Source organism: Periplaneta americana, chromosome 11 (assembly GCF_040183065.1).
Source record: "Periplaneta americana isolate PAMFEO1 chromosome 11, P.americana_PAMFEO1_priV1, whole genome shotgun sequence".
Lineage (NCBI taxonomy): Eukaryota > Metazoa > Arthropoda > Insecta > Blattodea > Blattidae > Periplaneta > Periplaneta americana.
In genome coordinates this window covers 155,383,876-155,505,931 of record NC_091127.1, presented here as the reverse complement: position 1 = coordinate 155,505,931, position 122,056 = coordinate 155,383,876, and the positions used below count along the sequence as shown (strand labels likewise).

At 35.0% G+C, this 122,056-nt stretch overlaps 1 protein-coding gene across 1 annotated transcript; it reads right to left on the bottom strand.

Moving 5' to 3' along the window:
• Positions 1-48,952: 48,952 nt before the first annotated feature.
• On the bottom strand, positions 48,953-120,592 carry Fur2 (furin-like protease 2). Its single transcript, XM_069840248.1, has 16 exons — positions 120,439-120,592; positions 99,862-100,034; positions 98,315-98,445; positions 97,826-97,971; positions 94,305-94,469; positions 84,286-84,403; positions 82,557-82,879; positions 79,695-80,133; positions 76,857-77,044; positions 75,345-75,501; positions 70,421-70,692; positions 64,691-64,967; positions 64,138-64,337; positions 60,591-60,860; positions 55,474-55,685; positions 48,953-51,775 (listed from the first exon to the last, which is right to left on the bottom strand). The coding sequence occupies exons 1-16, from the start codon at positions 120,551-120,553 to the stop codon at positions 51,611-51,613; spliced, it is 3,351 nt and encodes a 1,116-aa protein (XP_069696349.1). The 5' UTR covers positions 120,554-120,592; the 3' UTR covers positions 48,953-51,610.
• Between the last annotated feature and the right edge of the window lie 1,464 nt (positions 120,593-122,056).

The window sequence follows — 122,056 nt, the reverse complement described above, 5'->3', positions numbered from 1 at the left end:
AGAAGTTAGCTGGATAAATAGCTGTATGTATACATAGCTGGATATGATAAGTATATGCATTAACAACTTGATTGATCCTGTTTTAGCCAACGAAGGATGCATGCACTAAGTGAAATTAAAAAAAAATTGATTTTCTTTCTGTTAGACACAAATTTAAACTAATTAAAGACGTGCAGCTAATATTACTAGCAGCTCAGAACGAAGTTTCCAAGCACATAACGTGAAGTGCAGTATTCTGCTTTGGGTACCTACATCAGTTCCAGGAAACTGGCAGCGTGAAGAAAAGAACCCGGATGAGAAAATCTGTACCCAGAGTGATAAACATTTCTCGTTTCTCAATAGATCACGTACTGCACGAAACACCAGAGGCCTATTTCATGAAAGATACTAGTGACAAGTAACAATTTATCAATATATGGTTGACAAATGACAAGTCTTAGTAATTTCTGTTGCATAACACAATTTTACTATTTTGTCATGACTGACATATTTTACAAGTGAAAGGTAGCCATATTGACAAATTCCGTTTTAGAATATTGGGAAAAGAGTAGTGTTATAATACTAAAATCATATTTAAGTATTATTTAATTAAGAAAAAAGAAAGACAATCGTATTCTGTGATGCAAACAAAATTTTCAACCGAAAAATCGAAAGAGAATTGGGAGCACAAATTTAAAAGGTACGCAAAACGCGTCCTTGCAAGGGGTTGGGAGCTGTACAAAACTAAATATGTGAGCTCCAAGCCTGTTGGCCACTAGTCTCACTCCGGGTTACGCTGCTCCACTGAAGGAGCTCTAGAAAATTTTGAAGGGGAAGCCGAAATTGGACGTAACCTCTTACGTACCGCATACGCGAGGGGGACTGAGATTTGATCAAGTGATCACGGAATGGGGCGAGGAGGAGATGGCTGGTGTTTGCCGTTAGGATGGCGAGACGCTGTCATCTGTTGTTCGATGACAAAGCATGTGAAGGCCGTCGGAAGAAGCGCCGTGAAATCTAAATCTGCAATTTGAGAGGTCCCTGTCAAATTGCAGATTTAGATTTCACGATTTTCAACCTTTATGTGTTGCATTAAATAGGGAATGAAGCGAGACGAACCTCGTGGAAAACATGAGGCACGAAGTTCATTTCAGACTTCTGTTCCCATAGTACCACGAGTGACATTAGAGTAAACCTTTCATGTCAAAATGTTACAATTTTTCTCTCCTTGCAGGTCGAATATAGGCATACCACGTAAAAATTTATACAGTAATTAACAGGTGAAATTTCTTGATTTGGCATTCTTTTGTCTTTATTCTTCAGTTTTTACGTTACTCGTGTCGTTTTGTAGTGGTTTTATATTTTGTGTAGCTAATTCGCAATTGTTTCTATAATTTTATTTAACGATGTTGTATCAACTACTGGATAATTTAGCGTTTGTGGAATTACTGATAGCGAGATGGTATTTGGCGAGACGAAGTCGAGAATTCGTTTAATTATCTAACATTCGCATTACAATTGGGAAAAACCTCGGAAAAAACTCAACCAGGTAATCAGCTCAAGTGGGAATCGAAACCAGACTCACGTGCAATTCCGAAACAGATACAATTTTCGGCGCATGTTTTTTTAGAAGACGTTGTAGACTCTAGCATGCTAGTAATGGGAAAATACAAATTAACATATTTTTAAATTTATTTTATGCTCGACCATGCCGAAATGTAGTAATTATACACCTGGTAGCAGTCCTTTAATGAATGTCATTAAAGTACACCTATTCATTAAAGTTCAGGTTTTCGATTATTCTCGGATATGCAATCGAAAGACAACTAGGGAAATGTCACGGAGACTGGAAATCCAATACTATTGCAGAAGGTTATGTTCTGTTACTATAATAATTAGCGTTAATTGTAAATAATATTCAAATAAATTCAATTTGTCATCTCGTTTTTCAATTCTAAACCAACTTCCAGGTTATATCAAGACTAATGTTCTCTAGGTTATATCAAGGTCAATGATATTCGTGCCTCGGAAAAAATCAATACTTTCGCGTCTGCGCACATCTCACAATTCAGGTCAGTTCCATTCGTCACTTAACATAACCATAACATGAAAACTTATGAATAATTTCAAGTTAGAAATATGGTCGAGCATAAAAAGTCGTATGAAACTTGCCTATAATGGTAATTAAGACGCTCGTATGAAAATTATGAAACTAGCGCAAGCGAGTTTCATAAACAAACATACTTGCGTCTTAATTACTACCATTATAGGCTCGTTACATAATGTACTATTTATAACAGTGTTGGAAGAGTAAAGTAGGCCTACTGCGCAACTGCTGAATTACGAAATATTCGTACTGAGTTTATTGTTCGTAATTTTTACTACTATCCATAATATTTTAAAGGAGATTAGACCTAATTTTTATGGAATCAACCATGTTTTCTGTATATTTCGTATAACGATAAAATGAAGTAAGTGACAATTTTGAAGGATCTTTTGATATGATCAGTCATTTTGGGGCATGCATCATTCTTTGTTCCACCCGCTCACCACATTGAGGCACAGGATACAGAGCATAAACAAACCTATGCAGGCGGTACACCGGTATAATACAGTCCACTGAACATAAAAGGTCCAATAATATTTCCATCTAATTACAATGGTTGACCTACAAAAAGTAATTTCGAAAGTTCTGCATTTTTTGAATGAATAATAATGGATGATTGAGAAACTCATCTCAGCAAGGTCACGGGATATGAACCAATAGCTCTTAGGATCGCTATTGAACAGCTCATATAACTGAATGAGAATAAGTTACTTGAAGTTATATGGTTTGGTGGTTTTTATATTCAGGTACATTATGATATGAATAATTATGTAAGTTATAGTACGGTACAGTATATCGCAAGAACAGTGCTTTATCAAGATTGCTCTCCGAGAGTGGTTTCCTGCACGTTCAACGACAGACAGACAGGCAGATAGACAGACAGACATACAGACAGACAGACAGATAGATTTATTCGTTCCATAATATTCTTACATTTGCTTTATAGCATAGAATAAAGAACATGTCCAATTCTTACGTTTAAATATAAATGCAATACATATAAAATGCAAATATGAAGTATGTACAGAATTAATACCTTAATAAAAATAATATTTTATACAATGTAATATGTTTACCATTTAATAGTATTAAATATTTACACAGTACTGTGAAATGTCAAGAATTCATCTACAGAATAGAAAGTGTGAGATATTAAGTAATTTTTTAGTTTTACCTTAAATAATGCAGGGTTTTGGCTATGAATCTTAATGTCTTCAGGAAGACTATTGAAAATTTTTATCGCCATGTAACGTACTCCCCTTTGATAGCATGATAAATTTTATGAAAGCGTATGAAAATCATTCTTTCTGCGGGTATTTATACTATGTATGGCTGAGTTGGTTGGAAAATTTTCTTTATTACATAAGAGGAAATTTATTATAGAGTATATGTATTGATTTGTTAAGTTTAAAATCTGTAATTTTTTAAAAAATAATCTACATGATTCTCTAGCCTTTGCTCCAACTGTTATTCTAATGGCTCTTTTTTGTAATAAGAATATATTTTTACTATCTGCAGAATTTCCCCAAAATATTATTCCGTAGGACATAATGGAATGAAAATAGGCAAAATATATTGTCTTTAAGATACTGCTGTTTAGAAATTGTTGTACGACCTAATTGCGAAGCATGCTGAGCTAAGTTTGGGGGTTATTTCTTTGATATGATTTTTCCAATTTATTGTATTATTAATATGCAAACCAAGAAATTTGGTTGTGATATTTCTAGTAGAGGTATATTGTTGATAGTTGTGTCCAATGTTTCAGACATTAAATTTGAAGTGGTTTTAAATTGAATTATGATAGTTTTATTATTGCTGTTCCCAATAGTTTAAGATCAAGATGCATTGGGTAATGTAATCTATATGGAACTAAACACCCAAGACAAAATACACTTTATTAGATTAAAAATGAGATGCGAAACTGAATTAAACTTTACAAGTTTTTTCTTTCAGTGGATTACGGTGTACCGCCTATATATTGTAAGTTTGACAGCTTAGTTGATTGTTTAAACTCTGCAGAGCGGGACCTGAAAAGAAAAGAAAAAAAAAACAATGAAAAACATGAAAACAAATGAAGAGTAGACTAAACATTCAACTGTCTGATACATACCTTGAACTTTCTCATCTTCGTATTCTTTTTTCCTTCTCAAACAAAAATCGCTGTCTGTTACGCGTCTTTGCAAACTACGTTGCAATTTGAAAAGAAAGTAAAAGTTCAACACCGTTTATTTATAAAACACAGAAAGTTAGCAGTACAAATGTGTCAAAACTCTAAGTAGCCTATCAGTCTCTAAAATAAATTACCAAGATGTATAATTTAGTTAGCGTGATATTATACCCATCCTGTTCCCATCTGATACGATTTACTAATTCTAACTGTCCTGAGAGAGCTAGCCAAAAGGAATTTATAAACTCTATGCTCTCTCCATCACGCATTGGTGATATTGAGAAACCAGAGTTATCCTGTGGAGAAAAAACACAAACATACAAAACACTACAGACACATACACTTAACACTAATGTACTTAACCTGTTCCTGTGAAGAAAAAACACAAACATATGCAACACTATAGACTACAAACATGTAAACACCAATGTACTTAACCTGTTCCTGTGAAGAGAAAAATACATGGTACAAAAGAAAAAAACACACAAAAAAACTACTAAAAGTGCTAACATGGAAAAAACTTAAACACTGGCCTTTATCCAGTCCGATGGCTTCATGTCTTCGCGTCATTGGACTCCATTAATCCTTAAGAGTAGAGTAAATCCATTAATCCAAATGTTAGGCACAATAACACGATATTCACTTACACACGCGACGCGGATGAATACGCCTGCCTGTCTCATCTATATACCGCAATTTCTTCTTTCACTATCAAACACCCTCGTTTCACCTCTTTATCTTTCGTAAACATCTGAATGCATTTCTTACCTGACATACTTACTTCTTTCACCTATCAAATTCACTTTTCGTTTCATCCATTCGTTTCTTTTAACATTCATAATACACACTTTATTCACTTCAACTAAGGCATGTGTGTTTAATTTACTTATCACTTACTACTTGCACTCACCTAAAATATTTACAGCATTTGTTTCACTCATTAACAAACTTTTATTTTTCCTCAGTCATCTAACAGAGTATCTTGTTTCATAATAATATAATATGTCACATCCAGTTTCTTTCCCAGGCTACACTACTTAACACGCCGTCCAATTTCGACCTACACGCCTGCCTATTTCAACCAATATGCCGTCCAATTATAACCAACACGCCTACCTATTTCGACTAACACGACTGGCTATTTTGACTAACACGCCTGCTTATTTTGACTAACACGCCTGCTTATTTCGACTAAGCCTATTTCGACCTACACGCCTGCCTATTTCGACTAACAGGTCTACCTTTTTCGACCAAGAAGCCTGCCTATTTCGACTAACAGGTCTACCTTTTTCGACCAACAAGCCTGCCTATTTCGACATACACTCCTGCCTATTTCACGCCTGCCTATTTCGACTAACAGGTCTACCTTTTCGACCAACAAGCCTGCCTATTTCGACATACACGCCTGCCTATTTCACGCCTGCCTATTTCGACTAACAGGTCTACCTTTTTCGACCAACAAGCCTGCCTATTTCGACATACACTCCTGCCTATTTCGACCTACACGCCTGCCCATTTCGTTCAATGCCTACGTATTTTGACCAACACACCTACCTATTTCGACTAACATGCCTGCCAATTTCGACCAACAATCCTAACTATTTCGACTAACACGCCTTGCAATTTCGATTAATACGCCTACCTATTTCGGCCAACATGTCTACCTATTTCGACCAACAATCCTACCTATTTCGACTAACACGCCTTGCAATTTCGACTAATACGCCTGCCTATTTCGGCCAACATGTCTACCTATTTCGACCAACACGCCCGCATGTTTCGAATAACACGCCTCCCCCCCTATTTCGACCTACACGCTTGCCTATTTTGACTAACATGTCTGCCTGTCTGCTCCAACTCACACGTTTATGTACGTGTTAACAGGATTTTTTGAACTAATACGTCCGTCTGTCCGAGCTACCTAACAATGCTAATATTGTAATTAACACGCTTGCCTGTCTGAGTTTCAAGTAACATACCTCGCTTCCTGAACTATGTAAATTGCCTATCTCTCGTTTCCTAGCTATGTGACGCTTATTTTAATTCCAAGGTTCACAAGCAAGAAACTGTATCATTTATATTTACTGCAAAATAATATTAAATACGAAATAAGTAAAATTAACAAAATCACGATTATCTCCTAAGAAGCAGCATTTCAAACTATGTGGCAAAGGTCCATAACATACATAATTCATAATGACAGATGCCTCCTTCCTGAAAGGGTAATTCTTAGCATAGAGAGTAGCTTGTCATGCAAACAATAACTGCTATTCTTAATACAATAATAATAATAATAATAATAATAATAATAATAATAATAATAATAATAATAATAATAATAATAATAATAATAAGTAATAATAATAATTGAGGTGTGCTATGGCAAAAGAAGGTTTTAATAGAAAAAGGAGTATCTTGTGCGGGCCTATGGAAAAATAACTAAGGAAGAAACTAGTGAAGTGCTTCGTGTGGAGTGTGGGATTGTAATGGGCAGAAACATGGACGTTATGACGAAGAGAAGAGAAACGACTGGAAGCATTTGAATATAATAATAATAATAATAATAATAATAATAATAATAATAATAATAATAATAATAATAATAATAATTGGGGTGTACTATAAGTAGTAACATGAGTTACTGCAATGAAGTTAAAAGGAAGATAGCAATTCAAGTTAAAAGAAAGATAACAATAGCAAAGGAAGGTTTTAATAGAAAAAGGAGCATCTTGTGCTGGTCCATGGAAAAAGAGCTTAAGAAGAAACTAGTGAAGAGCTTCATGTGGAGTGTGGCATTGTAATGGGTAGAAACATGGACATTACGACGAAGTGAAGAGAAACGACTGGATGCATTTGAACTGAATAATAGTAATAGTAATAATAATAATAATAGTAATAATAATAATAGTAATAATAATAATAATAATAATAATAATAATAATAATAATAATAATAATTTGGAAGATGCTGAGTCCTGAATTAATTTATTTACTGAAGAGGCAGGCTAGATTATTACAATTTAATGCAGATAAAAACAGTTTAATACAAAAATATAAATGGAATAAAATAATAATACATATAAGAAAAAACTGAAGATATAATAAAGTTAATAAATTTGAGGGCCGAATTAACAGTGCTCGGTTACCTGAAATAGCACAATACCGTATAAAATATATAACTATGTGCGTGCTTATTTTGTAAAACTCAAGACTGAATAACCAATATTATCCTTAGTAGGGGAGACTGTTGTACCTTTAGCATAGTATACCTTTGAACATTTTTTGTTTTTAAATTTTTGCTGCTCCCTAGAGAACTCAAACTGAAGTAGATTGTAGAGAAAGCCATTAAGTAGCTCTGGTCGTAGTTTCAGTTTGATTTATTGCAAAGTGTGAGTTCCGTTGACAAAAGAAATTTTTTAGTACAAAAAGTAAACATTTCGTTCATTGATGTATTTTTTCTAACACAAAACCAGATTGTATTTGTTAATATCTTTCAAGTACGGTGTGTTCCCTATCATCTGGTGAGTAATAACCAGGGAACGGATTTATATGGACTAAAAATATATGAAATATGTAAATATATATGTAGTTATTTTTACCAAAATATGGAATTAAATATGGATTTTTACCAAAATATGGAATTAAATATGGACTTAAAATTATAAAAAAATGACTATGTACGTTAAATATTGGTACATTTTAATCAAACTAAACAAAAAATATAATGGACGTACCTTATCTTCCAATGTAGTTTCAACAAAACACAATTTTTATTGTCTGTTACCATAACAATAGGTTACAAACATTTCTTTCAAGTGCTGAAAAGTGAATCTTCTTCTATTGTCTCTGAGGATAGATTTATACTGACTAAAAGAGCGTTCGACGTCACAAGAAGTAACTGGTACATAATTCAATTTCACAATGTCTGCTGGGGATAAGTCCAAGTTAATCTTCACTGTTGATTCACCACTCATCACAGCAACAACCTTTTGTAGTTCTTCATATCCAGGGTTTTTTGAAAGTACAGTGTCCACCTTAGCTCTTACTGCATCTGCAACTTTACCTCTACCACGATTCAGTTGTTCCACAGTACTATTTATAATTTCAAAACTTTCAGATAGTGAAAGGTGCCTATTTTGGAGACTTTTGAGCGTTTTTATGATGCATGAAAATGTATGCTGAATGTGAGCTAAGTCATTCTTCACACTTATGTCACAGGTAACTGTTTTCGCAGTATCAATTGAGACTGCATCTTCAGAGTCCAATGCAAGGAGAACATTGTTAATAGAGTCTATATGTTCGGCATAATATTCAACTGCTTCTAGCCATGTACCCCATCTAGTTAAAATTGGCTTTGGTGGCAATGGAATTTCAGGGTACATTTCTTTCAACACGTTAACTCTACTGGGAGCTTTGAGAAATACTTTTTTCACTGATGAAATCAACAAATCTACTTTAGGGAAATTGTCTCTGACCACTTCTGCCACACGATGAAATGCATGCGCCACACAAGTAAAATGAGTCAATTTAGGATATACAACAGATAATGCTTGTCCAGCTTTGACCATATAAGGGGCAGCATCGCTAATAAAGAATAACACATTATCGTACATAATACCCTTTGGCCACAGGATACCCATAGCTTCGTTGAACAGTTTAACTATAGTTTTGTTATTGCACTTTTCTAGAACATCACAATGTAAAAGAATTCGTTCAGAATATTGTTCACTTAACAAACCGATAACTACATTACCAACAAGTCTACCTTCTTTGTCGGGAGTCTCATCAATGGAAACCCAAATTGAACTATCTTTAATTTCATCTCTTATCTTCTGTACTGTCTCATCGTAGATGGATGGAGCATACGTCTTCCTAAGTGTTGACTCATCCGGGATTGTATGTTGAGTATATTTTTCAAGGAATTCCCTGAAGACCTTATTCTTTAGTTTGTAGAGAGGAATATCAGCAGAGATGAGAGAACGGCACAGGTCGATGTTAAACTCAGATCTTACATTCGATGTTGTTGGTTGTGTTAAAAACAATTGTCTCTGCTTGGAATTTAGTTGTTTGTTGGCCTGATGTTTACTAGTTGTAATGTGTTGTTGCACCAGGAACTTTTGTGTAGATGATACTGCATACTGACACAAATTACAAAATAATATTTTATTGTCAGTTGATAAACCATCTTCTTTAAATTCTGAAATGTAACTTGTTAGTTTTGATTTTAAATTGACTGAATGACGTACTTTTGGCATATTTACCGTCTTTATAGTATGATTCACAAAACTGAACCTATGTGTACTCTGACTGGCATTTAACTGTTGAGTTGCACAACTGAAGTCTGTTAAAAATTTTAAATTAAATTAATACAGTTTTGTAACTTACTTTCCCATTGTTGATAGGACTGCTAATTTTCAAATAACTCTGATGTTAAAGGGATTACTGAACATGTGTTTAAATCTCTATTGTTGAAATGTATTTTTAAAAGTTAATGGAATTTTGTTTTGTTTTATTGTTAAACCTAATATAATATGGACTGTTTTATATGAAATATGGAAAATATATGGAAATTAACGAAAATATGTACTAAACTCTAAAATATGGAAAAATATGGAAAATAAAAGTAGGATTTTTCAACCCTACACATTGTGAAACATAAAGATAATGCAAAATATAAATTATATTAGCTTTATAAGTAAATATGTATTTACATATAAATCCTTTCCCTGGTAATAACATATTTTAATTTCCATGATTTATTTGACTCTCTTAGTTTTCGGAGCCATATTTGTTTAAACGTGCACCCTCTTGTACCTTTGAACACAAAACATCTTGTACCATGGAACATGTTCCAAATTACACGATACTATCGGTTTTTGTTTTTCTTTTATTTTAAGGTCATGTCACGAAGTAAGTCTGGAGTTAAGAGGTCCCCAATTGATCCGGATGCCTTGAAGAAAGCTGTTGAAGCAGTTATTGCTTCTCCACTAAATAAAATATAAATCAGAGAATCCTGCTGTAGTTTATGATTGAAAATACATTTTAAATATGATTGTCAGTTTTTACAGCTATATTCCCACCTATATTTCATGTGTTCCGACTTACAAGAGGGTATGTTCCAAGGTACATGATCCTGTTGTACCTTTGAACACATTACATATCTCCTCATTTTATTTTTTCCAACCTTCATAGATATGTAAAACAGGAAAATACATACAGGAAGTTATAAAGGAATCTTCAATAATTATTTCAAGCATTTTTTCATTAAAAAACTTTCATTTCCCAAAATTAAAAAAAATAAAATGTGAAAAGTGTTTAAAGGTACAACAGTCTCCCCTACTTGATATATTTGGCGTCGCGATCTAAGGCATCTCGCCTAGAACTCGCGTTACGGAATGCGCGCTGGTTCTAGTCCTCATGGGGGAAGAAATTTTCTCACGAAATTTCGGCCAGTGTATGGGACCGGTGCCCACACTGCACTTGGGGAGCTACGATAGGTAGCGAAATCCGGTTGCGAATACCAGCTATAACGGCTGGGGGGGGGGGATCATCGTGCTAACCACACGATACCTCCATTCTGGTTGGATGATCGTCCACCTCTGCTTCGGCACGTGGGCGTGAAGCCAGCAGCCGGCTGGTCGGTCTAGGCCCTTCATGGGCTGTAGCGCCACGGATTATTATATTACTTGATATATTTAACTTGACAACAAATTAATTCCATTAGAAAAACCTTACTGAAATTTAATATTTTCTTACGTTGCTGTGAAGAAAATGAAATGGGAATCAAGTGAAATAAATTTGAAAGAGTTTGTAGCAGATGAACAGAAATGTTACTTTTAATTGAAAGACTAGTAGAACTAGAAAATTATCGACAATTTTAAAGCATATTGTTGTATTTATAAGAATTTATATAATATCGTTGCAGGAACACCGTAATATAACCTAATAAGTCGCAAATGAATACCATAGAAGATACATAGGCTACAAGATTATGGGGAAATAAACGAAGCAAAAATTACGAAGAAGAAGTTAACAACAACGAAATGAAGATGGGGAGGGGATAGTGAAACAGAAGCGTAGAAGGGTAGATGCATTGCTGATTCTGCTGATGGTCCTTGAATAGTTCGTATCGTTTATGTTTAAATGATAAATAATGTACGATAGACAGTTTTGCTAGTAATGATCAGATATGTTGTTTATATTTAAAACATTACGGAAATACAAATGTTACACAATTTTTCTTAATGCTGTTTGTGTTTGCGAGTCTTCATGAAGGAATTCTGTAATATAACTATCAAGGAAATCGCAAATGAAAATCACAAAATAAACAATCTACAAGATTATAGGGATAAAAACAAAACAAAAAAATTGCGAAGAAAATAATAATAAAATTACGAAATAGACAACAAAAATTACTAAAAAGAATAACAAAATAGGTTAATGGGGAGGATAACGAAGGGGAAAAGAAAAAGATTCTGTTGCAGTGATGGTTTTGCTGATGATGTTTGAAACAACGATGTCAGTAGCAGAATGGATTAGTCTGTGCTCCTTATATTTAACATAGCTTACGGAGTATCTTGGAGGCAGTTATAAATTTTGTATGATGCAATCCCTCTGGACACGTTATGTTGAAACTTATAATCAAAACATCATGTCCAATGCATTTACAAGCAAAATATTTATGTTATATGACGCTTACAATCATTTTTATGCAGTGGATGTTAGTGTTAAATATAATAATTGAGATACAAAATACTACGGGAAATATTAATCTGAAAGTTTGGTAACAGAGGAGCGTGAATAAAACAGATCATTGTTGTGTTAGTTGATATGTGCCAGCCATGCAAAGAAAGACGAGAGAAACTACAATAAACCAACACCAAAAAGGAAGAAGAAATATTAGTTGTTAGTAACTAATAGGTGGATGATCTGTTTAATGCACGTTCGTATTACCAAGAAAAATTTTCAGATATGCTAAAGATAATAAAATTAATTAATGAATAATTTAATTTATAAAAGAGCAAAATGTAGTAATCTCAAAATAACAGCCGGCGAATTAATGCATCGGGACACAGTTCCAATCACTTATAAGTGATCTTTTAAGAAAATATTGCTAGGGATGACTTACATAAAGTTTTATATTTAATGCATGTCTAAGTATTTTCTTTCTTTCGTTTGTGTTGTTTGTTTTGTTGTTTTTTCTCTTATTATGTATTTTGTGTATACATCTGTGTAAGCCACCTGTAATTGGAAGCCTGCTTCTGTTGGTGGTGGATTTAAAATAAAATAAAATAAAATAAAATAAACTGATTTTAAAAGAAATATATTTTGCTACAAATCCACAAACATAAATTTACTTGACGACATTTTTGTGTTAAATGAGGGCTTACCTCTTATATAATTTAGATAATTATAAATGTTATTAATTTGACATAATTATATTGTTTTCTTTCATTTCTCTAATAATTAGATTATCATGTTTCTAGATGTATGACGTTTTATCGTCGATATGACTGGAAAGTCTGGGTAGCTTCATGTGAGGAACTGATCAAATATAACATTGACAATTGACTGCTTGAAGGCGCCCTCCATGTAATCGGATGGATTGTGCGAGAATAAAAATTAAAGATTCCTTGAAAGATTAGCAAAGAAATGTATATGTTTATTCAGGGCAACAAACTAGAAATAAAATTGTCAATGAGCTATATAAAGACTGTATTCTGATATGAAATAGGCTATAGATAGGCTTTTAACACTAGAATATGAAAAAAGCTCATGATATTAAATGTGACAGTTTAAAGAAAAAATAACATGTCGCAAATATTCAAATTATAATGATGATGTGGATGAGATATCTCTGGAAACTGAAAAAAAATCTATGAATATTACAGGAATAAGTAGGCTACTTGATTGATGATGATGATGATGATGATGGCGAAGACTATAACATTGATGATAATGATAAATTATATGTATAACCACGTACTATTATCTTCAGAACACCTTTTAATTTTTTATGAAATCTTACAGATAAATTGTGTTGTTACGTACGTAGGCTATAATTTCGAGTATTTTAAAATAGGTGAAGATGATAATGACACTGCCTACCTTATATCTTCACTAGAAACTTCCTGGAAGATTATTATTTAAAATTGATAGAGTTGGCAGCAATAATGGATCTAGGGATGATGAAATTATTTCCTAAGTTCTTTAGCATTACAAACAATAATAAGGAAATGTGACAGAATATGTAGAGTACGTTTCTTTGGAAGTTAAACATATCAAGTAACAAAAATTCAGACACTTCTGGAACCAGATTTTTATGAAATCTTCTCACAAACACAACATTAGAATTTACAGTTATATAATTTCAGTTTACTTGAAGTAACATTAATATTTTTTTCAAGAATTCTCACGTTTCTTTTGAATGTATTCACAAATAAATGCTATATACACGATGCAATAGAATCCAACGTCATTATAAATGTATCTACAAAACACGCAATTTGTGAAACATGCCTTCTATACCTTAATAATTAGTTAATTAAATAATATCTACAGGTTTTAATCAAATAGAAGCATACGTATCCACAGTACAGTCGTTGAAGAACTTCGTTACTATGATTTAGTTGCCATGGCGACAAAAGTTAATCTTTAAAAAGTTATCCCAATTACAAGCCATGAAGACCAACATGGTAACAGGAGGTTAAGTCTCCCACCTTTATAAACAATGAGCTTTATTAGCAGTAGGGACATTAATCTTACATGTTTGCCGCAAACTTTAAAAGTAACTCTTAAAATTTAATTACAGTGTTTTATTGAAACAATCTACACTTAAAACCAATTCTTATCATACGATGACAATAATAGTTGTGCAATAACCATATTTCGGGTGAAGAAACGCTCGATATTGCTAGAGTTTGGTAGTCGGATTGAGTCTGGCGTACACGTTTAATTCTATTTATAACTCACGTAATACAGTAAGTAGGCTACCGATAATCCAAACTTGTTGCTTATTGCTGAAAAAATGACTACGCAACAGGTGCTATTAGCTACGGTTCAAGATTAAAGAAAGAGATAGCTAATAATCCCTTTGGGGCAATTTGTAACAACATTAACTACAGAAACAGCTAATCTTTGAAGCTAGTTCAAATCATAACATGGAAATATGCAACATGCGTTTCGGAATATTAATGACGTTTACCCCCCCCACCATGAGATTTTCAAAGTATAGGTTAAAATGTTCAATCCGAGGTGCCTTAGGTTCTTTTTGCGTTAAGGAGGAGTGTTTTCCCTGGACCAAAAAAATGGTACTATAAATCTGTAAAAAAAAAAAAACAAACAAACAAATATTTTCCTAATAGACGAGTATTTCCTCCGGATAAAAAATAAATACAAATGGAGTAAAAGTTAGTATTTTATTGTAGACCAAGATAATATATATATATATTTTTTTGTTTCTTATTTTTATTATCTAAATCGTGTTTATTTATCACTTAACGCCAATATGTATCCCACTGTGTTGTTTTTTTATTATTAATCTATTTTTTGTGTACATTTTATTCAATTGTCGGTTTCTGGTTTAATTATGTAAATCCTACTTAATTGTAATCTAATACTAATATGTATACTAATGTGTTTATTTTTATTTTTACTGTGTATATTTTTTAATGAATTATCGGCTTCTGTTTTTATGTGATTCTAACAACATTAATATGTATTCCACTATGTTTATTTTTTATGAGGTAAATTTTTATATAACTACCTCTTTTGATCTCACTATGTACCTAAATTGTATCAGTATGTAATTAAGTACTTAATTCCGATCCAGTTTTATGTTCAACTGTGTAAGCAAGTTTTAATCCTGGTTGAGTGTAAGAGAAGGCCTTACGGCCTTAACTCTGCCAGGTTAAATAAAGCCATTATTATTATTATTATTATTATTATTATTATTATTATTATTAAAAATAGAGTAATTTCCGTCGATATAATTAGCGGCATATACACATCCGAAGCCAATGTGCTTGGTTACTTTAGAGCAAAAATGGCATACAGTATATTAATTCAGTTCCTACGGTGAGATCACCAAAATTAAATAAATGCACTATATTCATAATTTTACATAAGTTTCCTTACAGACAGGCAGGAGTACACGTTTGAAATTAAAAGAAATAGCCGCATATTGTTGGCGCCACAAAGTATGCTGCAAGGGTTACGAACTTTTTCTTAAAACTGTAAAATATTAACATCTTACGAACAATATTGAAGTATATAAACACAATATATTAGGTATGCAAAATTGTTTGCAGATACTGATAAATTATAAGAAATGAGTAATTAATTAGTAAATTGACTATACGTAGTGGGTTATCATAAGTCTGTTGGCGGTACTTCCAAGAAAAATTCGAATACGGAAGATGGAGTATCGCGTACTATGCAATTTGATGTTAAGTCAGTATTATATACGATTTTTAATAAATGTTCATAGAACAGGCTGTGAAAATTACTGGAAATAAAGTTAATTGTTATTTAAACCAGAACAATTCGCGAAAATGGCCATAGATATATACATTCCCAACGAAATCAAAATAACTTGAATTAACTGGCAGCTGGCAGAGCAACGGGGTTCACAAAGTAACACGGAATGACTCTGAACAGCTGATTTCGAACGAATGGTATTTCCATATTAAAAGTACAGTTTTCCAAAATACGATTAGAAAACAATTATAATTAGAGATACGTAAAAATTTTAGAATTTCAATAGGAATTTAGACACACGTAATCACTTAATATTACGCAGTTTGGTACGAATTCAACGTTACCTACGTACGGTAGCTTATATTCAGAAAATACTTATTCTTACAATGTGATTTCATGTAGAATTACTCGTATATCACAAAGAATTTGGCTAATCAATAACGAAAATGTATACCAATTCCTAAATTTTTACCTTATCTAAATTTCCGAAGACAGGCAGACCTCGGATGCTATGAAACACAACCAAACAAGAACAGACTCAACGGCGAAATGGACGCGACCGAAATGTAAAAAAAATTAGAATCGAGTAGCAGCGTAATAGAGTTCGCTAAGTGACGCGCATGGACTCTGAAATAAATTTTGAACAGTTAATTCTGAACTTGATATCTTATACTAAAATAAGTATACTATTCTATAAAATACAATTTTAAAAACAATTATTATAATTATTGGCGTTACGTATAAGGTTTAGAAATTTAGCAGGAATTTATTCATGCCTTATACTTGATATTACGGCAATGGTTGAATTACGCAGTTTGGCGTGATCGAATTCAACTTACGTAAGCCTATGCTGTATTCAGAAAATAATTATTCTCACGATGTGATCATCACAACAATGTACAACAATTTATAAATGTTTACCATATTTAAATTAGCGAAGACAGACAGGCCTCGGGTGATATATATAAATCACAACCCAACTGTAACGAACTCAAGGAAGAAATGGCAGAGGGACAGAACAGGGATCTTGTAAAATATTAATATTTCTGACCAGTTTAGTTAATACAAGTATTGTGTTATTAAGATACCATATACCATCTTGCAAAAGGCAAACGACATAAAAAATGACCATATGTATTTGTAATTATTACATAATAGGCAGATTCCTCCGTAACTAATTGTTACAGCGGATGGATATAGTGTCACTAGTTTCTTCTAGAAATCTAAAGCTGACGCCATTGTGGAAATATACCATTATTCCTATTAAAATGTACAAATTATGCTCGATGAAATTTTAAATTAGACTAATTATTTTAAAAATAAAATTGTGTTTAAATATTGTGTATTAATTGTTCAATTTTTTTATTGTATACCCTCATAATCGAAGGTGTCTTGACAATGTGATCCTTCTCTGCGTACTAAAGCAGTAGGCTACTAGATTGTCTAAATTTACAAAGATTTTTTATTAAATTTAACGTGACATTGGTGAACAAGGTGAGGTTATTTATTATTAGAAAGGAACTAATCACTCTATCCCCATTATCTGTTGGTATAGTTGCCTCAATAGTGGTGCCTTATTGGTGTCCCTGTTGAGGTTCTAATCGGTTTTCGGATTAGTGACTAGACACACATATAGACATTATTATTATTATTATTATTATTATTATTATTATTATTATTATTATTATTATTTACAAATAGTTTTTAAGGAACCCGAAGGTTCATTTCCGCCTTCACATAAGCCCGCCATCGGTCCCTATCCTGAGCAAGATTAATCCAGTCCCTACCATCACATGTCCCACCTCCCTCAAATCCATTTTAATATTATCCTCCCATCTACGCGTTGGCTTCCCCAAAGGTCTCTATCCCTTCGGCCTCCCAACTAACACTCCCTCTGGATTTGTCCATACGTGCTACATGACCTGCCCATCTCAAACGTCTGGTTTTAATGTCCCTAATTATGCTAGGTGAAGAATACAATGCGTGCAGTTCTGCGTTGTGTAACTTTCTCCATTCTCCTGTAACTTCATCCCTCTCTTAGCCCCATATATTTTCATAAGCAGGTTATTCTCAAACATCCTTAACCTCTGTTCCAAGTTTCACAACCATACGGAATAACTGGTAATATAACTGTTTTATAAATTCTAACTTTCAGATTTTTCGAGAGCAGGCTGGATGACAAAAGCTTCTCAACTGAACAATAGCAGGCATTTCGTATATTTATTGTGCGTTTAATTTCCTCTCGAGTGTCATTTATATTTTTTTATCATAATTACAGAGAATAAAAGATGATGATGATTATATTATTGTTATTATTATTATTATTATTATTATTATTATTATTACTACTTAATTGATTACTTTACGACGCTTTATGAACTGCTATAGTTATCTAGCGTCTGAATGAGATGGTGATAATGCCAGCGAAATGAGTCCAGGGTTCAAACGCAGAAAATTACCCAGCATTTGCTCTCGGTGGGTTGAGGGGATTGTCCGTTGTCTTGTGATTATCCTGTGATGTCTCTGCGGTGGCCTCGAGTTGAGATTCCCGGCGGGATCAGAAATTTTCAAGTAAAATTTCTACCTCGGGACTAGTAGAGGTGAAAGCGCACAACTTCTAACCACTAGATTGTGCACCAATATGCCTGGGTTAAATCCCAAATCTCTCCGCAATGCATATGAAGATTATATGTTACTGTTGATAGTGATTCGTCCGTCGGATGGGGACAGACTGGCGGTCCCCTTGGTGCTATTGGACAGGAGTAGACTACTGTCGGCATGGGGTTTCCCCTTTCTACTTCCTCACCTTCATCATCATTCTCCTCACCCATTCCTTACACTAAACTTACACGAACGATTACACATACATTCACCCTAGTGCACGACATAACTCTTCACGGCGTGGCCCGTCGAAGTAGTGTACACATTGAAAATGGTCATAGTCCTGCCATCTATCCGCAATATGAGGAACTCGAATGACGCAATTGAAGTGGGTAAACATTAGACACACACAAACACACACTCATCATCCATATCACAGTTCGAATTCAATTCACAGTGCAGCGTGCTATACTTGTACAAGAGCACGGCCGTTCGGCTACCCAATCATTCACGGAATAGGAGTGGTGTCAGGCTGCAGTGCAAGCCTTCGGGTCCCTCCTCCGTACAACAGAGAGAAAGAGAGAGAAAGACCCATATATCTCTCATCTAAAAAAATTCTTAAGTTTTTGATGACAGAAACCGAAAATGTGATCTTTAATCATCTATATTCTATTCTAGCTATCAGCCCCATCTAGGAAAGTATACCGAAAATAAAGTAGAAAAATTAGATTAACAGAATAAAATGAAATTAGGTAGACCTAGTAACACATGGACAGAACTGTGTACACACAGAACTCTCTGTCAATGCCTATATGTACCTTCAGCGTTCCAATTCTTAGATCGCAGATTTTCTCACGGTCACCGGGCTCTCTGCACCAACATACACGTGCATGCGTGTGTGCGTGCGTACATTGACAAATGGGAAAGCTGTGTCTGTCTGATGTCACTGCATTTGGTGGATTTGTCTGTAAACTGTTGCCTTCCTATTGAGTTTATAATTTTCCAGTTATTATTGAATATCCTACGAATTATTACATCAATATGATTGATAAAAAATAAGCGGATTTGTCAAGGGTGGCATAAACAGACGGAGTCTGATTTTGAACCTATACAAATTGTAGTCAAATTAATCGTAAGTCGTAAGTTTATATCTACGTTTGTTTTCTTTGTGTGGAAATGAATATATTATGGAAGATATTACCATCATCATCATAAGCAGCATTATCATCAGGCACTATCATATCATCACCAACATCATCAGTACAGAATCTAGCCGTAACTAATCTTTAACTTGAATATTTCTCAGTAAGGAAATCCGGTTAGATTTTCGTCATATCGTATCGTGACAGCTAACCCTTAAATTGACAAAGTACCCTATAGGATACAACAGGTTAATAGGCTATAATTTTAATAGAACAATAGAAAAAAAATTGGTAGGAAAATTAAAATTTCACAATACTATAATATTGTATAACATATAAAATATGAACATTGCGATAGTTGTTTTCTTTACAGTCCGACAAGGTTTAATAAACTAGTGTGAGAAATGAAGTTTTGCCAATTTAATGGCTAAGCAGCTGACAAGATTTATCCGAGTTCACAGTTTTCTGTTGCCTTTGTCTATTACTGCCGTGTTATGTCAACAAATGTGGACAACTTCTGCAAGTCAAAAGTATTGCTTTTAGAACAACGGCCTGTGTAACTTTCACAGGAGCAGACTAAGCCAGTCCCATTTTAACATTAGTGTGTGATTGCGAGTTCGAAAATTGGGAAGAATTTGCAGGCGATCGTGGTCTATTTTAAATTGCTATCCAATTATTATTTACGTGGTGAATATGAAGACTATGTAAACCTCAGACAGGATATCCGTCGTCAGTGTTCGAACGTCGGGCCTCCAGGCGGTGGGAATGTGATACTGACAATTTGCTTTCGTCTGAAACCGAGACTAACAGCGCATAATTTTCAGTTTTCGCTCAAATCAACCTGAAAACTTCGGTTTTGTTCACTTTTATAATTTATTACTAGGAACGACATTTTGTCCCAGTTCGCCACGAGGTTCACTGGTACTGGTGTATAGAGTACCCAGCGAATAGGGATTATAAAGAATGGACACTTCGCGTCGGTACCTTTGATGTAGCCGGACTGATTTCAATGACCTTCAAGCCAGCTAAAGCGTGAGATTCTGCTTTCTCCCTAGAGTTAGAGCTGACATTACACCAGCTAGCAGTCGACACAGCGGAAATATAACACATATAATTAATACATCTAGGTACATTATGTACTCAAACAAAATAAATTGGATCCATAAAATAATAAATCCGTCATTAACTGTAATGTCTAGACTCTAGAGTTCCTTTATAATGAGAGTTGAGACGTTGACCCCAACAACAATTAAAATATGTAATGATGTGATAGAGCTGAAAATGGAAAAACAAAACTCTTATGATAAGTAAAACCATATACCTATATTATATTATATACCAATATTAAACGAATTCGATACTTAATTTTATAATATATTATATTATATTATTTTATAATATAATTTATTATATCTGAAATATAAACAATTATAATTACAACTAATTTGTCACTGAGAAATAAGAAAAAGCCGTTAACTTGAATTTATTTGAAGCAAAGGGTTACTGGGTTATGCAATAAGGTAGGCGATGTTTGGATCCTGTGTCTTAACTCTGTTCTCAATTATTATCTTAGCGTATGCTCGATTACACTAACCTCTAGCGCTTGAAAGTGGAACTATACGCTGGCGCACAGAGAAACAAAACACAGGAAATTTCGCTCAGTGTCCCTTCTTTATAATCCCTATTCGCTGGAGTACCTGTGTTTATTATAGTTGATACGAGCAGTCCAGCGACAGCACGCGACTGTTTGCTGGTATAGATCGGCGGAACAAAAATGCAACGTTTCTACAGGTTACCACTGCCATATAATATGTATGCGCGTAGCAAATGCCTTGATTAGTTACATGCTTACAATATTACTTACACATATTTAGAACAACGACGAGTTAGTCAAATTACAGACAAGTATTTGCAATCGAGTTACGTACATTATTCTGATACAAACTGTAGTCCGTTACAATATATCAATATGCATTTTGAAGTGTGAAAAAGTGAAATTCCTTCTGTTTTCACTAAAAATATGCTTGTACTGTGAGAAAGTTCGCTCAACATCGCACGATGTTATACATAGGTGCGTCTCAAAAAGATTAACAATAGTTGCACTGTTTACTTTTCCTAGCATTTTCGATGTCAACAAAAATTTCTTTCCTGGTTCATTGGAGGACATCACTCCTACAACAACGTCCCACAGCATCCGATGTCTCATCTATAGATACAAATATTTTGTTACTACCTATAGCTGTTCGAATGGGTTCAGAGTTTTTTCGTATACAGACGATAAATAGGTTGTACGCATTGATGTTATACTAGACAGTTTGCTAGACGTGTATTTTTCCATAAACCGCTGAAAATGTGGATTACTGAGCTTGCGTATTGGACAATTCGCCGATATCATCATCTCGCACAAATCATTATAAAACTCGAAGTTTGTAAACCGTGCAGATAAGAGAAATAATGGCAAACGTTGACTATGCTTTTTCATTTCACAATGCTTTTGCAAATCTTAACGAACCTTTAGTTCTGTGTTGCACACTTTACAGCGTATGTTGTCGCCCTCCACACTAAAACACTCACTTCCAAACGCAGTTGCAATTGCATTCAGTTCAGAACTCTTGTCTGACTACATTGTATTATTTTTTTTGATTGATACATTGTACAGGGACATCATTTTATTTTTACTAACATTTCTAATATTAACCTGGCTATACTTTTGGATCACCGATTAAGAACCGGAAACCCCCTTCCACGACTGGAGTTCGATGATACTGGCGTAATATGCAAACAAATCACTTTAGTACGTATAGGAGGGAAGAAAAGTAGTTCATCCATTTACGTAAACTAGGAAATATCGCGATTTTGAGTTTGATAATTTTCATTAGGATTTTGCTTAATCAAAATACAGTACAGTATTAACAATGAGTGTTTTTACTCACGAACTGAGCTGTCCATGCAGACGTATTCATTATGCAGTGTATATTATACTGTCTACAGCACATTAGCGTACACTATAGAGAATGAAGTTAAATTGAAAAATAATCATAATATGGATATTTAAACACATTTTTGAAAATGGTGGCCGTTTATTTCGATACAGGCTTCAGTTCTAATGTGAATATAATCTCACTATAGACTATTGTACGTAATTCCAATTACCAGGTTCGTACTTCGTACCAGTAACTCATGTTGAAATAATTCTGTACCTACTCTATAAAAGAGACCTTACGTACTGTAAATTCAATCTTCACTTCTGCCCGATCCGAAAAGATAAAATTACTCAGACATGCTATCTACTGTCCGTCCAAGTGGTTACGTCGCAGCGTCGTAGAAAGGGAGGAAATCACATGACAGTTAATTACTTGACGAGGCCCTTTTATTTAAGTTATTTTAAACAATTGTATGGATATAATATTACGTAGACGTCCAATTCCTAACAGAAATTAATGTTCTCAGAAAAGAGGTAAGACAGCCCAGCCACTAGCATTTACAGAAAGGCGAATAGAAGCAGGTGGGGGAAACCGGGATGCGACGTAGGCAAATGGAAAATGATGCAATATTGAAAGCTCTTTCGACACTGGAAAACGTGAACATATTTTTGGAACGTACTGTTTACTATGACAGTAAGGCTACTATGACTGTGTATGCTGTCCTGGATCTGTGTGGAGGACGGTTAAACTTCATTAGTAGAAGGGGTGGGAGTGAAGTACATTCAAAAACTCAGGTACAATGAAAACTGAAGTAAAAATAAAATGATGTCCCTGTATTATGTTTACATTACTGCACACAGAGTCACGATCACAACCACCTTGCCATTAAGTGACAACGGCACCAGTAGTGCTGTAGAAACTGAACTGTAGGTAAGCCACTGCAATGAAAAATAAGCAGGCAGCGGAAGAGAGCAGCATAGGTTCGAATCCTAAACAAATCAAACGTACGCTCGTTCGTTCTCCGATGCAGCACACACAGGTTGCCTTTTCCTGTTACAGTGCAGTACCTTCGAACCTATGGCCTCCGTGACGTCAATATAGGCAAGCAACAACCAACCTAAAATCCGTCCACGCTGGGACAATGAGTCGTCCCTGTTTATTACATCCGTGAGAAGGGTATGGCTATGTCAAGCAAGTGTGGCCACAATCTTATCAAATTACTTATTTCTCTGTGCACCATTAGGACCGTGAAACGTATAAAATTTTGGTGAGTGAGTGACTGAGAAAAAGTTTAAATAATGTAATATCCATAATAAAAATACGAGGCACTTGCGTTCGATTACCCACAATTTTTCTAGTACATATGGCCACAAACTTAAGTAGCATAATATAATGCAAGAGCCTAGTGCAGCCAACATATAAAAATCAATGTTCGTTAAAACTTTTGGAACATTGTTAGTAATAGACAACATGTCACTAACTTGGGACAATGCCATGGTCGTAGCTCATGGGCAACGAACTTGTCTGGTGATTAAAGGCTGCGCTGGGGTATGAGTTTGTATCTCGCTTGGGCTAATAATATATTTGCTTTTATCCGAGGTTTTCCAGAACTGTAGGCCTAAAACGAATGTCAGGGAATTTAATGTCGAATTCTCCGTTTCATCATCTATCACAAATTACAGGATGAAGGAAGTAAGATTTACCCCCTAACGAATTCAGAGGGATAAACAGTACAGTTTTATACTACTAAAATACTAGGCCTATCACATTTTCAGTTGATATACTTGTATGTCAATAAATAGGTAGTGTCGTAGTCTGTCTTTCTCGTTAGCCACGGTTTATTAAGTCTTGCTCACGATTCTCTAAATTTAAAATGATGCCACGAATGTTATGTTACTCTCAAGAACCAAACTTCAAGTCGTAATAAAAATCGTGTGTACAAACTTCAGAAACTTTATTAAATTATCTAATTGAATATAATAAATGACTGCGCCATAATGACGCATAAAAGTAACAAAATAAACTAATACCACAGTCTAGTATATACACTCACGAAGCTTAATACGTAGTAAATATGCATCCATAGATAGTTGCTAACCACTAGGATCGCTACTATCTCCTCATTACAGACAATGCGAAATGGTACCTGCACAGTCTATTGTTCCTAGTACCCTCAACAACTCAAGCTTCGTGACTGTATATACTAGACTGTGCTAATACGATGGACGTGGTAACAATAAAAAAAAAGAACAACGTTCGACTAAAGTTCGTAAAACATTAAAGGCCCATTCACAATGAAAATTAAACATAACCGTAACATAAACACAGAAGTTTGCGCCCAGGCTACCAAATGGGATCATTCACAATGATTCACTTAAACATTGACATAAACATTACTGTAAGACGTTAACATGAAAGTTTGCAAACTACAAACTTTCATGCTTATGCTTACGTGATTTGCAAAAAGAACACAATCGTGGAGCGCTGAAGTATACGACAGAATATGAGGAAATGGCGTCGTTGTTATGTTTCCATGGTTACCAAGTATGTTTGCTGTTATGTTTATATTCCCATCGTGAATGATGATATGATTTCTTGATTTTACCGTAACGTTTACATTCTTAAGTTAACGCTTACGTCATGTTTAATTTTCATTGTGAATGAGCCTTAACTCTGAAGTTTAATTGTTTTGTTTCTTCCATCAAGTTGTAAATTGGAATACCTGGCAATACCAAAGGCTTCCCTCGCCATCTCTCCAATAGTATTATTGTTATGTTGGATGTTACTCTCATCGTATTCTGGCCATAATTGATATTTATCGTCTGAAGTAATTCTAGAAGCTACATGCAAATGGAGACTTAGCATTTCGCGCCATTTTTCCCAATAGGTATTGTATATTTTGGCTTCATAACAACACAATCCGAATGAATCGTGCACCACATGAATTATATCTTTGTGTGATGAAACTAATGCATAATTTGGCTTACATCCAATGTTATCGTACCAAAAACCGCTGTCAAGGTTTCTGTAAGAATCCAGCCATAAGTTCAAGAAGCTTGCATTCCTCTGGGCTAGTATGACTTGATTACTTGTGCAACCGGAAGGAAGAGATCCCACCGCCATTTCAAAATGTCGAAGTTCACTAAGGTTCCGCACTACATACATGTCGTTGTCAAGGGTTATGCCTCCGTATTGTATCAAGATCTCAATTCTAGTCACATCTGCTGCGTACCACAGACGTGAATTATCACTCATACTGTGTCCATATATTTCTTCAGGTATCCTGATGGTGTTGATCTCATACACCAACCCCGGGGTGGTTCTTATTTTCTCCCAGTAAGGTCCTTCAAAGTCCTTATCATCTGTGTGGAACATTATCTTGTCAGGACGATGGTTTTTGAATGCTGACAACACACAAACTGCATCTAAAAAGGTGAAGTTTGGCAGGTTGAATCTCACGTAATGGATAATATTAGGAATTACGAACTTATTTCTTTTCTTATTCTTTCCATTATGAATTCCTTGCGATGAATCGCTGTGGCCATTTGTTGGTACAGTTGCAGGTGCTACATAGAAAGATGAATTCTTCGAGTGCCAAGGGGAAGTTTTTGTGCTTCTGTTATCAGAGGTTAATGATTTTGTATTATAAATATGGTGTGATGTATTCATGGATTTTAGGTACGCGAATACAGAATTATCACCCCGTAATTTCATCGTACTATTCATGTTACTATTTCTGTATTTCCTTTTGCTTATTGAAGTCAGCATTTCTTCCGGATAATTATTATGATGGAGGGCTTTCGAAGTGATTGTATGATTAACGCGACTACTCCTGAACATGTTTTTGACAAGTTTTGAGTCACTAAAAATATATTCGATATTTCTTTTCAAATTCTTTATGTAGAATGCTGGCTTTGTAGAAACGGAACTGTTTAGAAAGGCGTTTAATAAGTAGATCAGACATGTAACTCCGACAACCAATGATATGAAGTTCAGGGAGATGTCACTGAGTCTGAAATAAAAGAAAGGAATTTAAAAATAAACTTAAGGAAAAGAGAAATATATTTCTTATAACTCATAAATGCCTCTAACAGAAAATTTAATTAAACGTGATAAATTGTCAAAACAAGTGCTGCCAATATTTATAACATAACATTCACATGTAAGTAGCTGATAACTTTCGGACAATCTCAAATTAAATGCATCATTTCGTATTCTTTGTGGCTATAGTAGTTTTAAATGAACGTGACTTCATAATGTATTTTATTTTTTGCATATCGTGCATTTAAGATAACAAAAAAAAATGCTTAAAACATTTCTAGGTTCGTTTCTATATCGTTTATTGATTAAAATATTCCACTTTTTATCCTTAGCTTGTGTATAAATTCTGTATATTTGTCTTTACATTTATTTTTAATTAGTCTTTTTATAGATATGAAAGTGTGTTTAAATGCGACAGGCTCATGTTAGTAGATTTAGTGGTATGTAAAAGAACTCTTGCAAGACAAAATTCCGGCACTCGGCGACGCTGATATAACCTCGGCAGTTGCGAGCGCGGTTAAATGAACCAAAATTAAAATTAGATATGAAAGGTAAATTCTTAGTTTTGCTTGGAATTAATTTGGATCTTTTTTCGCAAGGAGATCAGCAGTTTTGTTGCCAGTAATTCCACAATGTGCAGCTTTCCATTACAAGTGGACTTATTTCTATACCTAGTGAAGTTGTATCATTTTCTGGCATTCCTGAATTTGGATTGCCATAATTTTATGTGAGTTAAGTGCATAGATTGCTGGCTTAGAATCTGTGACTATGACAGTTTTTTTTAAATTTGTTTGTTCTATATAAGAGCTGTTGTAAAACAATATAAATGGCGGTTATTTCTGCATCAAAATTTGTCGTATGATATCCAACTGGTTGATAAAATGAGAATAATTCACACGTAGCTCCTGATCCTGAATAACTATTAGCTGTAGACCCGTCTGTGTCTATGTGTAACCGTTTTTCTGGTGGGTACCTGTTATCCACAGTTTCCAATGCTACAGCCTTCAATAAATTTATTCGTTATAACAACTTATGCAAGCAGAAGATGTGATGCATAAGAAGTTACACAGATTTAGGTCACTTATTAACGAACTACCGGTACTTTAATATTGAAAATAATTAAATCATAGAGAGAGATTTTCCTACACAGCCCTAAGAGTACTTACATTAGGTAGTAAAAACTGTAAAAGTAACACAAAATTAATTACTTGAAAAAGTATCTGCATATTCTGGATAATGTTCTTCTTCGAGTCATCACTGCAAAAACGAAAAAAAGGAAAACATTATATACAGGCTATACAGTATTCTGGGTGATTAATGAATTTTTACCGATGATAATAAAGAATCCTGAGATTATTTTGAGTGAAGGGGCTTATGTGAACTTGGGTCCGATTCCGAACAGTTACTTTATTATTTCAAATACAAGAAGTAGATTACATCACTGTGAAGCAGACGTTGTAGCTCTTCTGCGCGTACGCAGACTTATGAAATAAAGCTTTGCTATAATTATGTGAACTACAAAGCGTCAGCTTATTCGACCGTGTATCTTTTAATGTCGTCTGGACGCGTGACTCACAAGAAGAAGATAGGCTGTGCACTCTTTTTTTGCAGGGACAAAAAATACTATCAGTTAGAATCATAAAGTTATTCAAAGGAGTGATTAGTTCCCTTTATTGAATGAAATCAATCCATACGCCTATAGCTACAGAATGATTAACGAAGTTGTACCGCCACTTAGGGAGGGCCTTCCTGAAGTCAAATGGAGCAAAAAAACTAAATAAAAATGGGGCCCGACTTATAGTTAAGTCGCTACAGGTTGAAACAGAGCTTCCGGGCTAAGATGCCGTGGTCTACTGGTGCTGACGTTACCAGACGTTTCGTCTACTTCTACGGCAGACATCTTCAGTGGTTAGGTATCCTCGGTCGAAGTCTTCTGCTCGGGATACCTGTAGCAACTGATGACCTGAGCAGAAGACTTCGACCGAGGATACCTAACCACTGAAGATGTCTGCCGTAGAAGTAGACGAAACGTCTGGTAACGTCAGCACCAGTAGACCACGGCATCTTAGCCCGGAAGCTCTGTTTCAACTAGACACCGGCCGTGAAAGCCTGCATGCTAAGATTAATCGCTACAGGTTATTGAAATTTTGAAATTAGAGGCAAAAAACAAAAATACAAAAAATGGATACAGTTCCTAGTCTTGTAACTGCTTGAATGAATGAATTAATGAATGAATGTTAGCCATGATGTCCCATGTTGGGCACAGGCCTCCTGTGATGGGGTTAGACCCCCTCGACAGGGATGGCTCAAGTGTACTCGCTTGGTGAGCCAATCCAGGCGAGCTTGTCGTATGTACTACTTTCGTCACATAGTTAATAACCCTGACAACATTGAGATATACAGGGACATCACTTTATTTTTACCAACATTTTTAACATTAACCTGGCTATACTCGGAAACTCAGTTGCCCCCTTCCATTACAGGAGTTTGATGTTACTAGTGCAATATGTAAACAAATCAGTTTACTAGGTATAGGAGGAGAGTAAAGTAGTGTATCCATTTATGTTGTAGGAAAATACGATATTACGATTTTCAGTTTGATTATCACTTTTACGAAATTTATCAAAATACAGTAGAGTAGTAACATTTTTTTTTTCAAAAACTCAACTTTTTAGGCGGCTATGTTCGTTATGTAATGTCTACTTTATTTAGCATATTAATTATTGGTGTTAACATACAATATAGAGAGCGCATTTAAATTGAGGGGGTCATAAGTAAAGGATTGTAAGTGCACTTAAGTTACTTTTGAGAAAATGGGGTTTAAATATTTAAGCTTTCGTAAAATCGGTGAAATTTTTATTTAAATTTTAATGTGTGATGCGATTAAAATATCCCTTTGCTACTAAAATTTTAGATACTTTAGCTTGCACTGGATGCACTTAACTCATGTTATTACAAATGTCACTAGCATTCCTTTGCTTCTAGCCACCTCAATTCAAAATATGCTAATCTGAATTTTTAAATAAATTGCTGAAAATGGTTGCCGTTCATTACAATACAGGCTTCAATTCTTTAATGCATATTATTAAAAACATTTTGAAGCATATTCTCTGAAATTGAATTTATCGTTTCTTGAATATAATTTTTAGTACGATATTATTAATATAGGTTCTTTCTTCTATAGAAAACGCAACCATATTTCTGAAATACACTATACACTGCAGTGTTTACTTCACTGCTTGAAGACTTGGAATGCAACAGCGGCCGTAAGTTTGTGTGTCTGACGGGAGCAAGGACATTAGTGAAGGGGTGAGAGTGAAGTACATTCAGAAATGCAGGTACAATAAAAATGCAAGTAAAAATAAAATGATGTCCCTGTATAAATCATGTAAGGAGACAAAGAGAATGGCAGAAAATATGAAAGAATGGAGAGAGCTGAGTTTGCAGTGAAAGACCTGCCCTCGGGCAATACACTGAATGAATGAAAGTAATCTCTTATGCCTATGTGTAGTAAATCTACTAGACAGATATGAAATAAAAAGTTTGGAAATAGATGGAAAGCGTTCTCAAGATTTTTTCTGTTGAAAAATGTGGATCGAACCCACGTACCTTAGGTCCAGATGCTATCACAATTTTAATAAGGAAATGAAGTCATATGCTATCGTAATGTAGCCTATATAAATACTAGACTAACTAGAAAGCAAGTCTTTAAAATGTTCTATGATACATCAAGATTTAGAACAGCGGCATCTTAAAATTGAATGGGTGGTATTATTCATCATTGAAAGAGTACAGAAATTGTTATAAATTGTTCATATTTTGCCAGAATTTGGAATAATCAAAACATATTGCAAATTAATAATATGTTTATTACCTTCCGTCTTTAATATGTTCGAGAACCCGTTCGCTATTCAGTTTCGGATAAACTGCAATCTATTATACACGACGTCACATTTCTTGCTTTGATTCCTGTTTTAACCATAAAAATCCTTTATGGCCTCATATATGTTATTCTGCAGACATTTGTGCAATCTCAAGGAAATTTGCCAGTGGAAACATATCGCCGAAAGTCGGAAAATGTATTAGGGATTATTTCAAACCCAGAAATTATTTTCATATTTTGTTTTTATTTGAACCGTGTAACAGCTTCTATGAATGGTAACCTGCTCAAGTTGAACCAGATTTGCTTACCTGTGAGTGCTTTTCCTGGATATATTAAATTGTTAATATATTTCAGTTCTGCGGATTGAATTCAAATAGAGTAGGCTACAGTTCTTAAGTGAGATTTGATACAATATCTCATCTGTACACTGTAGTTACAACTGTATGGAACATTACGTTGTGAAGAAAAGAGCAATTCCACACAAATTTTGCACAAATTATGTTACACTCAATTTGCTTTCCACAATAACTTAGTACGGAATCGTGATTGTTCATTTTTATCGCCATGGTAATTATGGTTTAACTGTTAGTAGAATGACAAGGAACAATTGTAGGATTTATAGAGCTGTAAACGATAAAAAAATCATTTGTAATACGCCTTGGGTAGGTATACTGAAAACAAATTCTAGTAATTTTAAATTAATGTTAACACAAACTAAAAGTTTCATAATATAAATTGAGTAACTTTTTATTATGTTTATCTTATCTACAACATTCAATTTACTTTTAATTTCTTATATACACAAAATATTAAGATGACGTAAGTATCTTGTAGATTTCCATAGGAGTTCATATCCTTTGCACATGGCACTCTGAGCAGTGTATAAGCAAAGGGTATCAAACGATAGAGTACGATGGTTACTATAGCAGCCGACATGTTTACTGTTAATGCAAAAAATGGCTACTTCCAGGAGTTTCAGTATAGCGAAAATGTACCGAATTTTCAGGATGATTTAGAAAGTAGAGATGTCGATTGTCACTGCTGATGTTTACCTTAACAGCAATTCTGTGAGCATAAAACTTGTGGCTATTTCTGCGATAGAGTCTAATACGAATTTTTTAATTAGCGATAAACGCGAAATATGGCTGAGAAGTGCACCAAGAAGTACACGCAAGTTTTATCATGAATTTGACAGTGAATTTGTTGCGAATTTTCGTGAAAACTGACTGTTACTGTAAAAAAAAATACAATATATTAGTTCTAAAAGTGTTAGCTCCAGAAGAACATGGAGATAAATTATTTGGGATTTCTATTTATCTTTAATGGCTTTGAAAATGGAGTATAAAACTAAGTAACAATATGGCTGATTTACAGAGGGGAATTTTATTATTATTATTATTATTATTATTATTATTATTATTACTTACAAATGGCTTTTAAGGAACCCGAAGGTTCATTGCCGCCCTCACATAAGCCCGCCATCGGTCCCTATCCTGGGCAAGATTAATCCAGTCTCTATCATCATACCCCACCTCCCTCAAATCCATTTTAATATTATCCTCCCATCTACGTCTCGGCCTCCCTAAAGGTCTTTTTCCGTCCGGCCTCCGAACTAACACTCTATATGCATTTCTGGATTCGCCCATACGTGCTACATACCCTGCCCATCTCAAACGTCTGGATTTAATGTTCCTAATTATGTCAGGTGAAGAATACAATGCGTGCAGTTCTGTGTTGTGTAACTTTCTGCATTTTCCTGTAACTTCATCCCGCTTAGCCCCAAATATTTTCCTAAGCACCTTATTCTCAAATACCCTTAACCTATGTTCCTCTCTCAGAGTGAGAGTCCAAGTTTCACAACCATATAGAACAACCGGTAATATAACTGTTTTATAAATTCTAACTTTCAGATTTTTTGACAGCAGACTAGATGATAAAAGCTTCTCAACCGAATAATAACACGCATTTCCTATATTTATTCTGCGTTTAATTTCCTCCCGAGTGTCATTTATATTTGTTACTGTTGCTCCAAGATATTTGAATTTTTCCACCCCTTCGAAGGATAAATCTCCAATTTTTATATTTCCATTTCGTACAATATTTTGGTCACGAGACATAATCATATACTTTGTCTTTTCGGGATTTACTTCCAAACCGGTCGCTTTACTTGCTTCCAGTAAAATTCCCGTCTTTTCCCTAATCGTTCGTGGATTTTCTCCTAACATATTCACGTCATCCGCATAGACAAGAAGCTGATGTAACCTGTTCAATTCCAAACCCTGCCTGTTATCCTGAACTTTCCTAATGGCATATTCTAAAGCGAAGTTAAAAAGTAAAGGTGATAGTGCATCTCCCTGCTTTAGCCCGCAGTGAATTGGAAAAGCATTAGATAGAAACTGACCTATACGGACTCTGCTGTATGTTTCACTGAGACACATTTTAATTAATCGAACTAGTTTCTTGGGAATACCAAATTCAATAAGAATATCATATAATACTTCCCTCTTAACCGAGTCATATGCCTTTTTGAAATCTATGAATAACTGATGTACTGTACCCTTATACTCCCATTTTTTCTCCATTATCTGTCTAATACAAAAAATCTGATCAATAGTCGATCTATTACGCTTAAAACCGCACTGATGATCCCCAATAATTTTATTATTATTATTATTATTATTATTATTATTATTATTATTATTATCATTATCATTAACAGCTATATTTAGCCATAAATATTGCAAATACAATGTAGTGTATCAGATTAATGCTAATTGAAATTGTGTAATGAGTTTATGATATTACATGGTGAAAAAATAATAATCACTAAATCACTGTCGCATTTTTAACTAAAAGTACACATTTTTATTTATTTTTTTTCACAAAAATTTTGAAAAAAAAAATCGCCAAAAAAGTCTGTTTCTGCACTTAAATTGTTTTTCTCAGTTTTTTATTTCAGAATGAAGTTATCTATTCAGAAGATGGCGCTGGTCTCTGGCGTACTTTTCTTCCTCTTCTACGTCTTCCCTAAATATTTACTGGAAATACCCTTACCTACGATTTCCATAAAGAATTACCGTACTACAATTCGAGGACCTCATAATGTGAGTATTCTGAAGATATACAGTGGCCCCTGGAACCTTTAACCTGACCCTTTAGGCTCTTTGAATAAATCCATGCTTCGTTGATCTTTACCATAATATCCGTCAGAAGATTATAGACTATTCGTTATCTCGTTAAACTTACTTACGCGTTAGGGTAAGAAGAAAGAGGGCTGAGAACTTTCCTCCTTCGCTACGCTTCTACTTGTACCTAGCGAGCTCATTTAAGGCTTATCCACAATAAACGGGAAACGAGAACAGGAAGCGGAGGACGTGAACGTAAAGATTTTTGATTCACAATAAACCGAGAAAGGAAACGGCTATGCATATCGATATGTATGTCAATAACGATCTGTAAAGTCGATATTACGCATTCTGATGTTATTTGTGTATAATTGACCAATGCCGTTCTCTCTTGAGTACAAGCCAGCCAACATGAACATAGGTTAACCAACTTCAAAATTTATGACACGGAATATTTAAGAATTCAATTCACGTAGTAGTCTGGTCACATATACTTACTTACTTACTTACTTACTGGCTTTTAAGGAACCCGGAGGTTCATTGCCGCCCTCACATAAGCCCGCCATTGGTCCCTATCCTGAGCAAGATTAATCCAGTCTCTACCATCATATCCCACCTCCCTCAAATCCATTTTAATATTACCCTCCCATCTACGTCTCGGCCTCCCCAAAGGTCTTTTTCCCTCCGGCCTCTCAACTAACACTCTATATGCATTTTTGGATTCGCCCATACGTGCTACATGTCCTGCCCATCTCAAACGTCTGGATTTTATGTTCCTAATTATATCAGGTGACGTATACAATGCGTGCAGCTCTGCGTTGTGTAACTTTCTCCATTCTCCTGTAACTTCATCCCTCTTAGTCCCAAATATTTTTCTAAGAACCTTATTCTCAAACACCCTTAATCTCTGGTCCTCTCTCAAAGTGAGAGCCCAAGTTTCACAACCATACAAAACAACCGGTAATATAACTGTTTTATAAATTCTAACTTTCAGATTTTTTGACAGAAGACTAGATGACAAAAGCTTCTCAACCGAATAATAACACGCATTCCCCATATTTATTCTGCGTTTAATTTCCTCCCGAGTGTCATTTATATTTGTTACTGTTGCTCCAAGATATTTGAATTTTTCCACCTCTTCGAAGGATGAATCTCCAATTTTTATAGTTCCATTTCGTACAATATTCTGGTCACGAGACATAATCATATACTTTGTCTTTTCGGGATTTACTTCCAACCCTATCGCTTTACTTGCTTCAACTAGAATTTCCGCGTTTTCCCTAATCGTTTGTGGATTTTCTCCTAACATATTCACGTCATCCGCATAAACAAGAAGCTGATGTAAACCGTTCAATTCCAGACCCTCTGTGTTTTCCTGAACTTTCCTAATGGCATATTCTAGGTACACGTAGCAAAAATTGAAAGTAATTCTACTGAATTTCTGGGTTAGTTACTATAGCAATGGATGAAGAAGAATTATGTCACGGCCTCCTTGCTACAAAATATATGACGACCAAACAGATTTTTGATGACAACAATGAATCTAGTAGACTGTGATCGGAAACGAGAGCGGCAAAGTTAAAAGTTCTCCAACCTTCACGTTCCCGTTCCCGTGCTCCGGCAAGCTTCCGTTAATTGTGAATGGGCATATTTACGTATGTTAACAATTTTTCCGTTCTCGTTTTCTTTGCGTTTCGGTTCCTGGTTATTTTGTGGACCAGCCTTTACATATGGTTCTTACTAAAATGCTACGGCGCACACAAGCATTTGGTTTCACGAGATAACAAATGAAGAGTCCACTGCAAGAATGATGGAAGTCATTTGGAATACATTTTTCAGGAGAAGCAATTGAAAGTTTGAAATACTTAGTGCTCAAAGCTTAACTGTGATTTTCCGATCATTACTGGACAATGACTATCAGTGTTAATGCCATATAACTCTCTATGTACATTCTATATATCTTAAGCTATGCATTGACAGTCTTGATTCATTTTCGACAAGAAAGTGACATCCATCATTCTTGCAGTAGACTCTTCAAATGACCTATATATCTATTTATTTTCTCGGCGGAAATTTGAGCGAAAACATGTTAAACGGATGCCAAAAATATATTGAAAAAGATGGTGGGTATTTTCAATATGTTCTCGATTAAACTGGGTGAGTACGTAAGATATTACCAAAGTCAATTCGTGGCGTCGCGTGGTGGGTAGGTTTATCGTTGGTATGGAATGGAATGGAATGTCGAGAGGGGCACTACGACCCAGCACTGTGACCTTTCAAGATCCATTGCGCTAACCCTCAAGCTAGGCGCATTCCCAAACCCACACCGGCTATGCTACCATTGCCCATGTCTCTCCAACGGGAATTGGCTAAACAAACAGAAAAATATAAAGTAGTCTAGGAGAGCTATGGCTCTACAAATTGCATAAAATTACCAATGTGTGAAGAATATATAATTAAATAAGTATTTTAAATTACATTTGCATGTCGACCTGGTTGGCGAGTTGGTATAGCGCTGGCCTTCTAAGGTTGCGGGTTCAATCCTGGGCCAGGTCGATGGCATTTAACTGTGCTTAAATGCGACAGGCTCATGTCAGTAGATTTACTGGCATGTAAAAGAACTCCTGCGGGAAAAAATTCCGGCACATCCGGCGACGCTGATATAACCTCTGCAGTTGCAAGCGTCGTTAAATAAAACATAATTAAAAAAAATACATTTGCATTGGTGCTTCTGCATATTCATAAGCTTGTAGAACAGTGAAATAAATACCTAAATACCTAATTGACCTTGTAGTGCTTGATTATAATTATTTATTATTTTAAAATGCTTAATGTTATCACTGACAAGGTGGACTCACGATTAAAATCAGCACGGCTCTAGAACATGTTCGGGTGCTATTCATAGACATTTCGCTAGCCCGCGCTATGAGCGTGCTAAACTAGCCCCGGCTATCGACTGGTTACTTGTACAGGATTCATATCATATCATATCATATCATATCATATCATATCATATCATATCATATCATATCATATCATATCGCTAACACTGGTTTATGAATACGAAAAACGTTAGTTCGCTGATCATCCACCGGAAGCCCGCGCTAAGAATGTCTATGGATATGGCCCGTTATCAGAATTTATGCAACAATTACAGCCTGTTCCAAGTTGCGTTTAACACGAGTGCGTCCTAAATTGTTTGCAGGACAGCAATGCTAAGAAGACCTTTCGGCAGACGCCTCCAGACTTCCAGAAGTTGTGAACAATACTCAACACGGAAAAGAAATAGAGACATTTTAAGACATACAATTCACGGGAATTTAAGGTTGACATTCTACAGACAGTAAAAATAGTCGGGACAAATTCTACCACTGAGTAAAAATCGTCATCATAAAATAAGACTTCAAACTAGGTGGTCCGTTACGGCGAAGAAACAAATGTCAACTAGAATTTTGTAATTCCTCTTGTGATCTAGCTAATTGTGTCTGGAGGTTATTCTCAGCATCCTCATGTGTACAATGTTTAATCCTCATACTACGTACTGTTTATTTCTGGAGGATCCAAAGTCACTATTATGCAGTGGCGTTGGAATTGCCAATGTGTTATGCTTGTAAATGTAATTTTGTGCTTTTGCTATATTTTGTATGGTGGGCTAAGAATTAAAAAAAAATGTTTTAATATAATTCTGTGGTTCCAAGGCAAAAGGTGATGTCAATTTTTGGGGGTAATGTCACTTTGCGATATGTTGTGCATCCAGATGGTATCTTCATTGTGGCAAAGGATGACATCACAGTCTACTATATACAGTCACGAAGCTTGAGTTTTGAGGGTGCTAGAAACAATAGACTGTGCCAGTACTATTTTGCAATGGCTGTAATGAGGCGATATTAGCGATCCTAGTGGTGAGCAACTATCTTATGCTTGCATATTTACTACGTATTGAGCTTCGCGACTGTATATACTAGACTGTGATGACATGTTGTTATGAAACATGATTTCTATGATTTTATATGGCTGCTCAACTTTAAATGCTCGCTCCTGAAAAACTGCAAGAAATGACGTCACATTTTCCCTTGGAGCCATAGAATGGATGAATGAATGAATGAATGAATGAATGAATGAATGAATGAATGAATGAATGGATGAATGAGTTAAGGAACGAAAGAATGAACGAACTAATCAATGCATCAATGAATAACTGAATAAATAAATGTAAAAAAAAAGAAATAAATAATAAATAAATGGTTTAGAATTCATTAGGAACAAGTGAAATTGGTTCTCGATTAAGAACAGGAATTGGGAATTCTGAACTGTTGACGCATGCGCAGATGGTTTAATCTGTAGTTATGGTTAAAATAAAAAAAATAGTCCATCATGAGTGATTTGAAAGGTGATAGTGATATATTTTATGACGAATTAATTTCGGAAGATGAATATAATTTTAATAAGAAAAGAATCTACGAAGGCCGTGAAAGAACAGTTGTTCAAGAAACATTAAAATCTCAAACTATAGTCCCGTCGATCTAATTTCCGGCAGCCAATCGCGTTGCAAGTCGGCTACATTTAAACGTGTGCGTCTTGTGATTCGCTTATGAAGACGTTATTCATTTCTTAAGGCTCGATAAATACTTAATATAATCGCCCGGCATTTTGGCTCTTTCGTTGGCGTTCGCAGAAAGATTTATTATCATAGGAGCTACGACATGATAATGTTTAACGGTGTGGCAAACAGATTCCTCGTATGGTAGCTCGGGAACGAAAGAACAAAAATGGCGAACGATACTACCTACCTAGACTTTATAGAGCCTTCACTTCCTAAGGCGTAACCAAAGAGGCGGAGTCACGCCGGAAATAACAGCGTCGCGACCAAGAGGACTTATATATATAGGCCTCTTGGTCGCGACTAATAGTTAATAAACAGAGGTTATTTAAAAGCCACCACAATATCATAGCCTGCTTAATCACAGAAATGTAATTTTGTCCAAAAGACAAAAGTGATTCATCAAAGCCTGATAAACTTAGTGATACACGGTCCTGCTGATACTTTCTTATTTATTTTTTTTATTTTAGTTATTTAACGACGCTGTATCAACTACTAGGTTATTCAGCGTCGATGAGATTGGTGATAGCGAGATGATATTTGGCGAGATGAGGCCAAGGGTTCGCCATAGATTACCTGGCATTCACATTACGGTTGGAGAAAACCTCGGAAAAAACCCAACCAGGTAATCAGCCCAAGCGGGGATCGAACCCGCGCCCGAACGCAGCTTCAGACCGGCAGGTAAGCACCTTAACCGACTGAGCCACGCCAGTGGCTGATACTTTTTTTTAAATAATTGATTAAATGGCGATCTTACTCGTGTTAATTATGTAAGCATGCGTGGCTTACGGCTGTTTCGGTGTTACTTGACACCATCCTCAGAGCCTACTAGGTCTCGGCGCTATCTCAACTTCGCTGCCTGTTGTGTGGGTGCGTTCGTGTGATGAAGAGTTGTGTCAAATAGTGTGTGTGTTCTGAAATTGATCTGTGTGTTGAGAATTTGATTAGGGTGTGTTTTAGTGTGTCTGTATATTTCATATTGTTCTAGTGTGTTGAGTTTTTGGTTTTTGGGTTGAATGTGTAGGATTTCCATGTCTGTATTTATGTTATTGTATGTGTGGTTAGCATTAGTTATGTGTTCGGCATATGTAGATGTATTGTGTCCTCTGGTTATTGCTTTAATGTGTTCTTTGTATCGAGTTTGGAATGATCTGCCTGTCTGTCCAATGTAGGCAGCGAAGTTGAGATAGTGCAGAGATCTAGTAGGCTCTGGGGATGGTGTCAAGTAACACCGAAACAGCTGTAAGTCACACATGCTTACATAATTAACATGAGTAAGATCGCCATTTAATCAACTATTTATATTCAAGTTTTAAAAGTAGTGTACGAAAGATTCAACATGGATTATCAAGACAACTTTTTTTTTTTTGTTCTTGAGGTAATTTTGAATGAAGTATTCATATGGACATGTCCAATTCGAAATTGTTGAATGTGTCATTCCAACTGAAGGATCTGCTAATTGAAGTGAAAGCGAAATTTCATAAAATCTACTACAAATATAGATTTATGAAGAAATAATAAACTCTATGAGATACAATAACAGCATTCATGAAGTACCGATTTCTGTTTTAAATCTCGGAGATGGTGTCCTCCAGAGTCTTATACAGTTTCAATTGAAACACTGTCTGCAAAGGCAATTGTATAATAATAAGAAACTCGGTGGGGCGACGAATATCTGGTTCGTAAATTTGCCTGGAATCCTCCAGTTAGGTGCAGGATTCTTGTAAATACTACAATAAGTATACAACACTGCAACCCTAGTTTTAGTTTCCTTCTGAAGGAATACATGGCTGCGAATTTGATCACTACATAAAAATTACTTAAAAATCTATCACCCTGGGGCAGGTTAAAACCTGCAGACTTTGTAGCTACAAGCAAGATAGTATGGTAACCACTAAACCATCGAGGACGGTAATGGTCAATGGCCAAATAATCTCCCTGTTGTAATTTTCCAAAACAACTTTTTTTTTTTAACATTTACTATATACAATAAGTGTCACCCCAATTCTTATGGAGATATGTTACAATGTATCATACCATACAAATATAATTCTTTACACACACGCATACATACAAATATATTATTAAATTCATAAAACAATTCACTGGTACCATGCGACTTTGATCCACAGAGACAAGAAAATGGGAACTGCTTTATTTTTATACAAAAAAAATTAAAGAGGGAATTATAAGAGAGAATAAAAGAAGTCAGTATATTCAATGCAGCAAGTGTATTACAAAAATTTTCAAACATGTCTTATTCTTATGTGACAATTTTATTGTGCAAGGACTGATTAACCGATGCTTTAATAAGGATGTCGATATAAATAAGAAAGAAAATTACTGTTATATCCACTTATAAGATTAGGAAGGCTTGTAAGATTTCAGAATGACTTTTATGTCTGGATTCCGAAATTCAATGTCATTTTCTTTGAAATGCATAAATTTCCCGTTTTATCAATATACCGGTAATTCAAGGAATACAGCTTGTTTGTTAGAGAATTACAAGTATTAAGACAGAGACAATCCACACATATTTTACTAAATACATAGATAAGAAATTCGTATAAAGATGATAATTCTTTTCTCTGTTCACCGTTTTTCTGTCCTATTCCCTCTAAATGGGTACCAGTAAGTTTAATTTTTAGAGCTTTGGCATGGTGCTGAAACTCAAAAGATTGTAGTGTTGTAGAAATTTTAAGTGACTCAATACTTGTTAGGTGACATTTCCGTTTGCTTCTTAATTTTATTAAATATATTCAAATAATGTATTTGTAACTGTAAAATGAGTGTATCTAATAAACAAATGTAAAATGTAAATCATTACAAGAATCATTAGATACGAATTTTTTAACTATAAATCTGAGAAAGAAGCAGCATTAATATAATTAATTTATTGATAACTTCAATTACAGAAATAAGTGATCATACAATGAATAAGATGAATTTATTTACTGAAAAACCTGGTCAGTTATTACTGGATCTTGAAACATTATAACAGGATGATGGTAGTGGTATTGGTAATGGTGGTGGTGGTGTTAGTGCTGCTGTTGATGATGATGATGATGATTATGATCATGATATAATGAATCGCAAATAATTGAAAAACATTAAGAATGTACCAGTACTATTATGAAACTAGCAAATAAGTGATGGCAGAATAATAATTATTCAATTCAATTATTGAAGGCAAAAAGGACACTTGTATAATATGAGGCGTGTTCTTAAAGTAAGTTCTGTTTTCAATATAGCTGCAATCGTTATTTTGCGCATGCGTGTTTTCTTCTTCAGTCCTCAGACAAGCTGTGCATGCAGTTTCAGAGCTTCAGTCCATGTGTGTGGTTAGTTGTGATCAGTTGAAATGCTTAAAGTGATCGAGCACCCCGCCGACTGTGAGATGCGGTCTGTTATCCGTTTCTTGAATGCGAGAAACATCCATCATCAACTTTGTGAGGTGTATGGTGATGATGCCATTAGTGATGGAGTGGTCAGGAGATGGGTTAGGAAGTTCAACGAAGGCCGCGTCTCTGTGCATGACGAGCAGCGTACTGGTCGGCCATCTTTGATCAATGACAATTTGGTGCGTGTTGTCGATGAAAAAATTAATGAGGACAGGAGGTTCACAATTTCTTTGCTTTCCTTGAATCTTCCACAAATGTCGCGGAGTGTTCGAAATTTGGTTGGGAACAAATTGACCATCCCACCTACAGCCTGGATTTGGCTCCGAGTGACTTTCATCTCTTCCTGCATCTCAAGAAGTTCCTCGGTGGTCAACGTTTTGATGGCGACGATGAAGTGAAAACAGCAGTGCGGGAGTGGTTCGCATCGCAGGTGGACGAATTCTACAATGAGGGCATAGAAAGACTTTTGCCACGACTCGATAAATGCCTCAATAATGGTGGAGATTATGTTGAGAAGTAATTGAAGTGTGGGGAATACAATGCAACAAAAATGGTTTGTAAATATCTTCCCGTTTATTTACTACACACTTTTGGAACTTACTTTAAGAACACGCCTCGTAACTAAATATCGGTAACTTATCAATGCAGCTAGCAGTGTCCCAAGATAGAAATCAGATGGGGAAAGGGATTAAAAATACTGAAATGTAAGGATTTAAGAGCATAAACCCAAACAATGTGGAAACTAAAAGTAAAATAATCATTCCAAGAACATCGATGATCTGAAAATCATAAATAGCCTTGTTATTAAAAAAATACCGGTGCACAACAGATATCATAAGATCAGTTCTACTAGAAATAGGATAGGCCTATATTCTGAGATAAGCCTTGAACTTCCACAAGATCCCCATCGGTGAATCGTCCTCAGCAGTCTTGCAGTTACCATGCTGGCTGTTGGATCTGAAATCTGCAGGTTAAAACCCAGTGAGGTAAATGGATTTTAAAAAGCAATAAAATCTTTAGCATGACTTCTCTGGAAGGGGAAGTAAAACTATGGGTCCCTTATCATATATTTACAGCACATAAAAGAACTCTGTCTCAGATAAAGATTCGTCTGCCATTTTTCGCCCAAGTTGAATTTCGATGCTGAGTAACATCTGCAGTTAAAAGAGTAATAATTATTAAATAAAACACTGCTACCCAGTGGCGGCTCGTGAACTTGTACATTGGGAGACCTGCATTAGATTTTGGTACATACGAATTTCACTTCTTAAGGGGGTGCGAAAGGGTGCGCAAGCACCCCGTAAAAAATTGGAGCACTCCTTTCCGCACCCCAAAGGGCAATTCATTAATAAAATACTAGGCATAAATTATTTTGAAGAACAAAAACATACAAACAATGTCTTGGATGTGAAAAAACAACTACGTCCCATAGTGTATCATAATTGATGTGATGAGCAATAATAATAATAATAATAATAATAATAATAATAATAATAATAATAATAATAATAATAATAATAATAATAATAATAATAAACAGATATATAGTATGCGCGCAAGTGAATGAAAGAACATTTTGGATTTTTTATGTACCACATTTTTACAGCGCGCACCCCATTTTTAAATCTCGCACCCCATCCGCACCCCCCTTGCTCTGATCCTGGTGACGTCACTGCTTCTTGATACCATTACCAATAAGTATAGGACAAAAATAAATGCACTACATATCGAAAAACCAAAACCTCCTGACTTAGTTGGGAGATGTCTGTGGCATCATTTGCTAATCGCTAAAAAAAACTAATACCATCGATTTCAGTCTGAATTTCAGATCGGCAGACACTCAACTTGCAATCTACCAGTGCATTCTGAATTGTCTTAGAATTACCTTTCCACATTGGGCATGTTCCAAATGATTTTTGAGAGGCACATTTAGATTACTCGCGAACTGTAGCAACCCATGAAATACACCAGGGTTCTTCGAATCGTTTTTTCATCATGTCCCCTAAGGGGAAGTTCATATTGGCCACAAAATTTGATACAATCAATATTTTTTAAAAATAATTTCACTTCTTGATTATGTTTGAGAATGTTTGTTCTGTTCGTTTCACTTAGTTGCACAGCAATATTAGTTTTGCCTAACATAGCCAATGAAACAACATTTTTCAGGTGAGACTGCGAAAATTCGTGCATTTTTCTTTTTAGGGGCAAATGTCCTAAATCTGTTACACCACTCCTAGTCCATGCAGTATCACCACCGAAGAGGCAAGGAAAACAAAATACAGATTTTTTTTGTTCACATCCACGTAACCACAAATGCTTAGCGTAAATTTCATTGTTATACTTCCTTACATACCGTATATGCACTATTTCGGCTGGATGAAGCTTGAGTAAGATTTAAGTCGGGTAACGGACGACCCTTTAATTTCACTTCATTACATCAATTTTCTCCGCAAGGGAAACTTGAGAAAAATAAAATTAATATTCTGTAATTCACACACACTCATGCTTGCAAATTATCACCGGTTAAGTTACGGTACTAAGACGTCACACCAAAGCAACACTCAGATATACTGATGGTCAACAATTTTCTAAAACTGGAAAAGAAGTCGCTTTCGTATTTTACGTGCCATATCAAAAGGATTCTACTCGTGCAATCATTTTGAGTTAAGGCAAACATTAGGTTCTGCTGGAGGCTGGATATATACGTAATAATAAGGCAAAAGAGAATATTAATTTCGTTATATTAATTTGATAAGATTCTACAACAATAAGTATGTGAAAAGAAAATAAAAATTTTGTCATTAAGTTTCAAGGGAATAGAGAATCCATTTGACGCAGCATTACAATAGCGGTGTGGGAGGGGAGAAAAGATCTTCCTTTGTGGCCGGCTCTGCAAGCCACTGCAGCGAAATATGGGTTTTAAACAGCGGCATTTTCCCTCTGCTTTCCTTCACCTCTCTACCCTCTGACCAAGCAAGACACACTCTCTTACGAGCTGTCCCACCCTGCAGATCCCAGGACGACTTTGAATGCAGTGTCAATTACAATACAGTCAGCGCGCAAAAAGATTATGCATAAGATAATAGTACATATTCCCGGCCAGATTAAATATAAAGAAATTTACCAATAAAAGCTGTAACAATTCTTCTACAAATTAAAATAAACATTATTTTTATTTTCCTGTCAAAGCAGGGAGTGCTGCAGCTCCACAGCTCTTATGGACGAGCCGCCCCTGGTGCTACCACTATTACTGCTAACACCACTACCACCACCATCACCACCACCACCACCACCACTGATGACAAACTCTCAGTTAAGTGGCTGAATCTTTCATAATAAGGGCGTAAAATGGATAAAAAAACATACAACAGTTATGTATGTACTCACTCAAAAGAGTAAAATTTGTTAAGAAAAAATATCTTTAATAGCTAATTGAATTTTACGTTCTGATACTAATTTTCACGAATGTTTATAATGAAGTTTATACACGTGTTACATACAATGTTTTATGCTATTCTAGCATTAAAATAAGTAAAAAAAAAACTATTATAAATTTACAAAATGTAATGTTATGACGTAATTGAGACATGAATACTGGATATGATGTACGTAATATATTGTATGGTTGCTACATGACCGTTTCTAAGACAATGTTACTTTGTTGTTGTTTTGAAGCTTTTTCTTACAGGTACGTTGTATAAAATTGTGTTGTAAAGGCGGTGATGACGTGATGGAATACTAGTTGCTAGGTAACCTTTTCTGCCCAGAATTAGGTCAATTATGCACGATTTATAGTGTCATAACAAACGTGTTTTAATGATAGGATTCCATAAAATAATATTTAAAAAACAGTGAATTTATTGTATATATAATTACAAACATGGATACAATAACGTAAAAATTCTTTGTGTATTATATCTGTTAATGCAAATATGAACTAACAAACAGAAAAAATCATGTTTGTTAGAATAATCTAATAGTAGAATTATCAAGTGACAATAGGCGTGAGTAATCCAGAGTTAATAGTATCATATCTTGTTTCTTTTGTTCTAGTAACGAAGTTTAATAGGAGAAGTAACTACTATAGGGGAACAACTTAGAAAACTCCGTTGGTCTGCTCTTGCGTCAATCTTAAAGAGTGACACAATATACTATTCACCTCCTCCTTCCTAATTGTCAACCAGTAACGAGAGAAGGTTTTACTCACGTAGACTTTCAATGAAGTAGAATACTTTCGCATTTTTTATACTTAATAATAACTCAAAAAGTAGTAGTCAGATTCTAATAAGGAAAAAAAAAAGCATGTTGAAGAGTATTGTGTGTAGATTTCTAAGATGTCTGAGTCGCCACAATATAACAAATGTAAGACTTCTTAATTGAGGTTTGTTTTATACTATTGTAGTGTGAGAAAATATGTTTTTGAAGTAGAAAATCAATCAACGATAACTTTTTCCTTGAAAAGATAAGTGGGTACTGGTAATTGCCGTGTATTAAATCGTCTAAATAGATTATACTTTATGTTGAAAAAACCCCAAGTTAATAGAATGAGTCTACAAGATATTATCACTTGTTAAAAGTTTATGTCTGACTGGTCATGTAGAGCATACATACACATTATTTATCTTCAAAACCCAATAGTGCTTTAAAAATAAGCATTTGTTGGTTTGATTGGTTTAATTTACACAAAGGGACAGACTAAAATGGTTAGTTAGTTATCTCCAGTCTTTTCAATGGGATTTTGTAACAGAAATTGGGTCCCCACTTAATGTAAAGGAATGATTGTATCGCCTCCTTTTTGCGAAATACGGAAAAACAAATGAAAGAAATGTGTTGAGCACGTTAAAAATAACAAAGAACAAATATTTTCTGTAATTCATCACGACATCTCGTAAGTTTTCCATGGAGATATAACAATTCCACACTAAAAAAAAAGTTTATAATGCTTACATACCTAGACACTAAGATAAAAGTCAAAGAAGTAACGTTCACGTGAGAGTTAATAATTCAACAGATGCAAATCCACAGCTATGGAGTAACGGTTAGTATGTCTGACCGTGCAACGAGCAGGTCCATGTTCAAATCCTGGTTGGGACAAGTTACCTGGTTGAGTATTTTCCTGGGTTTTCCCTCAACCCATTAAGAGCAAATGCTGGGTAACTTTTGGTGCTGGACCCTGGATTCATTTCGCTGGCATTATCACCTTCATCTCATTCAGGACCTAGATAACCATCACAGGTGAAAAAGCATCGTAAAATAAACCAATTAGAGAGTAAATTAAAAACAGATGTATAAAAGTGTACTGAACAGCTCTATAGTTTATAATGTCTGCAGGATTTTTACATGTCTGTAAGCTGGTCTATACATTAAAGGGGGAAGGTAGCCTACTCCATTGGCCTACAAAAATTTAGTGAAATTCATTTTTTTTATATTTCAGCTATTATAAAAGCTAAATGAACAAAACTTTTCATGCTTAATATACATACATTACACTTTATAAAACACTATTCGTAATATTAAAATAGCTAATAATTACCTGTAAAAGTAATATCAAATTTGCATATTTTTTTTACAACTGTAAAGCATTTACATAATAAAATCTATAGAGGTAAAGGTGTCCCCTTTACATGCCATGAAAGCATTTGAGGGGGCACGGAGGTAGTGCCTCATGCTTTCTTGACCTCGACACTAGAATGAGGTGGTGTGGTCGGCACCACGCTCTGACCGTCTTTTACCCCCGGTAAAGACCCAGTACTCAATTTTATAGGAGGCTGAGTGAACCTTGGGACCGTTCTGGAAGTTTGGCAACGAATCTCGTTACCACTGGGATCGAACCCCAGACCTTCCAGTCCGTAGCCAACTACTCTACTAACTGAGAATAAAATCTGTATTAATTAAATATCTGCATGATTCTTTTACAGAAATATTCTAAAGCCCTGCATCAACAACATAGTCTAGGATATTCAGGAAATATTTTTTTCTTAATTAAAAATTTTAGAAAATTTAATATTATAGTTAACAATTAAGAAAAAAAATATTTCCTGAAGGAATAGGTAAAAGATCCTAGACTATATTGTTAATGTAAGGTCTTTAGAACATCCCAGTAAAAAAATCATGCAAGTATTTAATTAATTATATTTTTTATGATGTAAATATTTTGTGGTTGTAAAAAAAATTATGCAAATTTGATATAATTTTTACAGGTAATTATTAGCTATTTTAATATACTGAATAGTGTTTTATAAAGTGTAATGTACGTATATTAAGCATGAAAAGTTTTATTCATTTAGCTTTTATAGTAGCTGAGATATAAAAAATTATTTCACAAAATTTTTCCAGACCAATGGTGTACCTCCTCCCTTAAATATTTTGAGAAACGCTGCAGTACAGATAGATCTGAAATAGTAAATTCCATTGGAAAGTAAAAGCCTGTTCCCACTTGGTGGAATCGAACCAAATCGAAACGAAACATCTGCCGGCGTTCAATCTAGTGGAATCGAACCAAACCATGTACAGATTAAAATGGATCACATAATAGCTTCAGCAGAGTTGTGAAGTCGTGGAAAGAGAATAAATAAATACTCAAAACAAGAAAAGGAAATATTGAATGCATGGAGAATGTTCACTTTATATTCTGAGAGGTGAAGCAAAATTTCTTTCTTTAGCACTGCTTTGGATTTTAATTTTTACCTGATATTTCCGTTAATTTACTTATTTCGCTTCAAGCGTTATGACGGGAATAATTATTGCAGTAGTATTTTTATGTTTTGTCATACAATAGCGGATAATTTTGAACAAAATTTTCTTTGTATACGTACTATTTCAGCAATAACTTTCAATAAAGAAATTGCGCTATCAAAAATAGATATGACTCATTTGTTTTTTCACAAAGGCTTTACGAGAACATACGATCATACTCGAAACAATAAATTCAGTTCCGGCACTGGAATAAATATTCCAGCTCATGAATTCTATTCGATTCAGTTTGATTCGATGCGCCACTTTCTGCTATCTTCCATTTAAATACTTGTGAACAGAAATTCTGTTCGATTCAATTTCGCGAACATCTCCATATCTCTTCCTAACTTACTTTACAAGTACGAAAACTGAAACGAAAAAAAATGCTGGATAGATGTATGAATAAAATGGAAGTGGTGATAAATGCACGAAATAAGTTCGTTGCATTGACAACTGAAGCTAGTAATGACATTTATGTCAATTATTTCTCCAATACCAGTAATTATTTTTGTGTGATGATTTATATGTATGTACACTTCGACTATGCATAAGATTCTAATGTTCATACATGAAGTCTAGTAGGAGCATAGTAATGAAGGATAAAGAAAAGAAGAGAGAGATTCAGGGCATAAAATTTATAAAATTGCAAATGCTTTAAAATTGTTTGTAATAAGAAGAGTATTTTTATCCATAACCTAAAGCCAATTCCTACCCCTTATAATATAATCCTAACTATACAAAATATACTTAACTAGAATAATAAGACAAAGTAAAATAAGATGTTTCATATATTGTTCATAAATCATGGATAACATTTTCATAATTTTCTCTTAAAAAAGATTGATGATCAGATGAATAATGCATGTTCAACAAACTACACGTTTTGGATTCAGCATCATTCTTCAGGATATAAGTTTTAAACCTTCTGCAAACAGTATTTTTTTTTTGTCTTATGTGATCTCACTGGATTAACAAAGCTAATACAATTATGAAATATTTATCTCTTATAGGAACAACAAGAAGTTAGTGTTGTTGTATATGGAATAAATCTTGACACATCTTTTTTTTTTTTGTTTACAAACATCATATTGTAAAAATTATCAACAATCAATTTTCAGAGTAAATTGAATGAAATATCATTGAAATGAGCAATGCTAATACTAGCTCATATGTTCTTGTAACAAATTCACACAACAAATTTACATACACGAAAGAATATTACTGCTGCGGAGTTCCGTTAAGAAGAGTCGAATTATTCATCAGTCCCTGCACAATGACCAGACCACAGAGCTACATGAAAATAAACCCACTGAAAAAATGTTTTGCCAAGTTTATTTCTGTACAGCTCTTTATGTGACAGAACTTGTCATACTCTTTACTTGTTTCTTTTACATTATGTGATGGTAATAAAACTTCAATCATTTTAGCGTTCAAAATGTATTTGATTCAGTAGGCCTTCACGTAAAGATGTTTAGAATATGTATATTAGTGCTTGCAAATTCTCTTATCATGTTGATGAAATTTCTATAAAATATTAAGTCCGTACAGAATAAACCTATTCTGAATCAGATCGCATTCCCTTTAGATTCTGCTTATATCATTTTGTACTCAAGTTTTTTATTATCTTTTTTTTTTGCCGTAACTAATTTGACCTAAGAGGCTTTCCCCATCTAGAATTAACACAATCATACATATTCTGAAGTTCCACATATTTAAAAAAGTATTTAGCATATAAACAAGTAGGTACACAGTGAAGGTCAAGGGTCTGCAGTAGAGGAAGATTCTGTGGGAAAGATATGACTGCAATGTGCACATGGCTTCAAATAATAATCCACTGTAATACAATCAAAGAACTGTCATGCAAAATATTCTTTCTAGATATACTGTGACACAATTCCTCTTTAAAACATTAGAAGAGCAATGATTATAATTGGCATTAACAGGTGAAAAATACTGTTTAGATTTTGTCGTAAGTTCACTAATGGCACCATCAAATTCATTTCTCTAATATCATAAAGAACCGGCCATAAATTATCAACGTTGTTTTCATTTCCCACTGTTACTATGTCCTCGTCCTCCTGCAAAAACTGTGTCCAGTTTGATGCAATAAATACTGTAGAAACAGATTTTCATTATCACAAAGCTGCTTCTTAAAAATAATAATTTAAAAAGAAATTCTTCTACACAGTAAATGCTAAGACAAACTGATCACTCACAAAAGCACAGTATCACCAATATATATAGATATATTTCGTCATATCCATGCTCAATCCATCATATATCACAATTAATCATTTGCTGGACTATTTCATTCTCTCTTGCACAAAGATGCAAGTCCACTCACATACAATATACATATCAAAGAAAACTGTCAAAATCAGATTGCTATTACAATAGTAAACATTTTGAATAATTTTCTATTGCAAAAAAAAAATATATACATGTGACATTCTAAACGGTTTTGAGACTGATTTAGAACATAACCTTGTATCTCTTTATTGCAACACTCCTTCCCATACAACTATGCGCACAATCCTACTAAAATAAAGATAAAAATATAAAGAAAATAAAATTAAAGAATTTATTTAAAACTGATAGTTTAAAGGCATCTAAAAGTTTTAAAAGAGAAATAAAAGTTTCAAAATTAAGTTTAAAAAAAAAAACTGTGTTCGTAATGGTAAATAGAGATGAGTTTTGTGTAACTTTGGACTGGAAGAAGTGGTACGACGCAAAAGCTTTTCCCATTTCATTTCTCATGCTCTGTCTTCAAGGAAAATGGTGTGCATGTGTCTTCTCTTCCAGAAAACAAAGAATTTGGGACTGCAACAAATTGCTTGAAAGAGAGCAAGCACCACCCAATATTTCATCCAACTGTTCGGTGTAATAGGGCTAGCCGCTTCACTTATTCAATACAGTTACAGGCACTTAAAAAGGAGTTCCTTCTCATGAATATGGTGCCTTCGTCATGGAATTTGTTCTTTTACATTTTCATAATCACGTGCATATGTCATATGTCCATGGGAGCACCAACTGTTTACTTGGAACAACTCGTGTGTATCATTCTGCTTTTATCCTCAATATTTTTTAAATTATTTTGTTTTTTTTTTATTATTTTTATAGTACAATGGAGTGACATAGACACAATAAGAGAAAACTGAATTTAAAAAAAAGTGTGGTGTTTTCTCCTATTTGTGAACATGATCACCGTAGTTTTATCCACTGACTGACATTGGCATTTGCTTAACTAAATGTGGGGGAAGCCAGCTGGTACATAACAATGAAACACACAACCCCACTCATACTGCTGACAAATTAAAAAATTCACTACAGACAAAGATTGCTTATCAAAAGTGTCTCTCCGAGTGCATTCATAGCATCAACAACTGTTTCCCAAGTTATGTCAGCATTTTGTCAATTTGGTGTTGCGTCTACGTCTTAGTAAACAGTTGATCTTCATCGTCGTCGTCTTCAGTAAATTCTCCCTCCTCCTGAGTGAGTGACACCTTATCTATATCTACTTTACATTGCCGAGTCGATAACTTCTCATAACCTTCTCCTTTTCTCCAGGATTTCCTCCATGGCTGTGATTTCATCTGCAGAAAAACAAATACATTTCAATACTACGTAACTTACCTCTGATTGAGGTTCTGGCTGATATGTACATCTATTATCAGGCAGTACATCTCACTTGGCGATATGTGTCAGAGGAAGAACAATTGTTTGCATGCATCTGAATGAAGTCTGGTTGGTGTAATTGGCGATGTATTGAACGGAGGAAGAAAGGAACTAGCCACTCTACCCCATCATCTCCTGGCCTAGTTGCCTCATAAGTGGTGCCATGTTGGTATCTCTTTTAAGGTTCAGATCTGTCTTCGAACAGTTGATTAAACAACAACTATGTCACTAGAATAATTTCAAGGAAAAATTGTTCCGGGGTCGGGTATCGATCCCGGGACCCTTCGCTTAGCACGCGATCGCTCTACCGACTGAGCTACCCCAGGAACTATACACGACACCGTCACAATTATTCCTTTGTATCCACACGACTCAAATGAGCTGACAAGACGCCAGAACTCAATTATGAGTGCACACAAATATTGTGTGACTTAATTTGTGGCTTTCTGTTAACGTACCTCCAGTAACGAATGTATTATACAAATCTGGCTTTCAGGTAGTAGCTCCCTGTAAATCAGGTTTGAATAATTTCAAGGAAAAATTGTTCCGGGGTCAGGTATCGATCCCGGAACAATTTTTCCTTGAAATTATTCAAACCTGATTTACAGGGAGCTACTACCTGAAAGCCAGATTTGCACAACTATGTCACTAATTTACTCAAAAAGTGTGTAGGAAACACAATTCTTTACACTATGATAAATTAGCAAATAATGACAAAAATACATACATCAAATAGGTACTGTACATCTATACACTTTTACTTGCTGATGACAAGATCTAAGCAAATGGAGCATTAACTCCAAACTTCTTTCCATAAACTCCTTCCAGTACTGATGAATTACAATGTTAAAATCTCAATATAAGAAAAACAGCAAAGGAGTTCCAAGGGAAATACTTCCAAAGGAAAATTAACTGATTAATTTCATAAGATGAAAGATGAGTGGAATGGAGAAAAATTCTCTCTGGCACCGGGTTTTGAACCCAGGTTTTCAGCTCTACGTGCTGACGCTCTATCCACTAAGCCACACCGGATTCCCATCCCGATGTCGGATTGAATCCTCTCAGTTTAAGTTCCACCTCTTGGGTTCCCTCTAGTGGCCTACCCTCATGTGCTGCGTCATAGATGTATGACAGTGGCACAATGTCCACACATGTGCAGAGGTGCACTCGTTATGGGTGACTAAGTGGCTGGGATCCAACAGAATAAGCGCCGTCTTAAATCACTAAGTGATTATTTTTCGCCTATCATATATTATTATGATGTACCGAAGTACATATGATATCTCCGTGCAGAAATCCTGCGTCATCATATGATGAAAGATGAGAGAGACTTAGTCACTCATAACGAGTGCACCTCTGCACATATGTGGACATTGTGCCACTGTCATACATCTATGACGCAGTGCATGAGGGTAGGCCACTAGAGGGAACCCAAGAGGTGGAACTTAAACTGAGGGGATTCAATCCGACATCGGTGTGGCTTAGTGGATAGTGTCAGAATGTAGAGCTGAAAACTCGGGTTCAAATCCCAGTGCCAGAGAGAATTTTTCTCCGTTCCACTCATCTTTCATCATATGATGACGCAGAATTTCTGCACGGAAATATCATATGTACTTCGGTACATCATAATAATATATGATTAATTTCAGTTTGACCACTTTACCGACAGAGTCACTGTCTAGAGCATGCCATAGAACACTGGTCTTTTTATTATTATTATTATTATTATTATTATTATTATTATTATTATTATTATTATTATGGGTAGATGATGATAGAGTCTGGATTAATCTTGCAAAGGATAGGGACCGATGGCGGGCTTATGTGAGGGCGGCAATGAACCTTCGGGTTCCTTAAAAGCTATTTGTAAGTAAGTAAGTATTATTATTATTATTATTATTATTATTATTATTATCTGTTTTCCATATCTTATTTCTTATTAATATTCCGTAACATGCGAAGATTATCATTGTCTACATCAGTCGATTTGGATTGTGAGACTTGAAAACAAGTGAAAGTCCTCCCAATGGGGTATTGATCAACATAGGAAACAAGTCTAGTGGTAGGGTTACTACCTTTAAGCCTCTAGACAGGCCTGGAGAACAGCATAGTATTTATCACATTAACCATCGTAATTCAAACAAGTATAAAACCCATGGCCTGTTATGGTCTCAGTGAGTCATTCTCGGGCCACCTTTTTTTTTTTTTTGAATGGCCCAAAGATCTCTTCCCTTTGAGACGCTACTGAAATATGGCTTCTGAAAGTCTACTACATTTCATTCATTGGACATTAACTAATATTATGACATTTGTACATAATCAAAGAAAAAATTCGGAAAATCATGTCAGAAGGATGGATAAAACACGTACTGTATTCTGAAACAAATCCTAAATTCTAAGAAACGTTTCGATTATCCAACTAAATTAATTTATTCCGAATTTAATGTATTTAATATTGAACAAATTTATAAGTATACGCTGTTAAAATTTTATCATAAAAATCGTAATAAGTTTTTATTACAGACACATAATTATTACACAAGACGAAATATTAATTTTACATTAGTAGAACCTAAATGTCTCACATCTGCTGGTCTAAAGCATAGCATTAATTTTGGCCCTCGGTTGGACAATGCTTTAACTAAATTACACCCAGAACTTCTAACATGTAACCCACTAACATATAACAAGAAAATTAGAAACGTGTTAATATCTTCAATTTGATTAAATAAATTTATAGCCTATGTGTATGAATTAATCAACCTATATTATATTTGTATTCTATAATTTTGAAAAAAAAATATATATATAGTCCTACTTTTCACGTGCGATATTATTCTTCTGTAGTGTTAATATTATATTATATAATTCCATTGCCGCTGTAATTTAAATTTTATTTCCTATTTTATTTTACTTATTTACTTTTATTATTATTATTTTTTTTATTTTCTATATTTCTCTTATATTAATATTGTATTATATAATTTCTGTAACTGTAATTTTAATTTCATTTCCTATTTTATTTTATTTTATATTCTCTTACAGGCCTATTAATATTATATCTGAACTGCGACCGAACACGAGCGCTGCTCATTCGGTCTCAAATTTTGTTAATACTACTGTATCTCCTGTTTTATATTGCTTGTATTATTTTATTTCTATTGCTCTTGTTTGTTTGTTTGTAATTATATTCTTTATTCTGTATATTTAAATTTAAATAAATAAAAAAAAATACATTTAAATAAATAAGATGATGGAAATAAGATCGAAACTAGTCAATTAGGTAAAATAATACCATAATTTAAAATGTTAACACAGTTAAGTCGTTATTTATTTAATCTAAATAACTTAATAGTTCATCAGTGATTGTATAAGTGTTAAAAGATTGTACCAGTATTCAAGAATCAAGACGATACATGTGATTTTTAACTATCATACAAGGTCAGTCAAACCGAGAAATTGGCACGCCTGCCATCTCTTGGCCCACTATGGTTCTGAACCCTTCGATTGTAAACATTTAACAAACTACTGTATGAAATGAAACTTCTACCTATAAATTTTGAAACTTAATGTATGTGTATAGCTCAACTTTGAAGAGACTTTGTAATTGTCATACCTGAAGTATAGCAAAGATGATACCGAAAAGCACAACTACCGCAACACATCCTGCTACTGCCATGGCAGTGACAGTAGTGAATGGTGTATATCGATGAAGTCGACCATCACTTGTTATATCTCCATGAATGACTGCCATGTTACTCTCACTTCCCTGATCTGCTCCTGCAGCTATGCGACGTTTTCCGGCTGGTGATGAGTTCTGACATTCACCTGAAATAAAGAAAACATATACATTCATTTAGCAGCGTCAGTAGTAATAGTATGCGCGTTTATGTACTGGTGCATATGTATGTACTCATTCATATATATATATATATATATATATATATGTTTGATGACGTATATACGTCCGTTGATGTGTCATATTAATGAATTTAAATACTTGTAAAAAGTTTCTTCACACCCATAAGCAGTGCTGACTAGATCAGACGCTATGGACAGTACTCTATAGCAGAGTCGCCAGTATGAAAGGATAATTCCAAGCCTTTGGCGTGAGACGAACTCGATAGCTCAGTGGTAGAGCGCCTGACCGGAGAACAGGAAGTCGCAGGTTCGATTCCCGCTCGAGGTCATGTAATTTTTCCTTCATACCATGGCATGATTGTGACTATATTAGTATTTAAATTCATCACACACACACACACACACACACACACACACATATATATATATATATATATATATATATACACCCCATGTTTCATTAAGATTTGAAGGATTACAAAAGTTTATTGCAAGTAAACTACTAAACTTACATTAATGAAACCAGTTCAGAACGAACAAGGAATTGAAACAGTTTGTGCGTGTATATTTTATTAAGACGAGAGTTCACATTCCTGCCACTCGGCCGTCACTCACATTTTGTTCAGCTGCAGCTGAAACTCGTATTCCTTATTGTTGTGGAATGGTTGCGATACATGTGGAGAAATCGTTCTTTAGTTTTATTTTTAGTAGGTTATTTTACGATCTCCAGAGAACAAGGTGCCGGTGCCGGTGCAGGTGTTACGTGCTGTCTCTTCTCACTTTATAGATCTCTTGGGTATGGAACAACAAGTTTTGATGGAGAAATCATTGCAATAAGTGAAAGTCTCAGGAATCTTCTATGCCACATCAGTAAATTTAAAAATGCAGTTATATTGTCAGACTCCAAAGCAGCTATTCTATCAATCGTCTCTAAACACACACCTTCATCTCAAACAGCAGAAATAACTAAAATGCTCTCTCAATTAATATCACTCAATAAAAGAATTGTATTCCAATGGATACCATCCCATTGTGGAATCCTGGGAAACGAGAATGCGGATGCTTTAGCAAAGAAGGGCAGCACTGCTACTTACAGACCTGTTACTAAATCTACGTATTACTCTGTGAAAAGATTTATTAAATCTACATACTTAGACTTCAACAAACAAAATTTGATAACACAATCCCAAGGAAAAAATGGAACTCTCTGCATCAAAATCCACAGTTAATTCCCGATTTACCACGAAAATCGTCTGTAGCTGCATTTAGATTGGCAACAGGCCATGATTGTTTGGCCAAACACCTGCATAGAATTGGAATATATCAGTCCCCTAACTGTCCATTGTGCAACTCAAACCAAGACATGGATTCGGAACACCTCAAAATCTGTGCTTCAGTGGCTGGTCATGATAATATCTTTGAAAAATATTGGAGTGCAAGAGGTCAAATGACTTTATTGTCAAACGCCTGGGATTAGAAAACAACAACAACATTTTACGACACTTTATCAACATCTTGGTTATTTAGCATCTGAATGAGATGGAGGTGATAATGGCGGTGAAATGAGTCCAGAGTCCAGCACCGAGAGTTACCGAGCATTTGCTCATACTGGGTTGAGGGAAAACCCCGGAAAAAACCTCAACCAGGTAACTTGCCCCGACCGGGAATCGAACTCGGGTCACCTGGTTTCGCGGGCAGACGCGCTAGCCGTTACTCCACATGTGTTGATATGGTTCTTTATTTTGGAATTTCAAATTACTAAATCAGCGATTAATGTGCAACGTGCATTTTGTAGAAAATTCGGAAAGAATCCACCTAGTGTCAATTCAAATCGCACGTGATACCTGGACACAGTGCTTCCAAGGCATTGGATAGAACGTGCATTTGAAAATGACCAGTAGCTAATGCCCTGGCCTCCAAGATCACCGAACCTCACACCGCGTGACTTCTTTTTGTGGGATTACATCAATGTCGCGACATATCGCAGACCTATGGGGCGTATTATCGTAGTGGGTGACACTGTCGACAGGTCTGTATCAATGCAAGTGTGGTAAGAACTATACTATCATTCTGTGTCAGCAGTGGTACACACATTGAACATTTGTACATGTACAAAATCTATTTAAATTCCTCGTTCGCCTTGAACTGGTTTCATTGAAGTAAGTTCAATAGTTTACTTACAATTAAGTTTTGTAACCCTACATATAAATAAGTAGACTACATAAATACATATGCACACAATGAAGGAGACATTTACATGGGTAAATTGTTTCTTCGAAAATTTTGAAGTTAAAAATAATATAGGGTAAGTTAGAATTTATAAAACAGTTATATTACCGGTTTTTCTATATGGTTGTGAAACTTGGACTCTCACTCTAAGAGAGGAACATAGGTTAAGGGTGTTTGAGAATAAGGTGCTTAGGAAAATATTTGGGGCTAAGTGGGATGAAGTTACAGGAGAATGGAGAAAGTTACACAACACAGAACTGCACGCATTGTATTCTTCACCTGATATAATTAGGAACATTAAATCCAGACATTTGAGATGGGCAGGGCATGTAGCACGTATGGGCGAATCCAGAAATGCATATAGAGCGTTAGTTGGGAGACCGGAGGGAAAAATACCTTTAGGGAGGCCGAAACGTAGATGGGAGGATAATATTAAAATGGATTTGAGGGAGGTGGGGTATGATGATAGAGACTGGATTAATCTTGCACAGGATAGGGACCGCTGGTGGGCTTATGTGAGGGTAGCAATGAACCTTCGGGATCCTTAAAAGCCATTTGTAAGTAAGTAAGTAAGTATAGGGTAAGGTGACCAGACATCCTCTTTTGTCCGGACATGTCCTCCTTTTTAGGCCTTTGTCTGGGGTCTGGGCGGATTTAAAAAAAAAATAAAGAAATGTCCTCCTTTTCGGAACTTATATGCCTGGAATTTTTTAATTATCTAATTTGACTCTTTTTTCAAGTAATTTGTCTGTAGGTGACAGCAGCATCGACTGAATATAATTTTTGCCAACGATCATAACCCTCTTTCCTCCTCCTTGTTATAGTAATTGCTCACAAGTAGCTAGTAAATCGAGAGATCGAGGTGCGAATATAAATCTAAAAATATATTTTCTGTCCACTTTCATATGTTGCTACGTAACTGTAAAATCGTTATTATTAAGTTTTTTCATAATTATTTTGTAATAAAATAGATCTTAACATACCGGTACTCTTAAATATGATACAAGCCTTAAGGCCCATAATATACTACACCGAGAACTATAAACTATGTAATATGTGTGGAGACAGCTAGCAATGCTTCTGCCATATGGAAGGTAGTTTGATCAAAGACCTTATATATAATACTAAACAAGATCTTTGGGTTTGATATGCGCTGATAGAAATAAAGTTACATAAATTTGAACATCTGACTTTTTATTAATTGTTCAATTTCATTTATGTCATATAAATTTTATAGGCTACATTTAGGTTAGTCACCTGTGGAAGCAGGAAACATACATGGTGGGGTAGCTATGTTTTAAAAAAATGACTAATCGACCAACATCAGGTATACCTTATTCCAAGCATTACTCCGTGCTATAGGAAAGTATTTTCCATAGCTCGACAAATGCATTACATATTTCTGCTTAAATCTGTCCTATTAATATTTTGTAATAAAATAGATATTGCCGTAAATTTAAAGTAAAATATAGGCCTAAGTCTAAATCTAAGTACATATTTTCTGTCCTCTTTTTTCTAACAATGTCCTATTTTTTTAAGCTTTGTGTCCTCTTTTTTATCGATGTGAATCTGGTCACCCTAACATAGGGACAGTTGTGAGAAAACGGTATACGTAATAAACAGTGGCGTAGCATGAAATTTTGAGCAGGGGAAGCTAACTCAAGTTATCTTTCATGCAATATGAGAAAACGTATTACAAAAATACAGTCTTAAGTAGTCAATTTCAAGTCAGCAGTCGAAGATTGGTTGGAACATCGTAAGTAACACCAATAAGGCATGACCTCAAATGGTACGTAGTAAAATATGATTTCATGGTTTACACATATCTCTTAACAAATAGACACGTATACGTATAACATTAGCTCACTCCCTGTCATACTTAGAGAAATCACAATATTAGTATCATTACGTAAGTATGCGTCTGTCTTTTGGTTGTGTCCTTCATTGACAGCAAGGGAGTCGGTCATTTGTTTTTTAAATCACAATTTTGTTCGTAAATCAGTCTTGATAGTAGAATTGTCCTAAAAAATTCAAGTAAATTAGTGTCAGGAACTGTTATTTCGCTCATTATTTATTATATCAGCCACAATGCACACTAACACTTCAACTGAACACAACTGACGAAAAGGGATAACTCGGAAACTACTTATTTTAAATGTTAAAGCTAGCTTCTTGCGACTAGGGTAGTTTAGTTAGAAAGAGATGGAAAATCTGCGGGGTGGGTTACACAGAAGAAACCAGTCTGCTTGGAAGCTGGTGTGTGCAGGCTTCTTGTTTACTGCTGCATCAAAAATCATCCTGAGCTGCCGCATCACAATATTTAACGCGTAAATATAGGCTAAATTCTATTAAAATTAATAAATAATTTTGTCCATAAACTGCAGGTTTATTATGAAATTATTATTAACTGGGGAAGCTAAGCTTTTTAGCTTACATTGACGCTAAGCCACTGGTAGTAAACATTTTATTAATAAAATACAATTTTTAAAAGGAACATAAGTCAATATTTTTTAGCTGATTTTCATTATCCCTGGACAATCAAAATCTGAAAGACTGACAGTTTAGGGAATTATTATCATGTCACCTGTATTACGTAATGGTATTTGTTCCTTCATGCTACCGGTATTTATAAATTATAGTTACCTGTAGATTTGTCACAGTGACAGCAATCCTGCTCGTTTGGAGAAGTGCAACATGGGACACACTGATTATTAAGTCTGTCCAAGTGCAGAGGGTACAGGCAGGAAAGACAGCTAAATGGACCAGGACCACTGCACGAACGACAGCTTTTGTGACACGTTTTACAGAGCTGAGTCGGTGGATCATAATACTGCGAGCCTAGACATTCCACACATAGTCCTCCGTCCAGCATTGAGTGAGGTGGACACGAAGTGCACTGCAAGGGACCCTCTCCTGCAAAAAGTAACATAACTCATTGAGAATCCTACAACAAGCAAATTTCCTTTTTAACATAAAACAGTTTTACTCACAAACCATCTGTTAATATTTTCTAAAAATTTTCCATAAAAACAATTGAAATTAATTAAGTACGTTTTACTTCATAACACTTATCAATGTAAAGTACGATAAAACTTTAAAACAGTTAAAAAAAAGGTAATGTATCTTAAATATGCCATAAAAAATGTTGTTGTTTTTTTCTAATGCCAGGTGTTTGACAATAAAGTCATTTGACCTCTTGCACTCCAATATTTTTCAACGATATTATCATGACCAGCCACTGAAGCACAGATTTTGAGATGTTCCGAATCCATTTCTTGGTTTGAGTTGCACAATGATATGTTCCAATTCTATGCAGGTGTTTGGCCAAACAATCATGGCCTATTGCCACTCTAAATGCTGCTACAGACGATTTTCGTGGTAAATCGGGAATTAACTGTGGATTTTGATGCAGAGAGTTCCATTTTTTCCCTTGGGATTGAGTTATCAAATTTTGTTTGTTGAAGTCTAAGTATGTAGATTTAATAAGTCTCTTCACAGAGTAATACGTAGATTTAGTAACAGGTCTGTAAGTAGCAGTGCTGCCCTTCTTTGCTAAAACATCCACATTCTCGTTTCCCAGGATTCCACAATGGGATGGTATCCATTGGAATACAATTCTTTTATTGAGTGATATTAATTGAGAGAGCATTTTAGTTATTTCTGCTGTTTGAGATGAAGGTGTGTGTTTAGAGACTATTGATAGAATAGCTGCTTTGGAGTCTGACAATATAACTGCATTGGCTGCAAAAGGGTATCTGTCGGATACAGGGGGGAGAGCTATTAATCCTTCCCATTGAAGGCTTTAAGGAACCAACCTGGACAAATACCCAATGTCCCATCCCTACCTTCCCGTGGTGCAGCTGTTAGTAAGCATAATTTTACGAGCTGAACTAAAGGGAGGGGCTACTCATCAATTAGCACTGGTCAGCTTGATGAGTTAATGACTGAATTTGGTATAATTTTCCTCTATTCAATACCTAATTCCCTCTTTACCCTTTCCTATCCAGTCCTCTGACTGAACTCTTACTTTCTTCGACCCCAACGGCATTAGAGCATTGAGGCCTAGGGGTTCATTTCCCTTTTCTTCCTCCTCTTTCTACTTTTCTGTTTCTAGTGCTGACCTGCTATGGCACTAAAATCGCCCTCCAGTGGCTTAAGGAGGGGAAGCTGGTGATCAACAAGATCTCCCAGCTAGGTCCAATGGACCCGTCGACCAACAGCAGGTGTGGTCCTCCAGACATTCTGGGGGTTGTGTGTGAATGAAGTAGCCACCAAAACGTTAAAATATGGTGTTCACTTAAATCGGCTACAACTTGCCATTTAACTCCTATATGAAATGAGTACCATTAAGGCAAAATTATCCGGAGGTAAAATAGTCCCCCAATCGGATCTCCGGGTAGGGATTATTTTAATGGTACAGAATCAACTAAACATCTTACAATGGAATGCTGGCGGTATAACATCAGCCAATATACTCTCAGATAATAATATAGATATCTTCCTTATCCAAGAAGCAAACCTTAATGCTGACCAATTAAAATATTTTAATTTTAAAGGTTTTAATATGCCATAAAATATTTAAACAGGTAAGTGTACATTAAATATATATTTTACGAACAACTGACACCTTTTCAGACTTAGTGAAGCACATTCATTATATGCCAGGCTGTCTCTTCTAGCTAATAAAGTTCACAGTTGGCGTTTCCATCACAGAATGCTATCCAAACAACTGATACCTTTTGAGGCTTAATGAAGCATATTCTAAACTGAAAGCTTTCCTCAAAAGAAAGTCGGATAGATTTAAATGGGCAAAGACTTTTACGAGGCAGTAAATTTGTACTAAAAGCACCTGATAACACATTTCTTATGATGAAAGTTGTTTTGTTAATGGAGTTAGCAAGAGCTTATCGCCTAGATGAACTTGTGAAGAGAACTGATGTTGACGACAGTGGTGATGATGATGATGATGATGATGATGATATAGAAGATAAAGGGACTTATTTGATAATTAAAAATTCGCAGAATGTACCTACATATCACTTCGACCAACAAATAGTGGACTGGGAGAACTTTGAAGCTACTTTCTTCAGTACAGAAATGAAAGAATTAAAATCTAATAGCTAAATATTTGGAAATAACTCATCCAGAAAGTTACACGAGGCATGAATTTATGAAATCTTCAGCTACTCTGTTGTTCGGTTCTGGGCTTTTATTTTAAAAGACTGGGGCTAGAAGTTGATGTGAAAGAAAATGCAGAAGAAAAAGTCGATAATGCTACTCAAATTCTTGTAGGAAAGAGAAATGAATGTCAGATTCTGACTAATTATGTATCAAATATGTCAGATCCTAATTTGTTATTTCAATTTCTCAGATATAAACATTGTTAATGTCACTAATAGCACCTAATAAAACAATAGTGTCCATAAGATCTGTGCCACCAAGAGATACCACGAACCCAACAACGAATGTGTGTGTAAACTGTGTCAGAAGCCGTGTGGACGGTATCACGTTGAAAACTGCCGTGAAAGGAAAACCTCGCTCACAAACTTCTGCAAAGACTAAGCTACAAATCCTATGCACATTGTGCGCATTTCATTTCATTTATTCATTTCATTCATTCATAAAACAATAATGTGTAAATACCAGTAATAAATTAATTTTGTACATTTTTTGTTGTATAATAAAAGTTTTATAGAAAGTTCTATAGCGATATTTAACATGAACTTTACTTCATTGCATTCCATGCAGTAAAGAACTTTACCAACTGTTTGGAAAAGATACTCTTTACGTTATAGTATACCCGTAATAAAAATATCATTTCTATACAATGTAAGTCTTGCTAAGACATATCGCTGGCTCAATATTACAAGGTTCTATGTCTATATCAGAAATATTACTACATACACCCTTGTAACATTTAGCCAGCGATATTATAACTTATATAGGCCCTACCGTACTCTAATAAAAATTGCTAATTACGTACTTTCCTAACCTTAAAATGCTTAGTTCTTCTTTTTATATATATACTTTTAACACTTGTATATCACTGATTAAATTTCTAACTTATTTCCTGTGTTAATCTTTAGGATTTACCTTGCTTGACTAGTTTCGAAATCTTGTGCTTCATTAAAATGGTTAGCACTAAATTCCAAATTCTGAAAATAAAGCACCCAAAACAAATAATACATACCATTACAAGTGCGGCAGCAATGATGGCATTTCTGGCAGCCATAATCTGACTTAAAGAAACCTTCAGGACATTCAGGATGGCATTCTCCTGCAGCCAACTGCCAGCCTCGTGGACATGTCACACACTGATCTCGGCGTGGGCCGCTACATGTCATGCAGCTAAGATAGCACTTGGCACAAACACCACGGTCGCTATAATATCTGTAACATCAATAACTTACCCTAAGACATTTTGTATTTGTTCGATATTATTCTCAATCATTCTGAACGTTAGGTTTTTTCCCATTTAAATCAGTACCATACATTGTTTACACATAAATAAGAAAAGTTAAATATCCTACCTGACTACGAAAATGTTATATTTTACTTTTCGTTTTTCATCACTTCAACTTTGTTTGAATAAATGTGTATTATTACATTGTATTTGAATTTCATGTTCTCAGCAGGACAAACAATAACGATATTTCAATCACATTCCCATTAAAAGCGATCACTGGGATTTGGAAAGAAAACTATAGTATAACCTTCGTCATTAAAAATGACGATGCACTTACCCTGGTGCACAGGTGGCCCGACAATCGCCACTCTGCAGGTGGAGGCCTGCAACGCAAGACGTGCAGTTGATGCGGGACACACAACGCTGACAGGTGTGCAGACAAGGTGTGCACACACCCTGTTCCATGTATGAGCCATCAAGACACACTGCCAGGCACTGGGAGTTCTGTAGCACGAGAGGCGATTGACAGGTGAGGCAAGTGGCCTCTGTGGCTCCATCACAGGTCTCGCATGTAGAGTGACATGGCCGACAACGTCCGTTCTCATAGAATTCCGCTACACATCAAACAGAATGAACTACTATTACAACACAGCACGAATAAAAATAATTCCATTATGTATATAAAGACTCAAGGAGAAGAAAACAGTAACGTGATCATGCAGCGTAAGCGGATTCCTAGTCTCCATACGATGGCGGTATGGTTAGCGCACTCCAGAAGGAATGCCGACAATAACGGAACAAACAACACGGGCGCTAGAAAAAAGGCGAGTGGGGATAAAAAGAGAAACCAAGAGTCAGGAAGTGATAGGGAAGAAAGCAGTGAAAAGAATAAGGGTGCGAGTGTAAGTGGAAATCTAGTATGTGAAAGTGAAAGCGTAGGGGGGAAAAATAAAAGAGGAATAGAAGAAGAAATAAATAGAAAGAAAGACAAAGACAGAAATAAGGCAGAGACGAACAGTAAAGAAAGGTCAGAACCTGCGACAGCTGAGGATATAGCAGAGATATTTGATACATTTAACAAAATGTGGATGTGATCAAAAAGTGCAAGTAAAGTGAAACTGGAAAAGATCGAGAAGTATAGGGGAGAGAGAAAGTGTATAAGCAGATGTGTAGAATAAAATATAAGTAGTTATAGGAAGTGAGAATAGTGACAATGGATTAGGTGTAAGCAGAATAGTGAGAAAGTGAAAGCGAGAGCAAATAGGAATGAGTGATAATAGTGAGTAAGGGTTAAGAGAAGTGTACAAGTGACAGCATAAAATTAGCACTAACATTTGAACGTTGGAACAGTAAATGAATATAAGAGAAAGATAGGAGAAAAGGTCAAAGAACAAATAGGACAAATAATTCAATATGATAATTTATAGAGACTATTTCGTTTATATGACGTCATTACATTTTCGACCAATGAAGTGTAATGAAATTTTGAATTCCAACCAATCACAGTCATACATTGCGATAATTTCTGTAGCTCGATTTATCACTATCAATTTATCGCATGGTCGTTCTTTTGTTTAGTCAGTGTCTCCAACTGTTTCCACATAAATCGATGAACATGAATCCATTGTACTGGATAAAGTGCGAAATCCTACTTCCACATCTACATCTTCAGCTTCTAATTCCATGTCCATTGTATCTATATAAAATGACACTCCTTCATAACAATTGTTTATTTAATTAATATATTAATCAGGTTATTTGTAATTATACTATAAAATGTTTAAATTGAATTATGATTTCAGCAGATAATGAAAACGTATTTCTGTTATAATAACAAGAGAAAAGCGCAGTACATGTAATTAAGATTTTTAAATCTGTATTTCGCTTTTCTCAATTGGCATTACTGAATAACATTCAATTTCTTTATTGTATCCTTATTAATTTATTTCGACTTCATAATGTCTAAATAGGTTAAGTATTCATAAATATACAGTTATTAACATTTTGTGATCGAATTTTAGGGATATATTATTTACATTTTTATTTTATTCACGAAATAGTCCTAATAAATGTCACTCAAGGTCTGAGATTTCCCAAATAAATCCACTCGCTTCGTTCGTGGATTTATCGGCAAATCTCAGACCTCTTGTAACATTACTATAGATAAATTGAAATTGAGATTTTAGTGAATAGTAGTTAGAGGAAAAAGGGGATTTGAAAGGAGTATATATTATTAGATACCGATACTGTATATTAGGATTAATGAACAAATAGAGAATAGCAAATGAAATGTTTGACCAAATAACAAAAAAGATACATAGTGTAATTGGGAGTATTTGTGTAGACGTGTACTGCAAATAATGTGTTATTGTAATAATATGTTAATGGTGGCACCGGATACAGAAATGTGAGGTACACCATTACATGTAAAGAAGTGCTGTGACGAAATATATCATATCATATCATATAAAGACTAGGGTAGCGGGAGAGAACCCTCTCGAGGCAGTCTCTTCAAGGGGATAGCATCCCTTCCCTCGCTAGGTCCAGGTCACACTGACCCAGTGTGTAGTACCTGGTCCTTACATAGGGTTACGTGTGAAGACCTCAACAGATAATAATAATTGTGCGGAAGAGGCGCTCATTCTCCTGGGAAGAGAATGGAGAGACCCATATCTGGGGTAACAAGGATAAAGTCCTCAACAGTCCAACTAAAGAGCGGAAGAGGCAACCCTCCATTTGGGGTTAATACAATTGGAGGCTGTGATGATCAATCCTAAGATGGCAACCCCATCATTTGTCGTACTCTGCGGAACGCTAGTAACATACCCAGAGGACAATTTATTACTAAACATCTCATAGGTGAAAGCAGGACTGATCAAATGATGACGGCCTCAGCAAGGAATAGGGACAAAGATTTAGGTAGAAATGAAATAGTTAAAATAGGGTTCTGGAATCCTAGAGGTATCACAAATAAAGAAACTGAGGTAGAAAACGAACTTCAAAAAATGAAAGTTGATGTTGCCTTAATACCAGAAACCAAGAAGAAATTAAAGGGATCTATAGAATTAGAAAAATATATAATTATATATAATGGTGTACCACGAAAGAAAAGATCAGCAGCTGGAATAGCCATATTAGTAAGGAAACAGTTGAAAAATAGAATACACAGCTATGAATTTTTAGACAAAAGAATAATAACAGTAAGGTTAAAAATAATACGAAATTACATTACAATAATTGGTGTTTACAGCCCAGAGGAAGGAAAGTTGGAAGAATGTATTTATTTATTCACACTGCAAATGGGTATATATCCGGTGGCAATAGTAATTAATTACACTCAATAATGACAATTAATAATAATAATCAGGGAACGGATTTATGTGGACTAAAAATATATGAAATATGTAAATATATATGTAGTTATTTTTACCAAAATATGGAATTAAATATGGATTTTTACCAAAATATGGAATTAAATATGGACTTAAAATTATAAAAAAATGACTATGTACGTTAAATATTGGTACATTTTAATCAAACTAAACAAAAAATATAATGGACGTACCTTATCTTCCAATGTAGTTTCAACAAAACACAATTTTTATTGTCTGTTACCATAACAATAGGTTACAAACATTTCTTTCAAGTGCTGAAAAGTGAATCTTCTTCTATTGTCTCTGAGGATAGATTTATACTGACTAAAAGAGCGTTCGACGTCACAAGAAGTAACTGGTACATAATTCAATTTCACAATGTCTGCTGGGGATAAGTCCAAGTTAATCTTCACTGTTGATTCACCACTCATCACAGCAACAACCTTTTGTAGTTCTTCATATCCAGGGTTTTTTGAAAGTGTCCACCTTAGCTCTTAGCTCTTACTGCATCTGCAACTTTACCTCTACCACGATTCAGTTGTTCCACAGTACTATTTATAATTTCAAAACTTTCAGATAGTGAAAGGTGCCTATTTTGGAGACTTTTGAGCGTTTTTATGATGCATGAAAATGTATGCTGAATGTGAGCTAAGTCATTCTTCACACTTATGTCACAGGTAACTGTTTTCGCAGTATCAATTGAGACTGCATCTTCAGAGTCCAATGCAAGGAGAACATTGTTAATAGAGTCTATATGTTCGGCATAATATTCAACTGCTTCTAGCCATGTACACCATCTAGTTAAAATTGGCTTTGGTGGCAATGGAATTTCAGGGTACATTTCTTTCAACACGTTAACTCTACTGGGAGCTTTGAGAAATACTTTTTTCACTGATGAAATCAACAAATCTACTTTAGGGAAATTGTCTCTGACCACTTCTGCCACACGATGAAATGCATGCGCCACACAAGTAAAATGAGTCAATTTAGGATATACAACAGATAATGCTTGTCCAGCTTTGACCATATAAGGGGCAGCATCGCTAATAAAGAATAACACATTATCGTACATAATACCCTTTGGCCACAGGATACCCATAGCTTCGTTGAACAGTTTAACTATAGTTTTGTTATTGCACTTTTCTAGAACATCACAATGTAAAAGAATTCGTTCAGAATATTGTTCACTTAACAAACCGATAACTACATTACCAACAAGTCTACCTTCTTTGTCGGGAGTCTCATCAATGGAAACCCAAATTGAACTATCTTTAATTTCATCTCTTATCTTCTGTATTGTCTCATCGTAGATGGATGGAGCATACGTCTTCCTAAGTGTTGACTCATCCGGGATTGTATGTTGAGTATATTTTTCAAGGAATTCCCTGAAGACCTTATTCTTTAGTTTGTAGAGAGGAATATCAGCAGAGATGAGAGAACGGCACAGGTCGATGTTAAACTCAGATCTTACATTCGATGTTGTTGGTTGTGTTAAAAACAATTGTCTCTGCTTGGAATTTAGTTGTTTGTTGGCCTGATGTTTACTAGTTGTAATGTGTTGTTGCACCAGGAACTTTTGTGTAGATGATACTGCACACTGACACAAATTACAAAATAATATTTTATTGTCAGTTGATAAACCATCTTCTTTAAATTCTGAAATGTAACTTGTTAGTTTTGATTTTAAATTGACTGAATGACGTACTTTTGGCATATTTACCGTCTTTATAGTATGATTTACAAAACTGAACCTATGTGTACTCTGACTGGCATTTAACTGTTGAGCTGCACAACTGAAGTCTGTTAAAAATTTTAAATTAAATTAATACAGTTTTGTAACTTACTTTCCCATTGTTGATAGGACTGCTAATTTTCAAATAACTCTGATGTTAAAGGGATTACTGAACATGTGTTTAAATCTCTATTGTTGAAATGTATTTTTAAAAGTTAATGGAATTTTGTTTTGTTTTATTGTTAAACCTAATATAATATGGACTGTTTTATATGAAATATGGAAAATATATGGAAATTAACGAAAATATGTACTAAACTCTAAAATATGGAAAAATATGGAAAATAAAAGTAGGATTTTTCAACCCTACACATTGTGAAACATAAAGATAATACAAAATATAAATTATATTAGCTTTATAAGTAAATATGTATTTACATATAAATCCTTTCCCTGATAATAATAATAATAATAATAATAATAATAATAATAATAATAATAATAATAATAATAATAAGCATCCTAAATTAAATGAAGCACGATCACTTAAACTAACATTTAGAGTAAATATAATTTTAAAGTAAATATAATACAGAATTCTATGAAAATCTCCAGAAGCAAATACATAAATAAAACAAATCCCAATGACTATTTAATAATAGCAGGAGATCTAAATGCAAGAGTCGGCAATAAACCAATAAAAATATTATGGGTACATACGGGGAATGAACGATAAATAACAATGGAAAGCTCCTAATTAATTTTGCAAGTTTTAACAATCTGAAAATAACAAATACATTTTTTCCCCCATAGAGATGTACATAAATATATCTGGTGTGCAAGAGGCCAAAGGGGTATGATTGATTATACTATTGTTAATTATAAATGAATGTTAAAATAACAGCAGACTTCTAGGAAACAATTGTGAATAACATGGATTGTATTCAAACTGGCCATTTACCTGTATCACAGTGTCTGCTTCCTTCAGGCACACACCTTCCTTTCTTGTTGATTATCCAGCCTTGAGTACATGTCAGACAGACAACACTGTTGCAAGTAGCACAGCCTACAGGACATTTCAGGCATTCACGGCGCTTCTTATCAGCATAGTATCCGTCAGGACAAACATTGGAACATGTTCCTGACAGTGCATATCGACCTGATCGGCAGGTAATGCATTGTGTCTCACTGGATCCATTGCACGTTTCACATGATGAGTGACATGATGCACAACTGAAAGCAGGATTTGTATCACTTCATTATCTTTGCTACTCATGGCCCTTATATGTAAAGCATATTCACACTACCCTAAACATAGTAGGCCTAGTATTATAATAAAATTCTGTGGTGTTTGGGTAAAGGGAGATAAGTCATAAAAATGCGTCTGAAGATAAATGAAAATTAAACTTGGAACCATTATTGCAAATAATTTTCTACACAAATAAAGCACATCAACTGCTAGTATTCTTTGATTTTTGCACACTCATTTGTATAATTTAACTTGTGTGTTCATCTGGGGAACAAAATTCCACCTGCACAAAAAATGACTTATCCCCCTTTACCCGAACACCACAGTATTAATCTCTGTTCAATTTAATTTGACGTTATTGTTAATGATAAATAAAAGTAACGGTATATGAAATTCAAGAAACTATTAATTATAACACATATGTTACAGTAAAAACTTTAAAACTTTTTGTATTAATTCTGACTAGTAAAAAATAGAGGCTATTATTACTATTAGCAAAAATTATTTCTATTTCTAGTAGAAACAAGAAGCACTTACTACCTCCTGTTGGTGAAACATTGTACACAAATGAAAATGCATAAAATATGCACAATAGGACTATTTCCCTTCTTCAAAAAATAGAAGAGACTTTCCTCTCGCTTTCTCAATGGACTCCAGTCTATAAAAGCTAACTAAAATGAAAATTATGAAGGGAAACGAATGATTTTCCTTTCTAAGAAAGAAGAGCGCTTCGAAAACAGTAAAAGTTTATAAAAATAATGGGGAACATACTGTCCCTTATAATGACACGTCAATTATAGCAGTGTCTACATTAAGATTGGCATACATATTGTATGTGAAAACTGACTGTAAATAATAAAGAAGAGTGGTAAAAGAGAAAGTGAACAATGTGATGGTATATATTTTTATAGAATCGGGTTTAGGCATAGCTCAGATGGTAATAGCACTCAGCGCACCAAGCTGAGGGTCCTTGGTCCGATTCCCGGTGTCAGAACGAATTTTTCTATACTAATAAGTATGAACAATGTGAGGCGACATTATTAAGATCTCTAGCTGAGTATATTCTTGTAGATACGTAAAATCGTAAAATGAGGAATACCGGTACTGGAATAAGAAAAGAACTGAATGTTATTAATGTTACAGAATATGTAGTAAATTTAATTAAATTACAAAATTAATTTATTTAATCGACATTTGATGAATCCTTGTCCTGAACTAGTAACTTAATATAACGTAACCTAACCTAACTTAATCTAAATAAAGTTGCGGCTTAGCTTTACATTTGCATTTTTATCAAACAGCTTTGTGGTTTCTTGTTGCTATACAAGGGAGCACGAGGTTTTATTATTAACAAATAAGCTTATAAATTAATTTCAGATCTTTCGTCATATCATACACGCATTATAGTCAATTACATTCTAGTAATCATTATTATAAAATCATTACACAGCAGTTGTACATAATTTTAAACCAGATAACTGACAAAAATAAGTGAATATCAGTGGAAATGTCTTACAATCTACATACCCGAATTGTAGTCTCACTACTATTTTTGGTTTATTGCAATGAAGTGCAATTCTATACTGTTCTTGCATCAATTGAATTGCAAAAAAAAAAAAAAGTGCGGAAAAGAAAACAGAATAAATGACGTGCAATGCAGTGTTTTTTAATTGGTTATTTTACGACTTTTTTCAACTGCTATGGTTATATAGCATCTGAATTAGACGAAGGTGATAATGCCACCGAAATGAGCTCGAGGTCAACACCGAAAGTTACTCAGCATTTGCTCTTAATGGGTTGAGGGAAAACACCGGAAAAAAACCTCAACCAGGTAACTTGTCCCAACGAGGAATTGAAACCAGGGTCACTTGTTTTATGGTCATGCATGCTAACCGTTACTCCACAGTGGTGGATTGCAATGCACTGTTACTTTTTAAAATTATGTAGGCTATAGTGTTTTGATTATAAAGTCGTATTAATGCAATTATGAAGGTATGGATTTTTTGTTATACTCCATAAAATTACCGAAATTATATGAAAATAGTTAAACAAGATCCTACAATTAAAAACAATGACAATTTAATAAACAATATTATTTCATTATAGAACAAGGTGCACAACAGTCATCTTGTTTTCATAACAATCGGCTCATTGTTAGTGTTCTTGATAGTAGTTATCAATACAATTATTCACTAATTTAACACTTCCACTCTAGCTTTCAATGCCTGATACCGTACTTCAGGCATCGTTGAATGCAGAAAACTAACAGAAACATCGCGCAAATGCAGACATGCACAGCTATATTTTGGAAATAAATAAAAAATGTATATATTTTATTTAACGACGCTCCCAACTGCAGAAGTTATATCAGCGTCGCCGATGTGCCGGAATTTTGTCCCGCAGGAGTTCTTTTACATGCCAGTAAATCTACTGACATGAGTCTGTCGCATTTAAGCACACTTATATGCCATCGACCTGGGCTGGGATCGAACCCGCAACTTCTAGCACAGAAGGCAGAACTATACCGACCCTGCTACCCAGGGCGACTTTTGAGTGTATATTATTTAGTGGTTTGTATATATTACAATATTTGCTTTTTGTTGTCTAATAATGTAGTCAAATATTGTGAATTGGTTGGTGTAATACAAATTTTGTTACAATTTTCTTCTGAAAATGCATATTTAAAATGAAGCGCAAATTATTATAATGATGAAACCAGTGGCGATTTCTTCATGAAGGATATGAGAATGATCCTACAGTTTAATTTCGTGCCTCTGAGGATAGAAAACATTTTAATTACAGATTTTATTTTTAATGCGTCCCGTTGTAATAATTTCCTTCAAACTTCCACTTTCTGTAGTGAGTTGTCGCCACTGCACATCTCAGACCTTAGGAATACTTTCCGAGGAACCATCCAAATATCTTACAGCAAACGGTTTTTTCTACCAGTGAAGTTACGGACAGGGGTGAGTGCGGAGGGTGGGGTATGGCTTGAGTTAAACCGCGTTTGAGGATATGACCGTATATCCTAATACTACGACCCTTCTTTCTGGGTGGTGGTGGTGTGGAAACCCTGTCAGAGACTACAATATGAATTTTCCTTAAATGCAGTTCATTGGTCATTTTAAAAGAACAGAATAAACGAAATAATAAATAATTTAAAATGAAATAATATAAAAAATAAAATGAATAGAAACCAAAATTACATAAAAATAAATAAAATGAGCTAGGTATAATAAAACACAAGAATTAACAGGACTTTCAGATGACAGGACAGCTGAAAGAATATCTGAAGTTGTATTTTATCATTTAGAAGAATTTAACTATAGCAAGAAATTGATTGTGCATGCTCTATTATTATTATTATTATTATTATTATTATTATTGCCGGGTAGCTCAGTTGGTAGAGCAGCTGGCTACGGACTGGAAGGTCTGGGGTTCGATCGCAGGTAGTAACAGGATTTTTTCTCGTTGCCAAACTTTCAGAACGGCCCCGAGGTTCACTCAGTCTCCTATAAAATTGAGTACCGGGTCTTTCTTGGGGGTAAGAGGTGGTTAGAGTCAGGGGTGTATTTTGCGGGCTACCGGGGCTACCGGCGGTAGCCCAAGGAAATTACAAAAGAAAAAGTTTATAATATAACATAATGTAATAATTTTGTATTATTAGTTTTACCATAGTAATTAAAATTAAAGTAATTGTTAGATATATTTTGTGTAATAATAGGGTCAGCGGTAGCCCAAACCCTTTAACCAGTATACGCCTCTGGTTAGAGTGTGGTGCCGACCACACCACCTCATTCTAGTGCCGAGATCATGGAGAGCATGGGGCTCTACCTCCATGCCCCCAAGTGCCTTCATGGCATGTTACGGGGATACCTTTACCTTTACCTTTATTATTATTATTATTATTATTATTATTATTATTATTATTATTATTATTTTCTGTCTTGGTCATCAGTCGTTAATCTCATATCCTACAAACAAAAAATAGCACGAGTCGCCACTGGATGAAACAGTTACATAATATATAAAACTATAGAAGAAAAATAACAAAATAGCCCAAAGAATGAAGGAAAAAGCGGAAAATGGCTGAAATAATAAGTTGACTTACGTATATTTTTAAACATGGATACTACGATCAGGACTTTGTCTTTTGTTATTACACTTTCCTTGAGATAAAACATCGCAATTACGAATGTGTGTGTGTGTGTACGTGCGTGCGTGTGCATGTGAAAACGTTTGACTATAGGCAGATGGTCATTTTTTCTAACTTCTACAATAAAATCAGTAACAGAATCGTACATGTTTAAGTGCGAAAATTGGTTACACGATCGTCAAATGGTTCACTGATACAGAAAATGGTTACTTGAAAGGTGGTAGCAGGTAATATTTGTAAATTATTAGCACTCCGTAGAAATTGCTTATCTTTTGTTAGGCTCACTTCAAAATGTTCTTTTCTTCACTGAGATCTTTAATATAAATTTAAAAAAAATTCGAATTCTTAGCACTATGAAATAAGTAGGATCTTTTCAATCGTAATAATTTTATTAGTTGAAATAAACGAATATAACATTTATATTAGCAGTGATACATTGATGGCAACAGCGACACCACTAAACAAAGCTCAGCAGCCTACCCATAATCTTCTGTCTCGTATGTGTTGATGGGACAAGCAGCATAGCACTTGTTTTCGTGGAGTACCAGGTGGTGATCACAACTTGTACAGTGATCTGGTCGATCTTGACAGCTGGCACAGTTTGGTTCACAAGGAACACAAGTATTCTGGTCATAATCTAAAACAACAAAAATTACTGTCATTAGCACTATTTATACTGGTAATGTTATAATTTCCAGTAGCATTACTTACTTACTGGCTTTTAAGGAACCCGGGGGTTCATTGCCGCCCTCACATAAGCCCGCCATTGATCCCTATCATGAGCAAGATTAATCCAGTCTCTACCATCACATCCCACCTCCCTCAAATCCATTATACTATTATCTTCCCATCTACGTCTCGGCCTCCCCAAAGGTCTTTTTCCCGCCGGCCTCCCAACTAACACTCTATATGCATTTCTGGATTCGCCCATATGTGCTACATGCCCTGCCCATCTCAAACTTCTGGATTTAATGTTCCTAATTATGTCAGGTGAAGAATACAATGCGTGCAGCTCTGCGTTGTGTAACTTTCTCCTTTCTCCTGTAACTTCATCCCTCTTAGCCCCAAATATTTTCCTAAAAACCTTATTCTCAAATACCCTTAATATCTGTTCCTCTCTCAAAGTGAGAGTCCAAGTTTCACAACCAGAACAACCGGTAATATAACTGTTTTATAAATTCTAACTTTCAGATTTTTTGACAGCAGACTAGATGACAAAAGCTTCTCAACTGAATAATAACACGCATTTCCCATATGTATTCTGCGTTTAATTTCCTCCCGAGTGTCATTTATATTTGTTACTGTTGCTCAAAGATACTTGAATTTTTCCACCTCTTCGAAGGATAAATCTCCAATTTTTATAGTTCCATTTCGTACAATATTCTGGTCACGAGACATAATCATATACTTAGTCTTTTCGGGATTTACTTCCAACCCTATCGCTTTACTTGCTTCAAGTAGAATTTCCGTGTTTTCCCTAATCGTTTGTGGATTTTCTGCTAACATATTCACGTCATCCACATAGACAAGAAGCTGATGTAACCCGTTCAATTCCAGACTCTCTGTGTTATCCTGAACTTTCCTAATGGCATATTCTAGAGCGAAGTTAAAAAGTAAAGGTGATAGTGCATCTCCCTGCTTTAGCCCTCAGTGAATTAGAAAAGCATCAGATAGAAACTGACCTATACGGACTCTGCTGTAAGTTTCACTAAGACACATTTTAATTAATCGAACTAGTTTCTTGGGAATACCAAATTCAATAAGAATATCATATAAAACTTCTCTCTTAACCGACTCATACGCCTTTTTGAAATCTATGAATAACTGATGTACTGTACCCTTATACTCCCATTTTTTCTCCAATATTTGTCGAATACAAAAAATCTGATCAATAGTCGATCTATTACGCCTAAAACCACACTGATGATTCATCATGCTACACACAAACATCATCATGCTACACAAACATATTTTGGAATAATATCCTCATACTTTCGTAATATCCTTCAGGGCACTGCTGGAGACACACAGCAAGGTCAGTCACAAGCAGATGTGCTGGGGCACAAGTCAGACAGCTATCCTGTCCTGCACCAGCGCATGTCTCACATGACTCGTGGCATGGCCAGCAAACACCGCCTTGATTTGGAAAACTGCGAGGTGGGCAGCGGCTCACACAAGTGCTACAACAAACAACCAGATTTCGTAGTTAAAATTCAGTTATCTACACAAAAATATTTCATTTGCTGCACTGTATTTAACAAATTATGTAACAATAATACAAAATGTTCAGTACATCGAAAGATAAAGTGCAAGAGAGAAGGAAGGTATAGAGGAGGGAGTCAAGTTTTTCATTGAGTGAAAAAAATGGAGAAGGGATTCAAGTTTTTCATTGAGTGCCATTGAGGGAGAGTCAGTAAGTAAGTTACAAACCGAAATGGCGACCTACAATATTTAGTGAGGGACATGAAGCTGCCGGGTAGCTCAGTTGGTAGAGCAGCTGGCTACGGACTGGAAGGCCCGGGGTTCGATCCCAGGTGGTGACAGATTTTTTCTTGTTGCCAAACTTTCAGAACGGCCCCGAGGTTCACTCAGCCTCCTATAAAATTGATTACCGGGTCTTTCCCGGGGGTAAAAGGCGGTCAGAGCGTAGTGCCGACCACACCACCTCATTCTAGTGCCGAGGTCATGGAAAGCATGGGGCTCTACCTCCATGCCCCCCCAAGTGCCTTCATGGCATGTTACGGGAATACCTTTACCTTTTACCTTACATGAAGCTAATACTGCTTAATGGCAATATTGTCGATGTGTGTACAAGAAAAACTATGAAGCAGCAGTTGCAAAATAGCAGCACCTGTGCACGAGACTTGACCCAAGCACTGATGCAATTTTGTCTCTGGCTGGTAATGATGCACCCAAGACAAATCACCTGTGACTATCTAGAGACCTGATTAATACTGCCATCTAGCAGCGATAGTTTCATCAGGTGCCTCATTAAAAATGTAGGTCGCTACTTCGATTTGTAACTTACTAATTCGCCTGTGTAATTGATGGTTGAATAAAGATACATACATATATATATATATATATATATATATATATATACATATATACATACATACATACATACATACATAGGGCCTACATACATATATTAGTCCACACCTGTGGAGTAATGGTTAGCGCGTCTAGCCGCGAAACCAGGTGGCCCGGGTTCGATTCCCGGTCGGGACAAGTTACCTGGTTGAGGTTTTTTTCGGGGTTTTCCCTCAACCCAATATCAGCAAATGCTGGGTAACTTTCGGTGTTGGACCCCGGACTCATTTCACCAGCATTATCACCTTCATCTCATTCAGACGCTAAATAATCTTAGATGTTGATAAAGCGTCGTAAAATAACCTACTAAATTTAAAAAAAAATACATTATATGCACAGGGTGAACCGTAAGCAATGTCATTATTTCAGGGGGTTATTCTTTGAGATATTTCAAACAAAAAAGTTTAATACAATTTCCTTCGTTTTTGCTTCCTTTTCGAAATAAAAATTGTTTTATACGAAACATTTCAATGCGTGTTTTGGGAAAGCCATTAATTTAATTCTCAATTTGCTCAGTCAATTTAAGAGAGCAGCATATTATGATAATAAATGATTGAAAGAATTATAGTTTTGTCCTTTAAATGTGCAGAAATTCGATCTGAACAAATGTAATATTGTAAAATTCCTTTTCAGAACGTAAAGGTACATTTGTTAGGATCAAATTTCTTCACATTTGAAGGACAAAACTAAAATTCTTTCAATCATTTATTATCATAACACACTGCTCTCTTAAAATTGACTGAGCATATCTGTAATTCAATCAATGGCTTTCATAAAGCACGCTATGAAAATTTTCATATAAAACAATTTTTATCTCGAAAAGGAAGCAAAAATATATTAAACTTTTTTGTTTGAAATATCTCAAAGAATAATCCCCTGAAATTAATTATATTATTTACTGTTCACCTTGTATACACAGTATGCAGTATATTTTCAAAAGACGTGCATGCACACACATTTTTTACATGATATCCATGGAATATATTTCTTTTTATCAAGAAGATTACATTTTGAAAACAATCCAAATTAAGTCACATAAACAAGGAAAATTTATACCACACTCTAGTAATAGCGAGAAAATAAGCAACAATTTCAACACCATATCTTAATTGGACACGCACAAAGTCTTACGAATTATGATGTTTGAGAGCACCCATCGGTGAGAGATAATGAATGATAAACATGTAAATGGATTTTAATTGGTTATTTAACGACGCCGTTACAACTATGCAGTTATCTAGTGTTAATGGAATTGGTGATAGCGAAATGAGTTTCAGGATTTTCTATGAGGTTACTTGACATTCGTCTTACTGCTAGGAAAAAAAAAACTAATGATGTAATTTTATTAGTCCAAGCGGAATATGAACTACTACAGCCTCGAGATATGAATACTGCTCGCTATCCCTAGACCAACCTGTGGTTTTATTTTAGTAGGTTATTTTACGACGCTTTATCAACAGCTTAGGTTATTTAGCATCTGAATGAGATGAAGGTGATAATGCCGGTGAAATGAGTCCGGGGTCCAGCACCGAAAGTTACCCAGCAGTTGGTCATATTGGGCTGAGGGAAAACCCCGGAAAAAACCTTAACCAGGTAACTTTCCCCGACCGGGAATCGAACCCGGGTCACTTGATTTCGCGACTAGACGCGCTAACCGTTACTCCACAGGTGTGGACACAACCCGTGGTCAAAATGATTTAGCGAGATAAAAAGATTCTACATTTTCTTTCAACTTACTTGTCCAATTTATAGTGCTTGCAGGCAATGCACTGAGTGGGACCCTTGCCATAACATCCTTGTGGGTCACATTCCGGATCACAGCTGTGCAAAACCTTCTTGCTGCCGTCATCTCCCGTCCCCATAAGATTCTCCTGCAAAGCTGGGTCTTTTCCTGGGTCGTTAAGGGTTGCCACTGATGCTTCGGGATCGCTACCTGATACACTGTATATGTTCGGGAAATTCTGAAAACCAGGACTGAACGGGATTCCACTGTAATAAGCGTTGGTATCTACAGCTGGGGAAGCAGATGGAGATTGTGAGTTAGGGAATACGAAGGGATTCTGCGAGGAAGTCTGTTGAAGACCGCCTCCTGAAATTCCTGAGGAACCAGTAGGTCGAAGCCGAATTGGGTTAGTTGATGTGCCGTAGAAAATCAACTGCCACTTCTTTAAAATACCTGCGAACAGAAGGCAATGATGATAAAGCTTAACTGATGACGATAAGAACGAATAATTTTAATGAAATATTAAATCTAGATAGGGAATCCTCATTGAATGTTACAATAATATTTTACAGTCCATTAAGAAACTGCAATTTCTAACATGTAATACAGCAATGATAAATTAAAAACAAACTGACATCTAAACTAGGTTTAAGCCACAGTCGCATTTAGGTACTAGACTTCTAAACATGCTACAAACTTTCAATGTAAATGTGTAAAAATGCGATTGAACATACACATTTCATGAAAAAACTGGATGGGGAGAGTGGGGCATACATTTTCATGAAAGATATTTAAAACGTGTTAAATTAACAAATCTATATATATAATTTGAACTGGTAATGGAAATTACGGGAAAACGGCTAAACGGATTTTAATGAGTGACCTCTTATTTTCATGCCTGGCATCCAAAGTTTTTTGGAAAAATAGTAGTTTTTAGTGAAATGTCAATTTTCCTACATAATTTTCCTATTTTCCAAAATCCATCTGTTGTCAGTTTTGAGAACTAATTTTATTCAATCACGGCCGACTTGATTGAATTTCGGAACAAAACACACACTACAATAAACAATAGGCTACTACATGAAAGCCATGACCTGCAGGATTGCCGACATATTTAGAGCTCAATTCAATTTGTCATTAAAAACTGATTCTGCAGTGTATAATTTTCTGAGTACAGCTGTGTATTGGATATTCAAATCTACGAAACTTGAGGTGGTTTGATGACATTATTACTATTAGAAATTAAATATTATTATAGTTAATATCATGGTGCGTCTATTTTTCATTAATTGTACATAATATTGATGCTATATTGATGACATGAAAGTGAAACATTTTGAAGTTTTGTAAGTAAATGTAGAGAATATCTTAATTTAAATCTTCATTTCTATAATTTACTGAGTGGCTGCTACATATAAAACTACAAAACTTAAGTAAGATAATAATATTGTTATTAAAAATCAAATATTTTTATACTTATTAACCCAGTGGGGTTGGGTCTTTTTCATATACTTAATGGCGGTGTAGTGTAGATATTGATATGTGTCATTGTCTTCAGTATTGGCTCGAGAGAGCGCAAAAATTACAGTTCCTAAGGAAAGATCAAAAGATATTACTTACTGATAAAATAAGAGGCCTAGAAAATTTTGTAATCTCCAGATCATTTCAGCAAGATCTCTTAGTAGGATAAAATGATTTTACGCTCTACATTTGAAGTTCTACAAGCAGCAGCTATACGAAAATGCTACTGTTCGAAAGCTTAGCAAACCTGACATTTTTTTAACTTTTGCCTACAATCCACAATGACCTGAAATAGCTACTGCTATCGTCCTGACATTGATACTTGCGTTTTCGCGTTGAAACTCAAAACCTGAAGTTGGATAGGTTCAAGAAAAAGTATTTGGCCTAAAAAAAACTATTCAGAGGGAGTATGTTTCATTATTATGGAAGCAAATAACTATCAACAAGACGAGTATTCTTCATTGAAAATAAATCTGAAAATTTGTATTTGAACGTCTAACGAACTTAGTTTGCAGCGGCATTTGCTGCACAAGCCACTAGTAACAGTATAATTCACTCCGTTAAGTTATGAAACTTAATATGGTAGGTACTTTACCTTTGTGACTAACGATTTTAAGTTTGAAAATGGCGACAAATCACGCCAATACTAGGTAAAGTGCCATATTAAGTTTCATAATTTAACACAGTGAAGTTTACGTTGTTAATTTAACAAGTTTTCAATATCATTAGTGATATAAAAGTGATAAAAGTGTGTGATCAAGAATGGACAATTTTCATGAATTTCAGTATCGTACAATAATAAGTGATTGCTAAAGCTTTACATTTTGTGAACATAAATAAAACAATTAATATAATATTTTCAAATTCATTCTTGTTTTATGTGGGTTAAAATTGGTTGGTTTAAATTAAATATTTTCTAATAAATTCTAAGATACAAATACCGTAAACTGGGGTTACTTTGAACACAGAGGAAACTTTGAACATTTTTTTCAGAAAGTCATATTTAAGTTTCTACATGCTGCACTTGTTATAGATGGAGGTAAATTATCATAAAGATCATTCTCATACCAAATTTACCTCCATCTATAACAAGTGCAGCATGTAGAAACCTAAATATGATTTTCTGAAAAAATGTTCAAAATTTCCTCTGTGTTCAAAGTAACCCCAGTTTACGGTATCAAAAGTTATATTTCATAGGTAAAAATATATGGAAATCACGTTTTCATAAAATTTTGATCTTGCAAAACTTGCAAGAAAAAAAACTATTTCTGTCAGCCACTGACAGATGGTCGTCATTAAAATACGAGTGTAGGTAGTTCCTACTTCTGGATTAAAGGATCAAAAGAAAGTTGTACCTGGTTGATTTACATGACGATTTCCAGCATTGATGATTTGTAGTGACCATCTTCCATCGGCCTTTTCACCCCAGTAATGTACACTGAGGAATGGCCAATCATCAAAATTAGAGCTAACAACATCTCTTGGGCGTTCAAAGAGCAAGGTGGATGTGGTCCCCATTGGAGATGTGAGAAGGATACGTAAATTTCCTCGGGGGAAGAAGCGAAGGGAGATCTTGCATTGCACATGTTCAAGGAAACGAACTTCATTTAGAGTCCCACTACAACCATTAACATCCATATGAACCTGAAGTGAAGAACCATAGGTAGGATCTATTTGCCTGTAAGAGAGAAAAAAATACAATTTAAGATCTGAAGAAAATAACCCACGTGACACAATAAACTAACAATATAATGCCATATCATGTTTCAATGGTCATATTTAAAAGCTACCTTTGATTACAAAATCCGACGTTAAGAGGAGAGGATGGTATTTTTTGGTGAAAAACGAGTAAATTAAAAAAAATCTTTAAAATACTCTGTGATATGTGTGGAATGCATAGCATAATATTTTGTGGGTATTTGTGCCATTATCAGATGTTGAGACGCCATTTTTAAACTTTCTGCGTTATGGATTTTTAAATCACTCGCCCACTTTTATTGTTGTTTCTACTAAATTAAATTTTCAAAAAAAATTTTTTCTTTAAAATACTCTTTGATATGTGTGGAATGCATTGCATAACATTTTGTGGGTATTTGTGTCCTTATCGGATGTTGATAAGTCATTTTTAAACTTCCTGCGCTATGGATTTTTAAATCACACGCTCCCTTTTATCGGTTTCCAGTAACTTCATTTTTTTGCTACATTACCAGACAAAAATGGATATAATTTCTGAACTATTAAAGATACATGCATGAAATTTAGAACACACATTCTTTAGACTATTAGGAAACTTTTCTCTGTAACAGAATTTTGTTAATTGATTTCATTTTAAAAATACGTCCGTTTGTTTGCAAGGAAGGAACTCAGAAAAGTGTTATTAAATTTTAATTGTTTATTTTACAAACGTAGGGACTAATATCAAAATTCTGTTACAGACAGTTTGTAGAACATGCTTTTGCAAATACATTGCAAAAAACTGTTTGAATCTATCTTTAAAGACGGTTTAGATATATCGGTTTTAGTACAATTCTGGGCCCCCAAATAATTTTTTTTTTTCAAAATATTTATATTTGGTTGAGTTGCTACATCTATGAGCTCTCTACATACAAAAAATTAATATTTTACACCAAATAGGAAAAAATTTAAAAAAATACCATCCTCTCCCTTTAAGGGAAGAAAGTAGGTATGTTTGGTGAAAAATCTCAATATTTCTAACATTATAATCTGAAAAGTCCAAGGATGATTAAAAACATTTTTGTCTACTAGCGTGCAAAATTGCATGATTCTATCTTAAATACATTCAGAGGAAAAGATACATAAAGTGTACCAATTTAACATGGCGGAGATAGGGACCTACCGATACCTACATTCTCCCATTAAAGATAACCCATAAAAATCTATTTGTCAAAGTACAAAAGCCTGTATAAATTAAAACATTGCAATGTATGGATAATTTTTAAAAGAAAATAGTGTCTAGTATTTTGAAATTATTCACCTGAATGAATAATAATCGAGTCAGTATATATATTTCGGTTTTACTTACAATTACAAGAAAATGTTGATGTACCGTAAAGTAAAACCTACCTTTCTTCATTTATTTCCTGAGACTTGCATATATGCTGTGGTGGTACATTTGTCCATTGTTCTGCAAGGCTCACCATAGCACCAGCATCCATTAGGCCATATCCAAACTTGTGACTCACTGGAGAATGTAACAAAAGCAGGAAAAAAATGTGAGAAACAGTGAATTTATTTCAATTCATTAGTTTTGATGATCGCTTCAGAGTACAAACTACTATCGGTACCGTAAAGTGGGGTAAAGAGGATCACATGTGGTAAAGTGGATCATATGTGTATTGCTTAGATAAGTCAGCGCCACATGGATCACACATGCAAAGAAAACCTTTCTTCTATAAATGCCACTAAAAATAGTTTTCTTTGCATGTGTGATCCATGTGGCGCTGACTTATCTAACAATACACATATGATCCACTTTACCACATGTGATCCTCTTTACCCCAGTTTACGGTACTTCCATTGTCTTTTATCATTTTTAATTAGGTATAATTTCAGTAATTAATGTACAACAAAATCGGCGAAAGCAACTGTAACAAGACTTTTTAAAATAAATTCTAACATGTATGCACACAAAATTACTCTCTCCCGGTTCACTAAAATATATGGATTCCTCAAGAAACAGAAGTTAAATACAAATAATAATCATAATCATAAATTCAAGGTTGGGCCATTTATGAATAAATATAAATACGGAATTAAATATTATGTGCAAATAAAAATACAAATATTCTATTAGTTTTTAAAAATAATTTAATACTATTTTAACCAATTTCAAGTGTCCTAAATTAATTGAGTGTCTACTAGAGTTGTGCAGTGTTCGAACACGAGAGAAAATGTGAAAATATTACAAACTTCGCCCTACTCCATAGGCATCCAACAATACGTAGAAGTGAAGCATGTGAACTAAAATAAGCCAGTTGGTTAAAAACTGGTAACAGGCCTCACGTTCGATTCATGTCTGTCGAGTCTCTGTACAACTGAAGCTCACTTTACGTTTGTTCAATCTTTCCCCTTCATTTTCGGCGCCATTCTCCTTAATTCCTCCTCTCTTGCGCCTTTATGTTTTAGCTGCATAAGGATGCCAGGCACATATCTTGTGAAGTTACACATAGTAATTAGTACAGGTAATTTCTGTTGTTGTTAATGTGGCTAAACATTTATGTGTAAGTAAATCAAACAAATATCTTAAAAAAAACGCATATATTCATAGTAGCGACTACAATCATGCATTGTTCAAACACGAGACAGGAAACCAAGATATTACAAACTTCGTCTTAATCCATAAGAAAAACTAATCGCAAATTATGTACTCAAATCCTCAAGCAGTTTGAGACATTAAGGGATGGGAAAAGAGGACTGTCTAACCAAAAATATAGATTACTCAACAAATTCAATTTATACAGATTTTAAAGTATTAAATATTGAAGAAATTTATAAATATAGTTTACTAACTTACTACCAAAGAAATCAAATAAAACATAAATCTAATCGACGTAAATATCGTACTCGAGGTCAAAAGTCTACTTTCCCATTAATTGAGCCTAAATGTCATACCAGTGCTAGTTTCGGCCCAAGGCTTTGTAATAAAATTACAAACCACTTCCCAAATTTGAAATATTTAAAAATTGAAACTTTTAAAAAACAAATTTATAAAATTATTCATGATATATAATATTAACAAATGTGTGTATTTTTTACCTTTTATTTCTGTCGACTATATTCAGGTTTTTATTGAATATCAACTATATTAAATATTTTTGATTGATTAATCTTACAACAGAAATTGATCGATTAATCGATTAAGTCCCACAACACTACTATATATACATACACAACACGCGCATGCGCACAAATTTTGAACTAAGAATTCCTGTTCGAACCGAGATCCTTCCCATGTAGAGTCAAGAATCGCAGCATTGGACTGTTGCTGCCACCGATATCATCAGTACAAATAACAACAGAATGATGACATTACCATGCCATGTTCCTGAAACAAATTATACATCCTATAAGAGAGATGAAAAATCAATCTACTTAATGTATCCAGCTGTTTTCTGACAACATAAAGTCCACTATAGTCCACTGTAGTCTATTCAGTTTTTGTTTTTCACGAGAAATGAGAGCTATTTTGATCGGTGTTCATTATAGATGCCTGTTGCTAGTAGCCAGAGGTGGGGTGTAGTCAATATATACTGCAGGGCTGTGTCTTCTGCAACTGGTACTGACGATTTTAATTTACTTCTTTTGTGGTTTATGGATTAAGAGTATAGAAGAATGTGTTCCAGATCTTCATCATGATTATTACACCACAGACAAGTAGGATTATCAGAAATGTGAAATCGGTGTAGCTATAAGAGAGATAATAATTAAATTTATGTTAAAGTTCAGAATCAAGTAAGGCACATCAATTCAATCTCAAATGCACGGCGCCTCTCTTACAATTACATACGAAAAGCCTCCTACCAAGATCATTGATTCCAATTAGAATAGCCTATAATAAATGCGAGCAGCAGTTTTCAAATCTTGAAACAAAATGAAAAATACTAATCCCGTTGAGCAGTATAGGAGGCCTAAGTATGTGTGCGATATTTTTTGTTCATTATCAGCATTAGTTTTTTATGCCGTCCTGAGGGTTGCAGCGCACCCCTAATCTTCAAAGAAGGGCGGAAGACATAAATAGACCATCAATGCTGGGCTATACACCTATAAAAATAACACATATTATGTAGGCATATGGAATTCTGAATTCTCTACTCGAGGTGCGTGCATGCTTGAACGAATATCTCTTGCAAAGTAATTAATTCACTGTAAAGATTTTTATGCAGCTCACTGAAGTACATTTTCCGCTATATTAACACTGTTCTAAAACATTTTATGGGATGTGTATATTTTTAATTTATCGCATCAGTGGAATTAATAAGGGTACGCCGACAAAAAAGCGTGTTGCATGGTCATACTTATAAGATCTGTAGCTACAATAATCTGTCCTGGGAGTCTGCCCTTATGGCGAAACATTGCGTATACATAGGCACCATGCAATTAGAATTAAGTTGGCCGATGCCCTTAGAAAAGTAAAATACACCGTTTATGAAGAAGTCCACGGAACTGCCGACAATGGCAGTAACAGACTAATTGACATAATCGTCATTAGCGAATACCTGTCTCAGGGTATGATAATTAGGGAGAGGATTTTTATGTGCTAAAAATTTTAAATATATTTATTTTTTATGTGCTGAAAAGTACAAAAATATTTGCTAAAAATAAAAAATATACACATATTTTTTTAAATATGACAAAAATACCTTACTTAGCTTGAAAAAAAATGTTACTAGGTACTCGCCAACCACACTTGAGTGCTAGTAGTTGGCCGAGAATTGCAGTAAACAACAAAGGTCATCTCCAAATTCTCCATAACAAATGCATGCCGATTATCTCTGAACAACGACTTATACTGTGAAAACGATCTTTCCACATCACAGGACGTCAGACGTGCATATTTAAAGAGAGGAATGTCACAAACACATACACCGTCAATTTCACCTACAGGCACACCCTCCAATACTTGAACAACTTTACACGTTTTTTTTTATATCACTGTTTTTCCCAAACACATTCTGGAATTTGTCCCTTAGCACTTATACTTCTGAACGTGGTAGCGAGTCTAGTTTAATTTTTACGGCACGCACCTCCCTGTTTCAGACAAACAGGTTTTTAGATGTTTCGAGTTTTTTTATGGTGTCACACAAAAGGCTTAAATTTGCTAATAGGAAAGCCAAATCGTCTTTTAAATAACCATCTTTCAGTATATCTTGAAGGATATCGATTGACGAAGCCCGATAACAGGGAATCACAAGAAGATATATTGCCTTACTTCATAGACATGAGCGAGAGGCGAAAGATTTGTTTAAATTAAATAATGTTCATACCCAGCTCTTATCTGTTGTGTTTCACAAACAAAGCGTGGAATGAAATCATCTTTAGCAACAATAAACATTCCTAATTTTGTGTTACAAGATCTCTCCTTCTTGTCCATGTTAATTTATTCTCTAATAATAACACTGATATGTTGCCTAGCAGTTCTCAGAACTTGAGGCGATACTATTACGAAAATGGATCACGGATACACCACACAGCGCTTAGAAACACGAAGCAACCAAGAATTCTTAAAAAAGATAACGTACTTCTGAGTGATGTAATTGATTTAGTTTTAAAATATTTAAAAGTTCTTGTAAAAAATTATTTAAGTAAAAAAACTGCAACATTTATGTGTTTATAAAAGATTTCCTGAAAATATGTATTTACATAATTTTTTTGTGAAAATATGTGTTTTTATATAAAATAAAATTCGGGTTTCAAACTTGAAACTTCATGTTCGGAATTTTTAACTTTGTTAATTCTGTTTTATCACATGCAAAAAAAAATATTTAATTACATAGGAATCCGCTCCTTAATGATAATCGACCCCACCATCAGGTTTGAAACATATAAAGGACAGCCTGAAGAAGTACACGAGGAGAAACGAGCAATCTACGTTCCAACCATCCCGTATTTTAAAGATAAATACCAACTTCACGATATCAGTGTGACGGGATTGATGTTTGAAGCAAGAGGAACGATACCTAACTTCTCTTCTCAATTCTGTAAGACCCTAGGACTGCACAAATCTTTTTTAAACGAATTGGCCCTCCTCATAATTAGAGAGTCAGTCAAACTCTTACGTAACCACCTACAGTATATGGACTCTAATTCAGTGTACTGATAAAACTGACGCACCATATCATTTTCTTTTTCTTATCAGCTTTCATATCTTCTTTACTTGTTTGTAACTTTTTTAATTCTGTAAACTGCCATTGTTTGTTTGTTTGTGTACTTGTTTACCTTTTTCCTTACTCTGTTATCTTTTTTTTAGTTGGTTATTTAACGACGCTCTATCAACTACTAGGTTATGTAGCGTCGATGAGATTGGTGATATCGAGATGATATTTGACGAGATGAGGCCGAGGATTCGCCATAGATTACCTTGCATTCACATTACGGTTGGGGAAAACCTCGGAAAAAACCCAACCAGATAATCAGCCCAAGCGGGAATCGAACCCGCGCCCGAATACAACTTCAGACCGGCAGGCAAGCGCCTTAACCGACTGAGCCACGCCGGTGGCTTCTGTTATCTTTCATCATCTATTTATTGTTCTTGTTTTGTTTTGTTTTGTATGCTTTGTCTAATGGCAGCCCCTAATTTGAGGAAGATGTGGTAAATAAAAAAAAAATGTATTTCGTGAAAATCCATTTACAGTTCTTAGATTTTAAAATTTAAATCCGATTATATAAAAAAAAGTAGATGTCAGATGTTGAGATTTTCGTAACATATTATTCATTTGATACTTAAGCATAAACGTTTACGTTAAAACAACAACAACGCACTGTACTCTAGCATCCTGTATGGCTAAATACCTTACTATAATAATACTGGACAGCTGTATACTAGCAGCATTGGGGTGAGTGCGAAATATCGCGGACCTGACATCTAGCGAAGCGGCGTGGAATTACGTCCACAAATACAAATATTAACATAGCGGGATTCTGACTATTGTTTAAAAGGTGAGTTACTAATGTGGAGTAATATATGAAACACTTAAGAAATGTTGATTAATATTTAATGTGAAATTATCTTATATCAAAGCTGCATATTATGAGAAATATTGCATACTTCATATTACTTTCCGTAATTAATTGTTACATATTTTTTCTTTGGTTTAGTGAGACAAAATCAATTCTGATATTAGGAATGAGTATTTACAATAATGCTTTATATACGCACTGCTGACAACTGTAAAGATAAAATTGATAGTAATCTGATGCTTGTAATAATTAGTAAAGGCATGTGGACAACAAAAAAACTTAATTTGCTAAAGCCTTAAAATTTCCGATACATTTTAACTTCTATTCATTTATTAGGTCTAGATAAAAAAGTCAATTTGTATTTTTCTATCAACACAAAGACGAAGGAATTAGGCCTACTAAAGAATGTCATTGACTCACGTTTTATGATCCCTCGGAAATCGAAAGTACGATTTGGAGCAATTTGTAATGCTGTAATTTTGTAGCAATTATAAACAGCACATAATATACACCCTGGCATTTTAACACAGCACTAATTAATAAAACTATTGTGCAAATCTAGTCTTTCAGGTAAAGCTTCCTGTAAAGCAGATTTGAATAATTTCAAGGGAAAAATTTTTCCGGGGCCGGGTATCGATCCCGGAACAATTTTTCCCTTGAAATTATTCTAATAAAACTATTAACTAGCCCAGCAATAATATACATTGCAGTTGATTACAGCTTGTTTCACGAGTATCACCACACCGGCCGCCTAGGTAGCAGCACCACCGTCGTTCGCACGTAAAATTGCTAGCTGTCCGGTATTATTATAGTAAGGTATTTGGTATGATTATATGGGGATAAACCTTGAGTTATGTTATATCACAGATAGTTAGAAACCACAGAATTTCACATTAATTTCGAAAAAAAAAAATGTGATACAATATTGTATTTCGCATTTTATCGCTAATTGAAGTGGAATGCCAATGTTTTAATAAAAGTTAAACTAAGTCAAAAAGTATTCTTGACTAAATAGTCCATAGAGTTCAATGAAGATTGTATAGTTGGCACAACTGGTAATAAGAGAATAGCTCATAACACACTACTGCCATCTAGCGGAATATTTATAATGATGAGATGGTACAATAATGCATTTAGACAGTTTGATAGTTTTGTAAGTCAATTAATATTTTATGGTCGACCATGCCGAAATGTAGTAATTATACACCTGGTAGCAGCCCTATAATGGACCTGATTAAAGTACACCTATTCATTAAAGTTCAGGTGTTCCAACAATCAGAAAATACTATTGTAGCAATATGAAAGCGCAAATATCGATTATTCTCGGATATGCAATCGAAAGATAACTAGTTCTGTTACTATAATAATTAGCGTTAATTGTAAATAATATTCAAATAAATTCAATTTGTCATCTCGTTTTTCAATGTCTAATTCAATTTCAACGTTATATCAAGATTGTTTATTTTACTCTCTAGATTATATCAAGGTCAATGTCGACATTTGTTTCTCGGAAAAAATCAATACTTTTGCGTCTGCGCACATCTCACAATTTACGAGATATTGCACAAGGTCACTTCCGCTCCCAGTCAGATAAGAATAACATGAATACTTATGAATAATTTCAAGTTAGAAATATGGTCGAGCATGAAAAGTCGTATGAAACTTGACTATAATGGTAATTAAGACGCTCGTATGAAAATTATGAAACTCGCTTGCGCTCGTTTCATAAACATACTCGCGTCTTAATTACTACCATTATAGGCTCGTTGAATAATGTACTATTATTGTATTAGAGTAATTCATTTCTTCTAATCTTTATATACTTTTTCTAATCGTGTAGTAGTCAATTAAATCCCACTCGAGTTTTGATTTTCTGTAGCTAAATCAAAACCTCTAGTGAGATTACTGTTAATAAAATATCGCTATATTGCTTGTCTTTTATGAGCTGAACTTCTTTCTTTACGGCGCACATGCTCTTTATTTTTTTAAACAATGTTTAGACATTGTGTCTCGTTTCTCCCAATCTACTCGCACATTACAAAACTTACATATTAAGATATTAATTAGTCTCGGATAAATAAAGACCCGCACTAGAAAATTCTTTAGTTCTGGAATGAAGTGTAACTGTCGAGGTTCGATCCATCTTTGCAACTAATATTGGGAAAAAAAATAATAAAATAGCAAACTTACTATAACACCAACAAACAAAAGCCACCTTTCAGATGGAAAGTACCTTTCCCCTCCCCCCTACCATGTGTCAATGACTGGGTTTGGAAGTAAGGCTGATCTCTTAGGGCCATATTCATAGACATTCTTAGCGCGGGCTTCCGGTGGATGATCAGCGAACAAACGTTTTTCGTATTCATAAACCAGTGTTAGCGATATGATATCATATTGAAATTTAGAAATTTTCTCACTATTCGTGAGCTGCCACAAGGGACAAAGAGTACTTAACCATATAAATGTTTACAAGTTCAGTGAACCATTAATTTTGTTTTGACAATGAAACTCCTACAAGTACATAGCTCAAATACATTTTGTGACTGGTGGAAATATACCTAGTTTTAGAGAGGCAAGTGTTACAAAAAAGTAAAGAATGCTAATGAACTTGGTTTCCTGTACAAGAAATCAGTCGATAGCCGGGGCTAGTTTAGCACGCTCGTAGCGCGGCTAGCGGAATGTCTATGAATAGAACCCTTAATCTCTGAAATGTGTGTTTCAGCTTTCAGCTTATAACAAGAGTGGGTGTTATGTTCACAAGTTAAAGGCTTTTAAACGGTGCAGTAAATGTTCAAAAAAATAGTGAAGTGCGAATTTGTAATAAATTTCACTTTTTTCTCCGAAATAATTTATTTCGCTCTAAAACACATCTACTGCGAAAATTTGCGATAAAAATATTACCATATTCGCCACTGTTACAAATGTATTCGAAAAGAAAAATAACCTTTTTTTTTTTAATCAACGAATGGTCGCTTTTATCGCTAATTCGAAAATCTGCGGTCTCTAGGGATATTTATTGAAATACAATTTCTGCGAGCTGTAAAAGGTGTACATGAATGAACAGAGCTAATAGAAAATAATGTCAGAAATGAATTGACCACATAAATAATAAATAAAGAGAGAAATATAGACTACACAGAAATCGAAGGATTACGTGGACAAAAACATAAAATTCTTACTTACTTACTGGCTTTTAAGGAACCGGAGGTTCATTGCCGCCCTCACATAAGCCCGCCATTGGTCCCTATCCTGGGCAAGATTAATCTAGTCTCTATCAACATATCCCACCTCCCTCAAATCCATTTTAATATTATCTTCCCCTCTACGTCTCGGCCTCCCCAAAGGTCTTTTTCCCTCCGGCCTCCTAACTAACACTCTATATGCATTTCTGGATTCGCCCATACGTGCTACATGCCCTGCCCATCTCAAAAGCCTGGATTTAATGTTCCTAATTATGTCAGGTGAAGAATACAATGCGTGCAGCTCTGCGTTGTGTAACTTTCTCCATTCTCCTGTAACTTCATCCCTTTAGCCCCAAATATTTTCCTAAGAACCTTATTCTCAAACACACTTAATCTCTGTTCCTCTCTCAAAGTGAGAGTCCAAGTTTCACAACCATACAGAACAACCGGTAATATAACTTTTATAAATTCTAACTTTCAGATTTTTTGACAGCAGACTAGATGACAAAAGCTTCTCAACCGAATAATAAAAGGCATTTCCCATATTTATTCTGCGTTTAATTTCCTCCCGAGTGTCATTTATATTTGTTACTGTTACTCCAAGATATTTGAATTTTTCCACCTCTTCGAAGGATAAATCTCCAATTTTTATAGTTCCATTTCGTACAATATTCTAGTCACGAGACATAATCATATACTTAGTCTTTTCGGAATTTATTTCCAACCCAATCGCTTTACTTGCTTCAACTAGAATTTCCGTATTTTCCCTAATCGTTTGTGAATTTTCTCCTAATATATTCACGTCATCCGCATAGACAAGAAGCTGATGTAACCCGTTCAATTCCAAACCCTCTCTGTTATCCTGAAGTTTCCTAATGGCATATTCTAGAGCGAAGTTAAAAAGTAAAGATGATAGTCATCTTCTTGCTTTAGCCCGCAGTGAATTGGAAAAGCATCAGATAGAAACTGGCCTATACGGACTCTGCTGTAAGTTTCACTAAGACACATTTTAACTAATCGAACTAGTTTGTTGGGAATACCAAATTCAATAAGAATATTATATAAACTTCTCTCTTAACCGAGTCATAACATAAAATACTCAGACAATAAATTAATGCTTCAATATCGACGAAAACCCGGAAAGACATTGACTTGAGACCGGAACAGGCCGAGAAGCTTAAGTCTTGAAAGTCAGAAGAGAAAGAAATATAATGAACCTCTTACCTTTTCTTTTAACTCCATTTAAAACCCATCCCGCCTCCTTTTCCAAAGGACCGGATCGGGATGACAGGACGACCAGATATTGCATATCTCTCCATGTGAGTCTGGGATTTGCTTCAAGGGCCAGCGCTGCAATTCCAGCCGCCAAGGGTGCAGACGCGGATGTGCCTTAGGTGAACAATGCCATGAAGTTTATTAGGTACTGAACAGATGCGACAATGACAATACATTTTAGTCATTCTAAATCACTCACAATATCTTAGTCTAAGAGACGATGAGGCAAACTTAATTGAAATGAGACAAATAACTACAGTACATTTTGAGTATTTTTCTTTTAAGATTTCAGTCGCAACTAATAGCTCAATTAAAAATTTTAAAACGTTCAAACTAAAAATAAAATCTGTCGTGATAGGACATAAACTCTAAAGGCGATTTACCTGCCAAATGGAACAGTGCGCTATTTATTCGGTTGAAAATTGTAGGGATCTACTGGGTGTTCATTTCAAAGTGTATCATGACGTCACTGTTGTGAGTCAGCGATTTGAAGCGAGTTTCAGCTTTTATGTCAGAGAAGTTGCCTATTATTCAAGGCGTTCAATCTGAACTTGAGAACGTGAACGGTATAGCTTGAACGTCGTAGCAATAGATGGCGGTCTGTACGGTCTGTGTGCTACCATAACCTCTTTCGAACTGTATTTTGCGCGGGCAAATCATACGCAAGGTATTTGTTATCATCGGTAAGAGCAACATTCCACAACACAAATCAAATGCTCCGTGTCCATGTTGACTGTCGAAGTTAATGTCAACAAATACGTAAGTAATCGTCTTAACCCTCTCTCCATAAAGAAAAAAAACTCACCTCAGTACGTGTTTCCAAACAGTTCACATTCCTGCCACTACCGGCGTTACCGTACGTATCGGCAAGTACCCTTCAGAATGAACGCCGTACTTGCCAGGCAACTTCTCTGGCACATAGGTAATACGCCTTTGCGGAAGTGTAGGAAGACTGAATTCTCTAGGCTCATCGGCTAGTTACATGACGGCATACAGCGAGCCATGACACACTTTGAACTGAACAAGCATAGATATTTGATAACCGTCCCAACCACGGTTTAATAATCGGCCTCCTAATCAATTCTAAAAGAATATTTATATTTAATTAAATTTTTTCTTTAATAGAAACCCTAGTTAGGTAGGCTATCATTGAGAAATTGGAAATGGAATAAACAATTTAGGCTATAACACAAATTACATTTTATAAAGAATATAAATGATGATTAATTATGCAAATCGATGACCATTGCAGTGGAGAATATAATGTCCAGGGTGATGTCAGAAACTTTTACGAGGGGGATCCAGGAAATAACGACCGTTTTGTTGTAATAATTAAAAAAAATATATTTATTTGAAAAAACAAAGTCTGTTACATAACTGAAGCTTCCTTTACTTCTCTACATAATCACCACCTACATTTAAACATTTGTCGTATCTGTTCACTAGCTTTAGAATTCCCGTGTTATACTCCTCTGCCGCCAGTTCATTAAGCCAGGTGTCCACTGTCTTCTTCAACTCTTCATCACTTCCAAAACGCGTACCACCCAGAAAGTCATTCAGCTTAGTAAAAACGTGAAAATCGCTAGGAGCAAGGTCTGGACTATAGGGCGGATGATCAAAGATTTCCCAACCGAATTGATCCAGCAATTCTCGAGTTGAAGCAGCAGTGTGCGGGCGGGCACAGATTTTGTGGTAGCCAAGATGTTGCGACACAATTTCACCAAGCAAAGAACGAGAAATGTCAGGAAAGGCAATATGCAATTCGTCGAGTGATGTGCGCCTGTCTTGCAAGATTCTGTCGTTCACTTTAGTCTTCAGGTCTTCTGTGATGAGTGATGGGCGTCCGGGTCGAGTTTCATCGTGGACATTTGTTCGCCCATTGTTGAACATTTCGCACCATTTTCTCACATTTCTTTCATTCATTACAGTATCACCATACACTTCTTTCACTTGCCGGTAAATTTCTGCAGGTTTCAAATGTCGGGCATTCAAAAATCGAATCACACTCCTCACCTCACAGTCGGCGGGATTATCAATCACGTCGTTCATTTTGAAGTAACACAAAATGCACAATGGCGACTTGTTGCAACCAGTACTCACAACATTATGAGAACACATGTTAAGGAAGCCAGTTGACCTTCAAACAAGGAAGGGGAGTCAGCTGCGCGGCGGGTATGCGCGAACGGTTATTTCCTGGATCCCCCTCGTAATTTTCGGAAGACTTCTAAGGACTCCCGTGGGATTGTGCCTCTAGCCCCAATCATAATTCCTATAACGTCCCATGTCTTGATGTTATATTTGGTCCCCAAATCACTGCAGCATGGCAGATAAATTGCCTGTTTTTCTTTGCAGATTTCTCTAGGTTGTTCCTCGCTGTTCTCAAAACGGACTGTGGGATCGAGAATGAGTCCACAATTTTCTTTTCGGTCTATAACAATTTTCGGTCTATATAGCTCTTCGCGTTGAACCGGCAGCAGAAAGGCACCAAATTTCCTCGTACACCTCATACTTATCAGCCCGGCCGGACACATCTTGTGCGTTGTAAGGGGAGAGTGTAGGTGTCGCCATGTTAAATTGGTGCACATATGTACCTTTTTCTCTGACTATATGATCCTTCATGCAATTTTGCACACTAGTAGACAAGAATGTTTTTAATCATCCGTGGATTTTTTAGATTATGTTAGAAATATTGAGATTTATCACCAAACATACCTACATTCTCACCTTAAACTCCTGGTTAAGAATTATAAATGTGCATGCAATAGTGGTATAAGTCTTCCAGCCTTTAAAGATTAAGATAAAATGGTGTGAATAAGATAAGAAACTTAATTTTTGTGACATTGTGAGATAGTCACACCTTGCTTGAAACCCTTAATTTAACCTATTAACACCGTGTATCCATTGTTTATTCTGAAGTTATATCAACTATTTACCTAATTCTCTCCTCTCATGTGAAGATGGGTACTTCTTATACGTACAGTTATTTATAAGTCCCGTCGCTCTAATTTCCGGCAGCCAATTGGGTTGCAGGTCGGCTACATTTAAACGTGTGCGTCCTGTGATTCGCTGAGGAAGACGTTATTCATTTCTTAAGGCTCGATAAATACTTAACATAATCGCCCGCCATTTTGGCTCTTTCGTTGGCACACGAAGACGTTATTTGCCGCTCAATTATTTGCTGAATTACAGTGCGTTTGATTTATTATCATAGGAGCTACGACATGATAATGTTTAACGGTGTGGCAAATAGATCACTCGTCTGGTAGCTCGGCAACGAAAGAACAAAAGTGGCGAACGATACTACCTACCTAGACTTTATAGAGCCTTCGCTTCCTAAGACGTAAGCAAAGAGGAGGAGTCACGCCGGAAATAACAGCGCCGGGACTATAGTTATATTGTTTAGATTATATTCCTATATGTAAGAGTGTAAAGGAAAGTGAACTAGAGTTTGTGAACAACTGATACCATACCCGTATGTTCAACGGTGCATATGTGGTCTGGTCGTAATTTTCCGTCCATGTCCACTGTGGCCACACTTTTATCATGTCCCGGTGTACCAGAACTGTATGTGGTAGCAAGGGTCGAAGAGCACTCTTCTAGGTACCACGGTTTGTATCTGTACAAAAATAATACATATTGGAAAGGATTGTATATTTTAATACTTGAATAAATACATATTTGTAAATGTACGTCAGTCTGTTTTCTTTTAAATAATATCATATCCCTAGAGGAATACTATTGTAACTCCAAAACATTGAATTTTGAGTTACAGGCAGTTTTGTAATCTTTATTTAAACCTCTATCAAAGAGTAGAACTGTCGTATCTTTAAGTTCAAATGCAAAGTCTGTAGAACTCATAATGAGTTTTGATACGACTTTGAAATGTTTATCTTGCATTTACTCAAAATTAACTGTTCAATTTATAACTCATTACTTATGACAGACACATAAAAACTTACCCTCCCTGGGTGGCACTTGATATGGACAGAGTAAAAATGCTGTTTGTGTAGCCATCACAGTTACAGGAATCTGTGTGACGACCGCCATTTCCCGATGCCCATACAAATATTGAACCCTTTCCTTTGCGGCCCTGTAATTGCAAAGAAGAAACATATTTATACGCTTTAAGTTGTGAAACTACATCAAATTAAAAAAAAAAAACTGATTCTTCTCTTTAGTGAAAGAACTATGAAATTACTGTGTTACTGAAATAAAATATTTCGAAATAGTCACATAGTACAAGTATTCAGCATTCTTTATCCAATAGAATAGTTTATAGCATGTTCGCTGTCTAACCATTCATTTGCCTGTTTGATAATATTTTTATTAAATAAATGAACGAAATTTGACTTAATACCACAGTCTAGTATATACAGTCACAAAACTCAATACGTAGTAAATATGCATCCATAGATAGTTGCTAACCACTAGGATCGCTACTATCGCCTCATTACAGACAATGCGAAATAGTACCTGCACAGACTATTGTTCCTAGTATTCTCATAAACTCAAGCTTCGTGACTGTATATACTAGACTGTGTTAATACGTACAGAAAGGAAGTATGTAAAGAATTAAGACTTACTATATACTAATAGACCTGAAGATGCCATTAATTGACGAAAGCGATAGTCATGTTTGATTGTGTAATGACCTAATGCAATTTTTGTATTATTCATTAGGTTAATAAGATAGCTATTGAAAGATTATTATACTTATTTCATTTATATGCTAACTTGTCGGACCAAATATGCCTCTTAAATTTTTTTCCCTTGTTTGAATCCAGTTATTCATTATTTAAATAAATGAATATACTGTATTTTACAAAAAACATTAAACTGATCATTATATGTCTTTTTTTTTTCCCAACAGTTCATAGGCAACTGTCAATTTTGTATGTACAGATGCGGAATTAAAAAATTGACCGAGTCTTGGTAGCAGTCCTCCTCTATGTAGGCAACAAGATTCGCAAGACTGTCCACAAGTAGCATACATTTAGGCGCCCTTTAGGAATGCGTTGTATCTGGAACTTTGTAAAATTTTGTTTCTGGATCTGTACAATACATATTCTTACCAATAGCAAAACACGTCACCATGAAAACTTTCCCACATGTGTTAAGTAATAAAGCTTTAGATAATTCGAGAGCTATTTGTCTATGAGAATAGCTTGCTAATTGTTCATTCTATGTAGATCGGTTGTTATTAACTTACGGACTGTGATTCTTCACCCACTTTAATTTAAAGAACTATAATGCATCGTGCAATAAGTTAATGCTTTTAAGTAATAATTTTATAAAACGGTCGACGGCCACCCTTGATATCTACGTGAACTATAACTTCAGGAAAGCTACTATATCATAGGTATAACAGTACTTTATAACTTTTTAGAAAAAGGCAAAGTTAACACAGATCTTTGGCCTCCATCGCGAAATGAAAAAGACTAATCCTTTGTCTGGAAATAGTTTAACTTCCATGTAACCACAGTCTTAAAGAGTACCAAACACTTACACTCGTTACGCCGTAGATGAATGCTCTCCTAGCAAGAGGTCCTGGTCCATCCACTGTCTTGCCGTCATCTTCGGGACCCCAGGATGCGCTGTAGATGTCGATGTGTTCAGGATTCAAACCAAGAGCTCTTGCTTCAACGGCGTCGTTCACAGTTCCGTCCAACATACGGACACCTAAACATAAAAAAATACTCAAGTTACTAAAAGCAATGATGGCTATCCTTACTGGGAACAAAGTTTCGGACGGCACTGGCGTCGTCTCGGGTAGCAAGTGACATTCGTGATCAGAGGCTGCGCTGCGCTCGGACATGGGTTCGGATTCCTCTTGAGTGGCTTACTTGATTGGGGTTTTTACGAGGTTTTACAAACTGTAAGGAGAGTGTCAGGCAATCCCATGGCGAATCCACGATCTGATTTCGTCAAAATATCATGTCGAAATTATCAATTTTACTGAGGCGATGCTAGTATACCACGCATAATTACATGCTTATTTGGTAACGGTACTTGGGCCGATAACAGAGACCTAGTAGAGGGGAAGAGAAGGCCTGATGACCTTATCTCTACCAGGTTAAATAAATAAATAGACAGACAGACAGACAGACAGACAGACAGACAGATAGATAGATAGATAGATAGATAGATAGATAGATAGATATATAGATAGATAGATAGATAGATAGATAGATAGATAGACAGACAGATAGATAGATAGATAGATAGATAGATAGATAGATAGATAGATAGATAGAGAGATAGATAGATAGATAGATAGATAGACAAATAAATAAATAAGTAAATAAATAATAATGTTTACTGGGTAATAATACTTGGGAAAATACAAGTAACCTGTACATTTCTAACAATGAATTTAAACACTTCATTTGGCAGGCCAAGCAAGGTTTTTGAAATCAGTGACTGCAAGTGGAGAGTTCTGAAGTGGAAATATTACTATTATTATTGTTATTATGTCTCGTTACCAGAATATTGTACGAAATGGAAATGTAAAAATTTGGAGATTTATCCTTCGGAGAGGTGGAAAAATTAAAATATCTTGGAGCAACAGTAACAAATATAAATGATACTCGGGAGGAAATTAAACGCAGAATAAATATTGGAAATGCCTACTATTATTCGGTTGAGAAGCTTTTGTCATTCAGTCTGCTATGAAAAAATCTTAAAGTTAGAATTTATAAAACAGTTATATTACCGACTGTTCTGTAGGCTATGGCTGTGAAACTTAGAAACTCTCGCTGAGAGAGAGGAACAGAGATTAAGGGTGTTTGAGAATAAGGTCTTAGGAAAACATTTGGGGCTAAGAGGGATGAAGTTACAGGAGAATGGAGAAAGTTACACAACGCAGAACTGTATTCTTCACCTGGAATAATTAGGAACATAAAATCCAGACGTTTGAGATGGGCAGGGCATGTAGCACGTATGGGCGAATCCAGAAATGCATATAGAGTGTTAGTTGGGAGATCGGAGGGAAAAAGACCTTTGGGAAGGCCGAGACGTAGATGGGAGGATGATATTAAAATGGATTTGAGGGGGGTGGGACATGATGATAGAGACTGGATTAATCTTGCAGAGGATAGGGACCAATGGCGGGCTTATGTGAGGGCGGCAATGAACCTCCGGGTTTCTTAAAAGCCATTTTTTTGTAAGAGATAAGTATTATTATTATTATTATTATTATTATTATTATTATTATTAGTAGTAGTAGTAGTAGTAGTAGTAGTAGTAACAGTAGTAGTAGTAAGCTTAAAACTGACTACCTATGATAAAGTTCAACAGCCCTTCTGGTATATAACAATACGGTATTGTAACACTTTTACTTCAAATTCAATAATAACAATATCCTACGATATAATTTTGGGATAAATGAAATTTTTATTGCAACGTTTTCTTTTCCTCGCGAAGTATTCAACAAACCACTTTGTTAGTTCTCAAATCCACTGCAAGACTTCGATTTCACAGAAATTGTATTGCAGCTATCTTTCTTGCACGAATTTCCATGTGTAGACTATATCAATCCTACTTTTCCAATTTGACTTGAAATTTGAATAGGTACCACATAAGAGTCTTATTTTCCAGCGCGACAGCCCCATATGAAAACCAAATTTTTTGCAATAGAACAGTGGGATAAGGCAACAATCGAAGTGGAAGAAACGTCTCAGAGCTTGAAATCCTTTTCAAGCATTCGCATATCAAAATACAAGGAGCGCCGTTCACAACGCTCGACAGTCCATCTGAAATCAATATCGGCCTGCAAGCAAGCCAAAAAAACTTTCCGTTTTCTTTCCACTCCTAAACATCGACATTCAAAAGCGAAGATATGAAATATGTTTCGTGGTCAACTTTCAGTTTTTTTTAAGCAAACATCAGCGTACGGAAAAGTTTGAATGCAGGCAATATATCACATTACACCCACACAGCTGCAGACCTGTTAGCAGACGAATGCTCGAAAGACAACCGCCAGGGAGTCCTGCATTTCTTTATGGAAGGAGATTACAGAGCAACAATGGTGTAGCTTTCTCCCATGTTTCGGCTTTAATGGGATACCTGCCAGAGAGAACATAGTAGTATATTGCAGTACAAGGGTGGTAAGTGCACTAAAACAGAATCGAGGAAAGAGTCTGAAAAAACGTGACGTTTGCGAGATCCTGTTACACATTTAAAGCATGTGTATTTTTGAACGATGGACATTATCAATTAGAGCTGGGGACGGAGCGAGTAGAACTGTTGAGTTACTCGGTTCTATCGGTTTATGTGCTTGGCAGCGGAGCTCCGAAGTTACTCGGTTAACCGTAGCCGTTACCGGTCAGTTCAAACGTTCAAACAGAGATCACGTGTTTTACTTAATTCTAGCAGACAACAACGTAGGTACTGTTGTATTTAAATATTTTCTGCTGCAGGACAAATTATTTCCTTATCCCCAAGGTGGGCTGAAAGGCCTCTAGTATTGAAGAGGAGTTCATCCTATTATATGACCTGTCAAGTGGGCCTAATGAACACTGACAGTCTGAACATATTACTGTACATAATAATAATAATAACAACAACAACAATAATAATAATAATTATTATTATCATCATCATCATATTAGAGTGTTTGATTAATATTAAAATATGTTAAAAAAGGAAGTGCATTATATTTTTCTTCTATTTGTGTTTAATGGATTTGTGTTACCTCATCAGTCATAATTTTATTTGTATTTATTTCTACGAATTATGTTACCTAATTACTTTAATTTATCAATAACATTACTCTTCACCAAAGACAGCATGGTTGTATTGAAGGCTAGTAATGTTATAAATTAATAAACATTATGTTCTTCAGTTTAAGATTCCACATTTTATTGATTATTTTATCCACTTTCCGTAATAGTAAATAATTCTGTGTGTTATTTTTAAGTGTTTTAGGCAGCGCTTCATGGAGCCCGTTTCTTTCTATCTTCTTTTTTACTTAGCTGCAGCGTTTAACGTTTACCTCTCGTGTTAATTTATTAGCTGTTAGTATTATAAATTATTTTATCAATTTTATTTCGCCTGTAATACTCGTATATAACAACACTGAAAGTTAAATAGGCCTTTCATACAAAATAACTCCGCAAATAGTTGTAATCACGCAAATGAAATTTGCAACCGCCATTTTGCAATGAAGAGAAGCACTTTTTTTCTCGTCAATTGGCACACAACGCTTTTAAAACACGCTTGGTTTCACTTTCAAAGTACTTTCTAAGATCGACTCAATCTATCTAAATTTTAAATCTGCCGCCACAAATTTGTACTCTGTACTGTACTCGGTTCAACCGAGTAATGACGTCACAGTAACTGCTCCGAACCGAACCGCTCCGTCCCCAGCCCTATTATCAATATTAAGAGAAATATTAAAAGAGTATTGAGATTAAAACAGTGAAGGTCAAAACTATGAATTGCCTTTCGTTAGTATAGAAGTATGTAGATACTTTTGTTTTGATATAAATCATTATTAATTACTTTGACGCCATATTTTTTTACTCGGTTATTTTACGACGCTGTATCAACTGCTGTTATTATCTACGTCTGAATGATATGAAGGTGATAATGATGGCGAAATGAGTTCAGGGTCCAGCGCCGAAAGTTACCCAACATTTGCTCTTAATGGGTGGAGGAAAAACCCGGGAAGTAACCTCAACCAGGTAACTTGTCCCAACCAGGATTTGGACTTGGGCCTGCTCGTTTTACGGTCAGGCATGCTAACCTTTATTGCACAGCAGTAGACTACGTCATATTACGATGCTGTAAAAGTTATATCCATATATAATTTGAACTGGTAATGGAAATTACGGGAAAACGGCTGAGCGGATTTTAATAAATGACCCCTAATTTTGAAGCTTGGAACCCTAAGTTTTTCAGAAAAATAGTAGTTTTCAGTGAAATGTTAATTTTCCTACATCATTTTCCTATTTTCCAAAATCCATCTGTCGACAGTTTTGAGAAATAATGACTTTTCAGAATAAAACAAAACACAAACACACTGCAATAAACAATAGGCTATTACACGAAGGCCATGACCTGCAGGATTGCTGACATACTTAGAGTTCAAATTCAATTGATTATTAAAAACTTCAAGACTTACTAAAAATAATTTACAGTTCTGATTCTGAGGTGTGTGATTTTCTGAGTACAGCTGTGTATTGGATATTAAAATCTACAAAACTTGAAGTGGTTTGATGACATTATTACCATTAGAAATGAAATATTATTATAGTTAATGCCATGATGCGACTACTTTTCATTAATTATACATATTAATGCTATATTGATGATATGAAAGTGAAACGTTTTGGGGTTAATAAGTAGATGTATAGAGTATCTTAAATTAGATCTTCATTTCTATAATTTACTGTGTTGTGGCTATTTTATATAACTACAAAACTTACGTAAGATTATAATATTGTTATTACGAGTCAAATATTTTTATAGTTATTAATCAAATGGGGTTGGGTCTTTTTCATATATTTAATGGCGGTGTAGTGTAGATATTCTCTTCAGTATTGGCTCGAGAGAGTGCAAAAATTAAAGTTCCCAAGGAAAGACCAAAAGGTATTATTTACTGATAAAATAAGAGGCCTACAAAATTTTGTAGTCTCCCGATCATTTCAGCAAGATCTCTTAGCAGGATAAAATGATTTCACCCTCTACATTTCAAGCTCTACATGCAGCAGCCATGCCAAGATGTTATGTCTATTGTTCGAAAGCATAGCAAACCTGACTTTTTTCAACTTTCACTTAGAATCCACAATGACATGAAATAGCTATTGTTTTACTCCCACATGAAAAACCCACTGATCGTCCTGACATTGTTACTTGCATTCTCTCGTTGAAACTCAAAAACTGAAGGTGGATAAGTTCAAGAAAAAGTATTTGACATAAAAATAAACCATTAAGATGGAGTATGTTTCATTATTATGGAAGCAAATAACTTTCAGAATATCTGGTATTCTTCATTGAAAATAAATCTGAAAAATTTTTATTTGAAAGTCTAATGAACTTAGTTTGCAGCATTTGCTGCACAAGCCACTAGTATTAATTGAATTATGGAAGAAGTAATAGGCAACGTGGCAGAAAATGCAGACGTAGAAGAGGAGTTTAAATCTGAATGTGATAGTTTAGTATTTAGTATTTATTTATTTAACCTGATAGAGATAAGGCCGTGAGGCCTTCTCTGCCCCTCTACCAGGAGATTCCAACTACAATATGAACAATAAAATTACAATTAGTATTAAATTTACAATTACAATTACAAATAACATTACAATTAGTATTAAATTTACAATTACAATTACAATAAAATCAAAGTATGAAAAGATTACCTGACTAATTAAAGCTAGATAATTTATCATAGAGAAACAAAGAATATTTTATATTTACTGAATTACAAATTAAATCTAGAATAACAAAATTGTATAGTGATGAAATTACTGAATATTGAAATATTTTGTGATAGATTAAAGAAACTATTTACAAGAAATCAATTACTGACCAAGTGCCTAGTAAGTTTTCGTTTGAATTCAATTTTATTTCGACAGTCCCTGATACTAGCAGGTAGCGAATTCCAGAGTCTTGGCAGGGCTATTGTGAAAGAAGATGAGTATGAGGAGGTGCGATGGGATGGTATTGTTAGTATTGTTTCATGACTAGAGCGTGTGTTCAGATTATGGTGGGAAGAAAGGTAAGTGAAGCGAGACGACAGGTTTAGTACCGGAGAAGTCTAAAAAAAAAAAGATATGCATTGATAGGCCTATATAGTACATTTAAAAAATCGCCACATGCAAAACTTTTGAAGATAAATGAGAAATTTGTTGGCGTATTTTGTTATAAGATCCAACTTCTTTCACGAGGAATGCTTTCAGGAGAACGTATGCAAATTTGTTTGTAGATACAAGTGCTGACATTCTATCACTCAAAAGGCATGGAGGGTGGAAATCTTCTAATATGGCAGAGGGCTAAGTTGAGAATTCTCTATAAAGCAAAATCAAATTTGCGGACAAGATTTTGTACAGTGGAAGCGATAATGTGGGAACATCGCCAGATGTAGCAATGTCGTCATGTTCTACAGAATTAAAGAATATGAATACTTTCAACTTAAACACTATGAATTTAGATGAGCAAACAACATTTAATAATTTTGAAAACTGTAACATCACGTTCAATATTTGAAAATATTTCTTTCTTTATTTCAAAACGAATGATGCTAGCCACAATTTTCTATACCTCAAATATAGAGTATCTTTGAGAGATTACTAACCTCTACAGCAAATGTTGAAAATTCTTTATTTATTCGGCTGGAAATTCACTTACTGATCAGTTTTTAACGTCAAATTAAGGAGAAGTTTTGCTTTCCTGTCACGAGATGCGCTGAGTTAAAACTGCCTAATGTAGGATGTACTGGAATGAATGGTAAACGGGAGAGAAGTTCAAGGCAGAAGAAGACATCAGGTGATAGACGACATTAAGATAAATGAATGATATATGGAGACTAAGAGGAAGGGGAAAATATAAGTAGGAAAGATTGGAGAATGCTGGGTTAGTAGCGAAAGATCTGCCCTTGGACAGAAAACTGTGAATGAATAAGACACAAAAGTATGTAAATGAATACAATGTGTCACTTTGAGGGACGCGAATATATTTACATTTTAAATATGTAAATCATCCAAGAATGTGATGTACTGAACAGTTTTATGAACAAATACTACTGATAAAGGAAGTGGAATTTCGACGGAGATCTACTGATATATAGAGATTAACGGCATCATAGGAAACTAAAGAGATAGGGAATCCATAAAAGTACAAGAGAGAATGTAATAAAAGATAAACAGATTTCCTGATTTTGACTTATGAGAATGTAATGAGAATAAAAATCAATATTGTCAGAAATCTTTGAAAATATCAGTCATTTCTGCGAATTAGTTCATATAGAAAATGTTGTGAAGTGTTCATATACTGTCAATGAAGAATGTCTTCTAAGAACAGAAAGCAATCTTTTTCGATACATCACGCACTGGCAGAAGGCTTATTTATACTGATGAAATGTAAGCTAGTTACTGGTTTATTAATTTTATCCTAATAATAATAATATTAATAATAATAATAATAATAATAATAATAATCCGTGGCGCTACAGCCCGTGAAGGGCCTAGACCGACCAGCCGGCTGATGGCCTCATGCCCATATGTCGGAGTAGAGGTGGACGATCATCCAACCAGATTGGAGGTATCGTGTGGTTAGCACGATGATCCCCCCAGCCGTTATAGCTGGCATTCGCAACCGGATTTCGCTACCTATCGTAGCTCCCCAAGTGCATCACGATGCTGGGTGGGCACCGGTCCCATACACTGGCCGAAATTTCATGAGAAAATTTCTTCTTCCATAAGGACTCGAACCAGCCCCCATTCCGTAACGCGAGTCCTAGGCAGGATGCCTTAGACCGCGACGCCACTGCGCGGGACATTAATTTTCTCCTAGTCATTGAAAATATATGAACATTTGGAGATAATAATAATAATAATAATAATAATAATAATAATAATAATAATAATAATCCGGAAATTTAAATCTGTTAATACACCAGAAGTGTTTCGATGAACCTTTCATTTTAAATGCACGATACAGAATACCAGAATAGAGAAAGAAGTTCTGACGAGTATCTAACGTAGTTCCGAAAAGCATGAGGTATTGAAAACCTCCCTCTCGATAAACTGAATGGGATCGCAGTAAGAGCATTCTGTCGGGTGAGTCGAGTAACAGTCAGTAGATGCGAACTCCTGGTCCGATATGGAGTGGAAGGTACTTCAACAGACGACTAGGGGATCTGCGAATGAATCCAAACATGTTAAATCTTAATTCAATTTCTATAAATTGCCCGCACAGTATTTGCAAAAACAGTACCTACGAGCCTTTCTCAAACAATTCAGTAAACACCCTGCAGAATTTTTACACGATTTGAATTTGGTCGAGCTTCCGTGAAAAGAGGATAAGATACGTTATTGAAGTTTAGTGTTCAAAGTGAGAACTTTGACAGACTTCTGGCACCACGTATGATCGAAACACATCGGATTCATCGACGGAGTAACATTTCTCAACCGCATTTACAATTGCATATAAATGTCTGGGTGACGTTTCTCCACACTTCCAAAGACGAATAAAATTTCAGTGTCGAAAAATATTATCAGTAAAGAGCGGATTCATTCATAGTGTTCTGCTCAAGGGCAGGTCTTTCACTGTAAACCCAGTATTCTCCAATCTTTCCTATTTTCTGCCTTCCTCTTTGTCTCCTCATACGATCCATATATCTTAATGTCATCTATCGTCTGCTATCTTCTTCTGCCTTGAACTTCTCTCCCGTTCACCATTTCTTCCAGTGCATCCTTTAGTAGGCAGTTTTTTCTCAACCAGTGACCCAGCCAATTCCTTTTCCTCTTTCTGATCAGTTTTAGCACCATTCTTTCTTCATCCACTCTGTCCAACACAGCTTCGTTTAAAGCGCGGATATAAATGCAAAAAGAGAACAATGAAGAATGTACACAAATATAAGTAACATTTAAAAAACAAGCATTACACACATTTTGTATGTGAAAGCCTAGATCATATTATATACCTATATAGGTCGGCTTTATAGGCTTTGACGTTAATAACTTTTGTCAGGTTTACGTCATAATTCTCATTTGAATTCCATTAGCGACTGTACTGCCATCTCATGTTCGTTTATGGCGGAAGGGTGGCGATCCTGGCGGTTGTTCTCTTCAAAGTGCTGCCAATTTTAACATAGGGATGAGTTATCTGTTACATATATGATCTAGGGTGAAAGTCATTCTGAGAATTTCCTTCATGAAAATTCTGCGTCTGTCACTGAAAAACAAGGATGAGAGTAGAGACGTAGAATTTCTTAAGCACCAAGAACTGAAGTTGCTACGATTTTTCTTCCTGCAGACAGTAACGTGAAATAAAAGTCCGTTTTTAAAATAAAGTATAAGCTTTAAATGGACGAATATATATTATGTATGTGGATCTACTATGTGTGTTTGTGTGTGATAGTCCTATTAATGTTTAATGTTTCCTGTACAAAAGGAAATAATTTTATACATTTGTATGTGTAATCGGAAGCGTGTAACATTGTCAACCATGGCACAATTACCATGGAATGTCACAGAAGTTAGCTGCGCTACAAACCGGAAAGTCGCGAGTTCGATTCCCGATGGGTTTATGGTTTCCTCCCATTGCTCTAAATCTCTCCGGCGGTACTATGGCCCTAGGATTCACTTAGCCTTTACCAGAGAGAATACCTGGGGTATTTCATTGGGGGCAAAGACGGCCAGCAAGTAGAGCTGGCGGCTGCTACTCAGCGCCGAGTGTCTAGTGATGTGGAAGACTTAGTGTTACCTTAGGGTCAGATTTGCTTCTACAAGTGAGATCTCTCACGTTATGATCAATAGCATAAAAACGTGAGGCTGTTCAGAGATTAAGGTAGAGGACGCACGAGGTTAATTACAGGTAATAAAGGACAGATGTTACCCTATAAAATACATAAATGAAACAATTTCTATTACCTGACACTGAATTTATAGTATTCATACGCACTTATTCCGGTTAATATCACGGGAAATCCTTAATAAAGAATGAAATGTTTCCAATGTTCTGCAGTGTCGAAATCGATTCGCAGGAAGAAGACACTAAAAACAATGTTACTTGCAGTACAAATGCAGATAACAGTTTTAATTATTCCTTAGAGATTTTTCATGTTTTATAAATCAAATTAATGTTTTTGTACACTCCAATTCCGTTGGATTGTGTGCGTTTTGCTATTCTTCGCCTGTATTTGCCAACGGAAAGGTAATTAGATAGTGGAAACCAGATAGTCGTAATGAACGTAATGAAAAACGAGACATAAATGCAAATTCTGAGCGGGTTACGAATCCGGGCCTTTGGTAATAGTCTTGTTTCTAACGCAGAATTTCCATAACGAAGTGCAAACTTCCATTCTGATCGCTTCATCACATCTTTTACTACTTGATATTTCAATTGCACAGTAATATGCACTGCTGGGCGAAGGATCTACGTAAAGATTAATTTTTGGTCCTATAGAATATATGGTAACAATTGATACTGTGGAATCCCGGCCACCAAGTCACTCAATTGAGTGCGCTCCTTGTATAATGGCAGTTGACTTAATATAAATGTCGACATATATCCATAATAATAATAATAATAATAATAATAATGTTTTACTTCCGCTGGCAGAGTTAAGGCCATAAGGCCTTCTCTTCCATTCAACCAGCCTTAATCAATACAATACATGATGAAAGAGTGATGAAACGGAGAAAAATTCTCTTCGGCGCCGGGATTTGAACCCGAGTTTTCAGCTCTACGTGCTGATGCTTTATCCACGGAGAATTTTTCTCCGTTCCATCACTCTTTCATCATGAGATGACGCAGAATATCTGCATGGAAATATATGTACTTCGGTACATCAATATATATATATATATATATATATATATATATATATATATATATATATATATGATATGCGTAATAAATCACTTTGTGATTTAAGACGGCGCCCATACCGTCGGATCCCGGCCAATCAGTCACTCATCTGAGTGCACCTCAACACATGTATGGACTTCGGTCCTGCGTTCATAGACATCTATGACGTAGTGCAGAGGGCGGCCACCAGAGGGAACCCAAGAGATGGAGCTTAATCTGAGACGATTCTAAACGGCGTCGGGATTGTATCCGGCGTGGCTTAGTGGATAAAGCATCAGCACGTAGAGCTGAAAACCCGGGTTCAAATCCCGGCGCCGGAGAAAATTTTTCTCCGTTCCATCACTCTTTCATCATGAGATGACGCAGAATATCTGCATGGAAATATCATATGTACTTCGGTACATCAAAATAAATACAATACATATTTAAATTACGAATATTTACACTACACTTAAAAGATTCCCCAGCAATATTCTTCAGTTAAGTTTTAACGATTAGTAGACCACATATTTATTTAAATTTAGATAAACCTATAAGGTAAAGTAGTAACTTAATTTATGAGCTAATTTAGTTCAATTATAATTAATTTTAGATTTGAGATAGTTAGTAAAATGATGAAAATTAATTTAATATAAGCTTACTAGAACTATGTTACAGGGAGAAAAAAAAATATAAATCTAAAATATATTTTTATAATGAGAAAATTAATGTAATTGCCATTAGAGGTTCTGTAAATCTATTTAGAGAAATTAATGATGATAATAAGAATGGACAGATGTTAGTTCCGTTATAAGTAATAAATATTATTCAGCAATTAATTTGTTAAGTAAGAATTTATGTAATTTTGACCTAAATGAAGTTATTGTCCAACAACCCCTTACATCACTCGCTAGCGAGTTCCAATTTCTAGCAACTGAAACTGTATAAGATGAAGAATATAAAGATGTCTTGTGGTAAGGTATAATGAGTAAACTGTTATGATGAGATCTTGTACTTAGCTGATGATATGCGGATAAATTTTGAAAACGAGAAGCCAAATAGATTGGGGTAGCGGTGCGCAGAATTTGAAATAAGAGAACAAGAGAATGCAGGGCTCGCCGATCGCTTAGCCTTAACCAAGACAGAGTTTGGAAAGACGGGGAAACATGATCATACTTACGAATATTACAAATATGACGGACGCACGCATTATGCACATGTTGTAGTCTGCTGCTTAAATTTGCATTTAGGTTACTTAATATAATATCGCAGTAGTCGAAGTGTGGCATCACGAGTGTTTGTACAAGGATTAATTTTAGTTTATCAGGAAGAAAGTGATTCAGTCGCTTTAATGAGTGAATAATAGAAAATATTTTTTTGGAAGTGTGATTCACTTGTCCATTCCATTCCAGGTGACAATCCATATAAATGCCAAGATTCTTCACAGTCGAGCTGTGTGGAATAGTAGTATTATTTACAATTATCCATAGCATTGAGAATACCGGTAGTATTTTTAGCTTTAGTACAATCATTAATATAATATGATATAATAAATTGGGGTGGAGTAGCATCATCTGTACTTCTTCCATTAATTTTATTACACAGAAAATTAATACAAATTTGTCCAACCAAAAATATGGATTACCCAACAAATTTAATTTATACAGATTTTAAAGTATTAACTATTGAAGAAATTTATAAATATAGCTTAGTAGCTTACTACCACAGAAATCAAATAAAACATAAATCTAATCGACATGAATATCGTACTCGAAGACAAAAGTATACTTTTTCATTAATTGAGCCTAAATGTTATACAAGTGCAGCTCTTAAACATGGTGCTAGTTTCGACCCAAGACTTTATAATAAAATTACAAACCATTTTCCAAATTTGGAATATTTTAAAATTGAAGTTTTTAAAAAAGAAATTTGTAAACTTATCATGATATACTTATAATATTAACAAATGTGTGTATTTTTATACCTTTTATTTCTGTCGACTATATTCATGTTTTTATTGAATATCACTGGCTTCTGTCCGATTGTCAATTTATATTAATGTGTTTTTCCTCTCTTTTTCTCTTTCTTTTTTTTTACTCTTATGTGTTATTTATTGGTTTGAATTAAGTTACTGTATTTAGTAAACTGTCTTTGTAAATTCTATGTTATATTATTGGCTAAGACCACACCGTACACGAGCCTGGCTCTTACGGTAGTGTCTAGAAACATTTTTATTTTATAATTTTAATTTGTACTCGCTATCTAGCTAGCTAGCTAGTTAAATAATAGTACATTATGCAACGAGCCTATAATGGTAGTAATTAAGACGTGAGTATATTTGTTTATGAAACGAGCGCAAGCGAGTTTCATACTTTTCATACGAGCGTCTTAATTACCATTATAGGCAAGTTTCATAAGACTTTTTATGCTCGACCATATTTCTAACTTGAAATTATTCATAAGTATTCATGTTATGGTTATGTAAGTGAGGAGCGGAACTGACCTGAATTGTGAGATGTGCGCAGACGCGAAAGTATTGATTTTTTCCGAGGCACGAATGTCATTGACCTTGATATAATCTAGAGAATAACATGAACATTAGTCTTGATATAACCTGGAAATTGATTTAGAATTGAAAAACGAGATGACAAATTGAATTTATTTGAATATTATTTACAATTAACGCTAATTATTATAGCAACAGAAGACAACCTTCTGCGACAGTATTGGATTTCCAGCCTCCGTGACTTTTCGCTAATTGTCTTTTGATTGCATATCCAAGAATAATCGATAATTGCGGTTTTATAATGGTACAATGGTGATTTCTCATTGGCTGAACAACTGAATTATAATGAATAGGTGTACTTTAATGAGGTGCATTAAAGGGCTACTACCAGGTGTATAATTACTACATTTCGGCATGGTCGAGCATAAAAATATAATAAGGGTAATAATGCTATTACTTTATAAGTTTCAATAAAGTTTCTTTAGGGAATTTTCTTTAATATTTTACTAATTGTTCCGCAAAAGTGATTTTAAACGTATTCAGTTGTCTTTCTATTTCTTGCCTGCGTTAAATACGAATATTTGTTCAATATACATTTAGTAACTGAAGTGGGGTTCAAACATACTCCTGACTTCATGTTGCAGAAGCCTCTTCATGTGTTTGTATAGTGTGGTTGTCAATTTAAATATAAAAAAAAAAACATCAGTAACTTAAGATATAAATTTTAGACACAAGCATGCTGACATCGAACTCGACAACTTTTCAATGCTTAGCCAGAAATGATGTAAATCAAAACTAAATTAATTGCAATTAGACAGCCTATGTAAACGGCAGCAGCTTGATTTTAAAAGGCAGGTAAAGTACTATGTCCTTGAAGCATAATTTATAATTAGAAGCACACAGATGACCTATTTCAGGTGTGCTTGACACAATGGTCTCGCTTCTCGTTACGTAACTATAATTGTGCCATGCCAATTACACAATAAAAGTTATACGAATTTGCTAAAAGGGAACTGATGTAAAGTTGCTAGAGGGAAGCAAGTGATAAATTAATTAGTTAATTAATTAGGGACACACGGAAATGTTGCTGGCTGGGCGATACAGTATGAAACAAATTTCAGGTCTGCTGTAGGATAGCAAGTATATACTTCAGCGAAAAAAAGGTTTAAACAATATTTAAACTAAAAGAACAATTTTTTTTTAAATTCAAAGGTTGCTGAAATATTCAATGAAGGCTGCTAAATCTCAAAATCATACGAATTCAATCCTTTATATTGCTGGGTCATCTGCAGAATTTGTATAACAAATGACGTCCATCAATTAATACCATTCCCATTATTGCATTTAACGATATAGTTATAAATTCCTAACAGTGAGTAGTTTCAATATTAATGTAGTAAACGTAACAAGAATTATTTCCTTCGTGTGAAATATTTTACGAGAATAAAATAAAATTCTCATAGTAACAGATAAACTGCTGTCTCCATACTAGTTAAGTATTTAAAATGGAGCATGATTATGTCCAGATAAAGGTTTGTTTAATAATGTAATTGAGAATAAAATTAAAGTAACATTTGATATTATCGAAACTTCTTCATTTATGTCTGACTTTATATATCCTTAAATATGATTGCATAATAATTACTCTAGTCCTGTAAATCAGTCAGGTCTGTTACACCATTCTGTTCCCATGGATACACACTTCAAACAGAAATCCCACAGATGTCAGCACAAGCCAGGATGATGCACAAAGAGCCATCTTGATTATACTGCTATGTTCACTCATTTCGATTTTGCGAGTTTGTGTGTCATACTCTTGCTTTGTGTTTTAGTCTAAGCGTGCATTTTTACTCTGTCAGATCTGTTTGTGTTGTGTTTTCCACAAATAACAACACACAAAGTCAAGATCGAGAGGACATAATAGTACACGTGTCCAGTAGTTAAGTGGCTATTTTGAAGATTTTTAAGCAAAAAAATTTTTAGGTTAGCACATGCTTATGTTTGCTTTGTCATGTCTGTTGCCTGTCAGATCTGTTACTCCATGTCATGTCTGTTACATCATACAAAACAGTGTCTTAATTTTTTTCTAATTATCTGTCATTAAAGAAACTAAGGCTCTAATATCTTCGCCTTAATGACAATCTACTAAGAAATTGTTACTGAAAGAATAGTTTTCTGTTAGTTACTGAAGAAGTTATTATTAGGGAGCGGATTTTTATGTGCTAAAAAATTTAAATATATATTTTTATTTGCTAAAAAGTACGAAAATATTGCTAAATATTAAAAAAAAAAATGTTACTAGGTACTCATCAACCACACTTGAGTGCTAGTAGTTGGCCGAGAATTGCAGTGAACAACAAAGGTCATCTCCAAATTCTCCATCACAAATGCATGCCGATTATCTCTGAACAACGACTTATACTGTGAAAACGATCTTTCCACATCATAGGACGTCAGACGTGCATATTTAAAGAGAGGAATGTCACAAACGCATACACCGTCAATTTCACCTACAGGCACACCCTCCAATACTTGAGCAACTTTACACATTTTTTTATATCCACTGTTTTTCCCAAACACATTCTGGAATTTGTCCCTTAGTACTTGTACTTCTGAACCTGGTAGCGAGTCTAGTTTAATTTCCACGGCACGCACCTCCCTGTTTCAGACAACAGGTTTTGGATGTTTCGATTTTTTTTATGGAGTCACACAAAAACTTAGATTTGCTAATAGGAAAGCCAAATCGTTTTTTAAACAGCCATCTTTCAGTATATCTTGAAGGATATCGATTGATGAAGCCCGATAACAGGCAATCACAACAAGATATATTGCCTTACTTGATAGACATGAGCGAGAGGCGAGAGATTTGTTTAAATTAAATAATGTTCATACCCGAGCTCTCTGTTGTGTTTCACAAAGTGTGGAATGAAATCATCTTCAGCAACAATAAACATTCCTAATTATGTGTTGCAAGATCTCTCCTCCTTGTCCATGTTAATTTATTCTCTAATAATAACACTGATATGTTGCCTAGCAGTTCTCAGAACTTGAGACGATACTATTACAAAAATGGATCACGGATACACCACACAGCGCTTACAAACACGAAGCTACCAAGAATTCTTAAAAAGATAACGTACTTGTGAGTGATGTAATTGATTTAGTTTTAAAATATTTAAAAGTTCTTGCAAAAAAATTATTTAAGTAAAAAATCTCCAAGATTTATGTATTTATAATACATTTCCTGAAAATATGTATTTACATTTTTTTTGTGAAAATATGTGTTTTTATGTGAAATAAAATTTGAGTTTTAAACTTGAAACTTCATGTTCGGAACGTTTAACTTTGTTAATTGTGTTTTATCACACGCAAAAAGAATATTTAATTACATAGGAATCCGCTCCTTAGTTATTATCTTTATATTAGGTAACAGATCTGATATTAAGATATTTAAAATATTTGTTCATTTTTGATCTGAAGTTAGTTCTGTTACTATTCTAGGACTTATGCACTGTTTAAAGAATACCAGACATAAAAATAAAGGAATATTAATCCTATAAAAGACCCATTGTCTTCTCCTGTAACACACCTGAAATTTAGCCGTACCATCAAATATTCATTGATACTTCTAGAGAATGCTGTAAAGCAAGGTGAGTGTACAGTGACTGATTACTATGGGCAGAGACATTGCACTCTATTAATACATGTAGAATATGCACTAAAATAGTACTTTAATTCTGACGTTCTCAATCGTCCATTTGTTATACATATTTTGCAAATAACCCATATCTATGAAACTCCGACTTCATGATCCTCTTGAAAAATCGGTCTCTCGTGGAAGTGGGGAAAGTTTGTTTATAATTGCAACGCCCATGTCTGTTCTATATTTTCTTTACAAAAACACTATATTCCTCTTGTGAGGCTTCCCAGTAACGTGGCATGTCTTTTGAATGGATTACGAACCTAGTGTATGATAATTGCAGCAGTGGACCAATGAAACGACTGTTGGAAAAGTGATGTTGAAACAGGTCAACAAGTGTCTAATTCCATGAAAGCTAAATGTTGATGACAATAACACTGAAGAAACTGTCACTAACCGACATCGATCATTACAGTTTTCTGAACAGACTCGCTACTAGCGGTGAGATGTGGCTTCATCACTTTACTCTAACAAGAAAGAAGTTTTATTTTCAATAAAGTTTCAACGGTTTCGAAGGTACTCTGACTTTTGAATAACCCTATAAAAGTAGGCCATTCATAAACACACTTCATGAAGCTCTTAGAATTCAGTCGAAAGTTTAATAAGAAAATACGATGAATGCAGTTCGCTAGGTTGAGACACTGACGAAGGTAGAGTCCCGGATTACAAGACTTCGACCACTGAAAAAAGAACAGTCTCTTCTTCGGCAATGGCAACGCAGCGCCCACACTACGTCTGACAGGAGAAAGCAATGCAAAATTTGCTGATAATGCTGTCAGGTTGTTAAGAAGAGTTTTTTACAATTCATTTTTGGTTTTCAGATAAGTCAATTACAAAGTTATAAAATATATTTATTTAACATTTTTCAATCATATGACTTATCATTCTTATTGCAAATTAACATTTGCTACAACATGTTACTAAAACGTTTTCGCCCATACGACATCATCAGATACGTAACTGTTTAACGATATCTAACATAAGTACAACATAAAACGTACTCATTTGTAATGAAATATTGATTTGTATTTTGTATAACAGTAAAAGATGAAGTCACGAGTTATATGTAGTAGTAGTTTAATATATTTATAGGGAATATCTTGATTTTAATTAATTTGCAATGATTTGCTAATTTGCTAAAATTGTATGTAACTTGGTATATATGTGCAGACCGATTATTTAGTCCTGACAGCTAAGCGACGCAAAAGAGGGGAAGTAATAGAAGGAGTGGGGAGAGTTCCGGAGTAGAGATAAAGGCGAGCAGTCGGTAAAGGCAAGCGAGTGAATAAACCAAACACCCCTTGGCGTAACTAAATGGACTAGCCTGTCCCACGCGCAAATCTCCGGCGACTGTCAGGACTAAATAATCGTACTGTACATAAAACCCATGTTACAATATTTGTTATATGTGCTGGTTAACAATTAAAATTGATAAAATATAAAATATCGTCATACTTATATATATGTTAAAATTTAAATTTCATATGGAGAATTGACGCTGTTACTAATAATTCCCTTGGCAGTATTAATGGATAACCATCGGTCACCAATGTAGACATAAAAATAGGAGACATACTACTGGAAAGATATCTTGTGTACGGTACTGTAGAAAATATATTTACATTTGTATTGTTTTCTTAAACAACATTACGTTGAAACTGCACAATGCACAGCCTTAGACACAAAACATGACCAATCTCATGTAAGCGAGAATTTGCCTAAGACCACCTGGTTCACACGACTAGGAAAAGGATGTTTATTTTGCACCTAATTTACTCCTTGAATATATCTTCGTTATAGATTATTCATAACAACTGACCTATAAACAGACAGAAAAAGAACAAACGAAGATGACAAAAGAAAAAGAGAGCGGAGTTGTGCATTTTTTTTGAAACCAGACTGGATGACAAAACTCTCTCAACTGAATAATAACAGGTATTTATATTTGTTACTGTTGCTCCGAGATATTTGAATTTTTCCACCTTTTCAAAGGATAAATTTACAATTATTATATTTCTATTTCGTACTGTGTTCAGGTCACGAGACATAATCATATACTTCGTCTTTTGGGATTTACTTCCAAATCTATTCTTTACTTGCTTCAAATAAAATTCCAGCGTTTTCCCTAATAGTTTGTGAATTTTCTCCTAGCATATTCAAGTCATCAGCATAGACAAGCAGCTGATGTAACCCGTTCAATTACAAACTCTGTGTAGTCTATATTCCTGGACTTTCATAATGGCATATTCTAGAGCAGTGATCGGCAAAAGCTGTGTCGCGACACATGCCCCTGCCTCCACTCAAGCGTAACTATAGCATCATACCCCACCCTCTGTTAACAGCCTTCACTTCGATATAAGATAAGACATTTATCAGCAGCGGACATACACATGTAATGTTACAAGTGTGTAGGATAATATGTTTCGATGTCTTTTCCAAAACAGAAAACAGAACATATGTAAAAACTTAATTTTAAGGAGCATGGGAGCAAAAGTATTTCTTTTGTGCAGATGGCAAAAATATGAGATACTTAATTTGTTGTAAAATTTTAAATGAAGTATAAAAGAACAATGTACGTTGTCATTAATCTTCTTCATATAAAGACTACCACGCTCTTACCTGTAAATTTAATATTTTATTAATAAACCAACAACAAAAAGCATCGGCTTCTATGTCTTAATCGGGGTAAAATACTTCGACGTTTTTTGAAGTGTGTAGTGTAATTTCCAACTTCGAGACCAGCCTGGTATGTTTTTATAATTTCAAATATCTGCTGATGTGAAGTACACGTTCTTTTTATGGTAAATAAGAAAACATATTTTATTTTATTAATAATACAAAAATAATGAACAGGAGGATAAAAGTTAACACGGAAAAAAGTGTGTGTAGTTAATAAGTAGAAGAATATTATATTGTTTTTGTTTTCTGGTCACAGTCCGTCACTGCACTGTTATTCACTGCATTACCTGAAGAGATATCCACTCCACCCCTCTCCCTGCGACAGTGGTGTGCGGGTTGCATTTCTATTACGTCACAATTTCGTGATGTTTGGCAACCGCTGTTCTAGAGCAAAGTTCAAAAGTATAGGTGATAGTGATTTAGCCCGCAGTGAATTGGAAAATCATCAGATAGAAACTGGCCTATACGCAGTCTGCTCTATATTTCACGGAGACATTTCAATTAATCGAACTAGTTTCTTGGAAATGTCAAATTCAATAAAAACTTTTCTCTTAACCGAGTCATATGCCTTTTTGAAATCTATGAATAACTGATAGTTGTAGGCATATATGAATAAAATTAAAGCCTAAACTCAGACTTGGCAGAAGCATGAAATAAGAATACATCAAATACAACACGACACTCACCGCCGATGCTGGCATTGTAGGCGATGCCGATGCCGCAGTAATTATTGAAGGCGACGGCCGCCACCTCCCCTGCGCATCGAGTGCCGTGTTTGTTGTCCCCGTTGTCCCTTGGCATAGGGTCATCATCGTTATCATTGATGTCCGTGCTGGCATGTTGGTCCTGCAACAAATAAAGAGGTCCTCGTTTTAAAATTCATCTCTCTTGCTTCATGTTAAGAGCAACGCCTGCCCAGTGCTTGCCCAGCCACCCAGGGCATGCCCGATTCCTGCCCGCTTGACCACCTTTATAGATGGAAAGCGCGTGTCATATATTGGGATACGCATATTAAATATACATGTAAGAAGGCATTCTCTGTTCTCCATTGACTAAAAAGATCGTATCATTATCTGTAGTAATGTCACGAGAGGTCTGAGATTCGCCGATAAATCTCAGACCTCGAGTGACATTTATTAGGACTATTTCGTGAATAAAATATAAATGTAAATAATATATCCCTAAAATTCGATCACAAAATGTTAATAATTGTATATTAACGAATACTTAACCTATTCAGACATTGTGAAGTTGAAATACTCGTAGATGAATATCGATTACTACAATAAAGAAATTCGATGTCATTATTCAGCAATGCCAATTGCGAAAAGCGAAATACAGGTTTAACAATGTTAATTACATGTACTGCACTTTTCTCTTATTATAAGATCAATACACTTTCATTATCTGCTGAAATCATAATTTAATTTAACAGAACAGTGGGGACAGCTATGTACCAATTCTTACGTATTCACAGCGAGACATGTTGCTACACAGTGAAGCTATCTCTGTATAGATAGGCCTAATTAAAACACGAATTTTATTACGCCATACGGAAGGCAGTTTGATGAAAAGACCTTATTATTACTATGCAAGGTCATTGGGTTTGATATGCTATGATGTTACATAAATTTGAACATCTGACTTTCTATTAACTGTTTCATTTCATTCACAAAATACAAATTTTATAGGCTACAATTATAGGTTAAGTTACCTGTGGGAGCAGGTCTAATTTCAGTTGTGCCTTATTTCGACCGTTACTCGTGCTACAGGAAAGCATTTTTTATAGCTCGACAAACGCATTCTCGCTGTGGTGTGTAACGGAACTAAAGCTGCATCTACACAGTTCAATATTCCAATCGCAGATGCATGCAATCTGGGAAGAATATTGAAAGAATCAAGTTTAAAAGGTAGTTCAATTAAGATGCATGAAGATTTTGTGTCTCCATGGTGCGCCGTTTTGAAGGTCGTCTTCATTGCGTAAATATATTAATATTAAATATCAATCTTATATTCATTGCTTTAAAGTTGAAAGAAAAGTTTAACCGTGTAGTTGCATCTTAATGCATTCATGATCATCAATTCACGGGGAAACAGTTGGCGACAACGACTAAACAAAAGAACGATCATGCGATAAATTGATAACGATAAATGTAGCTGCAAAAATTATCGCAAAGTCTGACTGTGATTGGTTGCAATTCAAAATTTCATTACACTTCATTGGTCGAAAATGGAATGATGTCATATAAACGAAATAGTCCTTCTAAATTAAAACAGACGCTGGTGCAGACACTCATTCTACCT

Coding starts and splice junctions, on each gene's coding strand:
- Fur2 (XM_069840248.1), bottom strand. CDS start 120,553: ATGCCAAGGGACAACGGGGACAACAAACACGGCACTCGATGCGCAGGG. Junction 100,035..120,438: donor CTACAATGCCAGCATCGGCG/GTGAGTGTCGTG, acceptor TTTTATGTTTAG/GTGTCCGTATGTTGGACGGA. Junction 64,968..70,420: donor AAGCAGACACTGTGATACAG/GTAAATGGCCAG, acceptor TTTGATGTGTAG/CGGAATTCTATGAGAACGGA.